The sequence below is a fragment of the Drosophila navojoa genome, chromosome 3, assembly GCF_054131105.1.
Source record: "Drosophila navojoa isolate 15081-1374.11 chromosome 3, UAZ_NAV_1.0, whole genome shotgun sequence".
Classification (NCBI taxonomy): domain Eukaryota; kingdom Metazoa; phylum Arthropoda; class Insecta; order Diptera; family Drosophilidae; genus Drosophila; species Drosophila navojoa.
This window is the reverse complement of record NC_142891.1, coordinates 30,173,583-30,289,569: the sequence shown is the minus strand read 5'-3', so window position 1 is coordinate 30,289,569 and position 115,987 is coordinate 30,173,583. Positions and strand designations below refer to the sequence as shown.

The 115,987-nt window shown below is 38.4% G+C and overlaps 4 protein-coding genes and 1 long non-coding RNA gene across 19 annotated transcripts; 2 read left to right on the top strand and 3 right to left on the bottom strand.

Moving 5' to 3' along the window:
- Positions 1-2,285: 2,285 nt before the first annotated feature.
- On the bottom strand, positions 2,286-11,842 carry Scp1 (Sarcoplasmic calcium-binding protein 1). The gene is made up of 6 exons (XM_089257702.1): positions 11,771-11,842; positions 11,600-11,684; positions 6,250-6,416; positions 4,444-4,524; positions 2,807-2,959; positions 2,286-2,748 (listed from the first exon to the last, which is right to left on the bottom strand). The coding sequence occupies exons 2-6, from the start codon at positions 11,649-11,651 to the stop codon at positions 2,632-2,634; spliced, it is 570 nt and encodes a 189-aa protein (XP_089113828.1). The 5' UTR covers positions 11,652-11,684; positions 11,771-11,842; the 3' UTR covers positions 2,286-2,631.
- A 6,591-nt stretch (positions 11,843-18,433) lies between these two features.
- LOC149091998 (uncharacterized) lies at positions 18,434-50,148 on the top strand. Its single transcript, XR_016196451.1, has 2 exons — positions 18,434-18,532; positions 50,044-50,148. It is a non-coding gene; the product is annotated as an uncharacterized LOC149091998 (long non-coding RNA).
- On the bottom strand, positions 21,144-33,205 carry Ekar (Eye-enriched kainate receptor). 15 transcript variants are annotated; one of them, XM_089257619.1, is made up of 13 exons: positions 33,049-33,205; positions 32,825-32,986; positions 32,518-32,757; positions 32,293-32,459; positions 28,608-28,844; positions 28,397-28,543; positions 27,860-28,063; positions 27,598-27,801; positions 27,422-27,523; positions 23,902-24,357; positions 22,699-22,900; positions 21,531-21,719; positions 21,144-21,473 (listed from the first exon to the last, which is right to left on the bottom strand). In XM_089257619.1, the coding sequence occupies exons 1-13, from the start codon at positions 33,122-33,124 to the stop codon at positions 21,169-21,171; spliced, it is 2,691 nt and encodes an 896-aa protein (XP_089113745.1). In that variant the 5' UTR covers positions 33,125-33,205; the 3' UTR covers positions 21,144-21,168. The 15 variants fall into 15 exon arrangements, with proteins under 15 accessions (XP_089113745.1, XP_089113751.1, XP_089113753.1 ...); XM_089257625.1 differs by having other exon boundaries at positions 23,902-23,955; XM_089257618.1 differs by having other exon boundaries at positions 21,145-21,473; positions 27,422-27,526.
- A 5,174-nt stretch (positions 50,149-55,322) lies between the features above and the next one.
- LOC149091997 (FUN14 domain-containing protein 1) lies at positions 55,323-72,692 on the bottom strand. Its single transcript, XM_089257704.1, has 3 exons — positions 72,478-72,692; positions 62,506-62,701; positions 55,323-55,533 (listed from the first exon to the last, which is right to left on the bottom strand). The coding sequence occupies exons 1-3, from the start codon at positions 72,570-72,572 to the stop codon at positions 55,351-55,353; spliced, it is 474 nt and encodes a 157-aa protein (XP_089113830.1). The 5' UTR covers positions 72,573-72,692; the 3' UTR covers positions 55,323-55,350.
- Positions 72,693-75,492: 2,800 nt separating this feature from the next.
- Positions 75,493-115,318, top strand: LOC115565494 (NPC intracellular cholesterol transporter 1-like). Its single transcript, XM_089257009.1, has 9 exons — positions 75,493-75,620; positions 98,248-98,365; positions 104,584-104,754; positions 104,805-104,961; positions 105,026-105,102; positions 105,548-105,766; positions 106,530-106,719; positions 110,143-110,486; positions 115,268-115,318. The coding sequence occupies exons 2-9, from the start codon at positions 98,282-98,284 to the stop codon at positions 115,316-115,318; spliced, it is 1,293 nt and encodes a 430-aa protein (XP_089113135.1). The 5' UTR covers positions 75,493-75,620; positions 98,248-98,281.
- Positions 115,319-115,987: the final 669 nt, after the last annotated feature.

The window sequence follows — 115,987 nt, the reverse complement described above, 5'->3', positions numbered from 1 at the left end:
TCATGGTCAATTGTACGTGGCATGCTAACGTGTTGGCAAACCATCCGCATTTTTTGTTCTTGCATCTGACCAAAAAACAAAGAATGTTGTTTACCACAAGGTGCTTGAATGAAAATCCGATTAATAAATTAATCAGAGTGTATCCCAACCTGAACAACATAGCTTTCAACAATTTTTTACCTAGAAATAATGGATAGGGCAATGCAACGTTTGCCGGGCCAGCTAGTATTACTATATACAATATATACATAGATATAATATATACATATATAATATATACATATTTTTTATGATTTATGATAGGGTTTGAAATCGATAAAAATAACGGGATAAGTTATCGATATTTTGAGATAAGCCCGATATCCGCGCTGAATATACAGACATTCTAAAAAAATTCAAGCCTCTAGCTCTTATATCTTCTGAGATTGACGCGTTCAACCATACGGACAGACGGTCGGACGGACGATCGGACAGACAGACAGGGCTAAATAGTCTAAGCTCATCGCCCTGATCAAGAATATATATATTGTGGGGTCTGCCACGTCTGCTTCTGCCTGTTACATTTCCCATTTTCAATGGATTCAGGGTATAAAAATATAAAAATGTACGCACATACGATGCTGCCAAATTAGTATCAATCGACACATATAAAATAGACCAGTACCAATAAAGTAATTTGCGTTACAAGTTGCTGACCAAGAAGTGTTAAAGCAAGTCTCTATTATTCACATGTTCATAAACTTCTTTAATTCAATTAAAATATTGAGCATAAACTTGTAAATCAGAAGAGGGAGGGATATAAGAACATGTGATAAACAAGCATGATGACAGAGTTAATTTAACCCCTAAAATCTGCGCTTCATGAAGGGACGAAAAGGTAAACACATCGGGGAGGATACTGGATTTAACCGCAATTAATAGTTTTTTTGGTACAATGTTTGATGAAGATTGCACTGAAGGTCTAAATTCATGAACAATTACATGAGGTGACCAAAAGTTTGGATCACATAAAGTTTTAAAAATTTCTACCGGCACTTTATCTTGAAAGAGGCAATTTCCCGCGGAGTTGCGAAGCTACACTTCATTAAAAAAAAAAACAATTAGCCGAAGTCTTGCCTGCAATAAAAGCAGATACTGTCTCACAGGTCGTATCAGATGAAAGCCTATATAAGAAAACTTGCTTTCGAGGAGAGACGACAGATAAGGAAATGTAGGGAGAGGCTAATTATTGACACTCATGGCTTGAACAACAATTTGAGAAGATTCCAATTTTTGAACAGAGACCTGAGGTTCAATAGCCTCGACAGAAGAACCAATATATTCAGGAACAGGTGACATGGGATCAAGTGAATTAGGAGCGGATGACAAAACTGAAGCGCAAGGTGAGGAGGGACAAGCAAATTAGGTGACGGTGTTGGTACAGAGGGAGGTACCAACAACGTTGAAGATTCCAAGTGAGAAGGGGGAAATTATACTGGGTTAATATTTCATCAGCAGCAGCCATATCACTGGATAACTGCTTTTTCAGTTTTAAAAACTTAGCCCTTATTATATCTGTTTTTCTAAACAATTCGGACAAGACCAGCGAACACCCCCAATTTTTGCCGTGGACATAATCTTGTCATAATCACGACCAGTGAGACCTGCACATTTAATATGCATCATATTATCGCACAACCAGAAATTGACAAATTGCGCTTGTGCAGAATCCACTGACTGCCTGAACGTGCAAGATTTTTTGCAGCAGCTCATATTGGCAATTGAGATCAAATTAGAAAATATGTTGACAGAGCGAGTCCAACAACAATCACCCGTTGAAGAGCAGAACGAGGGATAGTCAACAACAAACAGCCGTTACAGAGCGTAACGAAAGAAACACAGAGAGTTATTTACACAGCACGACGACCGAAATCGAGAGAGCAAGTGTGCTTACACTTACACTACCTAACTTGTAAAGAGTAAAAACAGGGAGAGCGTCAGAAAATAGAAAACTATAGCAAAGTGAAAAATAAATGCAAATACGACGCCGCACAAAACTTCAACAAATTAAGAAGAAATTTTAAAAGAGACACAGCAAACCACGGCTCAAACCTTGCACAAACCTTAAACAAACCGACCGCAGTTGTGTGAACAATTTAATAAAAACGATAAATCATAAAAATCAGGCAAATTTGCTGAGCAGAAAAATAAAAACGACCATACACTCTCACTGAGAACTTTCTTTAATGAAAGTTAGCACGACGAATACCACACATTTATCTATTTTAAGATTTAAAATTGTCGACTTAAATTTTTCTAATGTCTGTTTATTCGGTTTTACACAAACATATTTTATTGTAATAAACATAACATCATAACAATTTGATTAAACATTATATTTTTATGAGAGAGAAATATTTTCAGTAGCTTTCATCTGAGAGAAAATTAAAAGTTATGCTGAGTTAACTTCGGAGAGCAAATATCTATTCTAACTATAAAAACCTTTAGAGATAACGAACTGTTCATCTGACGATTCTACACAAATGATTTGAATGCATTTAACCTAGCTAAGCATAGTCATAGTAATTACACGTTAATCTTAAAAAAAAATTAGTAGTTGAACAACAGCGAAGACAATAATAATTTATATAGTTATAAAGGCCCAAACAGATTTACTGCTGAGTGATTATCAGCTGTATTTCCAAGAAATTGGCCATAGAGCTCTTTGTAACGGTCCAGTGAAAGACCTCCACGTTTTTTATCGTCATCCTTATGAAAGGAAGAAAAATAAAATACATTTGAATTATTTTGTTAAAGAAATACTTACATTTAATAGAGTCTCAAACGCTTTATCAATGGGAGCAATATCATCAATAGCTACCCTTGTAATGCAGTTGTATCGGTATTCCTTAATTCCAACGATCCCATCATTGTCAATATCCAACAATTTGAAATTGGATTCAATGAATGCTCGCATAGCCTTTAAATAAGTCAAATATATTTATTGTTCTTATGTTTTTCAATTGCAAAATACGATATACAAAATATTTGCTCGAAGCAAATGGAACATATTCTGCTTATATTTATAAAGTTTACTACTAAAATCACCATGATTTATCATTCATCATCGTAACCTGGATACCCTGGATACATTTCACGAAACTCGCAGTAATATTTCAAAATTTGTATTAAAAATGTTGTTTGTGGTTTTCTACCACAAATCTAAATAATATATAGATGATGGTACAAAGTCAAATTTCTAACTGACAATTTGACAGTGACAGTAACCTGAACCCATTGACGATGGGGAGTCAGGATATAATGGCTTTGTTAAATATAAAAAGTAAAGCGAAAAGCAAAAGTCTCTAGTACTTTTTATACTCATTCACGAAAGTTAAATGAGTATATTGGTTTTGTGCAATATCCGTCTTGCTGCCCGTCCGTCTGTCCGTCCGCCCGTCTGTCCGTATGAACGCTGTCTACTTCGGCGCTATTGAAGCTAAGGACTTGAAATTTGGAACATATACTCGTGTATATCTCCGATTTAGGGGCGTGGTAAATCGGAAAATGCATTTTCCGATATACCAGAAATCATGTTAGTTGAAGAGCTAGAAAGCTGAAATTTGGTATGTAGATCCGCGTCGACCACCCAAGATCACCAGCTATGGGGGATATATCCCTGCCTATTGGGGACGTGGCAAATCGGATAAAACTGTATCTCCCAAAGTTGTAAATCTAGAATTTGCTGAAATTCGGCACGTGAGCTAATATTTCGATGCTTTAAAGGGTGGTGGAAAAATTAAATATCTTCGCCTAATAGGGGAGTGGCAAATCGGACCTGAAGATATAGTGATTTTTCAAATTCTGCTATATTTTATGATGGATTTATCTGCGCACAAACCGCAAAAGTTTATATCTCCTACAGCTTAAGAACTAGAGCTCAAAATAGATAGATAGGTTACTAGTAAGAGGAGATTATCGATGTCCTAAAAATAATTTTTACGCCTCTTTAGTCGCATATCGAAAAATACCCTGTAATTTTCACTTTTAGCGTAAGAATTCAAATTTTGAATTTAGGTTATATGTTTTATGAGCTGGCCAAAAATGAAGTGTTTACGCCCAGTAGGGGCGTGGAAAGCCGAGAAAACTTGAATTTTCTACAGTATTAGAGCCAAACTTGGCTACTAAATTGCTGATGGGATGTGAATGAATGTTCCGCAGTTTTTTTTTTTTAATACGTGGCGAAGACGGCGTATAGTTTGATATTTAGAATTTGCGATTGCCCTTTGTGAATAAGGATACAACAAATTATTATTATTGTATTTTGTTCACCATATTCTAATTAAACAAAAATATTTTTCCATTACAAATATTTATTGATAATGAGTATTAAAGCAAATCTAGTATTATAACAGATTATTTATTTCTTTTAAAGATGAAGTGCGGTAGGTATATAACTCTTACCTGTGGAAATTCTTCATATTTTTTTCCCACGCAGGTTTTTTTAACAGCATCTTTGAATTCCTGATTTGAAATTTTTCCATCCTACAATATAACAAAATCAAAGGTAATACAAATATAGAAATTAAAAAATATTTTATACAAATAAAATTGTTTATTTAAGATATTAATAAATTCCGCAGTCGTAACGCTCTAATTTTTTTTAATCTCATGTTATTAAATTGATATTTCAAATGCTTAGTATATTAATATTTCTATTTACAGAAAAGAAAGCAGACGAACATCGCACGAAACAAATATACTTATTTCACTATTGGAAAGACTATGTATAATGAGTACGATCAGAAACTGATCGTCTAGGGTACAACTGAACCTCATTGATATCCTTCGGGTAGAACTGTTTTCTTACAGTTAATTTAAATTAAAATTATGAGCTAATTTAACAACTAAAGCGCTGGCTTCTAAGGGCCCGGCTTGCTTATCATATGTTTACATTTTATACAGTCGAGTCTCGATAATTCGAAATGTCAAGGGAAAAGAATTATTTGCGAATTACAGAGGTTCTCGAATTACCCGATTTTCCATTTAACGGGGCTTAAAAAATCAAAATGCAAATTTAACGAGCTTTTATATTTCACGTGGTTTAAAAATTTTAACTTATTAGAAATAAATAATAAATAATAAATAAATAATGATGTATTTAAAAACAAAATTAAACTTATACAAAACCATATTACCTAAAAACTAAGATTAAAATAAAAAAAAAGGCTTCTTCTTTTGAATATTCAGATCGCTTTTTACGCTTTATTCATTTCTGTTAAAAATTGAAATTAATGTTGATGGGGAAATTCCGAATTTCGTTAAATTATCAATCGCTGAAATTATGTCTTGTTTTGTGAAATTGATAGTGTTTTATGAGAAAATTAATTTGACTTGAAAATGATCAAACAAATGTAAATCCAATGAGAGAACAACGAAATTTCGACATAAAGGCACTATGTATAATAGTCCGCGAGACCTAACGGCATTACGAATTACAAGAGGTCAGATCTTTGCCGAGTAGGCAGAGAAACTTCGAATTAACGAAGGGTTAATATGTATAGGATTTGTACGAATTAAGGAAGTTTTTCAAGGGACCAGTAGTATCTTATAAAATAATGAGGTTTTCGATTTAGAGGGGTAAGAAATTATCGAGACTCGACTGTATTTACATTTCCATTTAATTTTGTATAATTTAATTTACATTTGTACAAATACTTTATATCTCTTTGTTTTAGTCTATATATTTAAATTAGAAAAAAGAGAAATCAGGGGTTTTTTAGAAGTACGTAACAGATAGATGGCGGCGTGGCAGACACCATAAAGTATATATTTTCTTGTAATTTACTGTAATTTACCCCTCATCCCTATATCCATCCCCTAACCGCTATTTTTGTTAAAGGAGCATTTCAAATATTAGAGACTTGTACTTTGTCCATCAACAAGAATAATTATTAAGCCATTAATTTTCCATAGTAAAACTGCAGACACTGCAGCCAATGCGTTTATGCTTGCATCCCTATGTTTTTCTGTGTGTGTGTCTATTTATATTGTAAGCAAAAATATGCGAAGAATTGTTGTGAAATATCAATTCTTCGAAGAGTTCAAGGTATTTCGAGTATTCTCTAATATTTGAAATGCTCCTTTTACAAAAATAACGGTTAAGGTTACGCCATATTTTTATAAAACTATTATACCCTGATTCCCCATTTTCAATGGGTTCAGAGTATAACAGTTAACAGCAAAAGGGGGTTATTAGCTCTCTTTTACCTTATCATCATCAGCAATTGCAGATATCTCTTCCCACAAATTCTTCATTAATTTTTTATAGTCATCCAAACGAGCAGCACTGCAATCTCCTTTTCCTTCCACAACACAGGCTCTAACTGCCATACAGAGAAAATCATTTTGATCTAAAAATCCGTTGTTGTCAATATCTGAAACAAAATATTTTGGTCAAGTCAAAAATTAATTTTGTGCAATGAAGTATTATAGTTAATTACATGGCATAAAGCAAATAATAACTATATCCTTTTTATTTTTTGTACACAACATGATTTTCCTTTATGATTCCTTTATAAACGGAGAGTAACTTTTGGTGCGTGAAATTTAGGCGCCGTCCGCTGCATGTTTTTGTATACACAAATATCGAATTTCGAATATTCAACTTTTGCTATAATCCCTATATAGTCAAATCAAACACGAAATCTCGCAAGCCCACAGTAAACATGTATATATAATTAATTGTTCTAATATCTTTTGGATAGTTATAGTAACATAAGTGGCAACTTTGGAGTTTGTAACTCTAGGATGATAGGGTTTGTTATATTTGTATCCTCGAGGTCATATATGATAATGTTCGAAATATAAAGTTTATAGCTTCAATAGCCTCGAAATATTTTACTGGCAGGCAGCAAGACGGACATTCTAACAGACAAAACACTATATCTTTTTCGTTTGTATTTCGCTTTCGTGAATGAGTATAATTAAAGCTTATGATAGGGCGCGTGACAAAATGCACCTACTGATAAACTCCCTTAACGAAGAAACAAAATGATATTAAAGCCTATTTGAAGCGTAGTCATTTAAATTTTATAGCTAAGTTAGCGAAACCACGTTCCAAGAACTGGTAAAACTTATGGGGCATGGCTAATCTAGTAATCTAGATTACTCCACATATTTAAATAATATTCATAGGAGTTCTAAGCAGCAGGACACATTTTTAAGACCTATGTATAAAAACACAAATTCAAGAATGATATAAAAAGATTAAATTAATTGATTGCGTAGCAATTGATTTCGAAATTGCACCGCAGGAAAATGTCAGATTGTTATAACACAACTAACATCGGCAGGAACTATACTAATTTCACACTAGTAGCTAAAATAAAAATAATTCACTATCCCAAAAAGAAAAATAAATAAATAAAACAAGCCAAAGCACACATACATACACATGGATCCACACGCACACATAAGTACGCGCTGTATCTGCGAGGTAAACAGCGAAGCCAAAATTTCGCAGGCATACTCGTGTATACCATACGCAAAAGGAGCTTATCATATTTTCATCCATCGAGCTTATCACTAAAAATCGACAACTCATCCCTTTATTTTGTTATTGATAAAAAATTTATCGAAAATTTGTTATAGAATTATATCTCACACATCTTTAAAGCTAGATTGAATATATATTAAGGCACATTTTAGACAATTTCGATTGATGTCAAAATTTAACCTCCACCCACCCCCTTACATTCATATTTGTTAAAGGTGTATTTCAAGTACTACAGACTTGTGCTTTGGAATGTACATACATTTGAAAATTATGATAACGTTCTGAAAGTTTCATTAAGATTGTACGTCTAGAAATTATTCAACAAATCAATCCTCACAATATTGCCGACACTGCACCACAGTCGCTGCACAGTAAGCCCGCGTACTAGAGACGCTTTGGCAAATGTATACATATTCATGTTATAATCATAATCTGCAAGTTCCATGAAGATCGACAAGAAAAGTTATTAAGCAATTAATTTACCATAGTAATCCCACACTGCCGCCAATGCGAGTTTATGCGTGCGTGCGTATGTTGTGTATGCGTGTGTGTGTGTGTGTGCCATTATATGTGTGTGTGCGTCTGAAAGAGCTTGTGTGAATTATATGCAAATATTAAATTATTGAAATATATGTTGGTCGAAGGGTTCAGGGGATCTCGTAGTCGACTAGAGATTTTTTACTTGTTTTATCAAAAACTAGCTGGCCCCGTAAACGTTGCCGTTGTTGAAAGCTATGTTGTTCAGGTTGGGATATACTCTGATTAATTTATTAATCGGATTTTCATTCAAGCACCTTGTGGTAAACATTTTGTTTTTTGGTCAGGTGCAAGATCAAATAATGCGGATGGTTTGCCAACACGTGACCATGAGAAAAACACGCATTTTCTAGATTGAGGCCACAAATAGTCAAAGATTGGCCCTGTGATTTGTTGATCGTTATGGCGAAGGCAAGACGAATCGGGAATTGAATTCGTTTAAACTCAAAGGGCATATCTGTTGGGATCATCGGAATCCTAGGAATAAGAACTTCCTCATATTTAAATGTGATTCACGCGTCGATACTCAAAGGAAAATCGACGCGTGAATCACATTGCTCATCAGTTTTCTTATCATCAAACGCGTTCCATTGCACAGTTCCGGTTGGTTTAAATTTTTAAGCATGATAACTACCGAGCCAACCTTCAGTTGTATCACTAACCAGACAACACATAGACCGGACCGGACACACAAAAAAGATCCCTCTATGCTAAATGTTTCCCTTGCTCTCTCTCTCTCTCTCGATGCTCTTTCTGCTCTCTCAAATGTGTATAGCGGAATTGCCACAAACAATATTGTCAAATCGGTCAAATTGTTAAAAAAAAACCAAAAAAAACTACTAAGTGTGCCAATAATTTTGTTCAGCAAAATTTAGGTTTTTTATGGTTATTTAATTTTTAAAAAATGTACGATGAAGTTTTTCGCAATATTTTTTTTGTATAACTTAATAAATACTTTATTCTACTTAGTTAATTTTTTGTTTCATTAAAAAAACGTTTCAAAATACTTAAAAAATTGCTATAAAATTTAAAAACCTTGCTGTGTCAATAATTTAGTTCGTCACTGTATGTGTGTATGCATGTGAGCACAAGCAGCAGCTCTGAGCTTCTACAAGTGATATCCCATAATTGTTCGATTCAGATCCCATTGGTACACACAATCAAATGTATATACATACATACATACATACATATGTATGTTTGTGAGCACTTCACAAGATCAACCAAATGCAAATGCTGGGATTTAAAATTGCTACTGGCAGCACGCTCGTCGCGAAAGCATTTTCACTATGAGCACCAACGCTTTCATACCCTTTTCACAAATAATATCGAAAACGCATACATATTTTGTACGAGCTTGGCAAACGGTTTAATAAGTTCGGTATACTCTTCACACAGAAGGGAAGGCATGGGTTCTTGCTGCGAAGAAATTTCAATTTTCGTAAGCTGGCAGCTCAGAGCTGCTATTTGTGCTCACATGCATACACACCTATACACATTTGAGAGATCAGAGAGCATCGAGAGAGAGAGAGAGAGAGAGCAAGGGAAACATTGAGCATAGAGGGATCTTTTGTTTAACAATCGACCATCGCGGTCGAGCGCATGAAGAGAAATGATTTTGTGTTCCCATATTTTCGTAGCACAAGCCTAATAAGTGAGGAGCCGAGCAAATACGAACGGTCTGGGAACCAATGCTCGAAAATAAGTGTGCAAAATGCTTTGCACTACGTGTCCGGTCTATGAGTTGTCTGGTTAGTGGTTGTATATTGTGCGGTGGTAAACCAGGCATGTCCAAGGAGTTCAAATATTCAGTTGGATAATTAGTGGTTTCTTCTTCGTTTGTTACACAGTCAATAGATTTGAATGAATACAGAGTACCAACGATTTTATTTTGAATTATAAGATTAAGGTCATCCACATCTTTATTTTTAGCCGCCAAAATTGCTCGCTCACTTAACCATTCAGTATTTTTGTGGAGAGCAATGATATTCGGAAATACTTTGTTGATAAGCTCATCTTTTAATGAGACGAAAATGCAAAAATTTTGAGGAAATTAAATCAAGCCACTCGATTCGACCAACATTTTCAGAATCTCCTTCTGTGATTATTGCATCGCGTAAATGAATATACTCTTCCGAACGCAATTTAGCAAACGGGTGAAAGTCAGGCGCTCCGTTTCGATTTTTGTACATGTCAACGCAGTATTGTTTAAACAGTCGACGAAATCGCAACAAATAATTGTCAGAATTTTCACGAATCATCAAACGATATGCGTAATAATTCATCGAACTAACCTTCTTGGCAGTTTCCTCACCTGAAACAAATACCAATAAGGCAGCACAAACCGGGCGTTTCACCAGCAAACTTCAATGCGCCACAATGCTGGCAAAGAACGTCCATTGGACCAATGCAAACTAAACGATGCAGGCCGTAGTCAATGGTGCAATCATATCGAAACGCTGCTCGGTTCAAATCAATCCTTAAACCAGTTTCACGGGCTGCCTCTCTTTGAGAAGCACGAATTAGGGCCCTTCTTTGCTGGGAACTAACGCGGCGCCTTTCTCGGGCCATTTCTCGTTCTTCGTGAGATAATTGACTCGCGTTATTCCGTTGCCTAATTGCATTATGGGTCCGCCGGGAAAGATTAGATCTTCTAAGACACGGCATTTTTATTAATATGAATATGCCCTCGCACAAAACCACAAAACAATCGAGATATATAAATATATGAATAATTTACACAAATTAATGTCTGTGACAAACAAATTTTTTTTTTTTTACATAAAATTAGCTTTTTTATGAATAGTCAGGTTCGCCTGAGGCTGTGCCGTAGACTGACAAACTACATTTGTTTATTTACTTCTATACTATTGTATAATATGGGAGCAGGGCCGAAAACTGTCACTGTTATCAAGCCTACTGAGTATCAATAGAAATTTGAATATTTAGGGAAAAAACCGCGTTTTTCAAATATTCGTGAAATTTTTTCAGTATTTTTAAGATCTACTATCCTACTCGTAGCGAAGACAAATCCAACAAATCAAAAACCATGAAAATTGGTCTAGCAGATCTCGAGTTATAAGTGCTGGAAAACTTTTCACAACTCTCTTTTATATATATATAAGAAGATAATGGAGAAACTGATATTGTTTTTTTTCTTTAACTAATGGACCTAGACTCTTCAGGTTTATTGTGTGTATAATTTTTCTTATCACATGTATGTACATGTATATAGTAACTTATAGATACCACGCCCCCTTCACTCCGATTAGTAAAAACCGTATTTCATGTACTAGAGACATTTGCTTTGGAACACACATTTGAACATTAATATCTATGATATGTGTACTAAAATTCTGAAAGATTTACACTATCGTAAACACATTGTATATAAACAAAATTTGCAAAAAAAAATATAGTTTATATTTATTTATTATTAGATTAAATAAGGTACAAGTTGGAATAAAATTCTTTTATTTTACGAAAATATATTAAGAAGAATAATATATTATTTATTTCACTTACCATACATATATCGGACAACGAAATCGACTCGATTATCCCAAGAATACGCCATTATAACACTGTTTGTTTTATAATCATAAAATTTCTATAAGGAAAGCAATAAAATGATATTCCTTTAATAACAATAAATCTTAATTTTCTTAAACACTTTGAAACAAAATTCTGAAGTACCTTAAGATTTGCTTAATTCAAGCTAACTAAAGTTGTTATTGATGGGAGCATTTCCTTTGCAACATTAGATTTATTTTATAAGTGCATCTAAACATTATCTATAAATAATTTTATTCAAATTATAATATATATATATATATATATATATATATATATATATATATATATATATATATATATATAGATATATTTTTAGTGCACGCATAACCTATTGTAAAGAAATTTTTAGAAAAATGTTCATTTAAATTCTTGTCATTTGTATAGCATACAATGAAATGTCATCTTTCACCTTTTAAGTACGAACATCAAATGATGTTCTTAGGAAATATTAAATAGTAAAATACCCTATCAAAAACAACTCATTAATTTAAAAACTGAATCAGACCAATATATTATGAATATAGTAAAGATATAAGAAAGCCCTGGTCGAGACTGCTCGACTACAAGATCCCCTGAACCCTTCGAGCAACTGATATTTTAATAATAATTTGCACACACACACGCACATACACAGGCTACTGCGCTTGGGCTGCGCTGCAGTTTTGGCAATATTATAAGAATTTATTTATTGAGTAATTTAATTTCTAGACGTACAATCTTAATGAAACTTCCAGAACTTAAGCTTAATGTTTAATTATGTATGTACATTCCAAAGCACAAGTCTCTAGTATTTAAAGTACACCTTTTACACATTTAAAATTTTAAAATTGGGCAGCTTTAGTTCTAAAGTTGTAGGAGATATAATTACATAACTAGCTTTCGATAAAGGATTTAATTGATAAAATAAATAACGGGATGAGTTATCGATTTTTGGCGATGTGCTTGATATGCGCCCGCTGTGTACGGACGTCTCTAGCTCTTATGTCTTCTGAGCGTTTATGCATACGGACAGACGTACGGACGGACGGACACACAGACAGACAGGACTAAATCGCCTCAGCTCGTCGCCCTGATCAAGAATATATATACTTTGTGAGGTCTGCCACGCCTCCTTCTGTCTGTTACATACATTTCAACAAAACCATTATACCCTGATTTCCCATTTTAAATGGGTTCATGTTATAAAAATAAGGTACTGGCAAGTGCACTGGGCATGTGCCTATGCATATAATTAAATACATATGCAAATACAAACACTTGTACATATTTACATATATATATTAAATGTTTTTACATATACATATCAAATGAAATAGATTTAAGTTTATCGTCCGATATGTTTTCATTGCTTATTAACGATTAACGATATAATCTTATAGAGCTTTGTTGTCGATTGTTGCTGCTCCACTCTTCCTTATTTTTAACGATATAATGTTTTATAGAGCTTTGTTGTCGATTGTTGTTGATCCACTCTTCCAGCAGCATGGAATTGCACAACTCATGTGTAAGGAGCCAAAATGAGCAATAAGCTTTTATAGCCTGAACCCATTGAGAATGGGAAATCAGGATATAATGGTTTTGTTGAAATGTATGTAACCCGGACCCCACAAAGTATATATATTCTAGATCAGGGCGACGAGCTGTGTCAATTTTGCTCTGTCCGTCTGTTTGTCCGTCCGATCGGGCAGCTAAAATCGGGCATGCATACTCGTGTATCCGATAACTTTTTTATCGAAAATAGTCGAAAAATTGATTTCGGTTTTTCAGCCAAGTTTGAACACTCCCATTCCGGTAGACTTAAGATTTGCCGTATAGTACATCTGATTAATACAAAGATTTTGTAATTTACAGATTTTTTATACCACGCCATTTTGTCTAAAATTTGTAAGAAACGTATTTCAAGTACTAGAGGCTTTGCTTTATACACATATTTTAACCATTCTAAAAGATGTAAACAGATAGTCTTACTACAAGATAAATTATTCAACAAATAAATCCTCATTGTATTGCCCACACCACAGTGCAGCCCAAGCGCAGTCGCAGAGCGCGCGATTATATGTAGGTGCGTGTGTATGTATGTGTGCATAAAAGAAGTACAGAATGAATAGGACATCAGCTTAGAGGGTTCAGTGGATTTCGTAGTCGAGCAGTCTTGACTTGAGCCTTCTGACTTGCTCCGACTACAATTGTGCACGTGACATGAGTGCAGCTGGCTTAATTTCAATGCTAGACTAGACTAGACATGTAGAACAAATTTTTCTACAGCTCGAAACTGTTAAGTTGGTCGACCACTATACTTCGTATAGTGGTTCGAGAAGTGAAAATACTGCACGACAAAAACAGTGCGCTGTGAGCGCTTAATCGAAATGGTCCCGATTCCGGATGAACCACAGCTATGTGCCATTTTTCCTACTCGCTCTCTCTCTCTCTCAGTCCCTCTCTCTCGCTCTCTATGGTCGCTGAAATCATCACTCTCAGCCACGCACAAAAATTGAAATTTTTGTTAGCGACGATCCCAGCTCTTTCCTTTTGAGTGAAGGGCATACCGAAGTTTTTAAATCGTTTGCCACATTCATACAAAATGCTAGCTTTTTCACTCTCCTTTGCCACATGTACTATATACATTTGTTTGCCTGTGTGCGAAGCTCTTACTGCCTGTAGAAATTTTAAAACCCAGCTTTTGCATTTGGTCACATACATACATATGTATGTACATATATACATATGATTATGTGTACGCATGCGATGTGATGCTCACAATTATGGATTAGCACTTGTAGAAGCATTTGTATGCCTATGTGCCTCTGCATGTGCATGTGTGTATGTGCATGTGTGTAAGCATGGGACGTGAAATCAGCAGGTCGTCCTTCTGGATGTTACATACTTTTAACAAAACCATTTGCCATTTTCAATGAGTTCAGGGTTTAACAAGTAAGAAAACTCTAAACCAAACTAATAAAAACGCACATTTAGTATGGTTAAAATTTTAATTTAAATTTATATTATGTTGAATAATTTAACTTCTAGACGTACGATCGTAATGAAACTTTCAGAACGTAACAGTTATAAATGTAGGAACACTTTTACACAACTTTCTTTTATATATATACATAGATGAGCATTTGTGTGCCTGTGTGCGTAGCACTTGCTGCCTGTAGCAATTTTAGAGCACAGTATTTGCATTTGATTGATCTTGAGAAGTGCTCACACCTACATATGTACATACATATGTATGTATGATTGTGTGTACGCAGGGGACGCGATGCCCACAATTGTGGGATATCACTTGTAAAAGCATTTGAATGCCAATGTGCCTTTACATGTGCGTTTGTGTGCATGGGACGTGAGCATTGGCATCTGCCTACCTCAACTTAGAATTTTTTGAACGATTTTAGGTTCGAAGTGCAGAGGCGCGCTTATATTTAAGTGGCTGATTAACTATAGTGACAAGTGCATTTGCCACTGGACTGTGGAGTGGATGGTGGCGAAACTTGTGAATATTCGTTAAAGTAGATTTACTATGAACGGTACTGTCAAATAAACCTTCAAATGCATGCCACTCCCAATACTCTACATCAAATGATTCGTTATGAATCTGTTGTAGCTCCCAATCCTTCGTTGGTGTCCCCGTAGCTTGATGTGTGCCCGATGACGATCGTTATCCATCAGTTGTTGCATTTTGTGTTCCATAGTCAGCATCTGATACTGTTGAATAATCGCAGAGACACTTACTCAAAGCAGCGAGCATCACTTCTGGATAAGTGTCAGCTAAAATCTACAGTTGGCACAAAAGGTTTACAATCATCTTTAATGTAGAACAAGAAGGATCATAAGAATTGCGAACACTTATTTAAATCCTCTTAATATAAACATAAATGATTATCACAGACCATGAGGATTTGCCACACCCCCAGTGGGCGTAGATATATCCGCCATAGCTTGTGATCTTGGATGGTCGACGCGAAACTACATTCCAAATTTCAGCTTTCTAGCTCATCAACTGATATGATTTCTCGTATGTCGCAAAACGATTTGCCTCGCCCCGAGTGTGCGGATCCGGAAAACTTTAACACTTTATAAATCGGAGATATACACGAGTATGTGTAACCAAACCAGTTCCAATAGCGCCGAAATAGCCTGCGTTCATACGGACATTGCACAAAACCAATATACTCATTTCACTTTCGTGAATGACTATAAAAATGTTCTAGCCGTATTTTTTGGGCTTATCGACCCATAGAAACTGGGAAATCAGGGCATAATGGTTTTGTTGAAATGTATGTAACAGGCAGAAGGAGGCGGGGCAGATCCCACAAAAAATATATATCCTTTATATATATATTTATCCCTCACCCCCATAATCACCCCCTCACCATCACCTTTGTAAAAGACGTATTTCAAGTACTAATGACTTGGGCTTTGGAATGCATATACATTTGAACATTATCAAGTTCTGAAAGTTTCATTAAGATTGTACGCCTAGAAATTAAAATATTCAACATATAAATTCTTATAATATTGCCCCCACTGCAGAGCCGCCCCAGCGCAGTCGCTGCTTACTGCGCAGTTAGCAGAGCGCGTTCTAATACGTGCGTGTGTATGTAAGTGTGACTAAAAAAGTGCAGAGTGTAGAAGATATAATTAAAAAACCATCTTTCGATAACGTTTTTAATCGATAATAAAATATTGGGAGTTGTTATTAATTTTTAGTGATAAACTCAATATGCGCGTGATACACTCGGACCTAGGAAAACAAATTTCAAGTCTCTAGCTCTTATATCTTCTGAGATCGACGCGTTCATACATACGGACGGGTGGACGGACGGACGGACGGACAGACAGACGGGGGGGTCTGCCACGCCTCCTTCTGCCTGTTACATACTTTTAACAAAACCATTATACCCTGATTTCCCATTTTCAATGGGTTCAGGTTATAAAAAAAAATATATATATATTTATTCTTGGCCCATGAAATCGTCCACTGTGGAACGGACAGACAGGCTAAATCCAGTCAGCTCGTCGCCCTGATCCTTTTGCCTGTAATATACATTTCAACAAAACCAATTTACCCTCATTTCCAATTTTCAATGGGTTCAGGATATAAAAATTTCGAATCTCTAGCTCTTATATCTTCTGAGATCGACGTGTTCAAACATACGGACAGGGCTAAATTGACTCAGCTCGTCGCCCTGATCAAGAGTATATATACTATATAAAGTTTGCCACGCCTTCTCCTGCCTGTTACATACATTTGAACAAAATCATTATACCCTTATTTCCCATTTTCAATGGGTTCAGATGTAACGCGCTACGTTGCGCGAATGTTCTGGGATGTTTGTGTAGTGCACGCGTTGGATTCGGCCATTATGTCATCGGGAAGAGGGAATAGCGTAAAAATAAGGGAGCTGCATATTTATTAAATATATACGCGTACTGAAAATAACTAGACACAAAAACATACTTGCCTAAGCTGGGTCTTGCTGCACATGTACATATAAGCCCGCCCAGCGAAAGTCGGCCTTAGATATTAAGGCGACCGACCATACTTAAATTTTATTATAGAAAATATGTATATGTAATCGGAAAATGCATTAAACCGATATGCCAGAAATCATATTAGTTGAAGAGCTAGAAGTTGAAATATGGTATGTAGATTCGCATCGACCACCCAAGAACAAAAGCTATGGCGGATATGTCTACGCCTATTGGGGGCGCCTTTGGAGTTTTTGGAGTATGTGGATTAGTCGGCCGATATATATGGCCTGGAGCTGGACATGATCCCGAGGGCGATGCCAGAGCTGCTAAAATTCATGGGCTTGAAGTGGTACGTAGCCAACAATCGGCACTGGACGGCGTGTGCGACGTTTGTGCGCAGTTTCCCAGAGGCTATCTGGAGAATCTGGGGGTGACGTCAAACGCCGCAGGCAGATGGTAAACAAAAGCTTCAAAGTCTACATGGTCGAGATGCAGACTCTCATGCAGCCATTGCGCTGTGGAGCAGACCAATGGGAGAGTGCCACGCAATTTGGCAGGTAAGTGTCGTCACCTCAGATCACGCCACTTTACCGTTTTTATAGGCGCGAACGGCAGAAAGGCCCTGCTCCAGAGCCGAACAGGCCCCGTTAACGACCGAAAGAGGGCTGGGCTTTACACAGGCAGCTCCATACGGGGAGTCAGAGTGATTATAGAGAGTGAATATTCAGACTGAAAATAGTGCCGTGTACGTGAAAGTCAACGCGACACAGTGGTTGCGCTTGTATGGGGAGAGCGGCCAAAAATACTTCTAGTGGACATAAAATTATGAAATTTTCCCAAAATTCTATAAAAATATAATAAGTAATATAGCATGCCTAAATAAGTCGTATAGCCCACCAGCACCCTACACCAATACGTAACCTCAAAACAATTTTTTTTATACCCTGAACCCATTGAAAATGGGAAATCAGGGTATAATGTTTTTGTGTAAAAGTATGTAACAGGCAGAAGGAATCATCGCAGACCCCATAAAGTATATATATTCTTGATCAGCACGACGAGCTGAGTCGATATAGCCCTGTCCGTCTGTCCGTCCGTCCGTCCGTCCGTCCGTCCGTATGAACGCCGAGATCTCAGAAGATATAAGAGCTAGAAAGCTGAAATTTTTTGTGCATACTCGTGTATACCATACGCAGTACGAGTTTGCTTTATTTTTTCGATAACTCATCCGATAACTTTTTTATCGAGAATAATCGAAAAATTGATTTTGTTTTTTGAGCCTCATCGGAGTACTAATAGACATAGAGACTTCAGATTTACTGTGTATATATATATGATGAATACAAACATTTTGTAATCAACAGATTTTGGATACCACGCCCCCTTCGCCCCCAATTCGTAAAAAACGTATTTCAAGTACTAGAGACTTGTGCCTTAGAATGTACACACATATGATTACGCTCTGAAAATTTCATTAAGATTGCATGTCTACAAAAAAAGTTATTCATTAAATAAATTCTCATACTATTGCCCACACTGCAGCGCAGCCCAAGCGCAGTCGCTGCTTACTGCGCAGTTAGCAGAGCACAGGCGCGTGAGGGTGGATGCATGTGTATGTATGTGTGCGTGCATAAAAGAAGTCCAGAATGATAAGAATATCAGCTTGGAGGGTTCAGGGTATCTCCTAGTCGAGCAGTCTCGACTAGAGTCTTCTTACTTGTTTTTAAATATAACATTAGAACAAAACAGAAGATTTATTAAAAATAAATAAAGCAAATGGTAAGAAAAAACTAAAATTATCAAGTTATAAGATTATAGTTACATACATTTACTCTTCTAATAATAATTGGAATGTACTGTTTAATAATTTTGTTTTTTTTTTTTTTTGTGCAAGGTAACTTTCCTTGACGATGAAATCTTTTTTCGGCCTTCCATGAACAGTTGCTTTGGGTATTGATTGGTGGTCACAGCGCAATGAAAATGTTTCCTTTTCTTTTAGCCAAACATTTTGATATTGCATTACAGAGAATTTTGTACGAATGTGTTTTTGCCAAAGAGTTGTGAATCTTTTACAAATGTACGAAATACGCTTTGACAAATCATCCAGGTCAACAATGTAACCGCTCTTTTTAATTTCAATGTGTACAAATTCTATCAGTGTGCCTTTAGTTTTTCTGCATTGGTTCCATTTGTTGTGCACCAAAAATCAAAAATTCAATCAACCCAATCAAATAAAAATGATTAATTAATAAAAGAATAATCAATTTTCAAAATCATATATAACCACAAACGACGAAAACAGAGACAAAAACAACAAAACATTACGCCAATCAGACGATTCGCAGGGCACAGCTTATCTTTAATAATGGGAGACGCCGTCACTTTATTTACGTTTATAAATACATGGGCAAATTCGAACACCTAAACTAAACACAGTTATTACCTTAAACAACAGACAAATACGAGGATAAAAAACATTTCTGTGGAATTTTGTGGGATCATAACTAAAAGTCCACCAAAACAAAAAAAAGACGCTTTAAAACACACATAAAAAGATTAAATCAAACAAATTAATTGCACAATAACAATTTGATTATTTGACTAGTAGTTTTAATTAGAAATTAGAGTAAATACCTTGTATTTCAAAATCCATACTAAACAAATTAATCTGGATCACTTAAGATAACGTCTGACCACTTTGAAATGCAGCGCTAAAGTGAAAAAAAGATTACTGAGCGCATCAGCTGTGCGAAAATGAACAGGTGTTCGGCATTTCAATGCTATTTTTAGAAAGTACCAGTGCAAATCTAGAAAAAATCGGTTTGCCATTAAGAAGTTTGGACATTCACGAGACAATTTGTGTGGGTTTTGTCAAAATTGGTTGCGATGGAATTTTTGACTTTTGGCCTATGAGCGCAACCACTGTGCGCTGCAGACATAAAGCTGAGAAGGCTGAAGCATTTGCAGAACACTTAAGCTCGGTTTTTAAACTCACTCAAGACGTTATTTCGCCTATCACGCACTCATTTACTTTTTCGATCAATTTATTTTTGTTTCACTCTTGTTAATTAATATGGCTAATAGGTTGAAAATGAAAATAATAGACATGTATACATACGTATGTACGTATATTTTATCAGGATAGAATCTAGTCAAACACTCTCGACTAGAGTTTTCCTACTTGTTTTTATTAATTTTTACCTTAAGAATTATTATAATAGTAATGATATTAACTATATTTAAACTCTTTTAATATTTATTTTGTTTCCATTTTAACACTTTCTTTTCATAGTATCGTTTTGGTGATACTATTGTGATAATTTTATAGTTTTAGTTGTCTGTGGATTTGTCAATAACTTTTAGTTAAGTTACTAAAAACCTCCTCTGTTGATGATCGAAAAAAAAAACTATCACGCCTCTTTAGGGGCGTAACGTTTCGAAAAATACCCTGTAATTTTCATATCTTTGAGCGTAAGCATTCAAATGTTGCAGTTGGAGTACCGTTATCTCGTTCTAAGAACTGACCGAAAATGAAGTGTCTAGTAGGGGCATGACAAATCGAGACAAATCGGGAAAAGCTGAATTTGGGAAATCGTCACCATAATTAAGAATATATATACTTTATGGGGTCTGCCACGCCTACTTTGGCCGGGTAAATATATTTAACAAATCCATGATACCCAGATTTCCCATTTTTAATTATTTCACGGTATACAAAATTCGAAATTGTGAAATTTGAAGACTCTAGCTTGAATACTAGACATTACGCCAAAAAATCGGTCTTTTTGGCCATAGTGAAATGATTTGCTTTCTTAGTTCAATGATACCATTGTTCAAACATGGCTGTGAATGGGGATATATGTAGCTGGACCTGCAAATAAGGTACATAGACTGAGTATGTAGTTTTATTGATAATACATATATATGTTATGTTTGGCTATATAATATTATTTAATAGTTATATCTTTGAATAAATAATAATAGGCGTCAGAGAAATAATAACTCTAAATGCTTAAAATTATACGCTTAAATTTAAAGGAAAATTATTTTTGGCATTGGGCGCAGCTATTATTAAGTTCTGGACGTTGGCGTTTATTAGTGCACCAAAATGCAAATCGCAGTTCCTCAAACATTTCAACCCATAAAGAACGAGACGGAGGTAAATAAGCCAAATTGGTGCTTGTTTGTGAACCCTTAACGGATGTATAGCTTAAATGATTTGGATTTTTACAACTGCTTTGATTCATTCGCATCAAATTTGCTTGCTGTCGGAAGTTAATTACAAATTCGAGGAATGAAACAATAAACGCCACTAATATTCCTGTAAGCAGTACTACAAAAACGCCACCTGTAACATATAAAAAAACCTAAAATATTTATATATTATTTGTAAACTGGACTTAACCTATACTGTCGAGTCCCAATGCATTCGCTTTCGACTGCTTATTACTGCTTATCCGTTTACATGTCTCATCAGTGTTTTTCCACCACTTATCATATAACATTTGAATATCTCCTTTTTCTTGAAGTTCCAGTATAGCCAACGATATCTTGTCTCGCCATGGAGATCCTTTAGGTGTAGCAATGCCGTATCCTATATATTTTTAATTTAAAATAGAGTTTAAATATCTACTGTTTAAAGGTGAAATATATTTGATAACATTATACCCTGAACCCATTGAAAATGTGATATCAGGGTATAATGGTTTTGTTAAAAGTATGTAACAGGCAGAAGGAGGCGTGGCAGACCCCATAAAGCATATGTATTGTTGATCAGGGCGACGAGCTGAGTCGATGTGGCGATGTGACGCCGAGATCTCAGAAGATATAAGAGCTAGAGAGCTGAAATTTTGTGTGCATACTCGTGTATACCATACGCAGTACGAGTTTGCTTTATTTTTTCGATAACTCATCCGATAACTTTTTTATCGAGAATAATCGAAAAATTGATTTTATTTTTTGAGCCTCATCGGAGTACTATTAGACGTGGAGACTTCAGATTTACTGTGTATATATATGATGAATACAAACATTTTGTAATCAACAGATTTTGGATACCACGCCCCCTTCGCCCCCAATTTGTAAAAAACGTATTTCAAGTACTAGAGTACTTGTACTTGTGCTTTGGAATGTACACACATTTTGACCATATAATTACGCCCTGAAAGTTTCATTAAGATCGTATGTTTACAAAAGAAGTTATTCACCAAGTAAATTCTCATAATATTGCCCAAACTGCAGCGCAGCCCAAGCGCAGTCGCTGCTTACTTACGCAGAGCGCAGGCGTGTGAGGGTGGATGCATGTAAATGTATGTGTGCGTGCATAAAAGAAGTGCAGAATGATCAGCTTGGAGGGCTCAGGGTATCTCCTAGTCGAGCAGTCTCGACTAGAGTCTTCTTAATTGTTTTAAAAGAGTGTTTGAGACTTGGCTAAAAATTACTATACTGTTCCTCATTCCAAATTAAAATTAAACTGTTTGCGGATAATGTATGAGAATCATGCAATCCGATACGCCAGAATGCTACTTGTTTTTGTTTCTTTTTTTTTACAAATATAATATATAAAACTATACCTTTTGTGTCTAATAAGCCACCGATCTGCGTTAAATTGCAGTCTCGTTGAACAATATAGTCAAGCATTGTAGATTCCATTAAGAAGGCGTAGTTACCCTGGTTCACACGCCTTATTCCGTCCTCGTAAGTAGATGTAAATGCCATAGGTTTCTTATTATCCATAACTCTCCACATCTTTTTATAAGTTTCAATCATGGAGTCCTAAAATTCTAGTTGTTAATATTCTAAAGCTTCGAATACTTAAAATAAACATAGGTAAGCTCCTATGATTAATATCGATTCAATTCTGTATCGAAAATTAGTTATAAATATATATATATGTATATATATATATGTTAGGATCTCAATGTTTTAAATGCAAATTCATATGAATGTTAGAATTTCGATTCTCCAAATTCTCCGGTTGCCTAGGGCTCCGTTGAGGAGAAATTAGGGCCTGAGTTTATCTATTAATAACCGTTCTAGTATACATATAGCTCGTACATACACTACGCGTCATCAGGTTAGCGCACCACCTTAACACCAACTTTTTGATAAACGAACAACAACACGAACTTGAAAGGTACAAGTTTCAGCATTCGAGCACTACAACTTTTTTGATTTAACACCTTATAAATAGGAGATATACACCAGTATGTATTCCAAATTTGTAGTCGTTAGTTTTCACCTAAAAATATTTGTTCATACGGAAAGACGGACGGACGGGCATGCACAAAACCAATATATTTAGTTTCGTGAATGAGTATAAAAAAATTGTTTATTATTTTATTAACCGTCATTAAAGATTTTTATTTATATTCTGAGCCTATTCTCAATGGAAGATAATAATTTTGTTGAATATATGTATGTATGTATGTATATAACAGTCAGAAGGATGCGTGGCAGACCTCATAAAGTGTATATATTCTTCAAAGAGGTGACGAGTTTGTTTCAGAATATAAAAAATTCTCGTGATTTGGTAGTCGATTGAAAATCTCCAAAAGCCTCGAGCAGTCTCAACTAGGGCTTTCTAACTTGTTTTATAAAAATTTTAGGAAGGTGCATCATGTTTCATTAAACTGTATGAGTGGTACTGCAACTTTAGTGGGACAGTGTGTAGATAATACTAGATACATAATCTCTGCTTATAGAAACATATTCAAATTATTATTATATAAATTTTATATATGTATAAATTTGAAATGTGCTCAACGTACACTTACCCGAAAAAAAGTCATTGTGGATCCACTTTCTAAAGTCCCGTAGGAAATTTCTGTCTGGCTAGCCAAATCGTCAGCATTTTCGATAGGGTTAATCATACGTTCCACAGTTAAAAATGCTGCCAAGTTAGCAGTATATGATGCAACAATAATAAGGGAAAAAAATCCCCAAGTACTACTTATAATTCGAGTAGAGGTAGCCCTCGGATATATATCTGACCCCTGCTGCATAAGCGTCCCAATAGCAAACCAAAAACTATCTGATATCGAAAATTGGTTACTTATTGTTAAATGATCAATATTACATGGATGAATACTACGCCATTCAATCGGAGATAACTTTGCTAATAAATATATTGTTAATGATACAAGTAAATATGCCACTAAAACATAAATCCATATTTCGATTGCTAATGGGTTCATAAATGAAAATAGTCGAGTTGGTTCAGTCGTGGGCACCTAAAAAAAAAATAAGTTTTCATACATTATTCATTCATTTTTATGCTGTATTTTTATACCCTGAACCCATTGAAAATGGGAAATCAGGGTATAATGGTTTTGTTAAAAGTATGTAACAGGCAGAAGGAGGCGTGGCAGACCCCACAAAGTATATATATTCCTGATCAGGGCGACGAGCTGAGTTGATTTAGCCCTGTCCGTCTGTCTGTCCGTCCGTCCGTCCGTCCACCCGTCCGTATGTATGAACGCGTCGATCTCAGAAGATATAAGAGCTAGAGACTTGAAATTTTTTTCCTAGGTCCGTGTGTATCACGCGCATATTGAGTTTATCACTAAAAGTCGATAACAGCTCCCGATATTTTATTATCGATTAAAAACCTTATTGAAAGCTATTTTTTTTAAATTATATCTTCTACACCTTTAGAGCTAGAGCTTCCAAATTTTAAATGTAGAGTTATGTGTATTTTATATAATTTTGATTTTTGTTAAAATTTACCCCCCACCACTAAATTCACCCCCTCACCATCACTTTTGTAAAAGGCGTATTTCAAGTACTAGAGACTTCTGCTTTGGAATGAACATACATCTGAACATTATAATTAAGTTCTGAAAGTTTCATTAAGATACGTACGTCTAGAAATTAAATTATTCAAGAAATAAATTCGTATTATATTGCCCGCACTGCAGCGCAGCCCAAGCGCAGTCGCTGCTTACTGCGCAGTTAGCAGAGCGCGTTCTAATACGTTCGTGTGTATGTATTTGTGCCTAAACGAAGTGTAGAGTGAGTAGAATATCAGATTGGAGGGTTCAGGGTATCACCTAGTCGAGCAGTCTGGACTAGAGTTTTCTTACTTGTTATACCCTGAACCCATTGAAAATGGGAAATCAGGGTATAATGGTTTTGTTAAAATGTATGTAACAGGCAGAAGGAGGCGTGGCAGACCACACAAAGTATATATATTCCTGATCAGGGCGAAAGCTGAGTCGATTTGGCCCTGTCCGTCTGTCCGTCCGTATGTATGAACGCGTCGATCTCAGAAGATATAAGAGCTAGAAACTTGTGAATTTTTTTCCTAGGTCCATGTATATCACGCGCTTATCAAGTTTATCACTAAAAATCGATAGCTACTCCCGATATTTTATTATCGATTAAAAACCTTATCGAAAGCTGGTTATTTAATTATATCTACTACACCTTTAGAGCTAGAGCTTCCAAATTTTAAATTTAGATTCATGTGTAATTTATATAATTTCGGTTTTTGTTAAAATTTACCCGCACCCCTAAATTAACACCCTCACCGACACCTTTGTAAAAGGCGTATTTCAAGTAGTAGCGACTTGTGGAATGTACTTTGAGCTTTATGATCTAGTTCTGAAAGTTTCATTAAGATCGTACGTCTAGAAATTAAATTATTCAACAAATAAAGTCTCTTAATATAGCCCGCACTGCAGCGCAGCTCAAGCGCAGTCGCTGCGTACTGCGCAGTTAGCAGAACGCGTTCTAATACGTGCGTGTGTGTGTATGTATACTAAATTTCTATGTGTGTGGTTGGAGTTTTCGGGTATGTCACAAGAATAATTACATATTTCATAATATTGCATCAGCCTCTACTTAAGCTGTGATTGGTTATCATACCCTTAACCCATTGAAAATGGGAAATCAGGGTATAATGGTTTTGTGTAAAAGTAAATAACAGACACAAGGAATCATCGCAGCCCCATTATATATTCATAATCAGCACGACGAGCACGTGCATATAGCTCTGTCCGTCTGTCCATCCGTACGTCCGTTTGTCCGTATGAACGCTGAGATCTCAGAATATATAAAAGCTAGAGACCTGAAATGTTGTGTGCATACTCGTGTATACCAGACGCACTACGAGTTTCCTTTATTTTTTCGATAACTCATCCACTGATGATGATTACAAAATGTTTGTATTAATCATATGTATATACACATTAAATCTGAAGTCACCACGCCTAATAGTATACCAATGAGGCTCAAAAAACAATATCAATTTTTCGATTATTCCCGATAAAAAAGTTGTCGAATGAGTTATCGAAAAAATAAGCAAACTCGTACTACGTATGCGTATGGTATGCACACAAAATTTCTCTCTCTAGCTGTTATATCTTCTGAGATCTCGGCGTTCATACGGACAGACAGACGGTCGGACAGGGCTATATCGACTAAGCTCATCGAGCTGATCAAGAATATATATACTTTATGGGGTCTGCGATGATTCCTTCTGCCTTTTACATACATTTTAACAAAAACATACCCTGATTTACCATTTTCAATGGGTTCAGGGTATAAAAAAAAATAGTATCGTATTATATTGGCCACACTGCAGCGCAGTCGCTGCTTACTGGTCTGGTTAGTGTTACTGCGCAGAGCCCTGGCGCGTGAGTGTGGATGCATATGTATGTACATATGTGACCGAATAGTAACTCACGCACATGTGTATGTATGTATGTATGTATATGTGTGTGGTATAGGGACAGCCAAGTTACTCGCGGTATATACATATGTATTTAAGCACCTGATTTAAATGATCGTGAGTAAGGCCTATCAGAATGCATTTTTAAAAAATGTAGTATCTGATCAGTGGGCAAAATGGGATGCGATTATCAATCCCTTGCATATTTGTATGTACACACATTTACAGGTGCATGCAAGTAAAAAAAAGTGTAAAAATGCAAGTGCACTTGTCAGTGTAGTCAGTCAGCTACTGAAATATAAGCGCGCCTCTTTAATTCAAAACCCAAAATCGTTCGCATAATTTTAAGTTGAGGTAAAGTCCCAAATCCGAGAAATACACGAGTATGTGTTCCAAATTTCAAGTTTCTAGCTTCGAAAAACGCGTCTACAAATACGGACAGACAGACAGATCTATTCCTGATCAGGAATATACACTTTATAAGTTCTGTCACGTCGTCTGCTTTACACATACATTTCAACAAAACCAATATACTTTGACTTATACTTTTCAAAGTATTCAGGGTACAGAAATTGCTATAACACTTATAACGCATGAAAGTTTAAATATAATTACATTCATACCTTAAACAAAATGCTTATTCCTAGATTCATAAATGGTTTAGTGAAATCTATAACACTCTCTCTGGCATATGTAATTGTCATTGAACCAACAGCCAAGTCCGCCTTCTAAAGGAAATAAATTTCTCAAATCAGAGAAAACAGTACAAAAAGTTGTCTTTGAAAATATTTATGCCCACATATTTCATAAGCTGAGCCACCATTCCATTCCATTGACCTGTTTCTGGATCTTTTGCGCCATACTTTCTATCGGGAACCAAATCTAATATGTAGTCAAATCCAACTTCATGCGAGATGTTTTCCAAAATATCAACACAAAATCCGTAAAAGCGTTCATTTCCCGTATAGTTTTTTCCATAATGCATCATCACATAAGGCGTTTCCTAAAATTGAAGACTATTTTAAAGCACGAATTATAATGCTAAAAAATATGTCACAAACCAATATAGTAATTACGACCAAAGTTACATTCATTGAACCAGCATCAAAAAATAATGAGGGCTCTGTTATATTAAGATGATTTTGAGGCGTCCATTCACCAACTTTTACTATAGAATGTTGCTTTAACTTGATTAGGTCGAGCTTAAATTGAATGCGTTGACCTTCTTTGAATTGTATGGGTCCGGTTAATCCTTTCCACTCAACCTATTTTGAGTTAAGGTAAAAATTTATTTGGGCTTTAAAATTTTTAGAATGGAAAATATAAATTTAATAGTTTGAGTTCTATATGGTACACATCTTAGAGTAATAATAATTGAATAATTTTTCAATATTGGAGGATTGGTTATGGTTATACTTATTTTTCATCGTTCTACAAATTAAAAGTAATATCCATTAAAGGAAACGTCCAACTCGATAACGACCGTTTCCCTGATCACAAAAATATTATAACATGATTTCCGATTTTCTATGGGTTAAAGGTGCAATCAAGCGAGGAGATTGAAACAGTTATAATAATAACAGCATTCGAAAGTTTACCGCATTTATATAGTTGATCAAGCTAAGGCCGCCATTCCACGGCAGTTCATCATCACAAGTCAAATTTGATAGCTGAAGCAATGGATAAATTGACTGTAAACCGATAGCAAACACATATACGGCGTCAAACATCAGAGCCGCCTCTGTCTAATAGTTATTAAAAATAAGAATAGTTCAATATAAAAGAAAAATATTCATATTCAAATCATACCTCGATACTAACTGTTTTCCTTGATTTATAAGTAGACTCCTTTCGATTCAGAATTCGCCGATTATGATATTCAATGTCTTTAAGAATTTCTTTGACCGCTACATCGCCTATGTCAACAAGCCGAAATGATGTTATATTTACAAAGTTATATTTGAAATCTTCTAGATCGAAATTTTCTAAGTCAAAGCTTGTGAAAAAGTAGTGATATTTATATTCATTCATTTGTTGTTGAAGAATCTAAAATACCAGTAAATAAACAATATTAATTGATGTGTTAAGTTAAAATTATCTAGTTAGTTTATTATTATACGAACTATAACTTTTAGTAAAGTAGAAACAGATTGATTGAAAGCAGAAGTTATAAGACCTTTACCTATCAGACAGTTCGTTCGCGCTCGGAGAACGTTTAATTTGTTATACCCTGAACCCATTTTCAATGGAAAATCAGGGTATAAGGATTTTGTTAAAAGTATGTAACAGGCAGAAGGAGGCGTAGTAAGCCCCACAAAGTGTATATATTCTTGATCAGAGCTGAGTCGATTTAGCCCTGTCCGTCTGTCTGTCCTTCCGCCCGCTCGTATGTATGATCGCGTTGATCAAAGAAGATATAAGAGCTAGAGACTTGAAATTTTTTTTTCTAGGTCCGTGTATATTACGCGCATATCGAGTTTATCACTAAAAATCGATGACTACTCCCAATATTTTATTATCGACTAAAAACCTTATCGAAAGCTAGTTATATAATTATATCTCCTACACCTTTAGAGCTAGAGCTTCCAAATTTTAAATGTATACTATATGGATTTTCTATAATTTCGATTTTTGTTGTATTTTATTCTCTCACTTCTGAGCCACATTTCGCGAACGTCAATCGTATCGCTCGCTCATGATGTCCGTCGAAAGAAAGTCACAAGAATAGCTCAATTCAATGCGCTCAAGAGAAAACAATAAGTAAGAAGGCTCTAGTCGAGACTGCTCGACTAGGAGATACCCCGAACCCTCCAAGCTGATATCCTTATCTTTCAGCAGCGACTGCGCTTGATCTGCGCAGCAGTGTGGGCAATATTGTGAGAATTTATTTGTTGAATAACTTCTTTTGTAGACATAAAATCTCTGAGTAAAATGTGTGTACATATATCCATACGCAACCACATGTAAATAGCAACTGCGCTTGGGCTGCAATATGGACAATAGTATAAGAATTTACTTGTTGAATAATTTCTCGAAAAGTAAGAATATTTTCATGAAACTTTCAGAGCATGATCATATTGTTTAAATGTGTGTATGTTCCAAAGTAGAAGAAGTTGGCGAAGGGAGCGTTGAATCCAAAATTGGTAAATAACATAACCTATGTATTCATAAGAAAATCATGTCAATTTATCGATTACTTCTGATGAAAATGAATATTGGTGGAGTAATTTAAATAATAGCAAAAATATAAATTCTATACACTATAAACTGCATTGAAGATTTGGAAAGTCTAGCTGTAAAAGTGAAGGAGATATAATTTAATAAGTAATTTTCGATAGGATTTATAATCGATAGCAAAATAACTGGACAAAAACAAGTAAGAAAGCTCTAGTCGAGACTGCTCGACTACGAAATCCCCAGAACTATACAAGCAACTGATATTTCAATAATAGTTTGGAAGCCCACACGCATATACAGGCGATTGCGCTTGGGTTGCGCTGCAGTGTTGGCAATATAATGAGAACTTATTTGTTTAATTTCTAGACGTACGATCGTAATGAAACTTTCAGAACGTAAACATAATGTATAAATGTATATGCATACCGAAGCACAAGTCTCTAGTATTTGATGTACGACTTTTACAAAGATGAGGGTGAGGGGGTGGATATAGGGGCGGAATGTAAACTTTAACAAAAACCGAAATTGTATAAAATGCCATGCCTCCTTCTGCCTGTTACATACATTTTAACAAAACCATTATACCCTGATTTCCCATATTCAATGGGTTCAAACAAAAAAAAGTAAGAAGACTCTAGTCGAGACTAGAGATACCCTGAACCCTCCAAGCTGATATTCTTTTCATTCTGCACTTCTTTTATGCACGCACTCATACATACACTCATACCCTCACGCGCCCGCGCTCTGCTAGCTGTGCAGTAAGCAGCGACTGCGCTTGGGCTGCGCTGCAGTGTGGGCAATAGTATGAGAATTTACTTGGTGAATATCTTCTTTTGTAATCACACGATCTTAATGAAATTTTCAGGGCGTAATTATATGGTCAAAATGTGTGTACATTCCAAAGCACAAGTTTCTAGCACTTGAAATACGTTTTTTTTCAAATTGGGGGCGAAGGGGGCGTGGTATCCAAAATCTGTTGATTACAAAATGTTTGTATTTATTATATGTATATACACAGTAAATCTGAAGTCTCCACGTCTAATAGTATTCCAATGAGGCTCAAAAAACAAAATCAATTTTTCGATTATCGAAAAAATAAAGCAAACTCGTACTGCGTATGGTATATACGAGTATGCACACAAAATTTCAGCTCTCTAGCTCTTATATCTTCTGAGATCTCGGCGTTCATACGGACGGACGGACGGACGGACGGACGGACGGACAGGGCTATATCGACTCAGCTCGTCGTGCTGATCAAGAATATATATACTTTGTGGGGTCTGCGATGATTCCTTCTGCCTGTTACCTACTTTTACACAAAACCATTATACCCTGATTTCCCATTTTCAACTGGTTCAGGGTATAACAAGTGCGTTGAAGTCGGGCATTACCATCAGCAATTTAGTAGCTCAGTTTAGTTCTAATACAGTAGGAAAAACAGTATTTCCTTATTTGTCACACCCCTACTGGGCGTAGACACCTCATTTTGACCAGTTCTTAGAACGAGCTAACGGTAACCTAACTGCAAAATTTGGATACTTACGTTAAAAAAATTTGAAAACTACAGGGTATTTTTCAGTATGCCACGCCCTTAAAGAGGCTTAAAAATGATTTTTTTCCTGTCGATAGAGGAGGTTAAATTACTAGTCTTAACTATCCAAATTTGGAGCTTTTTGATATTATACTTTATATATGGTCATACGGACAGACGGACGGACATTGCATTTAACTTTCGTGAATGAGTATACAAATTTTAGTTTAAATTTTGTTTCTAGGTCTAGCTCTATCTACTAATTCGACGCGTTCATACGCGGACGGACGAACGAACATATCGTCGTCCTGATCAATGGGGTTTGCCACGCCTCCCCCTCCCTGTTATATACTGTTGACAAAACCATTATACCCTGACTTCCCATTGTAAATGGGAATAATAAATGTGGGTCAAACATTGTTCGTTGAGAAAAACTTATTTTGCCACAAAAATAATGCACAATTGGTGTGCACATGGAAAATGCCTGTGTGGGAAGCCCGAACCTAAACGTAATGGGTCCGAGTAAATACAAAGTGATCTGAGAACTTGTGCCCAAAAAAAATTAAGAAAAACTTTACATTTTGTGTCCGGTCTATGTGTTATAAGGTTAGTGCTTGACGAAATTAGTGTTTTTATACAAATGTTATGCTGTCTAAATACATTTAAATTATTGACGATGGTGAATATTTTTTTTCAAATAAGCAGCCTATTAATTTCTGAAGAGGTATTATGTTTTTTCGCTTTACGTATATACGATATAACAACTATATAAAAAAAATAAGTTACATTTTTCAATAAAATTGAAATTCCAGCGGAGTTCGTGTCAATAAGAATGTTATGAATTTCATTGCTTTTAAATTCGTTAAGGACAGTCAAGTACGAACCAGACGATACTTGTCGGATATGCAGCTCTGCTTGAATTGACCGCGAAAATTGATTTAATATTAGTATTCCTGAAGAATAAGCACATTATACTTTAAAGTTATTTCAATAAAAGATATGAATTTTTACCGTGGTCCTTTTCATATAAAATACCAAACCTTGTCCAATTTAAATATCGAATGACATCAATGAAAGCTTGATTTATATATTGTTGCGATGGATGAACATTTATAGAAAATTCTTGAGCTGATCTTCCAATGCCTATATCTGGTATATCCAGATCATCGCATATTGAATTAATGTGTGTGGCCAACAAGGAATCCGCTGGACTAAATATAGCCTGAACACCATATTCAATAAGATTGCAAACTATTTAGTTTAAGAGTGTAAATTTAATACAATTTTATAAAAACAAATTATTTTCATTAATATTTACCTTTTTGAACGGTCTGAAATGAGTCCTTACCGATGTACTGAATATTATGTATGAGATTCAGATCAGGGAGAAGACTTTTGTCATTATTTACCCTATGAACAGCATATTGGAAAGCCACTTCAGGATCGATTCTTTGCTTTGAAGTTATTGGAAATAGGGCACCTTTAATTACATACATCGGTTAATTATTAATTTTTTTTTTATATTTATAAAACTATACCTACCCATTTTTATTACCGAGCTCGAACTAACGTAGGTAATAAGATTAAGACTAAGTAAAATAGTTGTCAAAATACTCATTATAATACAAATTCTATAAACAAATAAATTTTACTTTTATGCGCTGACTATTTTTGTTAAGGTTATGTAAAGGAAACCATACAAATACAATGAAAATCGAAAAAGAAGAAGAAAGGTGTAGTCGACAATACTTACTTGAAAATACCCTGTGTTGAAGCGTCAAGCGTACAATTTCATAACAAGTTTCCATCGGTGCACTCATGATCCACTCTTTCTTCTCTGGTTGATGGATACGTTATAGGACACAATCAATACCAATTTTTTTGACTCAGCCGACACATAGACATGTAGTAACATTTTTTTCAATGTCGAAAAAATGCACTGCTCGGCTCGGTCTTATGAGGCTCGCGCAGTGAAATGAAAGCACGACAAAAGCAGTGCCCTGCGAGCGCTGAGTGCACTGCTTATGTGCTCTTTTACCCTTACTCTCGCTTTCTCTTTCCCTCTCTTCATACTCTTTCTTTATGATCTCTCAAATAGCAGCAGCGCACCAAAATTGAAATTGTTCTCAACGATCCCTGATCTTTCCTTTGAGTGAAGAGTATACGGAATTTCTAAAAGCGTTTGCCACGTTCATGCAAAATTTTAGCTTTTCCATGATTATTTCTACGAAGGGTATGCAAGCGTTGAAGAATATAATTTCCCGACGGGTGTGTATACACATATGCAGTCCCTTACGACATGTATGAGCATTTGTGTTCCGCGTGCGCAACTCATGCTGCCTGTAGAAATTGTAAAGTCCAAAATTTGCCAGTGGTTGGTCTTACGGACTATCTACTTTACACAAATTTTCATACATGTGTTTGTGTGTATGTACGTACATTTACATATATATATATATATATATATATATATATATATATATATATATATATATATATGTAAATGTACGTATATATATTTATAACTAATCATGTTTATAAATGTCTGTATATCTATTATATATAATTATTATTATTTTATTTTAACCGAAAAACTTATCGTTACAAAATTCAAGTGAGGTACGAAATACACATGTCATATTATACTCAAACTGTACTCTTTAGTGCCCAAAGTTCTTATGTATAAAGGCTCATTTGACAGTTACTCTACAATTCAAACCACTCATCAATCATATTTCTCACGCACAAATAATCATCCGTGGCAAACGCTGTTAAGATTACGGTGTATCCTTCACTCAAAAGGAATGATCTGAGCTCGACGCGAACTAATTTAAATTTTTGTGAGCTGCTGAACTTGATAATTTGATAGCCCATAGATAGAGAGAAGAGAGTGAGAGAAAGTAGGACAAAAAACGCAAAGCGCATACGACGGGACCATTTCGGTTGGGTGCTTGCAGCGAACTGATTTCGTCGTGCTATCTTTCATTAACCAAGCCAAACAAGTAAGAAGGCTCTAATCGAGACTGTGCAGTTAGCAGCAACTGCCCTTGGGGTGCGCTGCAGTGTGGGCAATATTATGAGAAATAATTTGTATAATAAAATCTTTTGTAGACTGACAATCTAATTGAAGCATTCAGGACGTTAAAATGATTGTACATTCTAAAGGGGCCCATCCACTTGGGAACATGTTCGCCGAACATTTTGTGATCGTCAAATGTTTTCAGGTGAATGGTGGTGCTCGCACGAACATTTTGTTAGCCGACCGTGTTCGCAATGCTTCTATTTTACGCGTGCTTTGTTCATTTTGCACGTGTTGATTTGAATTTTTCGAATGATGCTCGTGCGAACAAGCCAATCCATTGTCGAACATGTTCGCACGAACATCTTTCGAAAAAATGACTTGTCAAATCAACACGTGCAAAATGAACAAAGCATTTTTTGAGGAATTTATAGAATCTCTTAAAAATGAGCCATGTTTTAGGCAAAATAAGGCTATGACGACTATATATCTTCATTAAATTTGTTGAAAGTGGAAATGCATCGTTTCCTACCAAAAATTACGGAAGCTCATACTCTGTCATTGAAACATTTTCAAGACATTCTTCCCTCTCGAAAAATTTTATAAAATGCTGTTCGACGAACAATGTTTGCCCGGTTGGTGGGCAAACTGATTATGTTCGGCGAACATGTTCGGCGAAAATGTTCGCAAGTGGATGGGCCCCTTTAAGCACAACTCTCTAGTACTTGAAATACGTGTGTAAGATGGCTCGACCGCAAACCGCCTTACATCACACTCGCGCCGCAGGGGGGGTTAAAGTTTATAGATAATAAGGTTTAAATTGGTAGAACATAAGTTAATTGAGTTTTGCATTTTGTAGTTATATGATATTAAAGTTGGTTGAATTATAATTGGCAGTGAGTTAGTTAAATATCAAGCAGAATTTGAGTTCGTGGGCGGGCGCGCGATTAGTAATGCAACCGTGCAGCTCAAAAGCTCGCTGTGCACAGTGGGCGAAACGGCTGATTTAGCTCCGATTAATTCAAATTAAAAGTAAATCTAGACGCCAATTTCTTTTTTGCAATCGATTACTAATATATTCGATAGACCAAAAACATATATCGCTTTGATTTTCTCTCAATATTCGCACAGCTGTGAAGCTTAGAAGACAACATATGTATGTTTTCTTGGCTGTTGCGATCAGCTTTCACGCCAATTCCGATTGAATCGAAAAAATTGAATAAAAATTGGTGTTCAGGCATGAAAATATGAATATACGATGATCGTATACATGCCTCCGACGCACTCAGCGACTAGCAGGTAGTGCGCTGTGAAAAGATAAGGGTCACATGTACGGACTGCATAAATAGACAAATGAGGACCAACCCTTGCAACCCCAGAGTCAGATTACGAAGGAGACGAGCGCTGAGCCTCATTAACTCAGCGATAGGATAAGAATAGCTAATAGACCAACGCGGAGTCTTACACACTCAGCGATAAGATATGAATATTTAATAGCCCAATGCTGAGCCTTACACACTCAGCAATAGATACATTAGATTTAAGGGTTGAAATTATGCATGAGTCTAGGTATATAAACCCGGGCTCAGAAGAATAAAGATCAATACGAAACTAAACACCATCATAGTCAAGTGTATTCGTTCATTGGTTTTACTGTTTTAAATTGAACTTTTTGCTGTGAACTGAATAAAAAGGTATGTACTTACTAACCAAATAAATGTTTGCGACCTGTGATTGTGTTTCGTCCCAAAACACGTAAAATTTGCTAAAAACTGAACTTTAGTGGAATAGAACTTTTAAGATTCAACTGGATTCGGTATCAATGTGTTTTTAAAAAATAAGTCTGTGTATTACCACTGACCAGACAACACATAGATGAGACATGTAGAACAAATTTTTCTACAGCTCGAAACTGTTAAGTTTCGTATCTCCTACATCATTAAAGCTAGAGTGTCCAAATTAAATATATATTAAGACGCATTTTATACGATTTCGGTTTTTGTCAAAATTTACCCCCCGCCCATATATCCACCCCCTCACCCTCATCTTTGTAAAAGTCGTATATCAAATACTAGAGACGTGAGCTTCGGTGTACACATACATTTATACATCATGATTACGTTCTGAAAGTTTCATTATGATCGTACGTCCAGAAATTAAATTATTCCACAAATAAGTTCTCATAATATCGCCAACACTGCAGTGCAACCCAAGCGCAATCACCTGTATATGCGTGTGTGTGTGTGTGCGTGTGCGTGTGTTTGCTTGTATGCGTGTGTGTGTGTGTGTGTGTGTGTGTGTGCGAATTATTATTGAATATCATTTGCTCGAAGGGTTCAGGGGATCTCGTAGTCGAGCAGGCTCAACTACATACACAGCCGAGATCCCAGAAGATATAAGAGTTAGAGAAATTTTGTGTGTATATTCGTGTATACCATACGCAGTACGAATTTGCTTTATTTTTTCGATAACTCATCGACAATTTTGTAGCGAGAATAATCGAAAAATTAATTATGTTTTTTGAGACTCAATGAAATTTTATATTAATTTTACTGTGTATGTACATATGAAGCATACCTTTCTCCACAAATTTGTAAAAAACGTATTTCAAGTAGTAGAGACTTGTGCTGTTACACACATTTTGACCATATGATTACGCTATTTCATAATGAAATTTTATTCTGTGTCAACAAAAGAAGTTATTCAAAAAATAAATTCACATACCCACACTGGAGCGCAGCCCAAGCGAAGTCGCTGCTTACTGCGCGGTTAACAGAGCGCTGGCGCGTGAGGGTGCATGCATAAAATAAGTGCAAAATGATAAGATGGTATGTTCTAATCGAGCAGTCTCGACTAAAGCCTTCTTACACTTACAACTCTGGTTAGTGCTTCTTACTTGTTGATTGAATAAACGAACAATCTTAATGAAACTTTCAGAATCTTTAAATGTATGGATCTATATACCGAAACATATGTATTTGAAATACGCCTTTTACAAATATAAGGGGGAGGGGTGGTTATGAATGTCGGGGTAAATTTGAACAAAAATTGAATTTGTATAAAATGCATGTTAATATATATTTAAACATTGGAGACTCTAGCTTTAAAGATGTAGGAGATTTTTTATGATAACGAATTAACGGGATGAGTTATCGATTTGTTTGTGATAAACTCGATATCCGCGATATATATACCGAAATTTTAAGCGAAATTTCTTCTGAAATCGACGCGTTCATACATACAGACAGGCAAACGGACACGGCCAAATCGACTCAGCTCGTCGCCCTGATCAGGAATATATATACTTTGTGGGGTCAGCCACGCCTCCTTCTGCCTGTTACATACATTTTAACAAAACCATTATACCCTGATTTCCCATTTTCAATGGGTTCAGGGTATAAAAATACAGCATACAAATGTATGAAAACTTATTTTTTTTTAGGTGCCCACGACTGAGCCAACTCGAATATTTTCATTTATGAACCCATTAGCAATCGAAATATGGATTTATGTTTTAGTGGTATATTTACTTATATCATTAACAATATATTTATTAGCAAAGTTATCTCCGATTGAATGGCGTAGTATACATCCATGTAATATTGATCATTTAACAATAAGTAACCAATTTTCGATATCAGATAGTTTTTGGTTTACTATTGGGACGCTTATGCAACAGGGGTCAGATATATATCCGAGGGCTATCTCTACTCGAATTATAAGTAGTACTTGGGGATTTTTTTTCCCTTATTATTGTTTCGGGCCGCATTTTCCCCCGTTCCTCGACTAATGCCGTTTTTAGCTCATTTTTGTTGGGAATATTCCGGGACCTGATATTGGTGTCTAAAATGGCCCACAAATTTTCAATTACATTAAGATCTGGGGACTGTGCTGGCGGTTTCAGGTTATGCGGATAGTTCCATACCAGCCAAGACTGTGGGTTTCAGGTGCTTCTCTTGTAGCTCCGTATTCGCTTGTCGCCAGACGTAGGGCCTCTCATCCGAACCAAATATGTTGAACTTGGACTCGTCAACGAAAATGACTTTGTCCCAGTAACTGGTGTCCTTGTTTATGTACTCTTTTGCGAATGGGAGCCGGCTTTCTTTATTTTTCCTACCTCTACCATGTAAATCATGGTCTCGGAGTATACGACGAATCGTTTCAGCACTAGCTGACTTCCCCAGCTGTTGAAAGTGCAGCACCAATTCCCGCTGCTGTATTGTTGTGCGCTTTCCCATTTTCGCAAACACGTGTTTTCTTAACAAAATCTCACTTTAAATGGTAAAAATACCTCAAATTCACATTGCGAATTCAATAATCAAAACAAAACCTGAAAAAGTATTATTTATTTCCATTTTTCGCGATTGTAACTGTCCTTCAAACAGTGAGGGTCAAATAAGCTGTGACATTCAACTTATGAGTTTTTTTAGTTTTTGTTATTTTGTTACTCTTATTTTTTAAAAAATGAATAAAAAAGTTATGTTTTCCATAAATTTAATATTGAAATAACAATTCCTCGTTTGAATTTTACAAAAATTTGTATTGGGTATAAAGTAATGAGCAAATGAAATTTGTATTTCACGTTGGGTCAAATAAGCTGTGAGAGACTGTATGTATATACTTTGTGGTCTGACACGCCTCCTTCTGCCTGTTACATACATAATAACAAAACCATAATATCCTGATTTCCCACTTTCAATGGGTTCAGGGTATAACAAGTAAGAAGGCTCTAGTGGAGACTGCTCGACTAGGAGGTACCCTGAATCCTCCAATCTGATATTCTAATATTTCTTTACTTCTTTTATGCACATATGCACATGCATACACATGCATCCGCATGCACACATAAGACTGCGCAGTAAGCAGCGACTGCGCTTGGACTGCGCTGCAGGGTTGGCAATATTATGAGAATGTTTTCGTTGAATAATTTAATTTTGACAATTAATGAAACTTTCAGTACGTAATCATAATGTTCTAATGTATTTATATTCCAAAGCACAAGTGGTTTCCAAAATCTGTTAATTACAAAATGTTTGTATGCATCATATGTATGTATATACACAGTAAATCTGAAGTCTCCACGTCTAATGGTATTTTAATGAGACTCAAAAACAAAATCAATTTTTAGTTTATTCTCGATAAAAAAGTTATCGGATAAAAATAAAGCAAACACGTACGGCGTATGGTATACACGAGTATGCACACAAAATCTCAGCTCCTAGCTCTTATATTTTCTGAGATCTCGGCATTCACACTGACAGATGGACACGGCAATATCGACTCAGCTCGTCGTCCTCATCAAGAATATGTATACTTTGTGGGGTCTGCGATGATTCCTTGTGCCCGTTACGTACATTTACACAAAACCATTATACCCTGATTTCCCATTTTCAATGGGTTCAGGGTATAAAAGGGTGGAAGATCTTATATTCCCAATTATTTTATTCAGAGGTTTATTAGAGACTAAAAAATACATAAGCATATACGCTGCAGCGCAGGCAGCCGAATATGGACTTAAAGCATAAACGAAAGAATGTCCGTTACAATTAACAGAACCTAACATGAGAATAATGTTAGAAAAAGAGATAGACATTCAGTGTTGTTTACATACATAATTTTAACACTCCTCCTCAACGCGATGTCTACTTTACAAAAATGTATCATTTTAACCCTAACATTCCTGTACATTTCCCTTACAAAATGGTACTTTATTTCAATATGCTTGCTACGCGAATGAAATTTTGCATCTTTAGCAAGACATTGTGCGCTCTGATTATCGCTATAAATCAGCACCTTTGCGATTGGCCCGAGCTCCATTTCGTTGATCAATTTTTTAAGGTATACCGCCTCTTTGGCTGCCGTAGAAAGTGCCACGTACTCGGCCTCTGTGCTACTGAGAGCGACTAAATTCTGCTTCTTTGACTCCCAAGAGACTGCTGCTCCAGCAAGGTAGAATGACCAATCCGTAAATGACTTCCGGTCGTCAGTATCGCCAGCCCAGTCTGTATCAACAAAACAGTGGATAGGCACACCCGTTTTGTTATAGTGTAGTCTCAAATCTGAGGTACCTTCTAGATATCTCAATACCCGCTTGGCTGCAACCTCATGCTCCTTGTGCGGATCTGCATTTCTCTGCGCCAGCTTAGCCACAGAGTGTATTATATCTGGCCGTGTAGTCAACGCCAAATACAATAACGAACCAATGAGCGATTGATAACGTGTTTTATCCACCTGACCGCAGTCAACATCATCGCACCTCGTCTGGAAGCCAATTTCCAACGGGGTCGCGCTTGGCTTGTACTCTTGCATGCCGTAATCCTTCAGCAGGTCTTCAATGTACTGCTTATGGCCTATGGAGAGACTACCAGTCTTTCCATTTCGTTCAATCTCCATTCCCAAAAAGTAGTGCAGCTCACCACCATCGACCACATCGAATTTGTTTGATATGAGCTGCTTAAAAAAATCGTCAACATATACAACAATAATATTTAAATACCCTTTGATTTTGTTTGTATCAATGCATGGTTCACTAGCACATGGAACGAAACCAATCTCCAAAAGAGTTCTCTCTAGCTTTTGGTTCCACTCCCGACCGCTCTGTTTCAAGCCGTACAACGATTTCTTCAGCTTCAGTACGCGCTTGGGATAATCAGCGTCGATAAAACCATCTGGTTGTCGCATATACACGTCATCGTGTAGCTCGCTGTTCAGGTATGCTGCAGAAACATCCATCTGATGCAAGTGCATCCCGTGCTCGACAGCTAACGCAATCACCAATCTGATTGAGGAGTAACGTGCAACTGGAGAGAACGTTTCCGCGTAGTTAACTCCGTATTGCTGTCCGCATCCTTTCGCGACTAATCTAGCTTTAAAACGCTGAACGTTGCCATGCTCATCACGCTTGGTGGTAAAAACCCATTTACAACCAATAACCTTTTCGCCTGCGGGAAGTTCGACCAGACTCCATGTCTTAATGTTTTGCAGGCTATCATACTCCTTCTGCATCGCCGATTTCCAGTCTTCACAATGTTTTGATCGAAATGCCTCACTAACACATGTGGGGACAACAACATTTCGAGCGTCTAGTACATTCAGAACATTGTACTCCTTACGGGGACGACCTGAACGCCCAGTGCGAACAATTCGTGGTCTCCCTGGACCTCTTCTTCCTGTCACTTGCTCCTCCTCAGCATCTTCTTCGTTATCACTTTGCCACTGCCTATCAATAGCTGGACTTTGCTGCTCCTCATCAGGGTCGTGACTTTCATCATTTTGCTCGCAATCAAGTTTTTCCCCTGGCTCAAGGATTAGCACATCTGACTCACGTGATGATCCTTGGTCGTGCTCCAATCCTTTCCTGCATTTGTGCTCTAAAAACACAACATCTCGGCATAACACAACGCTTCTCTTGACAGGGTTGTACAGACGATAAGCTTTGGCGGTTTGCTGAAAACTTGTTTTTATGTTTTTTATTTAATACAATGGCTTCCATACCAAATACTCTTAGATGAAAACCCTCGGTTTTTTCCCATACCAATCCTCATATGGAGTTTTGCCAATCAAAGCTGCAATTTCAGCCCTATTGCGTAGATACGCAGCCGTCATTATCGCCTCGCCCCATAAAGATTCACCAACTCCAGCATGCACCATCATACTTTGCGCCATCTCCACCAATGTTCTGTTGGCGCGTTCCGCCACACCATTTTGTTGTGGAGTGTGGGGAACAGTTAGTTGTCTTTTTATACCAAGGCCCGATGTACCGCTAAGGTACTCACGCCGGTTGTCGCTTCTTATGGCTTTTATGCCTTTTTCCAGTTTGATTTTCAGCCAATCTTTTAAAGTCCTTGAATTTGTCAAACACATCACTTTTATTTTTTAGCATTTACACCGACATATAACGCGATTTATCGTCAATAAATGTTGCAAAATAACGCGCTCCACCTTGTGATGTCGTACGCATAGGAATGTGAACTAAAGCTAGTAATTCTTTCGAGCGATTTTCTGACACTTTGGGAAACTTCTTCACGCCAATTTTGCTTTTTGCACACGTTTCGCACACAAAGTTATTTGTGTTACACACACTAACTGGAAGTCCTTTAACTATGCCCTGTTTAATCATTTTGTTTAGGCTATCAAAGTTTAAATGACCGAACCAATCATGTCATTTCACCAATTGATTCATATTTGCATTCACATTAGCTGAAACTACCTTTTTATACCCTGAACCCATTGAAAATGGGAAATCAGGGTATAATGGTTTTGTTGAAATGTATGTAACAGGGAGAAGGAGGCGTGGTAGACCCCACAAAGTATATATATTCTTGATCGGCACGACGAGCTGAGTCGATTTGGCCCTGTCCGTCTGTCTGTCTGTCCGTATGTATGAACGCGTCGATCTCAGAAGATATAAGAGCTAGAGACTTCAACTTTTTTTTTAAATGTCGGTATATATCGCGTGCATATCGAGTTTATCACTAAAAAACGATAACTCATTCCGATATTTTTTATCGATAAAAAACCTTATCGAAAGTCAGTTAAAAAATTATATCTCCTACATCATTATAACTAGAGTGTCCAAATTTTAAATATATATTAAGACGTATTTTATACAATATCGGTTTTTGTTAAAATTTACCCCCCGCCCTTATATCTACCCCCTCACCCTCATCTTTGTAGAAGTCGTATATCAAATACTAGAGCTTCGGTATACAAATACATTTATACTTCATGATTACGTTCTGAAAGTTTCATTACGATCGTACGTCTAGAAATTAAATTATTCCACAAATAAGTTCTCATAATATCGCCAACACTGCAGCGCAACCTAAGCGCAATCGCCTGTATATGCGTGTGTGTGTGTGTGTATGTGTATGTGCGAATTATTATTGAAATATCAGTTGCTCGAAGGGTTCAGGGGATCTCGTAGTCGAGCAGTCTCGACTAGAGCTTTCTTACTTGTTCATACTACTTTTAAATAAAAACAAATCGTTATGTTTTTCTGCAACTAGCCAATTGTCAATGCTACCGTCTTTAACAAACACTTTGTTTTTCTCAAAAATTACTTTTAACCCTTTTTCAGTTGCTTTTGACACAGATATAAAATTGCATTGCAATTCTTTCACATATAAAACGTCGACCAATTCGATCGTTTTATTTTTCCACTTAATCAACACATTCCCGCAACCTTCAGTTTCTATGTAATTATCGCCGTCTAGTTTTATTTTCTCTTTGTGCTCGCTCACGCATATTAATAAACATTGATTTGTCCGCACACAAATGAGTTGTAGCACCACTGTCCACACACCAGACATTTTTTCAATTGGATTTTTCCAAGAAAAGAGAACATCGAAAAAACCGTTTTACTGTTCTTTTCCGTCCTTTCTCTCTCTTAATCTGAACTTCGCCGCGAAATGCCCGTTTTGCCCGCACAACCAACACTTCATGTTTTTCGGGTCTTTCTTTGTCTTGTTTCTTTTACCGTTTGTTGGACGCGACGAAACAATTTTATTCTCGCCCTTTTGACCTACTTCGCCTATGTTGCGCCTCTCTCCTTCTTCCAACAATTTGATTTTTAGAGCCCATAATGAAGGCAATGTGTCCCGTGTTTCGATAGCGACTACGAAATTGTCCAACTCTTCATGTAAACTTGCTAGTAATATTATTACAAGCATTTCATCAGCCACCTGCACTTGTATTTCATATAATTTTTCTACGACATTAGAAAAATTATCCAAATGTTCATGAACACTGTCTGTAGCTGACATTTTCATATACAACAATTGCCTGAACAACTGTACTTTACGGGCGGGTCCCGAAGGCATGTAGATCTCGGACAATTTTGTCCAAGCTTCTCTCGCGGTTCCACAGTGTTTGATACAGTTTATCTGCGATGCTTTTACACACAAAAAAATTCTAGCTAGAGCCTTCTCATCTTTGCTGTCAAACAACGCTTTCTGTTTCACTGTATCGTTCTCATTTTTCAATAACCGGCCACATGTCACCGACCACAAGTCAGAATAAATTAACAGACTTTTCATCTGCACTGACCACGCACTATAGTTTTCACTATCTAGCTTCTCAATTGCAAGCATTGAACTTATTTTGCACAAATTAGTTTAACACACGCTTTAACTAATAAATCGAGTCTCATATGTGATTTTTCCAATCACCAGCACAGCTTTCACTTTCCGCTGCCTGGGCCCATAACCTATTCGATTCAGAGGTTTATTAGAGACTAAAAAATACATAAGCATATACGCTGCAGCGCAGGCAGCCGAATATGGACTTAAAGCATAAACGAAAGAATGTCCGTTACAATTAACAGAACCTAACATGAGAATAATGTTAGCAAAAAAGATAGTCATTCAGCGTTGTTTACATACATAATTTTAACACCAATTATTAAGGCATTGCAAAATTATCTGCTATTCCGAAGTTATTTGAAAAAATTATAGCATCGGCCTTGCAACATTTTCGCAAATCGATTATTCAACCATCTCAACATGGTTTTGTTCAGAATCGATCAACGTCCTCTAATTTACTAGAAATTACTTCCCTTTTCAATGATACTGACTTCAGTGCAAATGGGAATCTACACCTTCAAGATGACTTTAGCGCATTTCAACATTGGTGTGTGGCAAACCAGTTGCACCTCAAATTGCTCAAAGTGTGTGACAATGATTTTCAGTCGCACAACTCATATTGTTGACTATAAAATTAATAACATTTCCTTAAAACGCATCGTTACAGTCAAAGATCTTGGTGTTTTCTTCGACTGTAAACTTAATTGGTAATTTCTACCATCATAAATGAAGCTAATAGTGTGCTGGCTTTCTTAAACGTTGGGCTAAGGAATTTAATGATCCAAGCAATTATTTATTTCGCTTGTGCGTCCTATCTTAGAGTATTTCTGAGTTGTATTGTCTCCGCATCACGAACTGCGTCAGGATCGTATCGAATCGGTCCAAAAACAGTTTATCCTCTTTTTCATAAGATATTTTGACTGGGACAGTAATTTACGATTACAATCTTACCATAGTTTTTTTTTTTTTTCTATTATAGTTTTATTGCAGCTTTTGTTGTTAACTCTATAGCGCATTTATAACTTACCATAGTAGGCGGTAATATTGATTCGACCTCTTTGTTGATTCGTCTTAATTTTTGGGTTCCGTCCCGAACAACTAGACATTATCGTCCGCTTAATTAATACTACCATGTATTTTCCTTAGAGCTCTCTCTTCCTAAAATAAAGTCGACACTTCATTTCTGGTCAGCTTATAGAACAAGCTAACGGTAACCTAGCTGAGAAATAAGGATGCTCCAAAAATGAAAAAATTACAGGGTATTTTTCGATATGCCACGCCCCTAAAGAGGCGTAACAATATTATTTGAGGAATCTATAGAGGAGGTTTCTGGTAACTTAACTATCCAAATCTGGAGCTTCTAGCTCTTATACTTTAGAAGATATAAACTGCAGTTTGCAACACTCTTTTGAGCCGAGATAAATCCATCATAGCTCGTTGGACTTGGGAGGTCAACCTGCGTATATACACCAAATTTCAGGTGTCTAGCATCAATAGTGCCTAAAATATGGCAGAATTTGAAAAATCACTATATCTTCAGGACCGATTTGCCCCTAGTAGGCGTAGATGTATCATTTTTCCAACCGTCTTTAATGGATTGAAACATTAGCTCATGTGCAAAATTTGGGCGGAGATATATCCGCCATGGCTGGTGATCTTAGGTGGTCGACGCGGATGTACATATATACCAAATTTCAGCTTTCTAGCTCTTCAACTAACATGATTTCTGGCATATCGGAAAACGGAAAATGCATTTTCCACGCCCTTAGTGGGCGGCCTTAGCGCCGAAATAGACTGCGTTCATACGGACAGACGGACGGACAGCAAGACGTACATTGCACAAAACCAATATACTCATTTCACATTCGTGAAGGAGTATAAAAATTAAATTTATTTTTGAGCCCTCTAGTTGCAGCGAACAATGTAACGTGAGCCTGTGTCCAACCTGGGTCCTACGATCTAAAAAAGGGACACTTGACTAAATATCTGTTCACTTGTGTTGAGGAACCATTTGTAATTTTTCTGCACATTTATCATTTTTAACATATTTGTCATATCAAGATCAAGATCAATTATCGGTTAAGTCGATAAACCTATGTTAGTATTGAATAAGCAAATGAACGTACAAGTTGGGCGTACCGGAAATTGGCTGTTATAGTTCATATAAAATAAAGAAATGTTTAATTATTCATGAAAAATTTTGTCTTTCGAGCCGGATCCGTTGAGCATTGCTACTGAATGCTCACATGGAGCTGTTGGTTGATGCTGGAGACGAAGCATTTCCAAATTTTTGGAGTTACGTATCGATATTTGACATCATACGTAATACGTAATACTATTGGAAAGGTGCGGTGATTTGTCTTAATGGCTGCTAAAGACGCAACAATTTCATCACTTTACGGTAATACCTGGCTATTTTGGACAACAACTTGGATTGACTGCTGGCAACGCAGCAAGCTGCTATGGAAAATCTACGTACTTTACTGGGAACCAGAGATAGATTGAAGGCAACAATCACCTGTATTTCTGGATATGCGGAGCATCCACCTGATGGCTGCCCATTCGACGATATTGATACCAAATTAGACACGCTGGTTTAAGTTTGGAAGCAGTTTATAAATCTTGGCGACGAACTTTATAAATATGAAGATGTGTGGATCCAGCAAGTGACAACAATGTATATGAGGAACGCTTTGAACGAGCTTGTGACCTTCTTAAGGCAGTACACGCTGAGTACAAACCCCACAAACTGGGAGAGGCCAATACCACAGCCGTTCTCAGCAAGACAACGTTGACGAATATTCAGAAGTATCATCACTTTAAATCTTGTTTAAAAGAAGCTGTAAAACTTATTCAGCATGTGCTCTTGCCGATGCCAACTATGAAATAGCTTGGAATTCATTAGGTTATCGGTACGAGAAGCCTTGCTATTTGGTAAACTTGTTGTTGGATACATTTACTGGACTGCCCAAGGTTGCGGAACAAAACCTAGGCTGGAGCTCAGCCAATCTCCAACTACGACAAGCAGCAAGTCGAGGACAGTGCAACTCGAAGTGCAACAAGGAACGCATTGATGGCATGTACACTGTTTTTGGATCTATTTACTCAGCAACGATATGCCTTTGCAAAGTCCAAACACATGTGTTTTAATTTTTTTTAAGGGTGCAAATATGAGAAGTACACTGCCAACGGCGCTGATGTATGTGCGGAATTCTCGAGGACAAGACGTTGTTTGCCGCATATTATTAGACTGGAATTGTCCTACGTTTTGGAACGGTGTATTCAGACATTGGATCTGACCCATTCACACTCTCGCATTTCTATATCTGAAATATCATCAATCAAGGCAGAAACAAGAGGGCTCTGCTCACTACACATTAAGTTGCGAGTGTCACATGCATCTCCTGTGGTCAGGGCACACGTGCTTGGAAACATTACTTCGACACTGATGAGATAAACTATAAATACAGCAGACCTCTCTATGTTTAGCGGCCACACCCTAGCAGACGCCGCATTCAATACCAACGCATCAATCGACATTTTGCTTGGTAACAATCACATTTTGACGGTTCTTACTGGGGATAAGTTGTGTAATATCAATGGGAACATAATTGCTATTAATTTAATATTTGGATGGATCATCACATCAGTGGGATGTGCGTGTACAACTACATTTACGTCACTCATAGCTACCATGTACATCAACGCACTGTTGCAACGGTTTTGGGAACTGGAAGAACTTCCATCGTTCACGTCTGCAAATACAGAAGATGAGTTAGTGGAGCCTCATTTCGTCCACACTTCCGTAATGCCGAAAGGAGATATAAGGTCGAGCTACCATTCAAGCAAGGCAGCCCAGAGCTTACAGACACCTTTCATGGAGCCACGAAGGAGGTGGATGCAGAAGAAGACGCCATTTCGAAGAAGGTTTTCTACATGCCGAATCATCCGGTGCTAGGAGCAAAGCTGCGTCTGGTATTTGATGGCTGATTTCAAGACCAAGATAGTCGGTCTCTAAACGATGCGCTTCAAATCGGTCCATGTATACAACGCGATCTGTTCAACGTATGCATGAGGTTTCGAATGCACAAGTTTGTATTTTCGGCTAGTGAAGATGTTTAGACAAATTTTAACTGCACCTAAACACCAGGATTTTCAACGAATATTATTTAAAGAAGATCCCTCAGCACCATTGAAACACTTCAGACTCTGCACAATTACATACGGGACTGCGTCTGCGCCATTCCTCGCAGTCCGGGTGTTGGAACAACTTTACAAGGACCACGAGCACAAGTTTCCTAGAACAGCTAAGATATTACTTGAGGATTTCTACGTAGACGATGTATTAACAGGAGCCATGACAGAGGAAGAACTTAGTAACATTCAAAATGGTTGCTGGTTGCACTCACGTGCGTAATTGGAATTGGGAAAATGGATCTCAAATAGTACACTAAGCACCGCGCAAAGTGACAGAGTCAACATGTCAACAGCAACATCAAAGGTACTAGGACTGAGATCCTGGAGAAGACAACCTTGCATGCAACATTGTATTATCGGAGACTGTCAACTGTACAAAACGACAAGTGCTATCCGATGTAGAACACATTTTGAATCCTCTGGGCATTTTGGCGCTAGTGGTAGTCCAATTCTTCTACTGCAAGAACTTTGGTTGCTTGATTTGGATTGGGACTTATGGTGGAAGGGACCGTCCTGGCTACATGATTCCCAGGATTGTTGCTTCGGCGATCAAAATTCTGCTGTTCTATCGTACCGCCAGAAGCGGAATTCAAGACCAATATTCTGACGGAAAGGGAGGAAATGGCATCGTCCCCCTTTGATACTTTACTTATTAGAGTATCATCATAGCTGCGACTGATTCGAATCATCACATACGTCCGGCACTTTGTTCATCGCATCCGATCAAAAAACTCACTTCAGTCAGCAGCCTTGACGTTCCATGAAATTGACGCAGCACGAAAGTTTTGTCTAGGGCAAGTACAAAACGCATTTAATGTTGATCGGCAGCGCTTGTTGAAGAACCAACCGCTGCCGCGCCGTTCCAAGTTGAAAAAGCTAGCTCCAGGATGGGCTTGCTCGAGTTGGTGGACGCTTAGAGAACTCTTACCTATCTAGGGATGCCAAACACCCAATTGTACTACCTAACCATAATCGAGTAGTTGAGCTGTTACTGAAGCATGATCATCAGTTCAACCTTCATCCTGGAGTTTCGGCAATGTTTGTTATAGTTCATCAGAAGTTATTTTTTCGATAACTCATCCGATAACTTATTATCGAGAACAATCGAAATTTTGGTTTTGTTTTTCAGCCTCATTGGAATACAATTATACCCGGAGACTTCAGATTTGGTGTGCAAATATATATGATGAATACAAACATGTTGTAATTAACGGATTTTGGAAACCACGCAAGTACTAGAGACCTGTGCTTTGAAATGTACATACATTTTCACCATATGATTACGCTCTAAATGTTTCATTAAGATTGTATGTCTACAAAAGAAAGTATTCAACAAATAAATTCTCATAATATGGCCCACACTGCAGCGCAGCCCAAATGCAGTCGCTGCTTACTGCACAGTTAGCGCGAGCTTATGCGTGAGTGTGGATGCATATGTGTGCGTGCATAAAAGAAGTACAGAATGATAAGAATATCAGCTTGGAGGGTTCAGGGTATCTCCTAGTCGAGCAGTCTCGACTAGAGCCTTCTTAATTGTTTTATTGTGGGTTTGTTTGAAGAAGAAATCTAACCTGATCTAATCTAAATCTCTGATTTGTGGACTAAATGTTACCTGCTTCTCGCTGCTACTTGCAAGTAAGAATGCAATTATGACGCCACAAGGTAGAGTTCTGATACAAGGATTTGCTTCATATTTATATGGATAATGGGCGCACAAGTGAAGCGCTTTCTAAGTTTGTGGTTGAAAAGTTTAACGAAAATTAACGAAAAAATAAAACAAACTTGAAATAAGGAAAATGCTAAAATGCTAAAGAAAAATAAACTAATTCAAAGAAAAACACCAACATTTTATAAATATGGGAAGACCTGTTGTGAAAGTGTGTTCCATTGGTCGTCCACGGCTAACATGTGCGGCAAAAAATCAAAATGTAATGAATGTACTGTACTGTATTGATTGTTCTTTAAAAAGAATATGTTATCAATGTCAAGTGGAAAAGCGGTTGCAATCGACAACCAGTTCTGATGACTGCAGATGAAGCATTAGCATTTCTATTTGAAAATTCTTTCTCCAAAAAGCAGTGTAACGCCATCCGAACCATAAACCAGAAGCAGGTTTGCGACATATTAGGATTCAGATAGTAAACCCTTAAATGTATTTTCATATGAGATCCAAGCAGAGGAATATTAAATAAAAGCGATATTTTAAGTAAAAAATAATTTTTTTAATATGAGTTATATGGGCGGTATGAGTGGGCGTGGCCTGATGCGTTTGAAACATTTTCCAATTTTTCTATATACAAATACAATCACGTGTACCGAATTCAAGCCCTTACGGGCAATATTTTAATTTGTGCCTCTATTTTCTTCAAATCGCCCACTGTGCATTGCTTGTAGAGGTGCCAAACTATCACTATCGTCACTATCGATGGTCGGGGACTATCGAGCGACTGAACTATCGATGGTTCAATGTCTCGATAGTGGACGATAATATCGAGAAAGGCGCGGGATAAATAATTATAATTTTTCTTAATTTTATATCATAGCTTGCAAATAATAGTTGATCGTTTTTTCGAATATGCTCTGCTTCATAACATAGCACCACCGACACAATCTCGCTATGAGCGGCTCTCTTTGTTTTGTTTTGAATCGGTTTTCAGATGAGTGGCGTGTAAAGCGTAATACGATTTTCGCTTACACAAAGACTCTCAGCAAGAGACAGTTTGACTAAAAAACTGAACAGAAATGACCTTCGTGTGAATGCAAATACATATATACATACATATATAACAGAACGCAACAATTGTGTGGGATTACCCATACATACGGAAAAAACAATTCATTCAACTCAAACAAAGTATCAGTTCTTGATTTGAGCGAAACGAAAACTGAAATAACTCTCTCGCTTAGAGCGCGAGTGAGCTAAACCATACTTATTTGCAGACCGCGAAAAAGTGTCAACAGCTGTTTGCGAGCTATGTTTTATATATATATTAACTATAACAGCTATCTGCGGTAAATTCAAACTTGTCCGTTCATTTGCTTTCTCAATGCAACTCTGATTTTATCGACTTATCCGATAATTTATCTCGATACACCTATTCGCGCTTTTATTTATTTATTATTTATTAAAAATATATAAATCGATCGCTCTCTTGAAAGAGGTAATATATTTTCAAATAATTAGCTAGAATGTTTAGAACATTTTTGTCTAATTTTGGGTCGCAGTTCTGAAGCAAGTTGCGTTTGCAAAAGCAGCGACAGTGAACAAATTTCAAAAAATTTAAGTGTTCATATAAGTTTAAATTTTTAAGGCTAAGAATCACTGTTTTTTATTGCGACTATCGACCACTATCGTTGGCACTATCACTAACCAGAGAACACATAGACTAGACAACTAGTGGAAAGCTTTTTGCACGCTTTTTCTGGGACTTTAGCGCCCCAGACTGCTTTGAATTCGCTCGGCGAATTACTTTTAGGCTCGAGCAACGAAAATATACGAAAGCACAATCATTTCGCTTCACGCGCTCGCGCGAGATGGTCAAATGTTGAACAAAAGATCCTTCTATGCTCAATCTTTCCCTTGCTCTCTCTCTCTCGATGCTCTATGCTCTCTCAAATGTGTATATGTGTGTATGCATGTGAGCACAAGCAGCAGCTCACGAAAATTGAAATTTCTTCGCAGCAAGAACCCATGCCTTCCCTTCTGTGTGAAGCGTATACCGAACTGTTTAAACCGTTTACCAAGCTCGTACAAAATATGTATATGTGGGCAGGGTATGAAAGCGTTGGTGCTCATAATGAAAATGCTTTCGCGACGAGCGTGCACACACACAGTCTCCGTTACTATAAGTATTATGAGCATTTGTGTGCCTGTGTGCGTAGCTCTTGCTGCCTGTAGCGATTTCAGAGCCCCGAATTCGCATTTGGTAGATCTTGTGAACTACTCACACATGCATACATACATATGTTTGATTGTGTGTACGCACAAGCCGCGATGCTCACAAATGATGGGGTGATCATTGTAGAAGCCTTTGACTGCCTTTGTGCCTTTATATGTGCGTGTGTGTATGTGCATGTGTGTAAGCATGGGACATGAGCATTGGCGTGTGCCTACCTCAACTTAAAATTGTGCGAACGATTTTGGGTTTTGAATTGAAGAGGCGCGCTTATATTTCAGTAGCTGACTGACTAAAGTGCACTTGTCACTTGTCACATCCCAATACTTTGTGGCACTGTGACCGAAGAGTACTTCACGCACATGTGTATGTATGTATGTATGTATATGTGTGTGGTATAGGGACAGCCAAGTTACTCGCGGTATATATGTATTTAAGCACCTAATTTAAATGATCGTGAGTTAGCCTATCAGAATGCACTTTCAAAAAATGTAGTATCTGATCAGTGGGCAAAATGGGATGCGATTATCGATCCCTTGCATATTTGTATGTACATACATTTACAGGTGCATGCAAGTAAAAAAAAGTGTAAAAAATGCAAGTGCACTTGTCAGTGTAGTCAGTCAGCTACTGATATAAGCGCGTAGTAACGGAGACTGTGTGTGTGCACGCTCGTCGCGAAAGCATTTTTATTATGAGCACCAACGCTTTCATACCCTTCCCACAAAAAATATCGAAGACACATATACATATTTTGTACGAGCTTGGCAAACGGTTTAAAGAGTTCGGTATACTCTTCACACAGAAGGGAAGGCATGGGTTCTTGCTGCGAAGAAATTTGAATTTTCGTGAGCTGCTGCTTGTGCTCACATGCATACACACATATACACATTTGAGAGAGCATAGAGCATCGAGAGAGAGAGAGCAAGGGAAACATTGAGCATAGAAGGATCTTTTGTTCAACATTTGGCCATCTCGCGCGAGCGCGTGAAGCGAAATGATTGTGCTTTCGTATATTTTCGTTGCTCGAGCCTAAAAGTAATTCGCCGAGCGAATTCAAAGCAGTCTGGGGCGCTAAAGACCCAGAAAAAACGTGCAAAAAGCTTGTTCTCTGGTTAGTGGCACTATCGACCTCTATCAATAGTTTGGAAATTACTATCGTCTCAATCGATGGGGCCACCATCGAAATTTAGGCACCTCTAATTGGTTGGATGCCTATCGTATTTTTCATTGCAGATTTCACATTGTTTTCAATTGATGGTAAAATATCATTTTAGAGAAATAGAATTTCAGAAGAGCTTAAATGTTTTCTTAGTATTTCCAACAATTTGTTGTCGTACTATGATTTGCTTGAGAAGGTGTGTCTACGAAAACACTGAAAGGGTATTTCGAATGTTTAGTTTGATTCTGATTCCCGCTGTAATATTTGTGACGCATGTAAGTTTCCTATTCGGGTCGGAGAATAGTCCATTTTTGGCACGCCCCTAGTGGGCGGATCGGGAAAATTTTTAAAACTTTATAGATCGGAGATATTCACGAGTATGTGGTCCAAATTTCTATAGCTCCCATAGCGCCGAAATAAATAGCGTTCATACGAACAGACAAGGCAAACATTGCATAAAACCAATAAGCTTAATTCCCTTACCTGTGTGTGTGCGTGGGTGTGCGCATGTGCAAATAATTATTGAAATATTAATTGCTCGAAGGGTTCAGGGGATCTCGTAATCGACCTGACTTCGAGCTTTTATTGATTGGACTTTGTGCTTGAGAGCTTTTGGCTCTTGTGCAAATAAAAGGGATCTCAGTCTTGATAAGATTGAGATTAAAGAAAATTTGTTTAACATTTTTAGTTTGATTTGTTTATGGTAGCAGGAGTGGCCTGATTGGCCTGATCGCTCCTGATTGGTTACTTTAAATTTTGCTAAAAAATGGTGTAATTTATTCTTTTGCGTGATTTGCTTATTCACCTTTACTGATTTCGGTAATGTATTTAATCGATAGCATGGACCTAGGAAAAAATTTCAAGTCTCTAGCTCTTATATCTTCTGATATCGACACGTTCATACATACGGACGGACCAACAAGACAGACAGACGGAAAGGGCTAAATCGACTTAGCTCGTCGCCCTGATCAAGAATATATATATACTTTATGGGGTCTGCCACGCCTCCTTCTGCCTGTTACATTTTAACGAAACCATTATACCCTGATTAATAGCCAACCTAACCACTTTGAAGACTGCATGGAAGAACGAATAAATGTTAAAGGGATAGCGTCATATCTTTCCCGTATTTATTATAACTTTCTCTTAAGATTCTTCCCTTTATTTTTTGAATTCATATCTGAGTTTAATAACTTTATATGGCGGTCTGGTCGTGTTTGAAATGCGTTTTCTTCTTTTATGGGGTATACATTACTATTTGTAAGCGGCTCACCGAATAACCCCCTGACATTATTTGCAGAGTATAAATTATACGATAGTTTTGTCGTATATGTAGCGTTAAGTTTGTAGTTTGGACTTATTGTTTTAAATGTTAGAAAGTATGATTAGGCTATTTACAATAGGACTTTGAAGCGGCGGACCGCGGACACACAAGCTTTTAAGTTTATGATAAATAAATATTTATTTTCAATTTTATTTGAAATTTTATTAAGCTGTAGCTACACCTAAGGCGATTCCTCCAATAAAAGCCGTTAGAAATATGTGAAGATCATTAATTTTAGGTCCGTCTTCATCTCCAATATATTTGGCATACCATTTTCGTACTTTTGTTGCTCTTCTTGTAAGATGATTTTCTACTTTATCAAGTTTTTGATCCAAAAATCGTTCCGTCTGAAAGAATAGCAAAAAATCGAACAGGCATAGTGTCATTAATTTTATTTATTAATTCTGTATGCTCCTACTTGGGAAATTCACACGCGCTTCGGTAACTGCACAGTAAGCGATTGAGCTTTTGTATATTCTTGTATATGTGTATATGCAGTACTTAAAGTACGTTTTTTTTTCAAGTTTGTGAAGAAGGAGGCGTGGTATTTAAAATCTGTAATCTTCGTGATTAGTAAAGTCTGAAGTCTCTAGGTCTAATAGTAATCAAATTTTGGTTAAAACACGAAATCCATTGATCGATTATTCTCGATAAAAAAAGAAATCGGATAGGTTATAGAAAAATATATGATAAACTAGTATTTCAGCTTTCTAGCTCTTATATCTTCTGATATCTCGGCGTTTATACGGACAGGTCTACGATTCAGCCAGTCACCCTCATCAATATAAACTTTATGGTGTGTGTGATGCTTCCTTGTGCCTGTTACATACATTTTCACAAACCCATTATACCCTGATTCCCCATTTTCAATGGGTTCAGGTTATCAAAATTATAAAACTGATTACTAGTCTAAATATTGCATATTCAAGTCAAATTTCAATCTTTGAAATTCTCGATATTTTGAGAATTGTCTTATGCATTGCGAACGTCAGCTTGCTCATGATCCGAAAGAGTTTTCCTCATTGGTAAAATTTAAGAGTAAGCCCTCATCCTTGTCATCTTCATTCCTTGAGCAGGAAAATCTTGTAATGGACAAGATTCTTCTGATCTATTTGCAGACTTCTTCAAATCAACTTTTCCTTCTTTTGATCTCTACAGCAACTCAACTTCCTGAATATAATTCTGTTCGATGTGGATCTAAATTCCAAATTTTAGCTTTGCAGCTCTACAACAAATATGATTTATAGTATATAAAGAAATTAATTTTCTAAATCGTCGCACCTCTAGTGGGCGGATTGGAGATATATACGAATATGTGTTCCAAATTTTAAGTCTCTAGTTTAAAAAGCACCAAATAAAATCGCGTTCATACGGACGGGCAGACGGACATGCACAAAGATAAGATACTCATTTCATGGGTAAAATTAATTTGTGTTTTCTGTTGCGATTTCGTTTTTATACTTATTCACCAAAGTGAAAAGAGTATATTGGCTTTGTGCAATGTCCGTCTTACTGTCCGTCCATCTGTCCGTATGAACGCACTCTATTTCGGCGCTATTAAAGCTAGAGACCTGAAATTTGGAACATATACTCGTGCATACGTTCGTGCCACGTTCTTACTTGTTTTGTTATGCCCCGAAGAACTAGACGCTATTGTCCGCTACATGGATTATTCTTTTACTATTTTTCAACATTTTTCTTACAACAAAATTCGAAATTATATAAAATTATATAAAACAAGTAAGAGAGCTCGAGTGCTCCTGAACCAAACTAATAAGAACGCACTAAATGTGCGTTAAAATTTCAATTTAGATTTTTAAAAAATATAAATGAAATAGAAAACTCATTTAATTAAATACATATAATTTTGAAACATTAGAAAAAAAACTACGACGCGCCCTGGATTAGAACCAGAGACTTCCCGATCGAGCGCCACGATTCTTATCACGACGCCCCCTGACTTAGTGACTGAAATAGAACTAAACGAAACTAACTGCTGAAGTGATTCTAAAAATGTTTGAATGTATGTGTGCACATGTATAGGAAAACTTTTGTAGCTGCATATCGAGCATATCGAGTTATATAAATGAATTCATGGGAATTCTGGATGCCCTTGGGACAGTAGGAATCGAGCTATGCGACGAATTACGCACAATTATTTTGCTGTCGAGTCTTCCAGAAAGTTTCGAAAATTTCGTTGTCACCATTGAGACGCGCGACAGTCTGCCGCCCTTCAACGCTCGATGCATCAAAGTGCGGGAGGAGAGCGAGCGGAGGTAGAACGCAGAAGAAAAGAACGAATGCGAAAAAGCATATAGCGCAACATACAAGCTGGCCGCGCAAAGGGCGTAAAAGCAGAGAAACAAAGAGGGCAGAGGAGATGTAAAGCTAGAGACGGAATTATGTACGTTGCTGTTAAAAGATGTTCTCTATGTGCCGAAAATGAACGGGAATTTTTTCTCAGTGAGCAGCGCTGTGAAACATGATTGCTTTATTACTTTTGGGCAAGAGTATGCAAAAGGGTGATTGCATTGATTAAGCAAGTAAAGTTGGAGACTTGTATATGTTTCAAGAAAAGCAAAATGGCTGTTATTCTGCGGTTAAGGCAGATGGTGTGCTGTGGCATAAACGGTATGGCCATTTGAATGTCAAAAGCTTGAAAGACCTGATCAACAAAGAAAGGGCGCGCGGTATTGAAAATATGGGTTTCAATGAAAACATGAATTGTAAAACTTGCATGCTATGCAAAATTCATGCGCAGACATTTCCTGACGCAACTGCCAATAGAGCACAAGGCATATTGGAGTTGGTTCATGCAGATGTGTGCGGGCCTTTTAGCACACAGTCTTTGGCTGGATCGAGGTACTTCCTAACCTTTATTGACGACAAATCAAGGCGTATCTTCGTATCTTCAAGAAATTTGTTAAGTTTAAAACGTTGGTTGGTGGTGAATTCGTCAATAAGCCGTTTGATGAATACCTGAAGAGCTATTGGATCGAGAGGCAGCTGGCAGTAGCATACACTCCGCAGCAACATGGCGTATACGGAATAGATCGCCAACCAGTGCTTTAGGCAGTATGACGCTTATGGAAGCGTGGACTGGTAAGAAACCTTTTGTCGGACATCTAAAAACGTTTGGTTCAATTGCAGTGGCTTTGGACAAGGGTCCAAGGAAGAGCAAACTGCAACCAAAAGGCAAGGAATATCGGATGGTTAGGTATTCGGTGGCAAGCAAAGGCTATGACCCAATATCTAACCAGGTGGTCGACAGGCGAGATGTTCTTTTCGACAAGACTCAAAATAACAAGGACTCAATTGTATATGTGTTGCCAACTGCTAATGCTACCATGCAGCCCGGTGGCGCGAGTGAAGACTCTGGCAGCGATTTGCGCAGCAGCGATCGGGACAGCAGCCATGGGCACAGCAGCGATCGGGAGAGCGAGAGAAAATGATGTCCTGATTAGTTTGAGTTTCGTGGCCTGCGAAAACGAGCCCTGTCTTTACCAGCATATAGGAAAGGATAAGTTGTCTTTAATCCTGGTATATGTTGATGATTTACTTATAGCATGTCAATCCAAAGAGTAACTGGTTAGCATCAAGTCGTCGATTTCGAGTGCGTTTGAATGTGTCGACAAAGGCGTGCCTGAACTGTTTTTGGACATGGAGGTGATGCGTGAAGATAAGCTTGGGCCTATCACCACTGTTCAGGCATGAACATATGAATATACGATGATCGTATACATGCCTCCGATGCACTCAGCGACTAGCAGGTAGTGCGCTGTGATGGCGATAAGGGCCACATGTACGGACTGCATAAATATACAAATGAAGACCAACCCTTGCAACCCCAGAGTCAGATTACGAAGGAGACGAGCGCTGAGCCTTACAAACTCAGCGATAGGATAAGAATAGCTAATAGACCAACGCGGAGTCTTACACACTCAGCGATAAGATAAGAATATGTAATAGCCCAATGCTGAGCCTTACACACTAAGCAATAGATACATTAGATTTAAGGGTAGAAATTATGCATGAGTCTGGGTATATAAACCCGGGCTCAGAAGAATAAAGATCAATACGAAACTAAACACCATCATAGTCAAGTGTATTCGTTCATGGTCCTTCGAGCCGGAGGAAGTATTTTAATACTTCGATGCAGTCCACAAGGAAAAGTGTTTGTGTTTAGTACAAAGTGAAGTTCTTAATAATTGTAGATTTGTGCATTGGCTTACCAACCCAAGCTGTGAGTCGAGGCACAGCAAGATCAACCTAGTGATCGAATCAAAAAAATCCCCAACGGGAAAAGCCAATGGATCTACAATAAACAAACAACTGTGTCGTCAACCATCAATATTTAACGAGAAATATTTGATGGCATAATGGCAGAAATCAGGACCAAAGTTACCGATCACGCCATAGACACAGACCAACTTTATAGCTGGGAAACGAGACCGGAAACATCAAAGCATGAGATGTTTTTATTCGGTTGGTCGAGCCCAATGGTGAAGTTGCTTAACCTTTTGGCCAAAAGAGTTCAAAGAGTATGGCTGCACATTGAAGAAGTGCAGGCCAACATTGAGCTCAGCAACCAGGAAGATGCTCTAGACAGCAAAGAAACGCTAGAGTTCCTCTGGAATAAAGTCCAGTCAACGCTTACCGATTTGGAGGTTAAATATGATAAGCGTGTCCATGAAATCGATGGCATAGACGCACTGGAAGTCAAAGTGTACACAGTGTCTAAAAAGCTGGAAAGAAAAATAAGTGCACTGCAAAACATAAAAGAAGACACTCCAAAGAAACCGAGACCAACACTTCCTTACTTTAATGGAAGTCCTAAGGCGTGGCCGACGTTCTTCGAGCAGTTCACCAAAATAATCCACAACAGAAAGGATATCAGCGACAAAACGAAACTGCTATACTTGCAAATGTATGTCAAAGGAGAAGATGTACAAATGATAAGCAATTTCGCAATTCGAGTGGGTAACTACAAGTTAGCGTGGGACTGTTTATGCAGACGCTACAAACGTTATTTGCCAGTGGACAAGGAACTGCTGAAGAATGATGATGAAGGCAGTATCCGAAATTGCGTGAGCACCTCCGATAACAGTGACGAGGTCACCGCTGACGAGATGCTAGCATCTCAGGCAGCTTTGGATGCAATTGTGTTCAAAAAGTGGAATTTCAACCCGCCGGCAAGCCCACACATTGGAAGAAATATAACTGAATCTACAGAACAAGAAAATAATCTTCAAGTAGTAACAACAAAAACAAAGCTGGGTGAAGACAAGAGACCAATAAATAAGATCTGGGCTCCACCAACTCCGAATTTGGATTCGGAGGGCATAGAAGATGTGGACGAGAATGGAATTTCTGCCACAACTTCGACATCGACGTTGAGTATCGCTGAAGATACATCAACAGATATCCAATTGGAAGTTCGACCAATGGATGATATTTCCACAGTTGGCAGCACGACGGAAGAGCAAACTTCTGCGGAGACTGCAACAGCGGCTGGATGTGCAGCTGAAGAGAACAGAGACAATACCGACTCAAACTCTCCAGTGATGACGACAGCAGCGATACCAACTATTGAGGCCAAAACTGCAAGTACAATTACATCGGAAAGGGATTCAATTGGAAGTAGCAGCAACATTTTAAAGGAAACAACCATAACCACTATAAGCGAATCAATATCTGTTCTAAAGCATCAGGATCAAACGAAGTATATCTACCATTTGGAGGCTTTGGCTTCGGCAACAATGAAACGATTGACAATTCCCTCAACAGATGCACTCAGCTATACTAATGCAACAACTGATGACACCCAAAAGCCGCGGAAGTTCTTCAAAGAGGCTCGACTTCACTTGGCATGGGAGCCGCCACCTAAGCAAAAGTCCAAGGTACTGGTGGCACAGTCGGTTTATCTGGATGTCACACACTCTGGGCCCCGCAGAATGTTCAGGCACGAACATAAGGATTGGATTGATGATCATTTCGTCAAGAATATTAACAATTATCAAATTTGTATTTGTCCTGTATATTATTAAGATTTCCACAGACAGCAATTCCGGCAGTCACACACTTGGCCCCCGCAGAATGTTCAGGCATGAACATATGAATATACGATGATCGTATACATGCCTCCGACGCACTCAGCGACTAGCAGGTAGTGCGCTGTGATAGCGATAAGGGCCACATGTACGGACTGCATAAATATACAAATGAAGACCAACCCTTGCAACCCCAGAGTCAGATTACGAAGGAGACGAGCGCTGAGCCTTACAAACTCAGCGATAGGATAAGAATAGCTAATAGACCAACGCGGAGTCTTACACACTCAGCGATAAGATAAGAATATGTAATAGCCCAATGCTGAGCCTTACACACTCAGCAATAGATACATTAGATTTAAGGGTAGAAATTATGCATGAGTCTGGGTATATAAGCCCGGGCTCAGAAGAATAAAGATCAATACGAAACTAAACACCATCATAGTCAAGTGTATTCGTTCAACCACAGACCATTCGCAATACATCAAGGAATTATTGCAGACTCATGGTATGGACAATTGTAGGCCAGTGGCAACTCCGTTGGATGCGGGATTCCAAGTAAATTGTGCCAGTGGACAGTGTCAAAAGGTTGACCCTGTCAAAAACAACGCAGCGTGGTACTTAGCGTGGTACTTATCCAGTTCATCAATACAGGACTAAGCATATTGATATAAGATATCATTTTGTTCGTCAAGTAGTTGACGAAGGTCAAATTAACTTAAAGTATGCTTGTACAACAGATATGATTGCAGATATCATGACCAAGAATCTTTGTAAGAACAAGCATGTTAAATTTACTGAACTGTTGAGTTTGAAATGAATTATGTTAATGTTAAGTTAATTTGAAGTCGGTTATGTAAAATGAATTTGTAATCATGATCGCATTGAGGAAGGGTGTTGACGAAAATCTTTCTGTTACAATGCGATATATCGATAAGTACCATCTGTTAAAGAACATCACTCTGTTAGTCACAAATAAACCACACATCAGGTCACAACACAAACATACGGAAGGACAGATAGACGGACAGGGCTAAATCAACTCATCTCGTCACCCTGATCAAGAATATATATACATTGTGGGGTCTGCCACGCCTCCTTCTGCCTGATACTTTTACAAAACCATTATATCCTGATTTCCCATTTTCAATGGATTCAGGGCATACAAATTGGAAACAACTGCAAAGATCGAAACTAACCTCCTGAACGTATAAAATTATCATTAACAGATGCATTCTTATGCGAAAGGAAAATGATTGATATGATTACCTTATCCATCCAATTAGCATCGTTGCCTGATATTGAAGATTCCATCTTTTCAGCTATTTTATCCACACTTTTCGTAAGTTTGGGCCAGTCAATTTTAATAAAGCCTTCTTGGTGCGCAATTTCAATTAAAATAATACTTCCTCCAATAGCAAATGCAGCAAACTTTCCAAACTTCATTGTTGTGTACCCAGTCGCCCTTTAATAAACGTAAGAAGCAATATTACATATTAAGTAAAAACTACATAGAACTCTTTGGACTACTATATTAACTTTACATTTTATATTTAGAGCCTAGAGGTAGATTGGGGTATAGTGGTAAGGGGATCAAATGCAGCAATTTATTTAAGCTATGTGTGATGGTTTGATAATTAAATGGTTGGTTGTCAGTTAAGCAATGGGTAATGGTTTGATAATTAAATTGTTGATTGTCTGAAAAAATAATATTTCGGAAATGTCTCTACTATGGATTTTGATTACTTTAAAAATAGGCAATTCTTAGTCTCCATCTTCTATAGGCTCTGAAATTGATGTTTTTATATAGGGACAGACGGGAAGCACGGGGTTAAGTCAACGGAGCTTATCGCCTTAATCTAACTATTGCATTCATTTATGTAAACCATTATGCCCTAAATTCACGTTATGAAAGGATTCGGTTTATACAAAGGGAAATAATAAACATTAGCATTATATTTGCTGTTGATTGTTATTCCATTTTGAGGAAAATTATAAAAAAATTTCCTAACGTACTTTCCAAATAATTAAGAGTGCATGAAGTGTATGAGCCCTTCGAATTTGAACGATTCTTTGCTTTTTTCCGCATACACAAGAAACGCGTAAAATTTCACACATTCTCGCAATTATTTAGGCACTTTTGGCTGCAGTATGGGCTATTTAAACTATGTAGTTTCAGGTTGCTAAGATCGACGTATTCATACGTACGGACAGACAGCACTTGTTTCATACTTATTAATAAAATCATAACAGGTAGAGTGGGCCCATTACATTAGCTCTAAAACTGTAAAAGAATTGCCGAGAGTCATCATATGTTTTTGGATTCGGGTAATGATTGTGAGATTCTATTCAATGTTTTAATTTTCTAGCTCAATTCACAGGTTAGCCAAGAAGGCATATCACAATTTGCGATATGACTATCACTAGTATCAGAAAAGAACACAAGAATATATTTTATAATTTTCTAGTTTCTACCTTCAATAGTTGCGAACTCAAAGCTCGTAAGCGAAATACCCTGAACCCTTCAATGAATTGATATTTCACAATAATTCTTCGCGTCTTTCTGCTTACACAAGAAACACACTCACACACAGAATAGAGATGCAAAAACACGTTTTTGTTGTGCACTGGCCTTACTATGGGAATTTAAATCAAGCATTACGATTAAGCGGGGTACAAAAAAACTTTTTAAAACTTTTCTGTATCAATTTCGCTGGGTTGTCACGTTAATACTTTCGACAGTTATAAGAACAATCAAAAATACACTTTTTTTCATCAGACAAAAAAAAAAAAAAAAAAAACTAAGAAAGTTGCAGTTGGGTGATACCTAAAGAGCTGTAATAATAATTTTGGAGTCGTCGATAGAGGATGTTACCAGTATTACATTTGATGCTTATAGCTCTTAAATTGTAGGAGAAATAAACTTTTGCGGTTTGCCACACCTCTGTAAGTGGACATATATCCGCCAAAGTTTTTCGGTATTGGGTGGACAACCCGATTATACATACAAAATTTTAGGTCTCTAGCATAATAGTGCCCAAAATATAGCATAATTAAAAAATCACTATATCTTCAGATTCGATTTGCAACGCCCCTAGTGCCCTACGCCCACAATACTCTTTGTAGAATCACTAACCAGACAACACATAGACCGGACACGTAGTGAAGCGCGCTTTGCACACATTTTTTTGGAGATTACGACCCACACAACTTCATATTTGCTCGACTCCTCACTTTTAGGTTCAGACTACTAAAATATTCGAGAGCACAATCATTTTGCTTCTGGCGCTCGACCTAGATGGTCGATGGTTGAACAAAAGATCCCTCTATGTTCAATGTTTCCCTTGCTCTCTCTCTCTCTCCCTCTCTCGGTGCTCTTTGCTCTCTCAGATATGTATATGTATATATGCATGTGAGCACAAGCAGCAGATCACGAAAATTAAAATTTCTTCGCAGCTAGAAGCCATGTCTTCCCTTCTGTGTGAAGAGTATAGCGAACTCATCAAACCGCTTGCCAAGCTCGTACAAAATATTAGCGTTTTCGTTATTATTTGCGAGAAGGGTATGAAAGCGCTAATGCTCATAATGAAAATGTTTTCGCGACGAGCGTGCACACACACAGTCTCCGTTGCTATATGTATAATGAGCATTTGTGTGCCTGTGTGCGTAGCTCTTGCTGCCTGTAGCAACTTTAGAGCCCAGCATTTGCATTTGGTTGATCTTGATATGTTCTCAGTGAGAGTGTACGGTCGCTTTCGTTTTCTGCTCCGCAAATTTGCCTGATTTTTATACTCATTCACGAAGTGAAGTTGAGCTTTGGATAGTTGAGTTACTGGTAACCCCCTCTATCGATGCCCCAAAAATAATTGTCACGCCTCTTTGGGGGCGTGGCACATCGAAAAATACCCTGTAATTTTCACATTTTTTGAGCATAAGCATTTACGTTACCGTTAGCTCTTTCTAAGAACTGGCCAAAACTGAGGTTTCTACGGCCACTAGGGGCGTGGCAATCGGCATTTGTAGTATCAAATTGCGACATTTATATGCTTCGCTATCTATGTATGTACATGTATATACAAATAGGCTTAATAGGTAGGCATTGATAACACGGAAGGAAACATAAAATTTAAAAATAAAATTTAAATATTTAAAAAATATAAAAGAAGCTAAGATAACAAAATTTGCAATTTACAAAAAAGAGTTTTCCGGATTTGAACTCGCACCCAAGTCATGTTTGTCAAAAGAACAAAAACAAATTGAACCAGCGCCTTTGCTGACAGCGCCACCACCTACTGTCAACGATTGTAATTAAAATGAAATCAAAAAATAAGATTCTTGTTATAAGAGTAGCGGATAGTAAATTCAAGAACAAAGCAAAAACAAATCAGTCTCATTTCAACGCTAGAGCATGCATTTATGTGTACATACATACACACATACAAATGAGCGCGTGCATAAGAAAGGCTGGAATGCTTGATGCTACATATGCGTGCAGACTTATGTACATACATATACATGCATAAATGCGTACATACATATATGAGGGCTATTTAAGAAGAAACAAATTTAAACTTATAAAATTTTTCAATTAGAAAAAAGAATAAAATAAGTATCTATTTTATAAAAATCGAAATATGTATGAAAAAAAACAAACAACATTAAAGGGGCTTTGAACCTCCGCCGCTGTAACATCACTTGCGACGCCTCTATCACCCACGCTATCGTTTTGCTTGACAATCTGGTAGCTACAATACAATAAGGTAATAACAGAGCGTCATCTGACAAAACTACAATAACAGCTAGAAAATCCAGAAATCAATCGCAATTCTTAGAGTGGCATTTTTTTCGGCATTTTTTCGACTTTTTTGAGAATTTTTTGAATTATATAAAAACTATGAATATTTTTGTAATAATTCTTTTTTGCCGTAATAACTAATTCATTTCTGCTTATCTGAGTGAAAAAATTACATCAATACATTGATAAATGTGTCCAGGAGAACTCCTCAAACTCTGAATATGCAAGTGGTGCTATTTTATTTTTCGCAGCTGTATATATATGTATGATTGTGTGTACGCAGGGGACGCGATGTCCACAATTGTGGGCAATCACTTGTAGAAGCATTTGTGCTTATGCACCTTTACATGTGCGTTTGTGTGTGTGCATGTGTGTAAGCATGGGACGTGATCATTGGCTGCCTACCTTAATTGTCTGAACGATTTTGGGTTCGAATTGCAGACAATCGCATCCCATTTTGTATACTGAGCTTAATCGGGTACTACACTTTTTTTTTTAATTTCTTCTGATAGGCAGCCCACGATCATTGAAATGAAATCAGGTGTTTCAATATAAGCGCAAGTTACCCGCCAGTCACTATACTACACACATACATATGTATGAGTTACTCACCGGTCACAGTGCCAAAACGTATTGCATACATACATATACATAGTTGAGAGAGCAAATAGCACCGAAAGAGAGAGCAAGGGAAACATTGAGCATAGAGGGATCTTTTGTTCAACCATCGACCATCTCGGTCGAGCACATGAAGCAAAATGATTGTGCTTTCGAATATTTTCGTACCCTGAACCTAAAAGTGAGGAGCCGAGCAAATACGAAGTTGTGTCGGTCTTAATCTCCAAGAAAAAAAGTGTGCAAAACGCTTTACACTACGTGTCCAGTCTATGTGTTGTCTGGTTAGTGGTAGAATCATAGCATTAGTTCACGTGCATTTCAACGTAATAGTTGTTTAACTCTAGGAGATAAATCTGCCACGCTCCAATGGCCATAGATATTTCCGCCATAGCTCGTGATCTCGTTTAATAACTTAATTTGTAGACGTACAATCTTAATGAAACTTTCAGAACGTAATCATAATGTTCAAATGTATGTACCTTCCAAATTTAATTTGAAATACTCCTTTTACAAAGGTGAGGATGAAATTATATAAAATACACCTAGGTCTACAGGTGTATTAAAATTGTTAAATTTGGAAGCTCGAGCTGTAAAGGTGTAGGAGATATAATTAAATAACTAGCTTTCGATAATGTTTTTAATCGTTAATAAGATATCGGGAGTAGTTATCGATTTTTAGAGAAAAACTCGATATGCGTGTGTAAAAAATTTCGAGTCTCTAACTCTTAATTCTTCTGAGATCGACGTGTTTATACTCACGGGCAGACGGACAGACAGATGGGTAGGGCTCAGCTCGTCGCCCTGATCAAGAATATATATACTTTGTGGGGTTTGCCACGACTCCTTCTGCATGTTACATACATTTTAACAAAACCATTATACCCTGATTTCCCATTCTCGATGGGTTCAGGGTATAAAAGAAACACAGAATACATTTATACTTATAATAAATCTGGCGGAAACATAAGAAGCTTCAGGAAAATAGCTTGCTCAAAACGGAGTTAATGTGATCGTTTGGGGTGTTTTGCTGCTCTTAGAGTTGGAAACCTTGTGTTTATTGATGTTACTATGGCTTACAGACATTCTCAAAGGGAACTGAAGTCCAAATAGTTAAAAACTGCGTCCCAGTGGCACTGGTTTGCAGTTCCATAACATTCGTCTTGGGCAGGAGTGGCTCATATGCCATTGCAAGCAGTTCAAAACACCGCCCCAATCGCCGGGTTTAAAACGCACCAACCATGTATGGCACTTATGAAACGTCCAAACTAATATCACTAACCATAGAACACAAAGACAAGACATGTAAAACAAATTTTTCCACACCGAAAAATCTGTAGGTACCAATCAACTTCGTACTTGTTCGTGTTGAAAAAAAGCACGAAGTCACGTATGTCCGTATGAACGCAGTTCATGTCGGCGAAATCGAAGCTAGAGACTTTAGATTTTGTGCACATGCTCGTGTATATCCCCGATTTATAAGGGGCGTGGCAAATCGGATAATGCATATTCCGATATGCCAGAAATCATGTTAAAAAGCTCGAAAGCTGAAATTTGGAATGCATATTTTGGACACCATCGATGCTAGAGATCTCAAATTTGGTAAATATACTCGTGCTGACCTCCCAAGACAAACAAGTTTTGATGGATATGAGTCCGCCCACAGGGGGCGTGGCAAACCGCAAAAGTGTATATCTCCTAAAGTAAAAGAGCTAGAAGCTCAAATTTGGATAGTTAAGTTGCCAGTAACCTCCTCTATCGATTCCCCAAATAATATTGTTACGCCTCTTTAGGGGTGTGGCTTATCAAAAAATACCCTTTAATTTTATTATTTTTGGAGCGTACGGTTAGCTTATTCCATGAGTTGGCCAAAAATGTCTACGCACAGTAGGGGCGTGGCAAATCGAAAAAACTGAACTTTCTACATTATTAGAGCTAAACTTGGCTACTGAATTGTTATGGGGTGTGAATGAGTATTCTGCAGTTGGTAACGCCCGACTGCAACGTTCTCACTTGTTATACCTTGAACCCATTGAAAATGGGATATCAGGGTATAATGGTTTTGTGTAAAAGTATGTAACAGGCAGAAAGAATCATCGCAGACCATAAAGTATATATATTCTTGATCAGCACGACGAGCTGAGTCGATATAGCCCTGTCTGTCCATCCGTCCGTCCGTATGAACGCCGAGATCTCAGAAGATATAAGAGCTAGAGAGCTGAAATTTTGTGTGCATACTCGTGTATACCATACGCAGTACGAGTTCGTTTAGTTTAGTACGAGTTTATTTTTTCGATAACTCATTCGCTAACTTTTTTATCGAGAATAATCGAAAAATTGATTTTGTTTTTTGAGCCTCATCGGAGTACTATTAGACGTGGAGACTTGAGATTTACTGTGTATATACATATGATGAATACAAACATTTTGTAATCAACAGATTCTGGATACCACGCCCCCTTCGCCCCCAATTTGTAAAAAACGTATTTCACACATTTTGACTATATAATTACGCCCTGAAAATTTCATTAAGATCGTGTATTTACAAAAGTTATTCAGCAAGTAAATTCTCATACTATTGCCAACACTGCAGCGCAGCCCAAGCGCAGTCGCTGCTTACTGCGCAGTTAGCAGAGCGCGGGCGCGTGAGGGTGGATGCATATATATGTATGTGTGCGTGCATAAAAAAAGTGTAGAATGATAAGAATATCAACTTGGAGGGTTCAGGGTATCTCCTAGACGAGCAGTCTCGACTATAGTCTTCTTACTTGTTTTTAGCTGGGATAATAAAGGATAGCGCGACGAAATCAGTGCCAAATCTACTTATGTAAGTTATAAAGGCTCATTTAGGAGTCACTCTACCATTCAAACCATACAAAATTGACAAAGTACTGAATCGCGAGATAATAATCAAGAGTTGCATTTCAACAAAACCATTATACCCTGATTTCCCATTTTCAATGGGTTCAGGGTATAAAAAGTTACAGCGCAGTTAGTATGTACCAAAAGAATGTATGTACAGTCTGTCAAGAATGAGTTGGCACACTGAAAAAAAAATGTAATTTTTTTACTTTGGATGCAAATATCTAAGTCATCAATGCATAAAAAAACTTTTTTGAAATAGGAATATGTTTAATATTATTTAATTTAAATATAAAAAACGAAAACATAACATTCAATATGTAAAAAACTAATCAACAAACAAGTAAGAAAGCTCTAGTCAAGACTGCTTGACTACGAGATCCCCTGATCCTACAAGTAACTGATATTTCAAGAATAATTCGGACACACACACGCATACAAACAAACACACGCACACACACACACGCATATACAGGCGATTGCGCTTGGGTTGCGCCGCAGTGTTGGCAATATTTTGAGAACTTATTTGTTGAATAATTTAATTTCTAGACGTACGATCGTAATGAAACTTTCAGAACGTAATCATAATGTTTAAATGTATGTGTATACCGAAGCAGAGTCTCTAGTATTTGATATACGACTTTTACATAGATGAGGGTGGGGGTAAATTTTAACAAAAACCGAAATTGTATCATATGCATCTTAATATACATTTTAAATTTTGAGACTAGCTTGAAAGATGTAGGAAATATAATTTTTTAAGTGATCTTCGATAAGGTTTTTTATCGATAAAAAAATATCGGATAGTTCTTTTTTTTTTTAGTGATAAACCCGATATGCGCACGCTATATACGGACATTTAAAAAAAAATTGAAGTCTCTAGCTCTTATATCTTCTGAGATCGACGCGTTCATACATACGGACAGACGGACGGACAGACAGACGGACAGGGCCAAATCGACTCAGTTTGTCGCCCTGATCAAGAATATATATACTTTATGGGGTCTGCCACGCCTGCTTCTGCCTGTCCCATTTTCAATGGGTTCAGGATATAAAAAAAACAACTAAGAAGGCTCTAGTCGAGACTGCTCGACTAGGAGATACCCTGAACCCTCCAAGCTAATATTCTAATCATTCTGCACTTCCTTAATGCACGCACACATACGTATGCATCAAGACGCACGCATAAGCCCGCGCTCTGCCAGTAAATTTGAAGTCTTCAGGTCTAAAAGTGTTCAAATGAGGCTGAAAAAACAAAATCAATTTTTCGATTATACTCGATAAAAAAGTTATCGGATGAGTTATCGAAAAAATAAAGTAAATTCGTAGTGCGTATGGTATACACGAGTATGCACACAAAATTTCAGCTCTCCAGCTTTTGTATCTTCTGAGATCGACGCACACATACAGACGGACAGGGTTATATCGGACTCAGCTCGTCGTCCTGATCAAAAATATATGTATGTATGTACTTTGTGGGGTCTGTAATAGTTCTTTCGCCCCGTTACATACACACAAAACCATTATACCCTGATTTCCCATTTTCAATGGGTTCAGAGTATAAAAATCACTCATAAATACCAGTGTCAATAATGGATATTTTCTTTTACATTTCTTGCCATTTGATTGTCAATTTTCGATAGTGTTGCATTTAAGCACACATTTAATATATTTTTAAAATTCCTGGTAAGCGATTGAGCTTTGAAATGGTGCAGCTCATCTATTATAACCACGAGATGGGCATATCCGTTTCAGAATTGACGGATATGTTTTCTGTGCCCAGGAGAACGGTTTATAATGTCATAAACCGGGCCGAAAAATAAAACAGGCTGCTTTTAAAGACGGGAGGAAGGCCGAAAAAAAAAGATCACTGGACGAGTAGAGCGTCTTATTCTCAGAAAAGTGAACGCTAGTCCGCATATTTACGTAAGAAGTCTTGCTATAGAGCTGAAGAAAGAATGTGGCATAGATGTTTCACATGAAACGGTACGCAAAGCCCCCATGAGCCATGAGTACAGTTCGAGAGTAGCGCGGAAAAAGCCTTTCTTATCAAAACCAAATAGAGAAAAGCGCTTAGCTTTTGCTGTTAACATGATTGGTTACCCCACAGAATATTGGAATGACGTAATATTTTGTGATGAAACAAATAAACATAAAATAAAATAAATAAACAAATATTACAATAATGGTCCTCCAAGGGTATGGTGCAAGCTATTTTGCTCTTGACAGCAAAAATATAATTCCGACGGTTAAATTTGGCAAATTATCGGTGATGATATGGGGGTGCATATCGAGCAAAGGTGCGTCTAAATTCGGCTTTATGAATGGCAACAAGCCAAATTTTAAATTTTTTTAGGACAACGATCCAAAGAAATCAATGCTCGCACTTGGCTGCTTTACAACTGTGGCATGCATCCCCCAGAGCCCCCAGGCATACTTAAAGAAGAAAGTTGGAAAAAGGAATCCTAAGAGCCGCTCACAACTCAAATCTAATATAATTGAAGAGTGGGAGAAAATCCAGCTTGATTTTATTCAAAGCCTTATATCTTCGATGAAAAAACGCCTTCAACATGTTTTAAAGGCCCAGTGAGGCCATACAAAATATTAAAATTTTGTTAATTAATCATACTTTAGATTTAATTTTAAGATTCATAGATTGTAAGTGTGCCAACACACTATTGACACTGATATTTATGAGTGATTTTTTTGTTGATTACTTTTTTACATATTGAATGTTATGTTTTCGTTTTTAATATTTAAATTAATTATATAATAATAAACACATTCCTATTTGAAAAAATTGTTTTTATGCATTAATGACTTAGCTATTTGCATCCAAAGTCAAAAAATTACATTTTTTACAGTGTGCCAACTCATTCTTGACAGACTGTATATTAAAAAATTATTTTTGATTTCCTATTTCACTCAAATTTTACATTATACTTCTTTTTTTAAGTTTTAATACGTACCATCCTGAAGATACACCAATAAAAAGCTGTGAGTAGGCTGAACGACTACTTATATCCCCTAATAATCTTTTTATAAACTTATTTGCACCTTCCATAGTTAAATAGCTTAGCTTACTATTTATTTGAGATGACACTTTCTATCGGCAAAAAAAACCTAAATAAGTTCTTCTTTTTAATTCTAAGGACAGCACTTTTATCGTATCTAATTAAATATCAAGTATGTTTACCGATAAACAACAAGGGATGCAAAGTAATCGATGGTACTATCGATACTATCTATGGTTTTCTAAAACGGCACTACCACTAACCAGCGCACAGCCGTGCTTCATATGAAAACGGGACCATTTTTTCAGAGCGCTCGCAGCACACTGGCTTTGTTGTGCTATATTTACATTGATCGAGCCTCAAGAGACTGAGCTGAGCAAATACGAAGTTGAGGAGTCTCTCATCCACATATCTTCGGCGCTAATAACGTTTGCTATACATGTCTTATCTATTTGTTGTCTAGTCAGTGATTATAGCTTAACTTCACTTCTAAATCGACTGGAACGTTCTTACTTGTTTCCCATAGTCGGGTCTTTTTATTGCTTCTTTATCTGTTTCATTATTATATTATGATTAGCATATTGAGTAGCGCTACTGTAATTGTACATAATATTTTCACACGGTGATATTTCGACTGTGTTGACCTTGACCACTAACCGTGTTTTGCACACTTTTTTTAGGACATTACAACCCACACAACTTCGTATTTGCTCGGCTTCTCACTTTTAAGTTCAGGCTATGAAAATATTCGAAAGCACAATAATTTTGCTTCATGCGCTCGACCGAGATGGTCGATGGTTGAACAAAAGATCCCTCTGTGCTCAATGTTTCCCTTGCTCTCTCTCTCTCTCTCTCTCGATGCTCTTTGCTCTCTCAGCTATGTATATGTATGTATGTCTGCGTCTGAGCACAAGCAGCAGCTCACAAAAATTGAAATTTCTTCGCAGCTAGAACCCATGTCTTCCCTTCTGTATGAAGAATTCCATTAGTGTACAGGTCTCCAATGTCATATTTTGCTATAATTTTATTTCAGTATTTCAAAAAACAAGGCAACAACTTTTCGTACAGAGTTTTTTTTTTTAGTACCCTGAGCCCATTGAAAATGGCAAATCAGGGTATAATGATTTAGAGGAAGGTATGTAACAAGCAGAAGGCATCATCGCAGACCTCATAAAGTATATACATATATTCTAAATAAGGGCGTCGAGTTGAGTCGATATAGCCCTGCCTGTCTGTCCGCTCACACACCGAATGTACACACACTTTAATCATATGATCATCGGAAAGTTTCATAAAGATAATCCTAGCATTATATACACACATTTTTGGAATGTACACACATTTTAACCATATAATCCTCTGAGAGTTTCATAAAGATATTCCTTTATTATTCAACTAAGATATTTTCAAAATATTGCCCACACTGCATTGCCCAGTAGCAGAGCTCGTGCTTATACGTACGCGTGGATGATTGTGTATGTATGGGTGCATAAAAGAAGGGCAGAATGATTAGAATATCAGTTTGCAGGGTTCAGGTTATCTTCTACTCGAGCAGTATCGACTAGAGCTTTCTTACTCGTTTGTACGTTCGCTGTAAGTGTAAGTGCGACTGGCAAGCGTTGACGAAAAATACTGGGGTGACAAGCAAAAAGAAAATGGTACATTGTTGCGAGGGACAGCAGGATATTGCCTGCATGAACACCACTCACACAATTTTTATAATCATTCAAGAACGTGAAATGAGTATATTGATTTTGTGCAATGTCCGTGCTGTCTGTCCGTCTGTCCGTATGAACGCAGTCTATTTCGGCGCTATTGAAGCTAGAGTCTTGAAATTTGGAACATATAGTGCCAAATTTTCAGTCTACTACAAAGCAATATGAAAAAAGTAACGAAGCATTTCGAAAACCGACCAAATATTGAAGTAAAAATAAACACGAAAAAGATCTGCTGCTGCTCATACCGCTCTCGCACATTTGTTTTACTCTTATCTCGCTATGTTCTCATCTGGCTCTGTTCTCATCTTGCTATGATTTCATCTCGCTCTCTGTGTTCAGCTATCGCTGTCGCTATCTGTTTTCAGCTACCGCTACGGAAGAGCGTAGCGCATCATTTGTTTTTGTGCTACAACTGTATTTTTTGGCGTGACAAAACTGAGAGCATAGCAGAGCACAATCTTTTTATTTTTAGGCTACGGCTTTGCTACGGCTCTCGTCAAGAATTACAGCGGTAGTGAGAGCTCAACGAAATGCCACGAAATATCAGAGCATTTTCAAACGCTGTATAAATGCACTTACATATGTATGTACATACATATGTATGTTTATACATAGTACATCTGTCCGTAAGACTGACCAAATGCAAATGCCGGGCTTTAAAATTGCTACAGTCAGCAACAGCTTCGCACACAGGCATACAAATGCTCAAGTACATGTAGCAAGGGAGAGTGTGTGTGCATGCCCGTCGCGAAATCATATTCTTTATGCGCCTCAACGGTTTCATACCCTTCCTAGAAATAATCATGAAAACGCTAGCATTTCGCATGACCCTGGCAAACGCATTTTAGGTTAGGTACACCCTTCACTCAAAAGGAAAGACCTGCGATCGTCGCGAACAAATTTCGATTTTTGTGCGCTGCTGAGCTTCATGATTTGAGAGCCCATAGAGAGAGAGTGTGTGATAAAGAGTAGGACAAAAAACGCAAAGCGCATAGAACGTTACCATTCCGTTTGAGTTTCTGCACTGATTTCGTCGTGATAGCTTTCATTACCCGAGCCAGCAAATACCGAGCCGAGCGAATACGAACTGATTGGGACCTATTTGACAGCTTTTTCGGTGTTGAAAAAGTTTGTTCTACATGGCTATGTGTTCTCTGGTTAGTGATTTTAGTTACCGAATAATAGTATCATTCTCAAAAGTTTTCGATACTTAAAAATACTCATTATTTTTAACAGTTACCGATTAATTTTTATAAAACATTTGTATAGTGAACTAACTAAATTGAAAAGGTTGGATGTTATAAAGTTGATTGCTTCAATACAATTAAGTGCCTATGATTTGATATTACATCTGTGTAATTTATATTACTCTTGTTATATGTAAGTTTTATTGGATATGTATTTGTTGAAATTGATCCTTGCCCATGATATTTGTATGTATGTACATACACACTTGCAACTGTCCGTGATCAAAATACATAAATATGTATGTACATATTTACATAGGCATGTGTGACAAATGAATGTTATAAGAATGACTCACATTGTTTGCTGACTGGCATAGTTAAATAGCTTAATATAAAGAATTCTTCACGTACACATACATATATTCATATGTATGTACATATACTAAGGGTATTTTCTGCTAAAAAAGTATCACAATTTGTCATATATACATACATGTATGTATGTGTATACATATACATACATACATATATACATATGCATATATGTACTTTGTAAGTACAATTGTACCTACTCCTATTAAAAACCTATAAGTAAGCACCATTTTAGGTTCAATTGTACTCCAAGTAAGAATCACCATTGGGATTGCTAATGCTATTTGTTGATAAGTCAAATGCTCTGTATGTAATTTCTATGTATGTATGTATGTATGTATTTTCCCTGTTCACTAAATGAGTTTGAGTGTATGGATTTGTGTAAACTAAAAGTGCAGGCGTTGCACATGCGATAAGGTATTTTATCATCTCAGAGTTCCTGTTTTTATTAATTTAAAGATAATATAAAATTTAAAACCGTCTTTATTATTATACCCTGAATCCATTTTTAATTCAATGTACAATGGCAGACCCCATATTTGACTCATTGTCAAATTAATAGGTGTGAAAGCAAATCGGAAAATAAATTTTCCGATGTACCAGAAATTATATTAGTTGATGAGCTAGAAAGCTTAAATTTGGAATGTAAATCCGCGTCGACCATCCAAGATCACGAGCTATGGCAAATCGGATGAAACTGTATCTCCTAGAGTTCTTAAGCTATAACGTTAAAGTTTTGATGGAAAATGAAATGAAATTACATATATGTATGTCTGTATGTCTTTTAGGAGCGTGGCAAATCAGACCTGAAGATATATTGATTTTTCAAATTCTGCTATATTTTAGACACTTTTGATGCTAGAGACCTCAAATTTGGGTTGACCTCCCAAGACCAAAAAGTATTATTGGTTATATGTCCGTCCACGGGGGTCGTGGCAAACTGCAAAGTAAAAGATATAGTTAAGTTACCAGTTACCTCCTCTATCGATTGTTACGCCTCTTTACGGGTGTGGTATATCAAAAAATACCCTGTAATTTGTCATTTTCGGAGCATTTTTGTAAGCATCCAAATTTGAATCTAGGTTACGGTTAGCTTGTTCCATGAGCTGGCCAAAAATGAAGTGTCTACGCGCAGTAGGGGCGTGGCAAATTGAGAAAAACAACTTTCTACAGTGTTAGGTGTGAATGAGTATTCAGCAGTTGGTAACGCCTGACTGCAACGTTCCAACTTGTTTTACCCTGAACCCATTGAAAATGGGAAATCTGGGTATAATGGTTTTGTTAAGAGGCAGAGGGAGTCGTGGCAGACCCAAAACCTTATCGAAAATCAGTTATAAAATTATATCTCTTAAATTTTTAAAGCTAGAGTCTTTAAATTTTAAATATATATTAAGATGCATTTTATACAATTTCGATTTTGTTCAAATTTACCCCGCACCCCTATATCCACCCCCTCACCCTCATATTTGTAAAAAGCGTATTTTAAATACTAGAGATTTGTGCTTCGGAATACATATATGTACATTTAAATAATATTACGTTCTGAAAGTTTCATTAAGATTGTATGTCTAGAAATTAAATTATTCAACAAAAAAATTCTCATAATATTTCCAAGACTGCAGCGTAGCCCAAGCGCATTCGCCTGTGTATGTGCGTGTGTGTGTGTGTGTTCGAATTATTATTGAAATATCATTTCCTCGAAGGGTTTAGGGGATTTCGAAGTTACCAAAACACACCTATTAATCTGGCCAGCCAAATTTTGAGTATTTTGTGAAATATGCCAAAATGATGTTAAACATTATTATTTTTTAAACTTTTTATGCTCTGAACCCATTGAAAATGGGAAATCAATGGTCAATGGTTTTGTTTAAATGTATGTTAAAGCACTATACAGTACTCGTTAATACTGTACAGCATGGAATTGATTAAGTACACCAACTGTCAACATACAATGTTGTACATTATTAACAGGTACTCATTTTGTTCTGTAGGAGAAAATATGTGTACTAAGTTTCAGAGTGAGTGATTCAATTGCATTTTTGGATGTATCCATGTATTTAGTAAACTTGTAAAAGTATTTCAAAAACTGCTTTGGCAAATTCAATGTTATAATCACTATCTTACACTTTCTTTAAGAAATTAAAATTTCGATTATTCTCGATAAAAGAAAAGTTATCGTAAAAAATATGATAAACTCGAACTGCGTCTGATCACGGCAAATTTCTGGCTTTACAATTTCTAAAGGCCACAAAAGCTGCACACAAAGACACACTAATGCTCATATATGTAGCGAGGAACTGAAATTGCCTGTGTGCATCCTCGTCGCCAAAACATTCTTTATGTGTATATGCTCGTCGCCAAAACTTATTACTTTTGCGCTTTAATGCTCTCATATCCTTCCTACAAGTAATCATGAAATCGCTAACATTTTGTATGAGTTTGGAAAATCCTTTCTAAAGTTCGGTATGCTCGTCATTCAGAAGGAAAGACAATAAAGGTCACTAGCTCTTTTATCTTCTGAGATCTCGGCGCTCAAACGGACTGACATACAGACAGACGGCCTGCTTGTTACATACATTTTCCCATTTTCAATGGGTTCAGGGTATTTAAAAGTGGGCAGCTACATGTATATACTATAAGTTAGAGCACTCTGCAAATTCCAAGGGCTGTGAAATTTACAAGCGTTTGTGCAAGTTGAAACTCGAAAGCCTTCACAGTCATCCTATGTGGAAACTGGCATCTATGTCCAGTCCAATAGGAATAAGGTCTATGGCTCTGTAATACCTACAAGCGATATTACTTATGCACAGGCTATTAGAGGTGAAAGGCTTGAACCAAGTATCACCTTATTCATGGAGATACTGTTGCAACAAATAATGGTACTACGCGGATAAACTAGCTGTGTCTCTCAAAAGAGATCATTTATATTGTGCTAATATCAGAGACTCACGAGTGCCCCACGAAAAAAATATACGTGTTGGATTTTCTCTCAAACACTCGATAATTCGCAAAAGGCAATCTTTTAAGGAACACTGGATTAGATGCTAGGTCCCGAGCATTTTGTGATAGCCGCGAGCAAGCGACCTGACTGTCTTGCTCTCCGCTACTATGTATGTAATAGGCAATCTAACACATTAACTGGCAGAGCTGTACACGCACGAGCATCTGTTGTAAGCAAGAATTAATTTTATACTAACTTCAATGTACGCAAGCCGGCTGATCAAAGCTGAGTCGCTGCGTGGGGAAAGAACGCAAAATTGAGAGCGTGATCTTTACAAAGGTGAGCTGTGGCTATTTGGTTCGCGGAAACACAGACCTATTTAAGAATGTAAATGTTCCAACAATCACAGAACAGACTGGGTGACAGTACTAGACATGCGTGCTAACATGATAATTACACCCTGAGTATTTAATCACAGGGTAAAGAGGCGTAACAATTTTATTTGGGGAATCGATAGAGGAAGTTACTAGTAACTTAACTATCTAAACTTGAAGCTGCTAGCTCTTATACTTTAGATATAAACTTTTGCGGTTTGCTGCGCCCACTGCCAGCCCGAGTGTATATACCAAATTTTAAGTCTCTAGCACCAATAGTGTCCAAAATCTGGCAGAATGGCCCCTAAATGGCGTAGACATATAATTTTCATCAATTTTTATAGAATCATAACATTAGCTCACGTACAAAATTTTAACGTTCTAGCTTAAAAACTCTAGGAGATACAGTTTTATCCGATTTGCCACGCCCCCAATGGGCGTAGATATATCCGTGATCTTGGGTGGTCGATGCGGATGTACGTACGAAATTTCAGCTTTCTAGCTCTTCAACTAATGATTTCTGGCGTATCGGAAAATACATTTTCCGATTTGCCACGCCGCTAGTGGGCGGATTGGGAAAATTTTAACACTTAATAAATCGGAGATATACAAGAGTACGTGTTCCAAATTTCAAGTCTCTAGCTTTGAACGAATGCACTTGACTATGATGGTGTTTAGTTTTGTATTGATTTTTATTATTCTGAGCCTGGGCTTATATACCCAAACTCATGCATATTTTCAACCCTTAAATCTAGTGTATATGTTGCTGAGTGTGTAAGGCTTAGCATTGGGCTATTACATATTTTTATCGTATCGCTGAGTGTGTAAGACTCCGCGTTGGTCTATTAGCTATTCTTATCCTATCGCTGAATTTGTAAGGCTCAGCGCTCGTCTCTTACGTTATCTTGTCGCTAAGGGTCAAAGTCGTATTTTATTTCTAGTTCGACAGTTCACACTTTCACATGTGGTATCTATTTTATGTATGCCGTCTGTCGAGTACATAGATTGTATGTTCCCATACTTATCATATTTCTATGTTCATGCGTGTTTATGAACACTCTGCGGGGGGCCAGAGAAGTTGATAGCTAACGATTGCTGTCTCTGGTTTCTTTTCTTAATTAGGCACAAGGCCTTGGTTTGGTAACAGGACCATATCCTCGTAGTTTCCGCATATGATGTGGGCTGACTTCTCAAACACCTTAAAGAGTCAGCGGTTTTTTCCCTTGAGTTTTTTGACGAACGTGTCCTCCTCGTATTCCATCATCTTGCACGAGTGCTTCTTGTTCGGTTTTAAGGGAGATATTTTCTGTTCAGTTTCTGTTGGATTTAGTTGATTTCGGCTAATACGTTATTTGGTTCGATTATCGATGGGTGCACTTTTCCTTGGCAATTACTGCTGACTGGAGATCTTTGGTTTCCTCAATACAGCTTCTCACTTGGTTGATCAACATGAAAAATTTTATGCACTTTTTTGTTTATTTGCCTGGTAACTTTTTCAAAGTTTTTATTAACTTCCTCTGTGATGGTTTGCACAAGGTTTGATGTTGCATTGATTCCAAGTATTCCTCTTTCCATTTCCTCCAGAACTCTGCTCTGATTCGTTGCATGTGCCTCCATCTATCCAAAGATCCGATTTTTCGATGCTTGTCAAAGTGTTCTGGAGCTCCAATTAGTGGTCGTCCAACAATGAAATGACCTGGTGTCAATATGTCGTCTCCCTCTGTGTCATTTAAGGTAACTAGGGGTCGTGAGTTTAGTACTGCATTAATTTGACATAGCAGTGTCGAAAACTCCTCAAACGTGAAGCTGTTATCGCCGATGACTCGCTCAAGGTGGTGTTTTACGGATTTTATTCCAGCTTCCCATATTCCTCCCATAAAAGTGTCATTTTATGCCTTCCAGCAGCGACCAGCTCCTTGTCCAATATTCTAGCGGCATCTACAAAATTAGTGCCGTTGCCTGAATACATGCTCTCACTTTTGCCTCGTCTTGCAAAAAATCGATGTAGAGCTTCTAAAAACTTATCTGATGATAAGTCACTGACAGCTTCCAGATGTAGAGCCTTTGTGGTCATGCATACAAATAGACATATGCACCCTTTGTATGACTTTTGGTCTCTTCCTTTGGAACATCTAATTTGGAAAGGTGCAGCGTAATCAATACCAGTGTTTTGAAACGGGTAATTGCCAGTTACTCGATACACTGGTAAGTTTCCCATTAACTGACTGGCCATTTCCTGTTTGTACCTGATGCAGGTAACGCATTCGCGTAGATATTTCTTTAACGTGTTCCGTAAGCCAACAATCCAGAACTCCCTTTGAATGAGGTTTCTCATACTACTACAATTGGGTGCTTCACATTATATGGCACCAATGCCCTTTGGAGGCGGCCTCTCACACGTAAGACCGCGTCACCCTCCAGAGCGCTTGTAATTTACTCTTAGCTTCCAGTGGTTTCCTCGCTTTGAGTAAATTTATCTCTTGCCCAAAATCAAGCTGTTGTTCCAATTTTATGATGAGTGTTTTGGCTTGCCTTAGTTCTTCGACTGTTAGGTATGTCGGCTGATGCTTCTTTCCTCTTGATTTTGCAATAAATCGTAATAGGTAAGTCATCACACTTATAAGCTTATTTTTTAATGAGTACTTTGTTAATAGTGGGCTCAGTTTTCTTTTTATACCCTGAACCCATTGAAAATGGGAAATCAGGGTATAATGGATTTGTTGAAATGTATGTAACAGGCAGAAGGAGGCGTGGCAAACCCCACAAAGTATATATATTCTTGATCAGGGCGACGAGCTGAGTCGATTTAGCCCTGTCCGTCTGTCTGTCTGTCCGCCCGTCCGTCTGTCCGTATGTTTGAACGCGTCGATTTTAGAAGATTAAAGAGATATATGTCCGTATATATCACTCGCATATCGAGTTTATCACTAAAAAACGATAACTCATCCGATATTTTTTTATCGATAAAAAACCTTATCGAAGATCACTTAAATAATTATATCTCCTACATCTTTCAAGCTAGAGTTTCCAAATTTAAAATGTATATTAAGATGAATTTTATACAATTTCGGTTTTTGTTAAAATTTACCCCCACCCTTAAATCCACCCCCTCACCCTCATCTTTGTAAAATTCGTATATCAAATACTAGAGACTTGTGCTTCGGTAAACACATACATTTAAACATTATGATTACGTTCTGAAAGTTTCATTACGATCGTACGTCTAGAAATTAAATTATTCCACAAAAAAGTTCTCCTAATATTGCCAACACTGCAGCGCAACCCAAGCGCAATCGCCTGTATATGTGAGTGTGTGTGTATGCGTGTGTTTGTTTGTATGCGTGTGTGTGTGCGTGTATTTGTTTGTATGCGTATGTGTGTGTGTGTGTGCGTGTGTGTGTGCTAACTATTATTGAAATATCAGTTGCTTGTAGGGTTCAGGGGATCTCGTAGTCGAGCAGTCTCGACTAGAGCTTTCTTACTTGTTTTTGTTATAGTTGCTACTATAACAGTTTCTGGCTCTTCAATTTGTGGCCACTGATGTGGTTGTTTTGTCAACCACTGAGGCCCTTTCCACCATATGTCGCATGCTGCTAAGTGTTCCGGGGCAATTCCTCTTGAGACAACATTTGCTGGGTTGTCTGCTGATTTGACGTATTTCCATTCGACGTTCGGCAGTCTTTTGTTTATCTCGTCTACTCTAATCTTGACAAACTTAGCTTTGCTACGCTTGTTCTTTATCCAAGCAAGTGCAATTTGTGAATCACTCGATGCTAGCGTTTTGATGTGATTTCCTACTAATGCTTGAAGTTTAGCTAATAGTTTGCACAGTATGTGGGCTGCACATAGTTCCAACTTGGGGATTGTCTTCTTGTTTTTGATTGGGTTTACTTTGCTTTTCGCTGCTAGCAAAGTTATTTTGTCTCCAACCTTTGTATACACCACCGCTGCGTACGCTTTTTCTGATGCGTCACAAAATCCATGTAGCTCCGATCAGTGTTCGATTTTCCCGACCAGCGTGATATATTGATTATTGCTAGCTCTGGTAACGCGCTTACGTATTTTTGCCAGTAATTGACGAAACTAGGCTCCAGTTCTTCGTCCCAAGTTAGCGGTAGTTTCCATAGCTCTTGTATAAAGCATCCCAGTGGATCGAAGATTCTTGCAAATTGCGACAAAATTAGACGTTTTGTAATGCGCTCTAATTTTGGGCAATCGACAACAAATGTAAAGATATCTTTTTTGGGGTCCCATTGTAGTCAAGGGTTTGACAGACTCGTCTTTGTTTATGATTATTTTTTTCGGTTGAGTCGCAATCTTCAATTCCAGCAATGATTCTGTCATCATTTGATACCCATTTTCTTAGATACATGCCTGCCTTTTCCATGATATCCAAGATTGCTGTTTGAGTGTTGATGCAGTCCTTTATCGAGTCGCAACCAGTAATAAGGTCATCCATGTATAAATCTTCTTTGATTGTTCTCATTAGCTGATTGTTTCCTTGGCAATGTTGGTTTGCTAATTCCTGAAGACAGTAAACCGCTAAGAGTGGTGCGGCTGCAGTCCCGTATGTCACTGTAGTCAGCTTGTACTCCTTTATTGACATTTTTTGGTCATCTCTCCAGAGGATGTACTAATATTCCTGATCAGCTTTGGCGACTTTAATCTGGCGGTACATTTTTTCAATGTCTGCTGTCATCACTTTGTCCATTGTCGCCATTTTATTAAGATATCGAAGATATCCGTTTGTATTTTGGGCCCGACTAGCATCACATCATTTAGACTTAATCCATTAGAAGTCTTTGCTGAAGCGTCGAACACTACTCTCAACTTAGTAGTCAGGCTGTTTGGTCTGATTACTGCTTGATGTGGCAGATAGTATTTGCCTTGGTCGATAGTGTCTACCGGTTCCATATGACCTAGCTTTAGGTATTGATCTATGAAGTCTTTATATTCCGCAAGTATTTGCGGATACTTCTTGAAATTTTTCTCCATTTGTATTAATCGTACCATAGCCAGTTTGCGCGAGTTTCCTAACTCGAATTCTTTTTTAAATGGTATGGACACCACTAGCCGGCCTTCTTCATCCCTATTGGTTGTTTCTTGGAATATTTTCTCGCACTCATTTTCTTCCGCGTCGCTTGAGTTACTTTCCAGCCCCCAGAAGCGTTCGAGGTCATCCAGGCATATCGTTGTTGTTGCGCTGATCACCTTGTTGTTTGATGATCTAGCTATATTGCCGGAAACAATCCATCCAAGTTCTGTTTTTTGTCCCAGTGTTTCGTTGACTTTTTTAACATTTCCCAGCATTATTAAGAGAAGCAAATCAACGCCAATGATTACATCGATTCTGCTGGGCTCGTTGAAATGTGGGTCTGCTAGTTCACAGCCCATTCAGTCTTTATTGACACCCATGTCAATTTTCTTGCTCGGTAGAGCTCTTTGCAGTTTTGGCATCACAAGTACCTGCGTGGTGGTAACGAATTTGCTCGACATCCTTGTCCTTTGCTTACTTTGAGACAATTGCTGCTGAAGATCTCGTTTTTATTCGATTCCTCGTGAAGGAAATTGTTATGTGATTTGGTGCAATACTTGCGTTTACAGTTGCAAACTCCTTGCGTTTATTAACTGGCTCTGCTTTAAATCTTGAGCACCTTGTGATGTCGTGGCTATCCAGTTGGCAAAAACGGCATATTTTGAAGCTCGTTTTCTTCGCTTCCGTAAGCGACTGAACGGCCCTTTTCTGTACTGCGTCTATTGAATTATATAATTGATCAATAAACTCTAGTACATTTTTCAAGTATTGAATTTCTCTGGCCCTCTTTACATGTTACTCGTAAAGTGGTAGGACTTCTGTCAAGTATCTTCAGCATCGTTACCGATTTGGGATACATCCTTGGCATCCTTGTGAATACACTCATTTGCTTTACCCAAGATTTAGCGGATCCTGCTTTCATCATCGTTTTCCAGCAGTTCCATGACCACTAACTGGTTAACGGCGTTTACTCTTACGCTCATTCTCATAGCGCTTACATATAAGTTCCCACGCCGACGCCCACGCCAACAAATGGCTCACTACCATTTGGGCATCTCCTTTGAGGCATGATTTTAGGTAGTTCAGATTCCTTGTGTCACTGATATCCTTCCTTTTGTGAATCATGTCGGAGAACAAATTAAAGAAATTTGGCCAGTCTTTTGGATCTCCATTAAATTGAGGAAGATCCAATTTTGGTAGCTCTGGAATGTCTTTTTTCATACCGTGAAAAGCATTTAAATTTCTGTTAAGTTTCTTTGTCAATGTGTCAATGTGCCAAAGCGTCTATGCCGTCGATTTCATGGGAGGGCTTATCATATTTCACCTCTAAATCTATAAGCGTTGACTGGACTTTGTTCCATAGGAACTCTAGGGTTTCTTTGCAGTCTAGAGTTTTCTCTTGGTTCTTGAGTTCTAGATTGGCTTACACCTCTTCAATGTGCTGCTTTAATGCTAGAGCTCTATTATTCACAAGTTCTACCATTATATCCATTGGGCTCGTCCTTCTGCGTGAAAACATTGCTTCCTGTTGAGTATGTTTTTCCATGGATATTTCGCCTTGCATTTGCCAATTCATGCTAGTGGATGGTTCGTCGGCATCTATATCGGGGTCGGTGGCTTCGACCTTCATCAGCTCCTCTTTGTAGGCCCTGATTTTTTCCATCAATCCATCGTATATTTACGTAAAATACGGATGATAGTTTGGGATACCGAGTTTAATTAGCGTCGAGTGATTGGCAGCGAATTCTTTTACCAACTTATCCACGACTGCTAGCGCATCCTTATCAGCTATGACCTTTAAAATGATGTCATACAATTCAGACTGCTTCTTTAGCATTTCAATAGCCTTTCCTGACATCTTGTTGCGGTGGTTGTAGTATTTGTATATTTATGATTGATTTTCTTTTTATACCCTGAACCCATTGAAAATGGGAAATCAGGATATAATGGTTTTGTTGAAATGTATGTAACAGGCAGAAGGAGGCGTGGCAGACCCCACAAAGTATATATATTCTTGATCGGCACGACGAGCTGAGTCGATTTGGCCATGTCCGTCTGTCTGTCTGTCCGTCCGTCCGTCCGTCTGTCCGTATGTATGAACGCGTCGATTTCAGAAGATATAAGAGCTAGAGACTTCAACTTTTTTTTAAAATGTCCGTATATATCACGCTCATATCGAGTTTATCACTAAAAAACGATAACTCATTTCGATATTTTTTATCGATAAAAAACCTTATCGAAAGTCAGTTAAAAAATTATATCTCCTACATTATTAAAGCTAGAGTGTCCAAATTTTAAATATATATTAAGACGCATTTTATACAATTTCGGTTTTTGTTAAAATTTACCCCCCGCCCCTATATCCACCCTCTCACCCTCATCTTTGTTAAAGTCGAATATCAAATACTAGAGACTTGAGCTTGTATACACATACATTTATACATCATGATTACGTTCTAAAAGTTTCATTACGATCGTACGTCTAGAAATTAAATTATTCCACAAAAAAGTTCTCAAAATATTGCTTACACTGCAGCGCAACTGAAGCGCAATCGCCTGTATATGCGTGTGTGTGTGTGTGTGTTTTTTTTTTTTTTTTTTTTTTTTTTTTTATATTCGTTTATTAACAATTTTAATATTACAAGGTGCAAGTTGCGTGGTGGCTAGGATAGTGCGCGATGCTTGCGGGACGGCCGTAAAGCATTGCTTCGCAAGCACTGTGCGCTACCTTAGCCTGGGACAGCTCGACTTCTCATTCGCTCGGCTCTGCGGAGCTCCATCATCACTGTGGCCGCGAAGGTGCTTGTTTGTTCCCAAGCTTCCTCCGATTCCAGCATGGTGTTGACAATGTTGTCCGCTCTGATGGAGCGGCCCACTGCCTCTTCCAGACGACGCCTCTCCTCCAGGAACCGTCCACATTCGAAAAGAATGTGGTTGGCGTCTTCCACGTGCCCTCGCTCGCACCAGGGGCACTCGTCAGATTCCTCGTGGCCGAAGCGCTTCAGATAGCTCCGAAAGCATCCATGTCCCGAGAGGATCTGCGTAAGGTAGAAGTTTACCTCGCCGTGCTTGCGGTTGACCCATGGTTCGAGCTCCGGGATGAGCTTGTGCGTCCACCGCCCTTTAGCTGAGCTATTCCACTTCCTTTGCCATCGTGCAATGCTGTTCGCCCTGATAGCGTTGGGTCGGGCAGGCGCGTGCGAATTTCGCTCCACGGCTTCGGCGACCAAGTACTCCAGCGGTACCATACCAGCTATGACGAGCGCCGCGTCATCGGAGATAGTCCTGAAAGCGCAGCTGACTCTGATTGCGCTCAGTCTATAGATCGCGCAAATGCCCCGGCTGTAGCTCGGCGTTGCCATCGCTCTTGCCCATATGGGCGCAGCGTAGAGGATGACGGACCTAATGACGCTCATTAGAAGGAGACGTCGTTGCTGTTTAGGTCCCCGCGTGTTAAGCATAATTCTCGAGAGAGCTCTACAAGAATCAGCTGCCTTTTTTTGCACATACTCTAAGTGCTCGCGGAAAGTTAATCTTGTGTCTATCATGACACCAAGATACTTTATCGCCCTCTTTGACGCAATGGTGACGCTGCCGATCTTTATATTGGCAGTTTCCACTCTTTTGCGACTGCTGACTAGGACAACTTCAGTTTTGTGTGCCGCTAGCTCGAGCCCAGCTCCAGTCAACCAGCTTCGTATGCGATTGATACTTTCGCTGCACATATCCTCTGTATCTTTGAGTTCCTTTCCTATGGCTACGACAGCTACATCATCAGCAAAGCCGATGGTGTGCGCACCTGTTGGTAGTTCCAAGCGCAGTACGCCGTCGTACATGATATTCCATAGGAGAGGCCCCAGCACTGAGCCTTGGGGTACTCCAGCTGACACTGTATGAGTTTGGGGACCCTCACTCGTATTGTATACCAGTGTTCTTCCTCTGAAGTAACTCTTTATTGTTTCTTTAAGATATTTAGGGATATTATATTGTGACAGCGCATTCAGTATCATATCCCAACTAGCTGTATTGAAGGCATTCTTTACGTCCAGGGTCGCAATAATGCAGTATTGCTTCGTCCCATGCTTCCATCTTGTGCCATGAATGGCGGAGGTGGCCAGACCAACAACTTTGTTTAGCGCATCCGTTGTTGACCGGGCCTTCCGGAATCCAAATTGATTTGGTGACAGGCCTCCGGCGCTAGTAATCGCAGTCTCCAGTCTGGAGCAGATCAATTTCTCAAACACCTTTCCCATGGTGTCTAAGAGGCAGATCGGTCTGTATGAGGATGGCTCATCTGGTGGTTTGCCAGCCTTGGGTAGCAACACCAGGTTCTGGGCTTTCCATTTTGCCGGGAACGTCTCTTGTATTAAACATTCGTTGAATAATTCAGCGAACGTATTAGGGTGCAAGGCGAGGGCTAGCTTTAGCGCACGATTTGGGATCCCGTCCGGCCCTGGAGCAGTGTTGGTTCTAAGACCCCGGAGAGTTAATATAATTTCTTCCTCTGTGACTAAAACAATTTCAGTGCTCATTGAGCCCTGATCAGCAGACTCGGACCGAGGGGCGTGAATGGAGCTTAAACTTTCTGGAAAGAGCGTTTCCACAATCGTTTTAAGCTCCAGACGATCCGTAGGCTGCACCTGTCTACCTGCGTATAGTCTTTTAACTACTATCTTATATGCCCTGCCCCAAGGGTCATATTCGGCTGAGTCGCACAACTCTAAAAAACATTCTCTTTTGCTTGCCCGAATGGCCCTCTTCAACTGTCTTCTAGCTGCCTGGTAAGCTAATTGTTTTTCTAAAAACGTAGACCTACCGCGAGCCCGTTGGTAGCTTCTTCTCGCCTGGATGCATTTGCGACGAATGTCACCTATTTGTGCATTCCACCAATACGTAGGCTCCTGTTGTCGCGTGAACTGCTTGCGGCGTAGCATACTGCTATTGCAGGCACTCTGTATTTGGGCTACCATTTGGCATGCTCTGGCCTCAGCATTACCAATTGTGCCCAGAGACTGAATGGCCTCAGAAAAGACCGCGGGATCAAAAGTATCTAGCCGATACGACTCCCTCCACAAGGGTGACGCCCTGGCAGGTGGCTCACCTAATGTGAATAGAAGTGCCGTATGATCGCTGCCCGTATAGCTATCGCAATGGCTCCATGTTGCTCCCCGAAAGAGGGATGAAGTGACAAAAGTAATGTCGATGACAGATCCGTATCCCGCCCGACTGAAGGTGTACTCGTGCCCAGTGTTGAGCAGTGCAACATCTAGTGTTGCGAAGATCTCCAGTAGGATACGACCTCTGGCATTTGTTGTGAGGCTACCCCATTCTAACGCCCAGGAGTTAAAATCTCCAGCTATAATGGCCTTCCGACCCCTAGCATCCTCGGCAAGCTCGTCGAGCACCGTCGTGAATTCACTGAGCTGCATGCTGGGGGCCAGATAGCAACTGTAAAGCCATAAGTTGCCATATCGGCCGCGTACGAACCCATTGAATGACTTAACATTCGAAAGTACGTTCGTTGAGTTGCCGCATACCCACAACGCAGCTTTGCCATTAACGTCAGTTGACCATGTCCTAGGGCAGCTGGTTATACAGTGGTGGGGCTCACTGAGAAAAGCTACGTCTATACATTTTTCCCTAACGGTCTGCTCAAGAAGGTCTTGGGCAGCAATACAATGATTTAGGTTAAGCTGCAAGAACCTTAACATTTCATTTTACGAGCAGCTTCACGGTAAGATGGGCATTTGAAGCTGCCTGCTGAATGGTCCGTCTGCTTTTCACCTTTCCGGATGCAGAGGCTACATTTTGGTGGCTTGGTGCATGCTTTTGCACTGTGACCCATCTCTCCACACCTGAAACAGGCGCCCTTTAGGTCACAGTCGCTGCGACAGTTTGCTGCCATATGACCGTAATCGAGGCACTTGAAACAGCGTTTAGGCTGCTCCACGGCTCGAATACGGCATACTACCCATCCTATTCTAATTTTGGACAGCTCGAGCAGAGTTTTAGCTTTCCCAATTGGAAGAGCAACCGTAGCTCTTTGCTGTCCACCAAAAGCTGGCCGAAGCGATTTGATAGCCCCAATGGGGAGTGAGCTATCCTTCAACTCCACCCTGATTGCCTCCAAGATCTCCTCTTTACTTGCTAACTCATCTAGGTCGCGAATCTCAATTTGAGCCGATTCGGTAAGTGTTTTAACTACCGCTCGGTCACCCAAGGCTTTGCCTACAGCTTCGTGCAGAGCCTCAGCGCTATGCTCCGGCTTCCTACTCAGTTGCAACAAAAGGTCCCCCTTAGCGGTCTTCCTAATACCTTGGACGTCGCCGCTCAGATGCTTTAAATTTGGGTCGCTCTTGACCACGCGAAGCATGTCCGCATAGCTGCAACCACCTACACCTGAAACCGCGATGGCGTCGCTTCTAGAACGTTTTTGCAGCGGCTTGCGTCCCTTAACAACCGTCCAGCTGTTCGGATTCGTCTGTCGGCCTACCTGATTGGTTTTAACGGCTGCAGCCCGTAGAACCATTGGCTCTATTGGATTTGCTGCGCTTTTATTGTGCCTCGGCTTTTTCGAGGGAGTCTTCCTCTGCTCAGTGGCAACTTCCCTCGACCGCTTGGGCGTATTGGCGCTGCCCCCCAAATAGGGCAGACAAACCCTCTAGCGTAACTCCTATTTGAGCTAATGCTTCTTTTAAAGACTTGGGTGCCTGGCACTCAGCCACTGGAGACTGGTTACACGTCGACGGCTGCGGCAACGCCCTCTGTTGTTGCTGTGGCGATCGCTGCAACGAGGAACGGCGCGCGAAAGCTTGCAGCTCCTCCTCCATCATGGCCTCCATATTGCTCCGACTACCACGGCGTGAAGCCTGTAGTGGGCACTGCCTACTAATATAATTTGAGTTTAGAGACCACAGTAACTTAAACTCAACCTAATTACAGCGAGAGCCCGAAAGTATGCACTACTTTTAGTACCTGCTACCTCACACCAGCAGCTGGGTTGCTGTCTTTGCTGAGACTTAGCAACTCACCAAAGTTAGTGAGCAGCTGATTGTCCGCTGCAATTTCCAGCACTACTATCAGCTGTTAGAGTGAATGCACCTGATTATTTATTATTTGCACAAATGTGACGCCTAATGTGACAAATTATTTCGCGCTTAAAAAGAAAGGGAAGGAGAAAAGCCCTGACGCCAAAAACAGTGACGCTATTGGCCCCCTCTCTTGCACCACCGGATTGTACCACTGGGGTACTCCGCGAAACCGCCGCGAAGTAAGTTTTTATTGTTTTTGTTTTGCCGTCGCTGGGTGCGTCGCGCCCACAGCAACCACGTTGTCTACAGATTTTTCCACTTTCACAGGGAAAAACAAAGATCAAGCTATTGTCCACGGTGGATCGCGATGACATCGACCGTACTCCACGAGTGTGTGTGTGTGTGTGTGTGTGTGTGTGTGTGTGTGTGTGTGTGTGTGTGTGTGTGTGTGTGTGTGGTGTGTGTGTGTGTGTGTGTGTGTGTGTGTGTGTGTGTGTGTGTGTGTGTGTGTGTGTGTGTGTGTGTGGTGTGTGTGTGTGTGTGTGTGTGTGTGTGTGTGTGTGTGTGTGTGTGTGTGTGTGTGTGTGTCTGTGTGTGTGTGTGTGTGTGTGTGTGTGTGTATGTGTGTGTGTGTCTGTGTGGTGTGTGTGTGTGTGTGTGTGTGTGTGTGTGTGTGTGTGTGTGAGTGTGTGTGTGTGTGTGTGTGTGTGTGTGTGGTGTGTGTGTGGTGTGTGTGTGTGTGTGTGTGTGTGTGTGTGTGTGTGTGTGTGTGTGTGTGTGTGTGTGTGTGTGTGTGTGTGTGTGTGTGTGTGTGTGTGTGTGGTGTGTGTGTGTGTGTGTGTGTGTGGTGTGTGTGTGTGTGTGTGTGTGTGTGTGTGTGTGTGTGTGTGTGTGTGTGTGTGTGTGTGTGTGTGTGTGTGTGTTTTTTTTTTTTTTTTTTTTTTTTTTTTTTTTTTTTATTTTTTTTTTTTATATTCGTTTATTAACAATTTTAATATTACAAGGTGCAAGTTGCGTGGTGGCTAGGATAGTGCGCGATGCTTGCGGGACGGCCGTAAAGCATTGCTTCGCAAGCACTGTGCGCTACCTTAGCCTGGGACAGCTCGACTTCTCATTCGCTCGACTCTGCGGAGCTCCATCATCACTGTGGCCGCGAAGGTGCTTGTTTGTTCCCAAGCTTCCTCCGATTCCAGCATGGTGTTGACAATGTTGTCCGCTCTGATGGAGCGGCCCACTGCCTCTTCCAGACGACGCCTCTCCTCCAGGAACCGTCCACATTCGAAAAGAATGTGGTTGGCGTCTTCCACGTGCCCTCGCTCGCACCAGGGGCACTCGTCAGATTCCTCGTGGCCGAAGCGCTTCAGATAGCTCCGAAAGCATCCATGTCCCGAGAGGATCTGCGTAAGGTAGAAGTTTACCTCGCCGTGCTTGCGGTTGACCCATGGTTCAAGCTCCGGGATGAGCTTGTGCGTCCACCGCCCTTTAGCTGAGCTATTCCACTTCCTTTGCCATCGTGCAATGCTGTTCGCCCTGATAGCGTTGGGTCGGGCAGGCGCGTGCGAATTTCGCTCCACGGCTTCGGCGACCAAGTACTCCAGCGGTACCATACCAGCTATGACGAGCGCCGCGTCATCGGAGATAGTCCTGAAAGCGCAGCTGACTCTGATTGCGCTCAGTCTATAGATCGCGCAAATGCCCCGGCTGTAGCTCGGCGTTGCCATCGCTCTTGCCCATATGGGCGCAGCGTAGAGGATGACGGACCTAATGACGCTCATTAGAAGGAGACGTCGTTGCTGTTTAGGTCCCCGCGTGTTAAGCATAATTCTCGAGAGAGCTCTACAAGAATCAGCTGCCTTTTTTTGCACATACTCTAAGTGCTCGCGGAAAGTTAATCTTGTGTCTATCATGACACCAAGATACTTTATCGCCCTCTTTGACGCAATGGTGACGCTGCCGATCTTTATATTGGCAGTTTCCACTCTTTTGCGACTGCTGACTAGGACAACTTCAGTTTTGTGTGCCGCTAGCTCGAGCCCAGCTCCAGTCAACCAGCTTCGTATGCGATTGATACTTTCGCTGCACATATCCTCTGTATCTTTGAGTTCCTTTCCTATGGCTACGACAGCTACATCATCAGCAAAGCCGATGGTGTGCGCACCTGTTGGTAGTTCCAAGCGCAGTACGCCGTCGTACATGATATTCCATAGGAGAGGCCCCAGCACTGAGCCTTGGGGTACTCCAGCTGACACTGTATGAGTTTGGGGACCCTCACTCGTATTGTATACCAGTGTTCTTCCTCTGAAGTAACTCTTTATTGTTTCTTTAAGATATTTAGGGATATTATATTGTGACAGCGCATTCAGTATCATATCCCAACTAGCTGTATTGAAGGCATTCTTTACGTCCAGGGTCGCAATAATGCAGTATTGCTTCGTCCCATGCTTCCATCTTGTGCCATGAATGGCGGAGGTGGCCAGACCAACAACTTTGTTTAGCGCATCCGTTGTTGACCGGGCCTTCCGGAATCCAAATTGATTTGGTGACAGGCCTCCGGCGCTAGTAATCGCAGTCTCCAGTCTGGAGCAGATCAATTTCTCAAACACCTTTCCCATGGTGTCTAAGAGGCAGATCGGTCTGTATGAGGATGGCTCATCTGGTGGTTTGCCAGCCTTGGGTAGCAACACCAGGTTCTGGGCTTTCCATTTTGCCGGGAACGTCTCTTGTATTAAACATTCGTTGAATAATTCAGCGAACGTAATAGGGTGCAAGGCGAGGGCTAGCTTTAGCGCACGATTCGGGATCCCGTCCGGCCCTGGAGCAGTGTTGGTTCTAAGACCCCGGAGAGTTAATATAATTTCTTCCTCTGTGACTAAAACAATTTCAGTGCTCATTGAGCCCTGATCAGCAGACTCGGACCGAGGGGCGTGAATGGAGCTTAAACTTTCTGGAAAGAGCGTTTCCACAATCGTTTTAAGCTCCAGACGATCCGTAGGCTGCACCTGTCTACCTGCGTATAGTCTTTTAACTACTATCTTATATGCCCTGCCCCAAGGGTCATATTCGGCTGAGTCGCACAACTCTAAAAAACATTCTCTTTTGCTTGCCCGAATGGCCCTCTTCAACTGTCTTCTAGCTGCCTGGTAAGCTAATTGTTTTTCTAAAAACGTAGACCTACCGCGAGCCCGTTGGTAGCTTCTTCTCGCCTGGATGCATTTGCGACGAATGTCACCTATTTGTGCATTCCACCAATACGTAGGCTCTTGTTGTCGCGTGAACTGCTTGCGGCGTAGCATACTGCTATTGCAGGCACTCTGTATTTGGGCTACCATTTGGCATGCTCTGGCCTCAGCATTACCAATTGTGCCCAGAGACTGAATGGCCTCAGAAAAGACCGCGGGATCAAAAGTATCTAGCCGATACGACTCCCTCCACAAGGGTGACGCCCTGGCAGGTGGCTCACCTAATGTGAATAGAAGTGCCGTATGATCGCTGCCCGTATAGCTATCGCAATGGCTCCATGTTGCTCCCCGAAAGAGGGATGAAGTGACAAAAGTAATGTCGACGACAGATCCGTATCCCGCCCGACTGAAGGTGTGCTCGTGCCCAGTGTTGAGCAGTGCAACATCTAGTGTTGCGAAGATCTCCAGTAGGATACGACCTCTGGCATTTGTTGTGAGGCTACCCCATTCTAACGCCCAGGAGTTAAAATCTCCAGCTATAATGGCCTTCCGACCCCTAGCATCCTCGGCAAGCTCGTCGAGCACCGTCGTGAATTCACTGAGCTGCATGCTGGGGGCCAGATAGCAACTGTAAAGCCATAAGTTGCCATATCGGCCGCGTACGAACCCATTGAATGACTTAACATTCGAAAGTACGTTCGTTGAGTTGCCGCATACCCACAACGCAGCTTTGCCATTAACGTCAGTTGACCATGTCCTAGGGCAGCTGGTTATACAGTGGTGGGGCTCACTGAGAAAAGCTACGTCTATACATTTTTCCCTAACGGTCTGCTCAAGAAGGTCTTGGGCAGCAATACAATGATTTAGGTTAAGCTGCAAGAACCTTAACATTTCATTTTACGAGCAGCTTCACGGTAAGATGGGCATTTGAAGCTGCCTGCTGAATGGTCCGTCTGCTTTTCACCTTTCCGGATGCAGAGGCTACATTTTGGTGGCTTGGTGCATGCTTTTGCACTGTGACCCATCTCTCCACACCTGAAACAGGCGCCCTTTAGGTCACAGTCGCTGCGACAGTTTGCTGCCATATGACCGTAATCGAGGCACTTGAAACAGCGTTTAGGCTGCTCCACGGCTCGAATACGGCATACTACCCATCCTATTCTAATTTTGGACAGCTCGAGCAGAGTTTTAGCTTTCCCAATTGGAAGAGCAACCGTAGCTCTTTGCTGTCCACCAAAAGCTGGCCGAAGCGATTTGATAGCCCCAATGGGGAGTGAGCTATCCTTCAACTCCACCCTGATTGCCTCCAAGATCTCCTCTTTACTTGCTAACTCATCTAGGTCGCGAATCTCAATTTGAGCCGATTCGGTAAGTGTTTTAACTACCGCTCGGTCACCCAAGGCTTTGCCTACAGCTTCGTGCAGAGCCTCAGCGCTATGCTCCGGCTTCCTACTCAGTTGCAACAAAAGGTCCCCCTTAGCGGTCTTCCTAATACCTTGGACGTCGCCGCTCAGATGCTTTAAATTTGGGTCGCTCTTGACCACGCGAAGCATGTCCGCATAGCTGCAACCACCTACACCTGAAACCGCGATGGCGTCGCTTCTAGAACGTTTTTGCAGCGGCTTGCGTCCCTTAACAACCGTCCAGCTGTTCGGATTCGTCTGTCGGCCTACCTGATTGGTTTTAACGGCTGCAGCCCGTAGAACCATTGGCTCTATTGGATTTGCTGCGCTTTTATTGTGCCTCGGCTTTTTCGAGGGAGTTTTCCTCTGCTCAGTGGCAACTTCCCTCGACCGCTTGGGCGTATTACTACCTGCTGTAGCACTAACGCTCGCTGTTTTAGCCTTCTGAGCTACTTCTTTGACCAGCGTGGTCTGCACCTCGCAGTCTTTGACCGGTCGGTTGCAGAACGCTTCGGCCGTCTTGTGGAGACTGACCAGCCTAGCCAGCTCCTCCCTCATGAGTGCATTTATATGCCGCTGCCCCCCAAATAGGGCAGACAAACCCTCTAGCGTAACTCCTATTTGAGCTAACGCTTCTTTTAAAGACTTGGGTGCCTGGCACTCAGCCACTGGAGACTGGTTCGACGGCTGCGGCAATGCCCTCTGTTGTTGCTGTGGCGATCGCTGCAACGAGGAACGGCGCGCGAAAGCTTGCAGCTCCTCCTCCATCATGGCCTCCATATTGCTCCGACTACCACGGCGTGAAGCCTGTAGTGGGCACTGCCTACTAATATAATTTGAGTTTAGAGACCACAGTAACTTAAACTCAACCTAATTACAGCGAGAGCCCGAAAGTATGCACTACTTTTAGTACCTGCTACCTCACACCAGCAGCTGGGTTGCTGTCTTTGCTGAGACTTAGCAACTCACCAAAGTTAGTGAGCAGCTGTTTGTCCGCTGCAATTTCCAGCACTACTATCAGCTGTTAGAGTGAATGCACCTGATTATTTATTATTTGCACAAATGTGACGCCTAATGTGACAAATTATTTCGCGCTTAAAAAGAAAGGGAAGGAGAAAAGCCCTGACGCCAAAAACAGTGACGCTATTGCCCCCCTCTCTTGCACCACCGGATTGTACCACTGGGGTACTCCGCGAAACCGCCGCGAAGTAAGTTTTTATTGTTTTTGTTTTGCCGTCGCTGGGTGCGTCGCGCCCACAGCAACCACGTTGTCTACAGATTTTTCCACTTTCACAGGGAAAAACAAAGATCAAGCTATTGTCCACGGTGGATCGCGATGACATCGACCGTACTCCACGAAAACGCAACTCGAACTCGGTGTGTGTGTGTGTGTGTGTGTGTGTGTGTGTGTGTGTGTGTGTGTGTGTGTGTGTGTGTGTGTGTGTGTGTGTGTGTGTGGTGTGTGTGTGCGTGTGTGTGTGCGTGTGTGTGTGCGTGTGTGTGTGCGTGTGTGTGCGTGTGCGTGTGTGTGTGTGTGTGTGTGTGTGTGTGTGTGTGTGTGTGTGTGTGTGTGTGTGTGTGTGTGTGTGTGTGTGTGTGTGTGTGTGTGTGCATGTGTTTGTTTGTATGCGTGTGAGTGTGTGTATGTGCGAATTATTGTTGAAATATCAGTTGCTCGAAGGGTTTAGGGGATCTCGTAGTCGAGCAGTCTCGACTAGAGCTTTTTTACTTGTTGGCTTAACCCGTTTGAGGTATTTTTGTTATGATCGCCTTGTTGATCATGCTGTGCCTCTACTCACAGCGTGTTTTGGTAAGCCAAAAAGGAAAGCACTTCTTATTTTAAAAAATAATTTTCCACTTTAATATACACTTGTTACAACTTTTGATATTTAGTAGTCTTGTGGTACGGATCGAAGGACCATGAACGAATAAACTTGATTATGATGGTGTTTAGTTTTGTATTGATCTTTATTATTCTGAGCCTGGGCTTATATACCCAAACTCATGCATATTTTCAACCCTTAAATCTAGTGTATATGTTGCTGAGTGTGTAAGGCTTAGCATTGGGCTATTACATATTCTTATCGTATCGCTGAGTGTGTAAGACTCCGCGTTGGTCTATTAGCTATTCTTATCCTATCGCTGAATTTGTAAGGCTCAGCGCTCGTCTCTTACGTTATCTTGTCGCTAAGGGTCAAAGTCGTATTTTATTTCTAGTTCGACAGTTCACACTTTCACATGTGGTATCTATTTTATGTATGCCATCTGTCGAGTATTGTATGTTCCCATACTTATCATAATTCTATGTTCATGCATGTTCATGAACAAGCTTTAATAGCGCCAAAACTAATTGCGGTTGACGGAAAAGACAGAAATTGCACAAAACTAGTATAATAATTCACCTTCATGTATAAGTAATAATTCACTTTCGCGAATGAGTATAATTAAATTTAACAAAATATATGTATTTTTATTTATATTTTAGATATGATACTTAAAGCATTTGAATGCACTGAAAAATGAGTACACAAAGGCACAGCACAGCTGTAGGGAAAATGTTCATGTTTTGGATATTTGCTTCGCTGTTTTGTGCATCAAAACAGGTAAGTCATAAAGTAAACAATAATAACTGAGTTACTCTGAAAGCGGCGTTACTCTGAGTCGATAATAAAACATGATACCTCTCAGCACGCACTCCGCACAGCTTACCATCGATTGGCCTGAAGGATAGGTAAAATCAGAGCTTTCTACTTAGTGCACAAGATTTTTTTCCCCAGGGAGCACAATGTTCTAGGTACTCTTAGATCTAATTTGGCCTTATAAAAAGTTTTGACTTACTTTAGATGCTGATTAATATTTTATTATTTAAAATGGTATAAGCGTGTTTTATTTTAGTTACCTATTATATTCAATTAATTGAGCTCATTTCAGCGTTTGAAATGCTATGATACTCCGTAGTTTTTCGCTTTGCTCTGGCTACCGCTCTCATTTATGCTCTGCTGTCGTAGTTTGTGGTGTGCAAATCTGTAGCGATAGCAATACCACAAAACGAAATGAACGACTACACTTCGTCAGAGCGGTAGCCGAAAAAGTGGAGCGAGATGAGAGCAGAGCAAAGGCAATTAAATTTTGTACTCATTCTGTAAAGTGAAATGAGTATGTATATTGGTCATTGTTTGCATTTGCTGCTACATAGCAGCAATTTCAATCAAAATATTGCTCTGCTCTCGCTATTACTCTAATTTCGAACGGCTACGTAGCATAGCAGAGAGCACAAAAACAAAACGAATGCTCTTCTGCTCTTCTCCATAGCATAGAACATCGGAGCTATTTTTATACTCATTCACGAATGTGAAATGAGTATATTGGTTTTGTGAAATATCCGTCTTGCTGTCCGTATGAACGCAAATTCTTTCGGCACTATTGAAGCTAGAGTCTTGAATTTTGGAACACATACTCTTGTATATCTACGATTTACAAAGTATTAAAATTTTCCCGATCCGTCCACTAGGGGCGTGGCAAGTCGGAAAATGCATTTTCCGATATGCCAGAAATCATTAGTTGAAGAGCTAGAAAGCTGAAATTTCGTAAGTAGATCCGCATCGACCACCCAAAATCACGGATATATCTACGCCCATTGGGGGCGTGGAAAATCGGATAAAACTGTATCTCCTAGAGTTTTTAAGCTAGAACGTTAAAATTTTGTACGTGAGCTAATGTTATAATTCTATAAAGGTTGATGAACTGCACCTGAAGATATAGTGACTTTTCAAATTCTGCTATAAATATAAATATAATATTATTCGATTCAGAAGTTTATTAGAGACTAAAAAATACATAAGCAAATACGCTGCAGCGCAGGCAGCCGAATATGGACTTAAAGCATAAACGATAAGCTTTGGCGGTTTCAGAATAACCTACCAGTATATGCTGCTCGCCTTTTGCTGAAAACTTGTTTTTATGTTTTTTATTTAATACAATGGCTTCCATACCAAATACTCTTAGATGAAAACCCTCGGTTTTTTCCCATACCAATCCTCATATGGAGTTTTGCCAATCAAAGCTGCAGTTTCAGCCCTATTGCGTAGATACGCAGCCGTCATTATCGCCTCGCCCCATAGAGATTCACCAACTCCAGCATGCACCATCATACTTTGCGCCATCTCCACCAATGTTCTGTTGGCGCGTTCCGCCACACCATTTTGTTGTGGAGTGTGGGGAACAGTTAGTTGTCTTTTTATACCAAGGCCCGATGTACCGCTAAGGTACTCACGCCGGTTGTCGCTTCTTATGGCTTTTATGCCTTTTTCCAGTTTGATTTTTAGCCAATCTTTTAAAGTCCTTGAATTTGTCAAACACATCACTTTTATTTTTTAGCATTTACACCGACATATAACGCGATTTATCGTCAATAAATGTTGCAAAATAACGCGCTCCACCTTGTGATGTCGTACGCATAGGAATGTGAACTAAAGCTAGTAATTCTTTCGAGCGATTTTCTGACACTTTGGGAAACTTCTTCACGCCAATTTTGCTTTTTGCACACGTTTCGCACACAAAGTTATTTGTGTTACACACACTAACTGGAAGTCCTTTAACTATGCCCTGTTTAATCATTTTGTTTAGGCTATCAAACTTTAAATGACCGAACCAATCATGTCATTTCACCAATTGATTCATATTTGCATTCACATTAGCTGAAACTACCTTTTTATACCCTGAACCCATTGAAAATGGGAAATCAGGGTATAATGGTTTTGTTGAAATGTATGTAACAGGGAGAAGGAGGCGTGGTAGACCCCACAAAGTATATATATTCTTGATCGGCACGACGAGCTGAGTCGATTTGGCCCTGTCCGTCTGTCTGTCTGTCCGTCTGTCCGTATGTATGAACGCGTCGATCTCAGAAGATATAAGAGCTAGAGACTTCAACTTTTTTTTAAAATGTCGGTATATATCGCGTGCATATCGAGTTTATCACTAAAAAACGATAACTCATTCCGATATTTTTTATCGATAAAAAACCTTATCGAAAGTCAGTTAAAAAATTATATCTCCTACATCATTATAACTAGAGTGTCCAAATTTTAAATATATATTAAGACGTATTTTATACAATATCGGTTTTTGTTAAAATTTACCCCCCGCCCTTATATCTACCCCCTCACCCTCATCTTTGTAGAAGTCGTATATCAAATACTAGAGCTTCGGTATACAAATACATTTATACTTCATGATTACGTTCTGAAAGTTTCATTACGATCGTACGTCTAGAAATTAAATTATTCCACAAATAAGTTCTCATAATATCGCCAACACTGCAGCGCAACCTAAGCGCAATCGCCTGTATATGCGTGTGTGTGTGTGTGTATGTGTATGTGCGAATTATTATTGAAATATCAGTTGCTCGAAGGGTTCAGGGGATCTCGTAGTCGAGCAGTCTCGACTAGAGCTTTCTTACTTGTTTATACTACTTTTAAATAAAAACAAATCGTTATGTTTTTCTGCAACTAGCCAATTGTCAATGCTACCGTCTTTAACAAACACTTTGTTTTTCTCAAAAATTACTTTTAACCCTTTTTCAGTTGCTTTTGACACAGATATAAAATTGCATTGCAATTCTTTCACATATAAAACGTCGACCAATTCGATCGTTTTATTTTTCCACTTAATCAACACATTCCCGCAACCTTCAGTTTCTATGTAATTATCGCGCATATTAATAAACATTGATTTGTCCGCACACAAATGAGTTGTAGCACCACTGTCCACACACCAGACATTTTTTCAATTGGATTTTTCCAAGAAAAGAGAACATCGAAAAAACCGTTTTACTGTTCTTTTCCGTCCTTTCTCTCTCTTAATCTGAACTTCGCCGCGAAATGCCCGTTTTGCCCGCACAACCAACACTTCACGTCTTTCGGGTCTTTCTCTGTCTTGTTCCTTTTACCGTTTGTTGGACGCGACGAAAAAATTTTATTCTCGCCCTTTTTACCTACTTCGCCTATGTTGCGCCTCTCTCCTTCTTCCAACAATTTGATTTTTAGAGCGCTAAATGAAGGCAATGTGTCCCGTGTTTCGGTAGCGACTACGAAATTGTCCAACTCTTCATGTAAACTTGCTAGTAATATTATTACAAGCATTTCATCACCCACCTGCACTTGTATTTCATATAATGTTTCTACGACATTAGAAAAACAAGTAAGAACGTTGCAGTCGGGCGCTACCGACTGCGGAATACTCATTCACAGTCCGTATACATGATGCTATGTTTACAAAGGGGCATTTATTCTTATTTCAAGTTTAATTTGGCTTTAAAAAAATTTGGTACAAAACAATTATGCTTTTTGATTATATTGTAGCTTTTGGTAATTTTTATCGAGTAATCGATAATTATTATATTGATCGTGCACTTTTTGAGTACAAATGTATGGTAATTTTCGTTGATAGCTTACGGTCACACCTATTGTAGATTCTTAAGCGTTTGCTTACATTACAAAAGCGCGCTTTTTAGCATTCTAAGAATTGCGATTGATTTCTGGATTTTCTAGCTGTTATTGTAGTTTTGTCAGATGACGCTCTGTTATTACCTTATTGTATTTTAGCAACCAGATTGTCAAGCAAAACGATAGCGTGGGTGATAGAGGCGTCGCAAGTGATGTTACAGCGGCGGAGGTTCAAAGCCCCTTTAATGTTGTTTGTTTTTTTCATACATATTTCGATTTTTATAAAATAGATACTTATTTTATTCTTTTTTCTAATTGAACAATTTTATAAGCTTTAATTTGTTTCTTCTTAAATAGCCCTCATATATGTATGTACGCATATATGCATGTATATGTAAGCACATAAGTCTGCACGCATATGTAGCATCAAGCATTCCAGCCTTTCTTATGCACGCGCTTATTTGTGTGTGTATGTATGTACACATAAAAACATACTCTAGCGTTGAAATGAGACTGATTTGTTTTTGCTTTGTTTTTGAATTTGCCATCCGCTACTCTCATAACAAGAATCTTATTTTTGGATTTCATTTTAATTGCTATTGTTGACAGTAGGCGGTAGCGCTGTCGGCAAAGGCGCCGGCTAAATTTGTTTTTGTTATTTTGACAAACATGGCCTGGGTGCGAGTTCAAATCCCGCGGAAAACTCTTTTTTGTAAATTGCAAATTTTGTTATTTTAGCTTCTTTTATATTTTTTAAATATTTAAATTTTATTTTTAGATTTTATAAAAATGTTTCCTTCCGTGTTATCAATGCCTATTAAGCCTATTTGTATATTCATGTACATACATAGATAGCTCAAGCATATAAATGTCGCAATTTGATACTATAAATGCCGATTGCCACGCCCCTATTAGGCGTAGACATAAAAATTTTTCACCAATCATTATAGAATTATAGCATTAGCTCACGTGCGAAATTTCAACGTTCTAGCTTTAGAACTTTAGGAGATACAGTTTTATCTGATTTGCCACGCCCCCAATGGGCGTAGATATATCCACCATAGCTTTTTGGACTTGGGGGGTCAACGCGGATCTACATACCAAATTTCTTTCTAGCTCTTCAACTAACATGATTACTGGTATATCGGAAAATGCATTTTCCGATTTGCCACGCCCCTAGTGGGCGAATCGGGAAAATTTTAACACTTTATAAATCGGAGTTATACACGAGTATGTGTTCCAAATTTCAAGTCTCTAGCTTCAATAGCGGCGAAATGAACTGCGTTCATACGGACAGACGGACAGACGGACGGACAGCAAGACGGACATTGCACAAAACCAATATACTAATTCACTTCGTGAATGAGTATAATTATCCAAATGTTCACGAACACTGTCTGTAGCTGACATTTTCATATACAACAATTGCTTGAACAACTGTACTTTACGCGCGGGTCCCGAAGACATGTAGATCTCGGACCATTTTGTCCAAGCTTCTCTCGCGGTTCCACAGTGTTTGATACAATTTATTTGCGATGCTTTTACAGACAACAAAATGCTAGCTAGAGCCTTCTCACCTTTGCTGTCAAACAACGGTTTCTGTTCCACTGTATCGTTCTCATTTTTCAATAACCGGCCACATGTCACCGACCACAAGTCAGAATGAATTAACAGACTTTTCATCTGCACTGACCACGCACTATAGATTTCACTATCTAGCTTCTCAATTGCAAACATTGAACTCATTTTGCACAAATTAGTTTAACACACGCTTTAACTAATAAATCGAGTCTCATATGTGTTTTTTCCAATCACCACAAAAATACATAAGCATATACGCTGCAGCGCAGGCAGCCGAATATGGACTTAAAGCATAAACGAAAGAATGTCCGTTACAATTAACAGAACCTAACATGAGAATAATGTTAGCAAAAGAGATAGACATTCAGCGTTGTTTACATACATAATTTTAACAAATATATATATATATATATATATATATATATATATAAAGGTTAGGAGCTAGAAGTTTCAAATTTGGATAGTTTAGTTACCAGTAACCTCCTCTATCGATTCCCCAAATAATATTAATTAATATCCTGTACTTTTTCATTTTTTGAGCGTGAGCATCCAAATTTTGCAGGTACCGTTAGCTTGTTCTATGAGCTGGCCAAAAATGAAATTTCTATGCCTCTTGGCCAATCGAGAAAAACTGAACTTTCTACAGTATTAGAGCTAAACTTGGGGACTAAATTGCTTTTGGGGTCTAAATGAGTATTCCGCAGTCGGTAACGCCTGACTGCAACGGTTTTACTTGTTTCATTCTGTAATAGCATGATTTTGTCAAATTTAATCCAAAAAAATATATATTTTAGGATTGTGTCTGGTATGGAGTTTGTAATACAGATGCCTTGAATCATAATCAATATTGTTCCTACAATGGCACTCCAAAAGAGATGCCTGAAGATGGACTGAAGTTGTTAACAGAAAGGTGCAGTTTTTTACTTCAAGCAGAGACAAAGAATTTTTGCTGTGACGTCGATCAGGTACTTGTATAAATATTTATTTTTGAAAATACACTAATTTTCTATAATAGGTAAAAATATTGAATGAAAACATTAAACTTGCTGCGGCAATTTTAGAACGTTGCCCATCATGTATGACAAATTTGGCTCGTCATATTTGCGAATTAACATGCTCTCCAGATCAATCAAAATTCTCTAGAGCTGCTGCTACAAAGACAAATGATAAAGGTACTATTATTATTTATTTCCCTTTTTCCCTTTATGTCAAATACAAATTTTAAATTTATTTCAGGTGATCTTTATGTTACTTCTTTGGATTTACACGTAACAGAAGAGTATATCAATAAGACGTATAAGTCATGTTCACAGGTGGGTCATAGTTTAAAGTTATTATTTTAAGCTAAGATTGCCAGATGGAAATCATTTCGAAATCTGTAGTTGATTTTTTTTTGGTTCTTAAGTGTGTTCTCGGAATATTCAGATTGATATCCTATAATTCATAAAATATAAAATACACATCTAGCCCATGCAGCATTACTACTATAGAACACTATCGGAAATATTAGTAATGCTGCATGTAGCTGCAATAAAGCTCAATTTGGAATTTTTTTTTTTTTAATATTCAAATGTGTGTATTATTTTTAAAAAATATAAAATAATGCGAGTCACCAGCTTTGCTATATGTGATGTGATATAGATATAGCAAAGCTGTAGATATAGAACCAAACCAACGCGAGCGAAATTATGTTTTAGAATATTACGAGTATATATTATAAAGACTAATTGGAAAAAGTACTAATCATTTTTATTTTAGGTATCAGTTCCACAAACCGGTCAATTAGCACTAGATCTAATGTGCGGCGCTTATCCAGCATCACGATGTAGTCCTACAAAGTGGTTCAATTATATGGGGGATGCAAATAATATATATGTTCCATTCCAAATAACATATATTCAACATTCAACAAACTCGACAAAAAATGGGATTACTCCAATCAATCCAAAAACAACTCCCTGTAATGAATCTGTAAATGTAAGTTTCGTTTATGTTTCGTTTTTGTGTACATACAATTTGGTATGCGTTGGCTAAATTTAATTTATTTTAAGGAATTCCTTTTTACCCAAAAAAAAAGGGTTCCCGAAAGATCTGTTTTTTTTTTTTTAATTAAACTTAAAAATATCTATAAACTAAAAATTGTACGCAGCATTCAAAGCTCACAAAAATCGATTAAGATATTTGTTGAAAATAAAAGAGAAACAATTGAGAAAGCCCTAGTCGAGACTGCTCGACAACTAGATTCCCTGAACTGCACAAAGTACTGATATTCCATCATTCTGCACTTCTTTTACATACAAACTCATAGGCACACATATGTATACATGCAGCGACTACGTTTGGGCTGCAGTGTGGCTTATATAGGAGGCTCACTTACATACTATAATTGCTCTTGTAGCTCACTGTGCGCCTTTTAGGTCTACTGTTCTCTTTCGGATAGGAAAGGATATAAACTCCGTCGTATTATTTAGTTAGAAAAAAAGGTTGTACTCTTTTTTATGTTCGTTTTTCTTTATTTATATTATTCTTACCGCTGATTCGCCTGTATAAAAACAGTTCATATCGGCGAGAATAGAACTTCTAACATGGCGTGCATCCGATCAGCCAGTGGCGCTACTCCACTGCTCGAACTGAAAAATCTTTACTGCTGGAGCGCTACATATCAAATATAATGTACAATTAAATATCCAAAAATTGTATTGTATTGTATTCATTTTAATATTTTTAATGTTTCTTTCAGATCGAACTGCCAGCGTGTTCATGTACTGATTGTGATTCGTCTTGCCCTCAATCTCCAGATGAACCGATACCAAAACCATTTAACATTGCAGGACTTGACGCTTTTACAGTTATTATGACTGTCGTGTTTACTGTTGGATCTCTTGTTTTTTTATTGGGAACATTTTTGTTTACGAATGACTCAATAAATGGTAAGTTTTTAGTCCGGCCTGTCCCGAAACAATGAAAATGGAAATTGAAAATGGGAAATCAGGGTATAATGTTTTTGTGTAAAAGTATGTTACAGGCAGAAGGAATCATCGCAGACCCCATAAAGTATATATATTCTTGATCAGCACGACGAACTGAGTCGATTTACACACATTTTGACCATATAAATACGCCCTGAAAATTTTATTAAGATCGTATGTTTACAAAAGAAGTTATTCACCAAGTAAATTGTCATACTATTGCCCACACTACAGCGCAGCCCAAGCGCAGTCGCTGCTTACTGCGCAGTTAGCAGAGCGCAGGCGCCTGAGGGTGGATGCTTGTGTAATGCCTCCTTAAGGAGGCGTATGCAATTAACAGAGCAGCCGAAATTTGCATATCGACGTGTAGTTCCAGTAGGTGTACGTGGCAGACCCCACAAAGCATATATATTTTTATCAGGGTGTCGAGCTGAATCGATTTAGCCCTGTCTGTCTGTCCGTCCGTCCGTCCGTATGTATGAACCCGTCGATCTCAGAGGATATAAATTTGTTTTCCTAGGTCCGTGTATATGACGCGCACATCTAGTTTTTATCTAAAAATCGATAACTATTTCAGATATTTGTTTATCGATTAAAAAACCTATCGAAAGCGAGTTTTTAATTATAACTCCTACAACTTAAGAGCTAGAGCTTCCAAACGTAAAATGTTTGCTTATGTGTATTATGTATAATTTCGGGTTTTTTTTGTAGTTTACCCCCTACTCCTCTTGTTTCGGCAGATTTCGGCAGCCAATTTTTTATGAATCTTGATGATACATTTCTTAACACGTGTGTATAAACCAAAGTAGCGAAATAGCCGGAAATCAAAAGATTTACTTTAGGCATAAAAAGGGACGAGTTGAGTTTTCTGGAAAACTGGCAGCCCAGGTGCCAACATAATTAGCCCAATGCACAGCACCTCGAAGAGAAAACCAGCTCCGTTGAGAAGATCAATCCGCTGTGACTTATAGAATAAGTGATCAGCTGTATGATTAGGGGTATGTTCCCACTATTAGTAGACATTAAAATTCCAGGGTGATTGTCAGTAATCGTCTGGGCGATGATTGCAGTGATGACAGTTGAATAGTCTGAAATCCGCGATTTAAGCACGAGATCGAGTATGCTTTAATTTAGAAGCTGGCATCTCCAAACTGCAGTAAGCGACTTTCTTTTTGGAAACTATAGCTGATTTTCGAAGGGAAAGGTGAGTCTAAGAGTACACGACACGGAACGGATGTTCCAGCTCGGTTCTTGACAAAAATTACAGCAGTGGATAAAAGCAAAGCATCTGATGAGAAAGAAGGTGACATAGAAACCATGGACAAGTGCGGCAGGTACTATATTTGGAATCATTCAACAGATGTCACTTTCTTAGGCAATTTAGGCACAGAGCGAGTTTCTTGGCCTCCTTTTATCATGCAATGGGTGGCAATTGCTCAAAGCACTTACTTTGTGAAAGCAAAAGACACTACGAATGGGAGTCTTGGAAGCAGCAAATGTGTACTCACGATCTTCCCTGACTTGCCAATCTGACCATTCTGCAATGATCCACATTTTCAAGCATTCGACACTTCTCTTACAAGAACATTGACAACTTAGCCCACGATGGTAGCTTATTAGCTGATGAGCGTTCCTCCTATTTGGCCTGGTGTACTTATCCAATTTCTTCAACACTGTTTGCACGATGATACAATCAGCATTCTCTTCCCACGATGCAAGAGAATCCATAGCACGAATATGAGAAGTAACTTTATCCGATGCATCAGCCTTCTCAAGCCCATCGCAGAACCACTTAAGCAGGCACTTCTCAATAGGGCTTAGATCAGGATCAGAATCTTTGATAGTTTTGAGCATAGTGAAAAACTTTTCCCACTCAGTATATACTCCACTAAATTTTAGCAATCCAACTGCGACAAACGCGACCGATTTGCCATAACGAGCACTGGCTTCACTGTTTCACGTTGAAGCAAGGCCTTAAACTTCTGTAGAATTGATTCAAATTTAACATGTAAGTTAGTATGAGCCGCATCGAAATTCGACTCTAGTTTGGTGATGAGTCCAAGAAATGAACACACAGAACATGAAACGGAGTATGCAAAGAATAATCCGTAGAGCACATAGGTAAATTAAACGGAAGAGCAAGTAAAAACGTTGTAATTGGGCGTTACCGACTGCGCAATAGTCATTCACACCCCATCAGAAATTCAGTAGATAAGTTTTGCTCTAGCATTGTAGAAAATCCAGTTTTTCTATTTGCCACGATTTTCCACGCCCCTACTCGACGTAGACACTTCATTTTTGCCCAGCTCATGGAAGAACCTAACCAGCTAATCGTAACCGTAATCTGGATGCTTACGCTCCAAAAATGAATAAATTACAGGGCATTTTTTGATATGCCACGTCCCTAAAGAGGCGCAACAATATTAGATCGCTAGAAGAAATTACTAGTAACCTAACTTTCCAAATTTGAAGCTTCTAGCTCTCACACTTTAGGAGATATTTTTTTTTGCGGTTTGCCACACCCCCTGTGGGCGGGTATACATATATGCAATAAAGCTTTTTGGTCTTGGGAGGTCAGCCCGAGTATATAACAGAATTTGAAAAATCACTATATCTTCAGGTCCGATTGCCACGTTTCTAAAAAGCGTAGATATATAATTTTTCATCAATCTTGATAGAATCATAACATTAGCTCACGTGCAAAATTTTAACGTTCTAGCTTAAAACCTCTAGAAGATACAGTATTATCCGAGTTGCCACGCCCCCAATGGGCGTAGATATATCCGCTATAGTTTGTGATCTTGGATGGTCGACGCGGATCTACATTCCAAATTTCAGCATTCTAGCTCATCAACTAATGATTTCTGGTATATCGGAGAAAATTTTAACAATTTATAAATCAGAGATATACACGAGTATGTGCTCAAAATTTTAAACCTCTAGCTTCAATAGCGTCCAATAAACTGTGTTCATACAAACAGACTGACAGCAAGACGGACATTGCACAAACCTAATATACTCATTTAACTTTCGTGAATGAGTATAAAAACCGCAATATTGTCTACATTCCATGACAATCCTATTCAAGGCTCAAAGTTCTATAGTAAGTCCATACTGCAGTACCTCACACTCGGAAATAAGATGTTGTGTTGAGAAAATTAATCAACTCAATAATTGATCAATCCTATAAATAAATAAATTAGTAGAGTATTTTAATACTATGATTTCGTATCATATATATGACGAAAGCAAATATATCAATAAAACTATTCCAGAATACTTTTGAGTGTAGCGTTTAAGCCGGCGTAGATTGAGTCATTCATTAGAATACTATAGTTGTTTATTAAATGTAATAAAATACAAATTCTATCTTCATTTTTATAGATGAGAATTTTCAAATCGGAAGCGATGGCGGAACCGATGATTCTATGTACAGGCAGCAGCCACGATACTTTGAAAAGCTTGGTGCTCGTACTGAATACTTCTTGGAAAACATATTCACTAGATTGGGTACATTTTTCGCAACTTACCCCTGGTTAACTTTGTTTGGAGGCGCCAGTCTTGTCACATTGCTTGGATACGGAATAGTGTATGTGGAAATTACTACAGATCCAGTGCAACTTTGGGCTGCACCAAGTTCAAAATCTAGAATAGAACGAGAATATTTTGATTCTAAATTTGAACCCTTCTTTAGAATGGAGCAGGTAAGTTCCTTTAAACTTTCCCACGTAAAGATGAGCTTGTCCGTAGTCACATTTAAATTTAAATTTTGTTGCATAGGTGATAATTAAAGCCGTAGACCTACCATACATTGTGCATAATACGTCGAACGGGCCAATAAAATTTGGGCCTATATTTGCAAAGGATTTTCTGGCTAAGGTCTTAGACCTACAGCAACAGATTCAGAAGATCGAGGCGAATGGAACTTTTTTACATAATATATGTTATGCTCCATTGAAAGATGACAACACTTTGGTAGAAGCTTCTGATTGTGTTATACAATCAATTTGGGGATATTTTCAAGATGATATAAGTCGACTTGATGATAATGATGTGGATAATGGGTTCAATGTAAGTATATTAAATACTAGATATATTATAGCTCTTTAAAAAAAGATAGAATTTTTAATAAATGATCATAGTTTATAATATAACTTAAATTCACTTTATTACAGGTAACATATTTGGATGAATTGTATGACTGTATAAGTAATCCATATTTATGTTTAGCTTCTTATGGAGGACCAGTAGATCCAGCTATTGCATTAGGCGGGTTCTTAAAACATGGTGAACAACTTACAGGGTCAACAAAATATGAGCAAGCTAATGCTTTAATTTTATCCTTTTTGGTACGAAATCACCATGATAAAGGCAAGCTAGTTCAAACATTAGATTGGGAAAAAAAATTTGTTGAGTTTATGTTAAATTATATAAAATATAATAAAAGTAAATCAATGGACATAGCTTTTACAAGTGAACGATCGATTGAGGATGAATTAAATAGAGAGTCGCAATCAGACGTAATGACCGTTTTAGTATCATATATTATTATGTTCATTTATATAGCAATATCCCTCGGCCATGTACAGGAATTAAAAAGATCCCTTATTGACAGTAAAATAACATTGGGTATTGGAGGCGTTATTATAGTTTTAGCATCCGTAGTTTCATCCATTGGTATTTTTGGATATATTGGAGTACCAGCAACATTAATTATAGTTGAAGTTATTCCATTTTTAGTACTGGCAGTTGGAGTGGATAATATTTTTATCCTAGTTCAAACGTACCAAAGAGATAATCGTACAGCTAATGAAACAACGGAAAAGCAGGTGGGACGAGTTTTAGGACGCGTAGGCCCTAGTATGCTATTAACATCCGTAAGTGAGAGCTGTTGTTTTTTTCTTGGTAGCTTATCTGATATGCCTGCTGTAAAGGCTTTTGCGCTTTACGCAGGAGTTGCGCTATTAATAGACTTCTTATTACAAATAACATGTTTTGTTGGCTTGTTTACTTTGGACATAAAACGAAAAGATGAAAACCGCTTAGATATTTGTTGTTTTATCAAATGTAAAAAGTCTGATAACTTGCCAAACAATGAGGGACTCTTATATAAATTCTTTAGAAGTGTTTATGTTCCATTCCTAATGAAAAAATTTGTTCGAGTTGTTGTAATGGTTTTCTTTTTTGGTTGTCTTTGCGCTAGTATAGCCTTTGTTCCGAAAATTGATATCGGGCTAAATCAAGAACTAGCTATGCCTGAGGATAGCTTTGTTTTGCACTACTTTAAGTCCTTAAATGCGCATCTTAACATTGGTCCGCCTGTGTACTTTGTTCTTAAGGGAAATATTGATTATTCGAACAGCGTGAACCAAAATTTAGTATGTTCCGGGCGATATTGCAATGATGACAGTGTTTTAACACAAATTTACTTGGCTAGTCGTAAATCAAATTTGACATATATTGCCCGTCCAGCTTCTAGTTGGATTGACGATTACTTTGATTGGGCTTTATCGTCAAGCTGCTGCAAGTATAATCCAACGAATGGAAGTTTCTGTCCCCATCAAGGTAAGTAATAACTTTAAATCTTATTTTTTCGTTTCAATTGAAATTGTGAAATGTAAACTGCAATGAATAGTATTTATTATTATTGATTGCAGATACTTCCTGTTCAACCTGCGAAATACAGAAAAACAGCCTTCAGCGGCCCAACGAACATGAGTTTAGAAAATATCTGCCGTTTTTTTTAAAAGATAATCCAGACGATTCATGTGTAAAAGCAGGACATGCAGCGTATAATGGGGCTGTTCGGTACAGCTATGAGCAACAAAAACTCAATATAGACAGTTCATATTTTATGGCTTATCATTCAATATTAAAATCATCCAGGGACTATTTCGAAGCATTAGAATCAGCTAGAAAAATATCTGCTAATATTACACAAATGTTAAAATTTCAACTTGTCTCAAACGGATTACCAGTTGACTTAGCAATGCAAATCGAAGTTTTTCCTTATTCAGTATTTTATGTATTTTATGAACAATATTTAACAATGTGGTCAGATACTTTACAGAGCGTCGGAATTTCAATACTTTCCATATTTATAGTAACATTCATTTTGATGGGTTTTGATGTACATTCCGCCCTTGTTGTAGTAATCACTATAACAATGATAGTTGTTAACCTTGGGGGCCTTATGTATTACTGGAATATATCTCTTAATGCAGTATCCTTAGTTAATCTTGTGATGGCTATAGGAATATCTGTAGAGTTTTGTTCACATCTTGTACACAGTTTTTCATTATCAAAAGAATTGAATCAAATTAAAAGGGCTACCGATAGTTTATCACAGATGGGTAGCTCGATATTTTCTGGTATAACTCTTACAAAGTTTGCGGGAATATTAGTCCTAGCTTTTGCAAAAAGTCAAATTTTTCAAGTATTTTACTTTCGAATGTACTTTGGAATCGTAGTAATCGGCGCAACACATGGTTTAATCTTTTTACCAGTTTTGCTTAGTTATATTGGTAAGTATATATGTATAATATATATGTGTATGTAACAAACTTAAGGGCGACGAGTTGACTCGATTTAGCCCTGTCCGTCTGTCTGGCCTTCCATCCGTCTGTATATTTAATCGCGTCGATCTCAGAAGATATAAGAGCTACAGACTTGCCATTTTTTCCCTAGGTCCGTGTATATCATCGTATCGAGTTTTTCTTTAAAAATCGATAATTACTCCCGATATTTACCATCGATTAAAATCCTTATCGAAAACTGGTTATAATATCTCATACACCATTGGAGCTAGCGCTCTAAAAGTTTCATTATGATTGTACGCCTAGAAATGAAATTATTCAACAAGTAAAAAAAAAGTTAGCAAAGCGCAGTTTTATACGTGCGCATGCATGGTTATGTATGTATGTGTGCGTAAAAGAAGTGCTGAATGATTAGAATATCAGATTGGAGGGATCAGGATATCTCCTAATCGAGCAGTCTCGACTAGAGTCTTCTTCTAATCTTCTAATCATTTAAATTTTGAATGTAAAAAATTGTAAATAATAAATAAGACTGCGTGGTGCATAGACAAAAAATGCACCCGATTCAGGTTGATTTACTTACAATCTATTTATATAAATTTCTTATTTTCCATTTCTTTAGGTGCACCTAATAGTTCTAGGCTTGAATCTCAAAGCCATGAAAATTGCGATCAGGAAACTTCTTTATCTAGAACTACATAATTTATTTACTCATAAGAATGTTATTAGTTATTTTTGTAAACCCAAATTATTATTATTTTCTAAAAAAAAAAAAGTATGGTATCTGGCTAAGGTGTGATAAATTTTAACCAATATATGTAAATATATATATGTATACATCGCTTTTATTAACATGAAAAACTGTGTATTTAGATTTTGAATAAAGTTTACAATGTACAGCAATATTTAATGTAAAACTATTAGTTTACTTTATTATCTTATTTATTGCTATTTGTCTTACAAATAAAAAGGATAAATGATAAATAAAAGAAATTTGAATTGCTTGCACCTGAATTAACAGGCGTAGCATCAGCACCACCAAAAGTTTGTTGCGGAATAGGCTCCTAGGAACATATTGCAACAGACTTCGCCTCGCTGAATCATTGGCATTCTTGATAGGCGCCCATTACATCACAAAAATAAAGTGACTAGATTAACTGACCCAAAGCTGGAGTTGGGAAAAAACTAAAAATGCAAAAAAGCCTAGCCACCGGCAGCAAGAAACATTTAAAAAAATCCAAATCGACGAGCTGAGTCGATTTAGCCCTGTCCGTTTGTGTGTCCGTCCGCCCGTCCGTATATATGAACGCGTTGATCTCAAAAGATACGCGAGCTAGAGACTTGAATTTTTTTTCCTAGGTCCGTGTTAAGTTCGTACGTCTAGAAATTAAACTATTCAACAAATAATATTCTCATAATATTGGCCACACTGCAGCGCAGTCGCTGCTTACTGCGCAGTTGGCAGAGCGAGTTCTACTACGTGCGTGTTTATGTATGTGTGCCTAAAAGAAGTTTGGAGTGAGTAAAATATCCTATTGGAGGGTATCTGCTAGTCGAGCATTCTCGACTAGAGTTTTCTTATTTAATTTATTTATTTTACTTCTTTTATATATTGCCAGACTTATTCTTTCCCGAAAGGGAAGCCCAAAGACCTACTAGGGTAAGGGCTATTCCACGATCGAATGTAAAGTCTCCTGTAATTAATGTTTTTATTTTTGCATATTTATGCTTTGCTTATTGATTAGAGATTTCCAGATAACCGCCTTTTAATTTTGTTTTATAGTTAGTGCTTTAAACTTAACTTTGACCACTTGGTTCCTTTTAATTTATACGGAAACGCATAATTCAACACAGGTGGAAATTGTCACGTTTAATTTTTATGACATTTGTCTTACGGCAAGGTTTTGAACCTCGATACGAGAATCAATCTCGTACCACCATTATGACTGAAAATTTCTTGTATTTCGTTTTAGAATCGTCTCGGCACGGATTTGAACCTAGGTATTGCCAATACCACTATTTAGCCACGATTTCTTTTCTGTTATAGAATTCTCTAGTGCAGCAACACTTGCTAGAAATTATGTTACTATTTATTGTATTATAATGAACCTTCGGTTTATCCCGAGTCTAAGGTGGGCTAATTTCAGCTGACTGTGGATTCGTGCCGACAAATTCATTTGTTGAAGCCACTCCGATATTAATTAGTCACTTGTGAGTTATGATTTAGAAACGTACAGTTTTCTTGAGGGTTCTTATATAAATTTTACACTTAACTTAAGTATAGCTTATATGCTGATTCGCTGCAAAAGCACGGTACGCCTGCTAAGTGCTGATTCAGCGAACTCCGGCTGGGAGAGTGTTGTGTTAAGACACGCTAGTTTCACTTGAGCGATTCGGAAACGCCAGGATCTGGATCTATAATTCCGGCAGTTCGCACGACTATACTAATCTCTCCTACTATTCCACTCGCTTTCAGCAAACACTAGCTTGTTTCACTCACTACACTTCTCTTACGCACGGCTACATGAACTTACTCAGCTATGAACTTACTCGCTTTTGGTGCTTTTTGGTGTTGCTGACGATGCTGGTTGCCTCTTTATTTGTTGCCGTTGGTGCCCTGCGACCCGAACGGCACCTCGGCTAACGGTCCTCGATGATCGTCGTGTGTGCGATGCGAGTCCATTGCTGTTTCT

Bases quoted from the DNA above. Each gene is read 5' to 3' on its own strand.
- Scp1 (XM_089257702.1), bottom strand. From the start codon at position 11,651: ATGGCGTATTCTTGGGATAATCGAGTCGATTTCGTTGTCCGATATATG. The intron at 2,960-4,443 runs GTAAGAGTTATA...ACTTATTTAAAG, and splicing joins AATATGAAGAATTTCCACAG to GCTATGCGAGCATTCATTGA. The intron at 2,749-2,806 runs GTAAGTATTTCT...TCCTTTCATAAG, and splicing joins CGTTTGAGACTCTATTAAAT to GATGACGATAAAAAACGTGG.
- Ekar (XM_089257618.1), bottom strand. From the start codon at position 33,124: ATGAGTATTTTGACAACTATTTTACTTAGTCTTAATCTTATTACCTAC. The intron at 28,845-32,292 runs GTAACTTATTTT...CTGGTATTTTAG, and splicing joins TTTCAATTTTATTGAAAAAT to ATTCTTCAACAACAAATGAA. The intron at 27,527-27,597 runs GTGGGCATAAAT...TATTTCCTTTAG, and splicing joins TGGCTCAGCTTATGAAATAT to AAGGCGGACTTGGCTGTTGG.
- LOC149091997 (XM_089257704.1), bottom strand. From the start codon at position 72,572: ATGGAAGGTGCAAATAAGTTTATAAAAAGATTATTAGGGGATATAAGT. The intron at 62,702-72,477 runs GTACGTATTAAA...CGTTTATTAAAG, and splicing joins ATTGGTGTATCTTCAGGATG to GGCGACTGGGTACACAACAA. The intron at 55,534-62,505 runs GTAATCATATCA...CTATTCTTTCAG, and splicing joins ATGCTAATTGGATGGATAAG to ACGGAACGATTTTTGGATCA.
- LOC115565494 (XM_089257009.1), top strand. From the start codon at position 98,282: ATGAGTACACAAAGGCACAGCACAGCTGTAGGGAAAATGTTCATGTTT. The intron at 104,962-105,025 runs GTACTATTATTA...AATTTATTTCAG, and splicing joins TACAAAGACAAATGATAAAG to GTGATCTTTATGTTACTTCT. The intron at 110,487-115,267 runs GTAAAGATGAGC...ATTTCGTTTTAG, and splicing joins GTTCCTTTAAACTTTCCCAC to AATCGTCTCGGCACGGATTT.